The sequence below is a fragment of the Chiloscyllium plagiosum genome, unplaced genomic scaffold, assembly GCF_037043375.1.
Source record: "Chiloscyllium plagiosum isolate Xiang-an unplaced genomic scaffold, Cpla_swu_hap1 HiC_scaffold_27, whole genome shotgun sequence".
NCBI lineage: Eukaryota > Metazoa > Chordata > Chondrichthyes > Orectolobiformes > Hemiscylliidae > Chiloscyllium > Chiloscyllium plagiosum.
Genome location: NW_028270165.1, coordinates 67,309,642 through 67,449,794, shown reverse-complemented (window position 1 = coordinate 67,449,794; position 140,153 = coordinate 67,309,642). Strand labels below are relative to the sequence as shown.

The 140,153-nt window shown below is 58.9% G+C and overlaps 1 protein-coding gene and 1 long non-coding RNA gene across 3 annotated transcripts; one reads left to right on the top strand and one right to left on the bottom strand.

Annotated features, from left to right (window-relative positions):
• Nucleotides 1–71,262: 71,262 nt before the first annotated feature.
• Nucleotides 71,263–122,906, bottom strand: LOC122545137 (uncharacterized). Of its 2 annotated transcripts, XM_087974810.1 has the most exons (3): nt 84,088–84,535; nt 77,772–77,862; nt 71,263–72,781 (listed from the first exon to the last, which is right to left on the bottom strand). In XM_087974810.1, the coding sequence occupies exon 3, from the start codon at nt 72,778–72,780 to the stop codon at nt 71,560–71,562; it is 1,221 nt and encodes a 406-aa protein (XP_087830936.1). In that variant the 5' UTR covers nt 72,781; nt 77,772–77,862; nt 84,088–84,535; the 3' UTR covers nt 71,263–71,559. The 2 variants fall into 2 exon arrangements, 1 of the variants encoding a protein (XP_087830936.1); XR_015751508.1 differs by lacking the exons at nt 71,263–72,781; nt 84,088–84,535 and adding an exon at nt 122,866–122,906 and having other exon boundaries at nt 77,559–77,862.
• LOC148144528 (uncharacterized) lies at nt 85,384–116,872 on the top strand. The gene is made up of 3 exons (XR_015751509.1): nt 85,384–85,487; nt 115,017–115,155; nt 116,749–116,872. It is a non-coding gene; the product is annotated as an uncharacterized LOC148144528 (long non-coding RNA).
• Nucleotides 122,907–140,153: the final 17,247 nt, after the last annotated feature.

Here is a 140,153-nt window from a genome sequence, read left to right as displayed (position 1 = left end):
GCTCGTTCTCGCGCGCCGTCTCTCTCTCTCTCTCTCGTGCCGTATCTCTCTCTCTCTCGATCGCAAGTCTTCTCTCTCTCTCTCTTGTTCTCGCGCGCCATCTCTCTCTCTCTCTCGTTCTCGCACACCGTCTCTCTCTCTCTCTCTCTTGTTCTCGCGCGCCATCTCTCTCTCTCTCTCCTTCTCGCACACCGTCTCTCTCTCTCTCTCGTTCTCGCGCGCCATCTGTCTCTCTCTCGTTCTCACGCACCGTCTCTCTCTCTCTCGTTCTCGCGTGCCATCTCTCTCTCTCTCTCTCTCGTTCTCGCACACCGCCTCTCTCTCTCGTTCTCGCGCGCCATCTCTCTCTCTCTCTCGTTCTCACGCACCGTCTGTCTCTCTCGTTCTCGCGCGCTGTGTCTCTCTCTCTCATTCTCGCACGCCGTCTCTCTCTCTCTAGTTCTCGCGCACGGTCTCTCTCTCTCGTTCTCGCACGCCGTCTCTCTCTCTCTCTCTCGTTCTCGCGCGCCATCACACTCTCTCTCGTTCTCGCGCGCTGTCTCTCTCTTTCTCGTTCTCGCGCGCCGTCTCTTTCTCTGTCCTCGCGCGCCGTCTCTCTCCCTCTCGTTCTCGCGCGCCATCTCTCTCTCTCGTTCTCGCGCACCGTCTCTCTCTCTCGTTCTTGCGCGCCGTCTCTCTCTCTCATACTTGCGCGACGTCAATCTCGTTGTCGCGCGACATCTCTCTCTCTTGTTCTCGCGCGCTCTCTCTCTCTCGTTCTCGCATGCCGTCTCTCTCTCGTTCTCATGCGCCGTCTCTCTCTCGTTCTCGCACGCCATCTCTTTCTCTCTCTCATTCTCGCGCGCCGTCTCTCACTCTCTCTCGTTCTCGCGCGCCGTCTCTCTCTCTCTCTCGTTCTCGCGCGCCGTCTCTCTCTCTCTCTCTCTCGTGCCGTATCTCTCTCTCTCTCGATCGCAAGTCTTCTCTCTCTCTCTCTTGTTCTCGCGCGCCATCTCTCTCTCTTTCTCGTTCTTGCACACCGTCTCTCTCTCTCTCGTTCTCGCGCGCCATCTCTCTCTCTCTCTCGTTCTCACGCACCGTCTCTCTCTCTCGTTCTCGCGCGCCGTGTCTCTCTATCTCATTCTCGCGCGCCATCTCTCTCTCTCGTTCTCGCACGCCGTCTCTCTCTCTCTCTACTTCTCGCGCACGGTCTCTCTCTCTCTAGTTCTCGCGCACGGTCTCTCTCTCTCTCTCTCTCGTTCTCGCGCGCCGTCTCTCTCTCTCTCTCGTTCTCGCGCGCCATCACTCTCGCTCTCATTCTCGCGCGCCATCACTCTCGCTCTCATTCTCGCGCGCTGTCTCTCTCTTTCTCGTTCTCGCGCGCCGTCTCTTTCTCTGTCCTCGCGCGCCGTCTCTCTCCCTCTCGTTCTCGCGCGCCATCTCTCTCTCTCGTTCTCGCGCACCGTCTCTCTCTCTCGTTCTTGCGCGCCATCTCTCTCTCTCTCATACTTGCGCGACGTTGATCTCGTTGTCGCGCGACGTCTCTCTCTCTTGTTCTCGCGTGCTGTCTCTCTCTCTCTCGTTCTCGCATGCCGTCTCTCTCTCGTTCTCACGCGCCGTCTCTCTCTCTCGTTCTCGCGCGCCATCTCTCTCTCTCTCTCATTCTCGCGCGCCGACTCTCTCTCGTTCTCGCACGCCATCTCTCTCGTTCTCGCGCGCCATCTCTCTCTCTCTCTCTCTCGTTCTCGCGCACCGTCTCTCTTGTTCTCGCGCGCCGTCTCTCTCTCATTCTCGCGTGCCGTCTCTCTCTCTCTCGTTCTCGCGTGCCGTCTCTCTCTCTCTCGTTCTCGCGCGCCGTCTCACTCTCTCTCGTTCTCGCGTGCCGTCTCACTCTCTCTCGTTCTCGCTCGCCGTCTCACTCTCTCTCGTTCTCGCGCACCGTCTCTCTCTCTCTCTCGTTCTCGCGTGCCGTCTCTCTCTCTCTCTCTCTCGTTCTCGCGCGCCGTCTCTCTCTCGTTCTCATGCGCCGTCACTCTCTCTCGTTCTCGCGCGCCGTCTCTCTCTCTCGTTCTCGCACGCCGTTTCTCTCTCTCTCATTCTCACGCGCCGACTCTCTCTCGTTCTCGCACGCCATCTCTCTCTCGTTCTTGCACGCCGTCTCTCTCTCGTTCTCGCGTGCCGTCTCTCTCTCTCTCTCGTTCTCGCGCGCCGTCTCACTCTCTCTCGTTCTCGCGCGCCCTCTCACTCTCTCTCGTTCTCGTGCGCCGTCTCTCTCTCTCTCTTGTTCTCACGCGCCGTCTCTCTCTCTCTCGTTCTCGCACGCCGTCTCTCTCTCGTTCTCACGCGCCGTCCCTCTCTCTCGTTCTCGCGCGCCGTCTCTCTCTCTCGTTCGCGCGCCGGCTCTCTCTCGTTCTCGCGCACCATCTCTCTCTCTCTCGTTCTCGCACGCCGTCTCTCTCTCGTTCTCACGCGCCGTCCCTCTCTCTCGTTCTCGCGCGCCGTCTCTCTCTCTCGTTCGCGCGCCGGCTCTCTCTCTCTCGTTCTCGCGCACCATCTCTCTCTCTCGTTCTCGCGCGCACTCTCTCATTCTCACGCGCCGTCTCTCTCTCTCTCGTTCTCGCGTGCCATCTCTCTCTCTCGTTCTCGCACGCTGTCTCTCTCTCTCTCGTTCTCGCACGCCGTCTCTCTCTCTCTCTCGTTCTCGGACGCTGTCTCTCTCTCGTTCTCACGTGCCGTCTCTCTCTCTCGTTCTCGCGCGCCGTCTCTCTCTCTCATTCTTGCGCGCCGACTCTCTCTCTCTCATTCTTGCGCGCCGACTCTCTCTCGTTCTCGCACGCCATCTCTCTCTCTCTCTCTCGCTCTCACGCGCCATCTCTCTCTCTCTCGTTCTCGCACGCCGTCCCTCTCTCTCGTTTTCGCGCGTAGTCTCTCTCTCTCTCTCTCTCTCGTTCTCTCGCGCCATCTCTCTCTCTCACTAGTTCTCGCGCGCCGTCTCTCTCTCTCGTTCTTGCGCGCCGTCTCTCTCTCTCTCGTTCTCGCGCGCCGTCTCTCTCTCGTTCTCACGCGCCGTCACTCTCTCTCGTTCTCGTGCGCCGTCTCTCTCTCGTTCTCGCGCACCATCTCTCTCTCGTTCTCCCGCGCCTTCTCTCTCTCTCGTTCTCGCGCGCCGACTCTCTTTCTCGCGCGCCATCTCTCTCTCTCTCTCTCTCGTTCTCGCGCGCCTTCACTCTCTCTCTCATTCTCGTGCGCCATCTCTCTCTCTCGTTCTCGCGTGCCGTCTCTCTCTCGTTCTCGCGCGCTGTGTCTCTCTCGCTCTCTTGTTCTCACGCGCCATCTCTCTCTCTCTCATTCTCGCATGCCGTCTGTCTCTCTCGTTCTCGCGCGCCCTCTCTCTCTCTCTCTCTCTCGTTCTCGCGCGCCATCTCTCTCTCTCACTAGTTCTCGCGTGCCGTCTCTCTCTCGTTCTTGCGCGCCGTCTCTCTCTCTCGTTCTTGCGCGCCGTCTCTCTCTCTCTCTCGTTCTCGCACGCCGTCTCTCTCTCTCTCTCTCTAGTTCTCGCACGCCGTCTCTCTCTCTCTCTCTAGTTCTCGCACTCCGTCTCTCTCTCTCTCTCGTTCTCGTGCGCCCTCTCTCGTTCTCGTGCGCCGTCTCTCTCTCGTTTTCGCGCGCCGGCTCTCTCTCTCTCGTTCTCGCGCACCATCTCTCTCTCTCTCGTTCTCGCATGCCGTCTCTCTCTCTCTATCTCATTCTTGCGCGCCGACTCTCTCTCGTTCTCGCGCGCCGTCTCTCTCTCTTATTCTCGCGCGCCGTCTCTCTCTCTCTCTTGTTCTCGCACGCCGTCTCTCTCTCTCTCTCATTCTCGCGCGCCGTCTCTCTCGTTCTCGCGCGCCGTCTCTTTCTCATTCTTGCGTGCCGTCTCTCTCCCTCTCGTTCTCGTGCGCCGTCTCACTCTCACTCGTTCTCGCGCGCCGTCTCACTCTCTCTCGTTCTCGTGCGCCATCTCTCTCTCTCGATCTCGCGCGCCATCTCTCTCTCTCGTTCGCGCGCCGGCTCTCTCTCTCTCGTTCTCGCGCACCATCTCTCTCTCTCGTTCTCGCACGCACTCTCTCATTCTCACGCGCCGTCTCTCTCTCTCTCGTTCTCGCGTGCCATCTCTCTCTCTCGTTCTCGCACGCTGTCTCTCTCTCTCGTTCTCGCGCGCTGTGTCTCTCTCGCTCTCTTGTTCTCACGCGCCATCTCTCTCTCTCTCATTCTCGCATGCCGTCTGTCTCTCTCGTTCTCGCGCGCCCTCTCTCTCTCGTTCTTGCACGCCGTCTCTCTCTCGTTCTCGCGTGCCGTCTCTCTCTCTCTCGTTCTCGCGCGCCGTCTCACTCTCTCTCGTTCTCGCGCGCCGTCTCACTCTCTCTCGTTCTCATGCGCCGTCTCTCTCTCTCTCTTGTTCTCACGCGCCGTCTCTCTCTCTCTCGTTCTCGCGCGCCGTCCCTCTCTCTCGCTCGTGCACGCCGTCTCTCTCTCTCTCGTTCGCGCGCCGGCTCTCTCTCTCTCGTTCTCGCGCACCATCTCTCTCTCTCGTTCTCGCGCGCACTCTCTCATTCTCACGCGCCGTCTCTCTCTCTCTCGTTCTCGCGTGCCATCTCTCTCTCTCGTTCTCGCACGCTGTCTCTCTCTCTCGTTCTCGCACGCCGTCTCTCTCTCGTTCTCACGTGCCGTCTCTCTCTCTCGTTCTCGCGCGCCGTCTCTCTCTCTCATTCTTGCGCGCCGACTCTCTCTCTCTCATTCTTGCGCGCCGACTCTCTCTCGTTCTCGCACGCCATCTCTCTCTCTCTCTCTCGCTCTCGCGCGCCATCTCTCTCTCTCTCTCGTTCTCGCACGCCGTCCCTCTCTCTCGTTCTCGCGCGTAGTCTCTCTCTCTCTCTCTCTCTCACTAGTTCTCGCGCGCCGTCTCTCTCTCGTTCTTACGCGCCGTCTCTCTCTCTCTCGTTCTCGCGCGCCGTCTCTCTCTCGTTCTCACGCTCCGTCACTCTCTCTCGTTCTCGCGCGCCGTCTCTCTCTCTCGTTCTCGCGCACCATCTCTCTCTCGTTCTCCCGCGCCATCTCTCTCTCTCTCTCTCTCATTCTCGCGCGCCGTCTCTCTCTCTCTCTCGTTCTTGTGCGCCTTCTCTCTCTCTCTCGTTCTCGCGCGCCGACTCTCTCTCGTTCTCGCGCACCGACTCTCTCTCGTTCTCGCGCGCCATCTCTCTCTCTCTCTCTCTCTCTCTCGTTCTCGCGCGCCTTCACTCTCTCTCTCATTCTCGTGCGCCATCTCTCTCTCTCGTTCTCGCGTGCCGTCTCTCTCTCTCGTTCTCGCGCGCTGTGTCTCTCTCGCTCTCTTGTTCTCACGCACCATCTCTCTCTCTCTCATTCTCGCATGCCGTCTGTCTCTCTCGTTCTCGCGCGCCCTCTCTCTCTCTCTCTCGTTCTCGCGCGCCATCTCTCTCTCTCTCGTTCTCGCACGCCGTCCCTCTCTCTCGTTCTCGCGCGTAGTCTCTCTCTCTCGTTCTCTCGCGCCATCTCTCTCTCTCAATAGTTCTCGCGCGCCGTCTCTCTCTCTCGTTCTTGCGCGCCGTCTCTCTCTCTCTCGTTCTCGCGCACCGTCTCTCTCTCGTTCTCACGCGCCGTCACTCTCTCTCGTTCTTGCGCGCCGTCTCTCTCTCTCGTTCTCGCGCACCATCTCTCTCTCGTTCTCGCGCATCATCTCTCTCTCTCTCTCTCATTCTCGCGCGCCGTCTCTCTCTCTCTCTCTCTCTCTCGTTCTTGTGCGCCTTCTCTCTCTCTCTCGTTCTCGCGCGCTGACTCTCTCTCTTTCTCGCGCGCCATCTCTCTCTCTCTCTCTCTCTCTCTCTCTCATTCTCGCGCGCCTTCACTCTCTCTCATTCTCGTGCGCCATCTCTCTCTCTCGTTCTCGCGTGCCGTCTCTCTCTCTCGTTCTCGCGCGCTGTGTCTCTCTCGCTCTCTTGTTCTCACGCGCCATCTCTCTCTCTCTCATTCTCGCATGCCGTCTGTCTCTCTCGTTCTCGCGCGCCCTCTCTCTCTCTCTCTCGTTCTCGCGCGCCATCTCTCTCTCTCTCTCGTTCTTGCGCGCCGTCTCTCTCTCTCTCGTTCTTGCGCGCCGTCTCTCTCTCTCTCTCGTTCTCGCACGCCGTCTCTCTCTCTCTCTCTAGTTCTCGCACGCCGTCTCTCTCTCTCTCTCTAGTTCTCGCACTCCGTCTCTCTCTCTCTCTCTCTCGTTCTCGTGCGCCGTCTCTCTCTCGTTTTCGCGCGCCGGCTCTCTCTCTCTCGTTCTCGCGCACCATCTCTCTCTCTCGTTCTCGCGCGCACTCTCTCATTCTCACGAGCCGTCTCTCTCTCTCGTTCTCGCGCACCATCTCTCTCTCGTTCTCCCGCGCCATCTCTCTCTCTCTCTCTCTCATTCTCGCGCGCCGTCTCTCTCTCTCTCTCGTTCTTGTGCGCCTTCTCTCTCTCTCTCGTTCTCGCGCGCCGACTCTCTCTCGTTCTCGCGCACCGACTCTCTCTCGTTCTCGCGCGCCATCTCTCTCTCTCTCTCTCTCTCTCTCGTTCTCGCGCGCCTTCACTCTCTCTCTCATTCTCGTGCGCCATCTCTCTCTCTCGTTCTCGCGTGCCGTCTCTCTCTCTCGTTCTCGCGCGCTGTGTCTCTCTCGCTCTCTTGTTCTCACGCACCATCTCTCTCTCTCTCATTCTCGCATGCCGTCTGTCTCTCTCGTTCTCGCGCGCCCTCTCTCTCTCTCTCTCGTTCTCGCGCGCCATCTCTCTCTCTCTCGTTCTCGCACGCCGTCCCTCTCTCTCGTTCTCGCGCGTAGTCTCTCTCTCTCGTTCTCTCGCGCCATCTCTCTCTCTCAATAGTTCTCGCGCGCCGTCTCTCTCTCTCGTTCTTGCGCGCCGTCTCTCTCTCTCTCGTTCTCGCGCACCGTCTCTCTCTCGTTCTCACGCGCCGTCACTCTCTCTCGTTCTTGCGCGCCGTCTCTCTCTCTCGTTCTCGCGCACCATCTCTCTCTCGTTCTCGCGCATCATCTCTCTCTCTCTCTCTCATTCTCGCGTGCCGTCTCTCTCTCTCTCTCTCTCTCTCGTTCTTGTGCGCCTTCTCTCTCTCTCTCGTTCTCGCGCGCTGACTCTCTCTCTTTCTCGCGCGCCATCTCTCTCTCTCTCTCTCTCTCTCTCTCATTCTCGCGCGCCTTCACTCTCTCTCATTCTCGTGCGCCATCTCTCTCTCTCGTTCTCGCGTGCCGTCTCTCTCTCTCGTTCTCGCGCGCTGTGTCTCTCTCGCTCTCTTGTTCTCACGCGCCATCTCTCTCTCTCTCATTCTCGCATGCCGTCTGTCTCTCTCGTTCTCGCGCGCCCTCTCTCTCTCTCTCTCGTTCTCGCGCGCCATCTCTCTCTCTCTCTCGTTCTTGCGCGCCGTCTCTCTCTCTCTCGTTCTTGCGCGCCGTCTCTCTCTCTCTCTCGTTCTCGCACGCCGTCTCTCTCTCTCTCTCTAGTTCTCGCACGCCGTCTCTCTCTCTCTCTCTAGTTCTCGCACTCCGTCTCTCTCTCTCTCTCTCTCGTTCTCGTGCGCCGTCTCTCTCTCGTTTTCGCGCGCCGGCTCTCTCTCTCTCGTTCTCGCGCACCATCTCTCTCTCTCGTTCTCGCGCGCACTCTCTCATTCTCACGAGCCATCTCTCTCTCTCGTTCTCACGCGCCATCTCTCTCTCTCGTTCTCGCGCGCCATCTCTCTCTCGTTCTCGCGCGCCATCTCTCTCTCTCGTTCTCGCGCGCCATCTCTCTCTCTCGTTCTCGCGCGCCATCTCTCTCTCTCGTTCTCGCGCGCTGTCTCTCTTTCTCGTTCTCGCGCGTCGTCTCTTTCTCTCTCCTCGCGCGCCATATCTCTCCCTCTCGTTTTCGCGCGCCATATCTCTCTCTCGCTCTCGTTCTCGCGCGCCGTCTCTCTCTCTCTTGTTCTCGCACGCTGTCTCTCTCTCTCGTTCTGGCACGCCGTCTCCCTCTCTCTCGTTCTCGCACGCCGTCTCTCTCGTTCTCACGCGCCGTCTCTCTCTCTCGTTCTCGCACACCGTCTCTCTCGTTCTCGCACGCCGTCTCTCTCTCTCTCATTCTCACGCGCCGACTCTCTCTCGTTCTCGCACGCCATCTCTCTCTCGTTCTTGCACGCCGTCTCTCTCTCGTTCTCGCGTGCCGTCTCTCTCTCTCTCTCGTTCTCGCGCGCCGTCTCACTCTCTCTCGTTCTCGCGCGCCGTCTCACTCTCTCTCGTTCTCGTGCGCCGTCTCTCTCTCTCTCTTGTTCTCACGCGCCGTCTCTCTCTCTCTCGTTCTCGCGCGCCGTCCCTCTCTCTCGTTCGCGCGCGCCGTCTCTCTCTCTCGTTCGCGCGCCGGCTCTCTCTCTCTCGTTCTCGCGCACCATCTCTCTCTCTCGTTCTCGCGCGCACTCTCTCATTCTCACGCGCCGTCTCTCTCTCTCTCGTTCTCGCGTGCCATCTCTCTCTCTCGTTCTCGCACGCTGTCTCTCTCTCTCTCGTTCTTGCACGCCGTCTCTCTCTCGTTCTTGTGCGCCTTCTCTCTCTCTCTCGTTCTCGCGCGCTGACTCTCTCTCTTTCTCGCGCGCCATCTCTCTCTCTCTCTCTCTCTCTCTCATTCTCGCACGCCTTCACTCTCTCTCTCATTCTCGTGCGCCATCTCTCTCTCTCGTTCTCGCGTGCCGTCTCTCTCTCTCGTTCTCGCGCGCTGTGTCTCTCTCGCTCTCTTGTTCTCACGCGCCATCTCTCTCTCTCTCATTCTCGCATGCCGTCTGTCTCTCTCGTTCTCGCGCGCCCTCTCTCTCTCTCTCTCTCGTTCTCGCGCGCCATCTCTCTCTCTCTCTTGTTCTTGCGCGCCGTCTCTCTCTCTCTCGTTCTTGCGCGCCGTCTCTCTCTCTCTCTCGTTCTCGCACGCCGTCTCTCTCTCTCTCTCTAGTTCTCGCACGCCGTCTCTCTCTCTCTCTCTAGTTCTCGCACGCCGTCTCTCTCTCTCTCTCTCTCGTTCTCGTGCGCCCTCTCTCGTTCTCGTGCGCCGTCTCTCTCTCGTTTTCGCGCGCCGGCTCTCTCTCTCTCGTTCTCGCGCACCATCTCTCTCTCTCTCGTTCTCGCGCGCACTCTCTCATTCTCACGAGCCGTCTCTCTCTCTCTCGTTCTCACGCGCCATCTCTCTCTCTCGTTCTCGCGCGCCATCTCTCTCTCGTTCTCGCGCGCCATCTCTCTCTCTCGTTCTCGCGCGCCATCTCTCTCTCTCGTTCTCGCGCGCCATCTCTCTCTCTCGTTCTCGCGCGCCATCTCTCTCTCTCGTTCTCGCGCGCTGTCTCTCTTTCTCGTTCTCGCGCGTCGTCTCTTTCTCTCTCCTCGCGCGCCATATCTCTCCCTCTCGTTTTCGCGCGCCATATCTCTCTCTCGCTCTCGTTCTCGCGCGCCGTCTCTCTCTCTCTTGTTCTCGCACGCTGTCTCTCTCTCTCGTTCTGGCACGCCGTCTCCCTCTCTCTCGTTCTCGCACGCCGTCTCTCTCGTTCTCACGCGCCGTCTCTCTCTCTCGTTCTCGCACGCCATCTCTCTCGTTCTTGCACGCCGTCTCTCTCTCGTTCTCGCGTGCCGTCTCTCTCTCTCTCTCGTTCTCGCGCGCCGTCTCACTCTCTCTCGTTCTCGCGCGCCGTCTCACTCTCTCTCGTTCTCGTGCGCCGTCTCTCTCTCTCTCTTGTTCTCACACGCCGTCTCTCTCTCTCTCGTTCTCGCGCGCCGTCCCTCTCTCTCGTTCGCGCGCGCCGTCTCTCTCTCTCGTTCGCGCGCGCACTCTCTCATTCTCACGAGCCGTCTCTCTCTCTCGCGTTCTCACGCGCCATCTCTCTCTCTCGTTCTCGCGCGCCATCTCTCTCTCGTTCTCGCGCGCCATCTCTCTCTCTCGTTCTCGCGCGCCATCTCTCTCTCTCGTTCTCGCGCGCCATCTCTCTCTCTCGTTCTCGCGCGCCATCTCTCTCTCTCGTTCTCGCGCGCCATCTCTCTCTCTCGTTCTCGCGCGCCATCTCTCTCTCTCGTTCTCGCGCGCTGTCTCTCTTTCTCGTTCTCGCGCGTCGTCTCTTTCTCTCTCCTCGCGCGCCATATCTCTCCCTCTCGTTTTCGCGCGCCATATCTCTCTCTCGCTCTCGTTCTCGCGCGCCTTCTCTCTCTCTCTTGTTCTCGCACGCTGTCTCTCTCTCTCGTTCTGGCACGCCGTCTCCCTCTCTCTCGTTCTCGCACGCCGTCTCTCTCGTTCTCACGCGCCGTCTCTCTCTCTCGTTCTCGCACACCGTCTCTCTCGTTCTCGCACGCCGTCTCTCTCTCTCTCATTCTCACGCGCCGACTCTCTCTCGTTCTCGCACGCCATCTCTCTCTCGTTCTTGCACGCCGTCTCTCTCTCGTTCTCGCGTGCCGTCTCTCTCTCTCTCTCGTTCTCGCGCGCCGTCTCACTCTCTCTCGTTCTCGCGCGCCGTCTCACTCTCTCTCGTTCTCGTGCGCCGTCTCTCTCTCTCTCTTGTTCTCACGCGCCGTCTCTCTCTCTCTCGTTCTCGCGCGCCGTCCCTCTCTCTCGTTCGCGCGCGCCGTCTCTCTCTCTCGTTCGCGCGCCGGCTCTCTCTCTCTCGTTCTCGCGCACCATCTCTCTCTCTCGTTCTCGCGCGCACTCTCTCATTCTCACGCGCCGTCTCTCTCTCTCTCGTTCTCGCGTGCCATCTCTCTCTCTCGTTCTCGCACGCTGTCTCTCTCTCTCTCGTTCTTGCACGCCGTCTCTCTCTCGTTCTTGTGCGCCTTCTCTCTCTCTCTCGTTCTCGCGCGCTGACTCTCTCTCTTTCTCGCGCGCCATCTCTCTCTCTCTCTCTCTCTCTCTCTCATTCTCGCACGCCTTCACTCTCTCTCTCATTCTCGTGCGCCATCTCTCTCTCTCGTTCTCGCGTGCCGTCTCTCTCTCTCGTTCTCGCGCGCTGTGTCTCTCTCGCTCTCTTCTTCTCACGCGCCATCTCTCTCTCTCTCATTCTCGCATGCCGTCTGTCTCTCTCGTTCTCGCGCGCCCTCTCTCTCTCTCTCTCTCGTTCTCGCGCGCCATCTCTCTCTCTCTCTTGTTCTTGCGCGCCGTCTCTCTCTCTCTCTCGTTCTTGCGCGCCGTCTCTCTCTCTCTCTCGTTCTCGCACGCCGTCTCTCTCTCTCTCTCTAGTTCTCGCACGCCGTCTCTCTCTCTCTCTCTAGTTCTCGCACGCCGTCTCTCTCTCTCTCTCTCTCGTTCTCGTGCGCCCTCTCTCGTTCTCGTGCGCCGTCTCTCTCTCGTTTTCGCGCGCCGGCTCTCTCTCTCTCGTTCTCGCGCACCATCTCTCTCTCTCTCGTTCTCGCGCGCACTCTCTCATTCTCACGAGCCGTCTCTCTCTCTCTCGTTCTCACGCGCCATCTCTCTCTCTCGTTCTCGCGCGCCATCTCTCTCTCGTTCTCGCGCGCCATCTCTCTCTCTCGTTCTCGCGCGCCATCTCTCTCTCTCGTTCTCGCGCGCCATCTCTCTCTCTCGTTCTCGCGCGCCATCTCTCTCTCTCGTTCTCGCGCGCCATCTCTCTCTCTCGTTCTCGCGCGCTGTCTCTCTTTCTCGTTCTCGCGCGTCGTCTCTTTCTCTCTCCTCGCGCGCCATATCTCTCCCTCTCGTTTTCGCGCGCCATATCTCTCTCTCGCTCTCGTTCTCGCGCGCCGTCTCTCTCTCTCTTGTTCTCGCACGCTGTCTCTCTCTCTCGTTCTGGCACGCCGTCTCCCTCTCTCTCGTTCTCGCACGCCGTCTCTCTCGTTCTCACGCGCCGTCTCTCTCTCTCGTTCTCGCACGCCATCTCTCTCGTTCTTGCACGCCGTCTCTCTCTCGTTCTCGCGTGCCGTCTCTCTCTCTCTCTCGTTCTCGCGCGCCGTCTCACTCTCTCTCGTTCTCGCGCGCCGTCTCACTCTCTCTCGTTCTCGTGCGCCGTCACTCTCTCTCTCTTGTTCTCACACGCCGTCTCTCTCTCTCTCGTTCTCGCGCGCCGTCCCTCTCTCTCGTTCGCGCGCGCCGTCTCTCTCTCTCGTTCGCGCGCGCACTCTCTCATTCTCACGAGCCGTCTCTCTCTCTCGCGTTCTCACGCGCCATCTCTCTCTCTCATTCTCGCGCGCCATCTCTCTCTCGTTCTCGCGCGCCATCTCTCTCTCTCGTTCTCGCGCGCCATCTCTCTCTCTCGTTCTCGCGCGCCATCTCTCTCTCTCGTTCTCGCGCGCCATCTCTCTCTCTCGTTCTCGCGCGCCATCTCTCTCTCGTTCTCGCGCGCCATCTCTCTCTCTCGTTCTCGCGCGCCATCTCTCTCTCTCGTTCTCGCGCGCCATCTCTCTCTCTCGTTCTCGCGCGCCATCTCTCTCTCTCGTTCTCGCGCGCCATCTCTCTCTCTCGTTCTCGCGCGCTGTCTCTCTTTCTCGTTCTCGCGCGTCGTCTCTTTCTCTCTCCTCGCGCGCCATATCTCTCCCTCTCGTTTTCGCGCGCCATATCTCTCTCTCGCTCTCGTTCTCGCGCGCCGTCTCTCTCTCTCTTGTTCTCGCACGCTGTCTCTCTCTCTCGTTCTGGCACGCCGTCTCCCTCTCTCTCGTTCTCGCACGCCGTCTCTCTCGTTCTCACGCGCCGTCTCTCTCTCTCGTTCTCGCACGCCATCTCTCTCGTTCTTGCACGCCGTCTCTCTCTCGTTCTCGCGTGCCGTCTCTCTCTCTCTCTCGTTCTCGCGCGCCGTCTCACTCTCTCTCGTTCTCGCGCGCCGTCTCACTCTCTCTCGTTCTCGTGCGCCGTCACTCTCTCTCTCTTGTTCTCACACGCCGTCTCTCTCTCTCTCGTTCTCGCGCGCCGTCCCTCTCTCTCGTTCGCGCGCGCCGTCTCTCTCTCTCGTTCGCGCGCGCACTCTCTCATTCTCACGAGCCGTCTCTCTCTCTCGCGTTCTCACGCGCCATCTCTCTCTCTCATTCTCGCGCGCCATCTCTCTCTCGTTCTCGCGCGCCATCTCTCTCTCTCGTTCTCGCGCGCCATCTCTCTCTCTCGTTCTCGCGCGCCATCTCTCTCTCTCGTTCTCGCGCGCCATCTCTCTCTCTCGTTCTCGCGCGCCATCTCTCTCTCTCGTTCTCGCGCGCTGTCTCTCTTTCTCGTTCTCGCGCGTCGTCTCTTTCTCTCTCCTCGCGCGCCATATCTCTCCCTCTCGTTTTCGCGCGCCATATCTCTCTCTCGCTCTCGTTCTCGCGCGCCTTCTCTCTCTCTCTTGTTCTCGCACGCTGTCTCTCTCTCTCGTTCTGGCACGCCGTCTCCCTCTCTCTCGTTCTCGCACGCCGTCTCTCTCGTTCTCACGCGCCGTCTCTCTCTCTCGTTCTCGCACACCGCCTCTCTCTCTCGTTCTCGCACGCCGTCTCTCTCTCTCTCATTCTCACGCGCCGACTCTCTCTCGTTCTCGCACGCCATCTCTCTCTCGTTCTTGCACGCCGTCTCTCTCTCGTTCTCGCGTGCCGTCTCTCTCTCTCTCTCGTTCTCGCGCGCCGTCTCACTCTCTCTCGTTCTCGCGCGCCGTCTCACTCTCTCTCGTTCTCGTGCGCCGTCTCTCTCTCTCTCTTGTTCTCACGCGCCGTCTCTCTCTCTCTCGTTCTCGCGCGCCGTCCCTCTCTCTCGTTCGCGCGCGCCGTCTCTCTCTCTCGTTCGCGCGCCGGCTCTCTCTCTCTCGTTCTCGCGCACCATCTCTCTCTCTCGTTCTCGCGCGCACTCTCTCATTCTCACGCGCCGTCTCTCTCTCTCTCGTTCTCGCGTGCCATCTCTCTCTCTCGTTCTCGCACGCTGTCTCTCTCTCTCTCGTTCTCGCACGCCGTCTCTCTCTCGTTCTCACGTGCCGTCTCTCTCTCTCGTTCTCGCGCGCCGTCTCTCTCTCTCATTCTTGCGCGCCGACTCTCTCTCTCTCATTCTTGCGCGCCGACTCTCTCTCGTTCTCGCACGCCATCTCTCTCTCTCTCTCTCGCTCTCGCGCGCCATCTCTCTCTCTCTCTCGTTCTCGCACGCCGTCCCTCTCTCTCGTTCTCGCGCGTAGTCTCTCTCTCTCTCTCTCTCTCTCTCGTTCTCTCGCGCCATCTCTCTCTCTCACTAGTTCTCGCGCGCCGTCTCTCTCTCGTTCTTACGCGCCGTCTCTCTCTCTCTCGTTCTCGCGCGCCGTCTCTCTCTCGTTCTCACGCGCCGTCACTCTCTCTCGTTCTCGCGCGCCGTCTCTCTCTCTCGTTCTCGCGCACCATCTCTCTCTCGTTCTCCCGCGCCATCTCTCTCTCTCTCTCTCTCTCATTCTCGCGCGCCGTCTCTCTCTCTCTCTCTCGTTCTTGTGCGCCTTCTCTCTCTCTCTCGTTCTCGCGCGCCGACTCTCTCTCGTTCTCGCGCACCGACTCTCTCTCGTTCTCGCGCGCCATCTCTCTCTCTCTCTCTCTCTCTCGTTCTCGCGCGCCTTCACTCTCTCTCTCATTCTCGTGCGCCATCTCTCTCTCTCGTTCTCGCGTGCCGTCTCTCTCTCTCGTTCTCGTGCGCTGTGTCTCTCTCGCTCTCTTGTTCTCACGCACCATCTCTCTCTCTCTCATTCTCGCATGCCGTCTGTCTCTCTCGTTCTCGCGCGCCCTCTCTCTCTCTCTCTCTCGTTCTCGCGTGCCATCTCTCTCTCTCTCGTTCTCGCACGCCATCTCTCTCGTTCTTGCACGCCGTCTCTCTCTCGTTCTCGCGTGCCGTCTCTCTCTCTCTCTCGTTCTCGCGCGCCGTCTCACTCTCTCTCGTTCTCGCGCGCCGTCTCACTCTCTCTCGTTCTCGCGCGCCGGCTCTCTCTCTCTCGTTCTCGCGCACCATCTCTCTCTCTCGTTCTCGCGCGCACTCTCTCATTCTCACGCGCCGTCTCTCTCTCTCTCGTTCTCGCGTGCCATCTCTCTCTCTCGTTCTCGCACGCTGTCTCTCTCTCTCTCGTTCTCGCACGCCGTCTCTCTCTCGTTCTTGTGCGCCTTCTTTCTCTCTCTCGTTCTCGCGCGCTGACTCTCTCTCTTTCTCGCGCGCCATCTCTCTCTCTCTCTCTCTCTCTCTCATTCTCGCGCGCCTTCACTCTCTCTCTCATTCTCGTGCGCCATCTCTCTCTCTCGTTCTCGCGTGCCGTCTCTCTCTCTCGTTCTCGCGCGCTGTGTCTCTCTCGCTCTCTTGTTCTCACGCGCCATCTCTCTCTCTCTCATTCTCGCATGCCGTCTGTCTCTCTCGTTCTCGCGCGCCCTCTCTCTCTCTCTCTCTCTCGTTCTCGCGCGCCGACTCTCTCTCGTTCTCGCGCACCGACTCTCTCTCGTTCTCGCGCGCCATCTCTCTCTCTCTCTCTCTCTCGTTCTCGCGCGCCTTCACTCTCTCTCTCATTCTCGTGCGCCATCTCTCTCTCTCGTTCTCGCGTGCCGTCTCTCTCTCTCGTTCTCGTGCGCTGTGTCTCTCTCGCTCTCTTGTTCTCACGCACCATCTCTCTCTCTCTCATTCTCGCATGCCGTCTGTCTCTCTCGTTCTCGCGCGCCCTCTCTCTCTCTCTCTCTCGTTCTCGCGCGCCATCTCTCTCTCTCTCGTTCTCGCACGCCATCTCTCTCGTTCTTGCACGCCGTCTCTCTCTCGTTCTCGCGTGCCGTCTCTCTCTCTCTCTCGTTCTCGCGCGCCGTCTCACTCTCTCTCGTTCTCGCGCGCCGTCTCACTCTCTCTCGTTCTCGTGCGCCGTCTCTCTCTCTCTCTTGTTCTCACACGCCGTCTCTCTCTCTCTCGTTCTCGCGCGCCGTCCCTCTCTCTCGTTCGCGCGCGCCGTCTCTCTCTCTCGTTCGCGCGCCGGCTCTCTCTCTCTCGTTCTCGCGCACCATCTCTCTCTCTCGTTCTCGCGCGCACTCTCTCATTCTCACGCGCCGTCTCTCTCTCTCTCGTTCTCGCGTGCCATCTCTCTCTCTCGTTCTCGCACGCTGTCTCTCTCTCTCTCGTTCTCGCACGCCGTCTCTCTCTCGTTCTCACGTGCCGTCTCTCTCTCTCGTTCTCGCGCGCCGTCTCTCTCTCTCATTCTTGCGCGCCGACTCTCTCTCTCTCATTCTTGCGCGCCGACTCTCTCTCGTTCTCGCACGCCATCTCTCTCTCTCTCTCTCGCTCTCGCGCGCCATCTCTCTCTCTCGTTCTCGCACGCCGTCCCTCTCTCTCGTTCTCGCGCGTAGTCTCTCTCTCTCTCTCTCTCTCTCTCGTTCTCTCGCGCCATCTCTCTCTCTCACTAGTTCTCGCGCGCCGTCTCTCTCTCGTTCTTACGCGCCGTCTCTCTCTCTCTCGTTCTCGCGCGCCGTCTCTCTCTCGTTCTCACGCGCCGTCACTCTCTCTCGTTCTCGCGCGCCGTCTCTCTCTCTCGTTCTCGCGCACCATCTCTCTCTCGTTCTCCCGCGCCATCTCTCTCTCTCTCTCTCGTTCTCGCGCGCCTTCACTCTCTCTCTCATTCTCGTGCGCCATCTCTCTCTCTCGTTCTCGCGTGCCGTCTCTCTCTCTCGTTCTCGCGCGCTGTGTCTCTCTCGCTCTCTTGTTCTCACGCACCATCTCTCTCTCTCTCATTCTCGCATGCCGTCTGTCTCTCTCGTTCTCGCGCGCCCTCTCTCTCTCTCTCTCTCGTTCTCGCGCGCCATCTCTCTCTCTCTCGTTCTCGCACGCCGTCCCTCTCTCTCGTTCTCGCGCGTAGTCTCTCTCTCTCTCGTTCTCTCGCGCCATCTCTCTCTCTCATTCTCGCGCGCCGTCTCTCTCTCTCTCTCTCTCGTTCTTGTGCGCCTTCTCTCTCTCTCTCGTTCTCGCGCGCTGACTCTCCCTCTTTCTCGCGCGCCATCTCTCTCTCTCTCTCTCTCTCTCTCTCATTCTCGCGCGCCATCTCTCTCTCTCGTTCTCGCGCGCCATCTCTCTCTCTCGTTCTCGCGCGCCATCTCTCTCTCTCGTTCTCGCGCGCCATCTCTCTCTCTCGTTCTCGCGCGCTGTCTCTCTTTCTCGTTCTCGCGCGTCGTCTCTTTCTCTCTCCTCGCGCGCCATATCTCTCCCTCTCGTTTTCGCGCGCCATATCTCTCTCTCGCTCTCGTTCTCGCGCGCCGTCTCTCTCTCTCTTGTTCTCGCACGCTGTCTCTCTCTCTCGTTCTGGCACGCCGTCTCCCTCTCTCTCGTTCTCGCACGCCGTCTCTCTCGTTCTCACGCGCCGTCTCTCTCTCTCGTTCTCGCACACCGTCTCTCTCTCTCTCATTCTCACGCGCCGACTCTCTCTCGTTCTCGCACGCCATCTCTCTCTCGTTCTTGCACGCCGTCTCTCTCTCGTTCTCGCGTGCCGTCTCTCTCTCTCTCGTTCTTGCGCGCCGTCTCACTCTCTCTCGTTCTCGCGCGCCGTCTCACTCTCTCTCGTTCTCGCGCGCCTTCTCTCTCTCTCTCGTTCTCGCGCGCCGACTCTCTCTCGTTCTCGCGCACCATCTCTCTCTCTCTCATTCTCGCATGCTGTCTGTCTCTCTCGTTCTCGCGCGCCCTCTCTCTCTCTCTCTCTCGTTCTCGCGCGCCATCTCTCTCTCTCTCGTTCTCGCACGCCATCTCTCTCGTTCTTGCACGCCGTCTCTCTCTCGTTCTCGCGTGCCGTCTCTCTCTCTCTCTCGTTCTCGCGCGCCGTCTCACTCTCTCTCGTTCTCGCGCGCCGTCTCACTCTCTCTCGTTCTCGTGCGCCGTCTCTCTCTCTCTCTTGTTCTCACACGCCGTCTCTCTCTCTCTCGTTCTCGCGCGCCGTCCCTCTCTCTCGTTCGCGCGCGCCGTCTCTCTCTCTCGTTCGCGCGCCGGCTCTCTCTCTCTCGTTCTCGCGCACCATCTCTCTCTCTCGTTCTCGCGCGCACTCTCTCATTCTCACGCGCCGTCTCTCTCTCTCTCGTTCTCGCGTGCCATCTCTCTCTCTCGTTCTCGCACGCTGTCTCTCTCTCTCTCGTTCTCGCACGCCGTCTCTCTCTCGTTCTTGTGCGCCTTCTTTCTCTCTCTCGTTCTCGCGCGCTGACTCTCTCTCTTTCTCGCGCGCCATCTCTCTCTCTCTCTCTCTCTCTCTCATTCTCGCGCGCCTTCACTCTCTCTCTCATTCTCGTGCGCCATCTCTCTCTCTCGTTCTCGCGTGCCGTCTCTCTCTCTCGTTCTCGCGCGCTGTGTCTCTCTCGCTCTCTTGTTCTCACGCGCCATCTCTCTCTCTCTCATTCTCGCATGCCGTCTGTCTCTCTCGTTCTCGCGCGCCCTCTCTCTCTCTCTCTCTCTCGTTCTCGCGCGCCGACTCTCTCTCGTTCTCGCGCACCGACTCTCTCTCGTTCTCGCGCGCCATCTCTCTCTCTCTCTCTCTCTCGTTCTCGCGCGCCTTCACTCTCTCTCTCATTCTCGTGCGCCATCTCTCTCTCTCGTTCTCGCGTGCCGTCTCTCTCTCTCGTTCTCGTGCGCTGTGTCTCTCTCGCTCTCTTGTTCTCACGCACCATCTCTCTCTCTCTCATTCTCGCATGCCGTCTGTCTCTCTCGTTCTCGCGCGCCCTCTCTCTCTCTCTCTCTCGTTCTCGCGCGCCATCTCTCTCTCTCTCGTTCTCGCACGCCATCTCTCTCGTTCTTGCACGCCGTCTCTCTCTCGTTCTCGCGTGCCGTCTCTCTCTCTCTCTCGTTCTCGCGCGCCGTCTCACTCTCTCTCGTTCTCGCGCGCCGTCTCACTCTCTCTCGTTCTCGTGCGCCGTCTCTCTCTCTCTCTTGTTCTCACACGCCGTCTCTCTCTCTCTCGTTCTCGCGCGCCGTCCCTCTCTCTCGTTCGCGCGCGCCGTCTCTCTCTCTCGTTCGCGCGCCGGCTCTCTCTCTCTCGTTCTCGCGCACCATCTCTCTCTCTCGTTCTCGCGCGCACTCTCTCATTCTCACGCGCCGTCTCTCTCTCTCTCGTTCTCGCGTGCCATCTCTCTCTCTCGTTCTCGCACGCTGTCTCTCTCTCTCTCGTTCTCGCACGCCGTCTCTCTCTCGTTCTCACGTGCCGTCTCTCTCTCTCGTTCTCGCGCGCCGTCTCTCTCTCTCATTCTTGCGCGCCGACTCTCTCTCTCTCATTCTTGCGCGCCGACTCTCTCTCATTCTCGCACGCCATCTCTCTCTCTCTCTCTCGCTCTCGCGCGCCATCTCTCTCTCTCTCTCGTTCTCGCACGCCGTCCCTCTCTCTCGTTCTCGCGCGTAGTCTCTCTCTCTCTCTCTCTCTCTCTCGTTCTCTCGCGCCATCTCTCTCTCTCACTAGTTCTCGCGCGCCGTCTCTCTCTCGTTCTTACGCGCCGTCTCTCTCTCTCTCGTTCTCGCGCGCCGTCTCTCTCTCGTTCTCACGCGCCGTCACTCTCTCTCGTTCTCGCGCGCCGTCTCTCTCTCTCGTTCTCGCGCACCATCTCTCTCTCGTTCTCCCGCGCCATCTCTCTCTCTCTCTCTCGTTCTCGCGCGCCTTCACTCTCTCTCTCATTCTCGTGCGCCATCTCTCTCTCTCGTTCTCGCGTGCCGTCTCTCTCTCTCGTTCTCGCGCGCTGTGTCTCTCTCGCTCTCTTGTTCTCACGCACCATCTCTCTCTCTCTCATTCTCGCATGCCGTCTGTCTCTCTCGTTCTCGCGCGCCCTCTCTCTCTCTCTCTCTCGTTCTCGCGCGCCATCTCTCTCTCTCTCGTTCTCGCACGCCGTCCCTCTCTCTCGTTCTCGCGCGTAGTCTCTCTCTCTCTCGTTCTCTCGCGCCATCTCTCTCTCTCATTCTCGCGCGCCGTCTCTCTCTCTCTCTCTCTCGTTCTTGTGCGCCTTCTCTCTCTCTCTCGTTCTCGCGCGCTGACTCTCCCTCTTTCTCGCGCGCCATCTCTCTCTCTCTCTCTCTCTCTCTCTCATTCTCGCGCGCCATCTCTCTCTCTCGTTCTCGCGCGCCATCTCTCTCTCTCGTTCTCGCGCGCCATCTCTCTCTCTCGTTCTCGCGCGCCATCTCTCTCTCTCGTTCTCGCGCGCTGTCTCTCTTTCTCGTTCTCGCGCGTCGTCTCTTTCTCTCTCCTCGCGCGCCATATCTCTCCCTCTCGTTTTCGCGCGCCATATCTCTCTCTCGCTCTCGTTCTCGCGCGCCGTCTCTCTCTCTCTTGTTCTCGCACGCTGTCTCTCTCTCTCGTTCTGGCACGCCGTCTCCCTCTCTCTCGTTCTCGCACGCCGTCTCTCTCGTTCTCACGCGCCGTCTCTCTCTCTCGTTCTCGCACACCGTCTCTCTCGTTCTCGCACGCCGTCTCTCTCTCTCTCATTCTCACGCGCCGACTCTCTCTCGTTCTCGCACGCCATCTCTCTCTCGTTCTTGCACGCCGTCTCTCTCTCGTTCTCGCGTGCCGTCTCTCTCTCTCTCGTTCTTGCGCGCCGTCTCACTCTCTCTCGTTCTCGCGCGCCGTCTCACTCTCTCTCGTTCTCGTGCGCCGTCTCTCTCTCTCTCTTGTTCTCACGCGCCGTCTCTCTCTCTCTCGTTCTCGCGCGCCGTCCCTCTCTCTCGTTCGCGCGCGCCGTCTCTCTCTCTCGTTCGCGCGCCGGCTCTCTCTCTCTCGTTCTCGCGCACCATCTCTCTCTCTCGTTCTCGCGCGCACTCTCTCATTCTCACGCGCCGTCTCTCTCTCTCTCGTTCTCGCGTGCCATCTCTCTCTCTCGTTCTCGCACGCTGTCTCTCTCTCTCTCGTTCTCGCACGCCGTCTCTCTCTCGTTCTCACGTGCCGTCTCTCTCTCTCGTTCTCGCGCGCCGTCTCTCTCTCTCATTCTTGCGCGCCGACTCTCTCTCGTTCTCGCACGCCATCTCTCTCTCTCTCTCTCGCTCTCGCGCGCCATCTCTCTCTCTCTCTCGTTCTCGCACGCCGTCCCTCTCTCTCGTTCTCGCGCGTAGTCTCTCTCTCTCTCTCTCTCTCTCTCGTTCTCTCGCGCCATCTCTCTCTCTCACTAGTTCTCGCGCGCCGTCTCTCTCTCGTTCTTACGCGCCGTCTCTCTCTCTCTCGTTCTCGCGCGCCGTCTCTCTCTCGTTCTCACGCGCCGTCACTCTCTCTCGTTCTCGCGCGCCGTCTCTCTCTCTCGTTCTCGCGCACCATCTCTCTCTCGTTCTCCCGCGCCATCTCTCTCTCTCTCTCTCATTCTCGCGCGCCGTCTCTCTCTCTCTCTCTCGTTCTTGTGCGCCTTCTCTCTCTCTCTCGTTCTCGCGCGCCGACTCTCTCTCGTTCTCGCGCACCGACTCTCTCTCGTTCTCGCGCGCCATCTCTCTCTCTCTCTCTCTCTCGTTCTCGCGCGCCTTCACTCTCTCTCTCATTCTCGTGCGCCATCTCTCTCTCTCGTTCTCGCGTGCCGTCTCTCTCTCTCGTTCTCGCGCGCTGTGTCTCTCTCGCTCTCTTGTTCTCACGCACCATCTCTCTCTCTCTCATTCTCGCATGCCGTCTGTCTCTCTCGTTCTCGCGCGCCCTCTCTCTCTCTCTCTCTCGTTCTCGCGCGCCATCTCTCTCTCTCTCGTTCTCGCACGCCGTCCCTCTCTCTCGTTCTCGCGCGTAGTCTCTCTCTCTCTTGTTCTCTCGCGCCATCTCTCTCTCTCATTCTCGCGCGCCGTCTCTCTCTCTCTCTCTCTCGTTCTTGTGCGCCTTCTCTCTCTCTCTCGTTCTCGCGCGCTGACTCTCTCTCTTTCTCGCGCGCCATCTCTCTCTCTCTCTCTCTCTCTCTCATTCTCGCGCGCCTTCACTCTCTCTCTCATTCTCGTGCGCCATCTCTCTCTCTCGTTCTCGCGTGCCGTCTCTCTCTCTCGTTCTCGCGCGCTGTGTCTCTCTCGCTCTCTTGTTCTCACGCGCCATCTCTCTCTCTCTCATTCTCGCATGCCGTCTGTCTCTCTCGTTCTCGCGCGCCCTCTCTCTCTCTCTCTCATTCTCGCGCGCCATCTCTCTCTCTCTCTCGTTCTTGCGCGCCGTCTCTCTCTCTCTCGTTCTTGCGCGCCGTCTCTCTCTCTCTCTCGTTCTCGCACGCCGTCTCTCTCTATCTCTCTAGTTCTCGCACGCCGTCTCTCTCTCTCTAGTTCTCGCACTCCGTCTCTCTCTCTCTCTCTCTCGTTCTCGTGCGCCCTCTCTCGTTCTCGTGCGCCGTCTCTCTCTCGTTTTCGCGCGCCGGCTCTCTCTCTCGCGTTCTCGCGCACCATCTCTCTCTCTCTCGTTCTCGCGCGCACTCTCTCATTCTCACGAGCCGTCTCTCTCTCTCGTTCTCACGCGCCATCTCTCTCTCTCGTTCTCGCGCGCCATCTCTCTCTCGTTCTCGCGCGCCATCTCTCTCTCTCGTTCTCGCGCGCCATCTCTCTCTCTCGTTCTCGCGCGCCATCTCTCTCTCTCGTTCTCGCGCGCTGTCTCTCTTTCTCGTTCTCGCGCGCTGTCTCTCTTTCTCGTTCTCGCGCGTCGTCTCTTTCTCTCTCCTCGCGCGCCATATCTCTCCCTCTCGTTTTCGCGCGCCATATCTCTCTCTCGCTCTCGTTCTCGCGCGCCGTCTCTCTCTCTCTTGTTCTCGCACGCTGTCTCTCTCTCTCATTCTGGCACGCCGTCTCCCTCTCTCTCGTTCTCGCACGCCGTCTCTCTCGTTCTCACGCGCCGTCTCTCTCTCTCGTTCTCGCACGCCGTCTCTCTCTCTCTCATTCTCACGCGCCGACTCTCTCTCGTTCTCGCACGCCATCTCTCTCTCGTTCTTGCACGCCGTCTCTCTCTCGTTCTCGCGTGCCGTCTCTCTCTCTCTCGTTCTCGCGCGCCGTCTCACTCTCTCTCGTTCTCGCGCGCCGTCTCACTCTCTCTCGTTCTCGTGCGCCGTCTCTCTCTCTCTCTTGTTCTCACGCGCCGTCTCTCTCTCTCTCGTTCTCGCGCGCCGTCCCTCTCTCTCGTTCGCGCGCGCCGTCTCTCTCTCTCGTTCGCGCGCCGGCTCTCTCTCTCTCGTTCTCGCGCACCATCTCTCTCTCTCGTTCTCGCGCGCACTCTCTCATTCTCACGCGCCGTCTCTCTCTCTCTCGTTCTCGCGTGCCATCTCTCTCTCTCGTTCTCGCACGCTGTCTCTCTCTCTCTCGTTCTCGCACGCCGTCTCTCTCTCTCTCGTTCTCGGACGCCGTCTCTCTCTCGTTCTCACGTGCCGTCTCTCTCTCTCGTTCTCGCGCGCCGTCTCTCTCTCTCATTCTTGCGCGCCGACTCTCTCTCTCTCATTCTTGCGCGCCGACTCTCTCTCGTTCTCGCACGCCATCTCTCTCTCTCTCTCTCGCTCTCGCGCGCCATCTCTCTCTCTCTCGTTCTCGCATGCCGTCCCTCTCTCTCGTTTTCGCGCGTAGTCTCTCTCTCTCTCTCTCTCTCTCTCGTTCTCTCGCGCCATCTCTCTCTCTCACTAGTTCTCGCGCGCCGTCTCTCTCTCTCGTTCTTGCGCGCCGTCTCTCTTTCTCTCTCGTTCTCGCGCGCCGTCTCTCTCTCGTTCTCACGCGCCGTCACTCTCTCTCGTTCTCGCGCGCCGTCTCTCTCTCGTTCTCGCGCACCATCTCTCTCTCGTTCTCCCGCGCCTTCTCTCTCTCTCGTTCTCGCGCGCCAACTCTCTTTCTCTCGCGCCATCTCTCTCTCTCTCTCTCTCGTTCTCGCGCGCCTTCACTCTCTCTCTCATTCTCGTGCGCCATCTCTCTCTCTCGTTCTCGCGTGCCGTCTCTCTCTCGTTCTCGCGCGCTGTGTCTCTCTCGCTCTCTTGTTCTCACGCGCCATCTCTCTCTCTCTCATTCTCGCATGCCGTCTGTCTCTCTCGTTCTCGCGCGCCCTGTCTCTCTCTCTCTCTCTCGTTCTCGCGCGCCATCTCTCTCTCTCACTAGTTCTCGCGCGCCATCTCTCTCTCTCTCTAGTTCTCGCACTCCGTCTCTCTCTCTCTCTCTCGTTCTCGTGCGCCCTCTCTCGTTCTCGTGCGCCGTCTCTCTCTCGTTTTCGCGCGCCGGCTCTCTCTCTCTCGTTCTCGCGCACCATCTCTCTCTCTCTCGTTCTCGCATGCCGTCTCTCTCGTTCTCGCGCGCCGTCTCTTTCTCATTCTTGCGTGCCGTCTCTCTCCCTCTCGTTCTCGTGCGCCGTCTCACTCTCACTCGTTCTCGCGCGCCGTCTCACTCTCTCTCGTTCTCGTGCGCCATCTCTCTCTCTCGTTCGCGCGCGCCATCTCTCTCTCTCGTTCGCGCGCCGGCTCTCTCTCTCTCGTTCTCGCGCACCATCTCTCTCTCTCGTTCTCGCACGCACTCTCTCATTCTCACGCGCCGTCTCTCTCTCTCTCGTTCTCGCGTGCCATCTCTCTCTCTCGTTCTCGCACGCTGTCTCTCTCTCTCATTCTCGCGCGCCGTCTCACTCTCTCTTGTTCTCACGCGTCGTCTCTCTCTCTCTCGTTCTCGCACGCCGTCTCTCTCTCGTTCTCACGCGCCGTCTCTCTCTCTCGTTCTCGCGCGCCATCTCTCTCTCTCGTTTTCGCGCGCCGTCTCTCTCTCTCGTTCTCGCGCGCCATCTCTCTCTCTCTCGTTCTCGCGCGCCGTCACTTTCTCTCTCTCGTGCCGTGTCTCTCTCTCTCTCTCTCTCGTTCTCGCACGCCGTCTCTCTCTCTCGTTCTCGCGCGCGTCTCACTTGTTCTCGTACGCCGTCTCTCTCTCTCTCTATCTCGTTCTCGCGCGCAGTTGCTCTCGTTCTCACGTGCCGTTTCTCTCTCTCTCATTCGCGCGCATCGTCTCTCTCACTCTCGAGCGCCGTCGCTCTCTCTCTCTCATTCTCACATGCCGTCTCTCTCTCTCTCTCTCGTTCTCGCATGCCGTCTCACTCTCTCTTTCTCGTTCTCGCATGCCGTCTCTCTCTCTCTATCTCATTCATGCGCGCCGACTCTCTCTCGTTCTCGTGCGCCGTCTCTCTCTCTTATTCTCGCGCGCCGTCTCTCTCTCTCTCTTGTTCTCGCACGCCGTCTCCCTCTCTCTCTCATTCTCGCGCGCCGTCTCTCTCTTGTTCTCGTGCGCCGTCTCTTTCTCATTCTTGCGTGCCGTCTCTCTCCCTCTTGTTCTCGCGCGCCGTCTCACTCTCTCTCGTTCTCGTGCGCCATCTCTCTCTCTCTCGTTCTCGCGCGCCGTCTCTCTCTCTCGTTCGCGCGCCGGCTCTCTCTCTCTCGTTTTCGCGCACCATCTCTCTCTCTCGTTCTCGCACGCACTCTCTCATTCTCACGCACCGTCTCTCTCTCTCTCGTTCTCGCGTGCCATCTCTCTCTCTCGTTCTCGCACGCCGTCTCTCTCTCTCTCGTTCTCGGATGCCGTCTCTCTCTCGTTCTCACGTGCCGTCTCTCTCTCGTTCTCGCGCGCCGTCTCTCTCTCTCATTCTTGCGCGCCGACTCTCTCTCTCTCATTCTTGCGCGCCGACTCTCTCTCGTTCTCGCACGCCATCTCTCTCTCTCTCTCTCGTTCTCGCGCGCCGTCTCTCTCTCTCTCTCGTTCTCGCGCGCCATCTCTCTCTTGTTCTCGCGCGCCGTCTCTCTCGTTCTCGCGCGCCGACTCTCTCTCGTTCTCGCACGCCATCTCTCTCTCTCTCGTTCTCGCACACCATCTCTCTCTCTCTCGTTCTCGCGCGCACTCTCTCATTCTCACGCGCCGTCTCTCTCTCTCTCGTTCTCGCGCGCCATCTCTCTCTCATTCTCGCGCGCTGTCTCTCTCTTTCTCATTCTCGCGCGCCGTCTCTTTCTCTCTCGTTCTCGCGCGCCATCTCTCTCTCTCACTCTCTCTCGTTCTCGCGCGCCGACTCTCTCTCGTTCTCGCGCGCCATCACTCTCTCTCTCATACTTGCGCGACGTTGATCTCGTTGTCGCGCGACGTCTCTCTCTCTTGTTCTCGCGTGCTGTCTCTCTCTCTCTCGTTCTCGCATGCCGTCTCTCTCTCTCATTCTCACGCGCCGTCTCTCTCTCTCGTTCTCGCGCGCCGTCTCTCTCTCTCTCTCATTCTCGCGCGCCGTCTCTCTCTCTCTCTCTCTTGTTCTCACGCGCCGTCTCTCTCTCTCTCGTTCTCGCACGCCATCTCTCTCTCGTTCTCACGCGCCGTCTCTCTCTCTCTCGTTCTTGCGTGCCATCTCTCTCTCTCATTCTTGCGCGCCGACTCTCTCTCTCTCATTCTTGCGCGCCGACTCTCTCTCTTCTCGCGCGCCATCTCTCTCTCTCTCTCGTTCTCGCGCGCCGTCTCTCTCTCTCTCGTTCTCGCGTGCCATCTCTCTCTCTCATTCTCGCACACCATCTCTCTCTCTCTCGTTCTCTCGCGCACTCTCTCATTCTCACGCGCCGTCTCTCTCTCTCTCGTTCTCGCGCGCCGACTCACTCTCGTTCTCGCGCGCTGTCTCTCTCTTTCTCATTCTCGCGCGCCGTCTCTTTCTCTCTCGTTCTCGCGCGCCATCTCTCTCTCTCACTCTCTCTCGTTCTCGCGCGCCGACTCTCTCTCGTTCTCGCGCGCCATCACTCTCTCTCTCATACTTGCGCGACGTTGATCTCGTTGTCGCGCGACGTCTCTCTCTCTCTTGTTCTCGCGTGCTTTCTCTCTCTCTCTCGTTCTCGCATGCCGTCTCTCTCTCATTCTCACGCGCCGTCTCTCTCTCTCTCGTTCTCGCGCGCCGTCTCTCTCTCTCTCATTCTCGCGCGCCGTCTCTCTCTCTCTCTCATTCTCGTGCGCCGACTCTCTCTCGTTCTCGCATGCCATCTCTCTCTCTCTCTCTCGTTCTCGCGCGCCGTCTCTCTCTCTCTCTCTCTCTCTCTCGTTCTCGCGCACCGTCTCTCTCTTGTTCTCGCGCGCCATCTCTCTCTCATTCTCGCGTGCCGTCTCTCTCTCTCTCGTTCTCGCGCGCCGTCTCACTCTCTCTCGTTCTCGCGCGCCGTCTCACTCTCTCTCGTTCTCGCGCGCCGTCTCACTCTCTCTCGTTCTCGCGCGCCGTCTCTCTCTCTCGTTCTCGCGCGCCGTCTCTCTCTCTCACGTTCTCGCGCGCCGTCTCTCTCTCTCTCTCTCTCTCGTTCTAACTCGCCGTCTCTCTCTCTCGTTCTCGCGCGCCATCTCTCTCTCTCTCGTTCTCGCGCGCCTTCACTCTCTCTCTCATTCTCGTGCACCATCTCTCTCTCTCTCGTTCTCGCGTGCCGTCTCTCTCTCTCGTTCTCACGCGCTGTCTCTCTCTCGCTCTCTTGTTCTCACGCGCCATCTCTCTCTCTCTCATTCTCGCATGCCGTCTGTCTCTCTCGTTCTCGCGCGCCGTCTCTCTCTCTCTCGTTCCCGTGCGCCATCTCTCTCTCTCTCTCGTTCTTGCACGCCGTCCCTCTCTCTCGTTCTCGCGCGTAGTCTCTCTCTCTCGTTCTCTCGCGCCATCTCTCTCTCTCACTAGTTCTCGCGCGCAGTCTCTCTCTCTCGTTCTTGCGCGCCGTCTCTCTCTCTCTCGTTCTTGCGCGCCGTCTCTCTCTCTCTCTCTCGTTCTCGCACGCCGTCTCTCTCTCTCTCTCGTTCTCGTGCGCCGTCTCTCTCTCTCTCTCGTTCTTGCGCGCCGGCTCTCTCTCGCTCGTTCTCACGCACCATCTCTCTCTCTCGTTCTCGCGCGCCATCTCTCTCTCGTTCTCGCGTGCACTCTCTCATTCTCACGAGCCATCTCTCTCTCTCTCGTTCTCACGCGCCATCTCTCTCTCTCCTTATCGCGCGCCATCTCTCTCTCGTTCTCGCGCGCCATCTCTCTCTCGTTCTCGCGCGCCATCTCTCTCTCTCATTCTTGCGCGCCATCTCTCTCTCGTTCTCGCGCGCCATCTCTCTCTCTCGTTCTCGCGCGCCATCTCTCTCTCTCGTTCTCGCGCGCCATCTCTCTCTCTCGTTCTCGCATGCCGTCTCTCTCTCTCTATCTCATTCTTGCGCGCCGACTCTCTCTCGTTCTCGCGCGCCGTCTCTCTCTCTTATTCTCGCGCGCCGTCTCTCTCTCTCTTGTTCTCGCACGCCGTCTCTCTCTCTCTCTCATTCTCGCGCGCCGTCTCTCTCTTGTTCTCGCGCGCCGTCTCTTTCTCATTCTTGCGTGCCGTCTCTCTCCCTCTCGTTCTCGTGCGCCGTCTCACTCTCACTCGTTCTCGCGCGCCGTCTCACTCTCTCTCGTTCTCGTGCGCCATCTCTCTCTCTCTCTCTCGTTCTCGCGCGCCGTCTCTCTCTCTCGTTCGCGCGCCGGCTCTCTCTCTCTCGTTCTCGCGCACCATCTCTCTCTCTCGTTCTCGCACGCACTCTCTCATTCTCACGCGCCGTCTCTCTCTCTCTCGTTCTCGCGTGCCATCTCTCTCTCTCGTTCTCGCACGCTGTCTCTCTCTCTCTCGTTCTCGCACGCCGTCTCTCTCTCTCTCGTTCTCGGACGCCGTCTCTCTCTCGTTCTCACGTGCCGTCTCTCTCTCTCGTTCTTGCGCGCCGTCTCTCTCTCTCATTCTTGCGCGCCGACTCTCTCTCTCATTCTTGCGCGCCGACTCTCTCTCGTTCTCGCACGCCATCTCTCTCTCTCTCTCTCGTTCTCGCGCGCCATCTCTCTCTCTCTCGTTCTCGCGCGCCATCTCTCTCTTGTTCTCGCGCGCCGTCTCTCTCTCGTTCTCGCGCGCCGACTCTCTCTCGTTCTCGCACACCATCTCTCTCTCTCTCTTCTCGCGTGCACTCTCTCATTCTCACGCGCCGTCTCTCTCTCTCTCTCGTTCTCGTGCGCCATCTCTCTCTCTCACTCTCTCTCGTTCTCGCGCGCCGACTCTCTCTCGTTCTCGCGCGCCATCACTCTCTCTCTCATACTTGCGCGACGTTGATCTCGTTGTCGCGCGACGTCTCTCTCTCTTGTTCTCGCGTGCTGTCTCTCTCTCTCTCGTTCTCGCATGCCGTCTCTCTCTCATTCTCACGCGCCGTCTCTATCTCTCGTTCTCGCGCACCGTCTCTCTCTCTCTCTCATTCTCGCGCGCCGTCTCTCTCTCTCTCTTGTTCTCACGCGCCGTCTCTCTCTCTCTCGTTCTCGCACGCCGTCTCTCTCTCTCGTTCTCACGCGCCGTCTCTCTCTCTCTCGTTCTCGCGTGCCATCTCTCTCTCTCATTCTTGCGCGCCGACTCTCTCTCTCTCATTCTTGCGCGCCGACTCTCTCTCGTTCTCGCACGCCATCTCTCTCTCTCTCTCTCGTTCTCGCACGCCGTCTCTCTCTCTCTCTCTCGTTCTCGCGCGCCATCTCTCTCTTGTTCTCGCGCGCCGTCTCTCTCTCGTTCTCGTGCGCCGACTCTCTCTCGTTCTCGCACGCCATCTCTCTCTCTCGTTCTCGCACACCATCTCTCTCTCTCTCGTTCTCGCGCGCACTCTCTCATTCTCACGCGCCGTCGCTCTCTCGTTCTCGCGCGCCATCTCTCTCTCGTTCTCGCGCGCTGTCTCTCTCTTTCTCATTCTCGCGCGCCGTCTCTTTCTCTCTCGTTCTCGCGCGCCATCTCTCTCTCTCACTCTCTCTCGTTCTCGCGCGCCGACTCTCTCTCGTTCTCGCGCGCCATCACTCTCTCTCTCTCACTCTCTCTCGTTCTCGCGCGCCATCACTCTCTCTCTCTCGTGCCGACTCTCTCTCTCTCTCGTTCTCGCACGCCGTCTCTCTCTTGTTCTCGCGCGCCGTCTCTCTCTCTCTCTCTATCTCGTTCTCGCACGCCGTTTCTCTCTCTCTCATTCGCGCACATCGTCTCTCTCTCTCTCTCTCGAGCACCGTCTCTCTCTCTCTCATTCTCGCGGCCGTCTCTCTCTCTCTCGTTCATGCGGCCGTCTCTCTCTCTCTCGTTCATGCGCACTGTCTCTCTATCGAGCGCCGTCTCTCTATATCTCTCTCTCGCTCTTGCGTGCCGTCTCTCTCTCTCTCGTGCCATCTCTCTCTCTCTCGTTCACGCGCGCTGTCTCTCTTTTGCTCTCTTGTTCTCACGCACAGTCTCTCTCTCTCGTTCTCGCGCACCGTCTCTCTCTCTCTCATTCTCGCACGCCGTCTCTCTCTCTCGTTCTCGCGCGCCGTCTCTCTCTCTCGTTCTCGCGCACCGTCTCTCTCTCTCTCTCTCTCGTTCTCGCACGCCGTCCCTCTCGTTCTCGCGCGTAGTCTCTCTCTCTCTCGTTCTCTCGCGCCATCTCTCTCTCTCTCTCACTAGTTCTCACGCGCCGTCTCTCTCTCTCTCGTTCTCGCGCGCCGTCTCTCTCTCTCTCCCTCTCGTTCTCGTGCGCCGTCTCACTCTCACTCGTTCTCGCGCGCCGTCTCACTCTCTCTCGTTCTCGTGCGCCATCTCTCTCTCTCGTTCGCGCGCGCCATCTCTCTCTCTCGTTCGCGCGCCGGCTCTCTCTCTCTCGTTCTCGCGCACCATCTCTCTCTCTCGTTCTCGCACGCACTCTCTCATTCTCACGCGCCGTCTCTCTCTCTCTCGTTCTCGCGTGCCATCTCTCTCTCTCGTTCTCGCACGCTGTCTCTCTCTCTCATTCTCGCGCGCCGTCTCACTCTCTCTTGTTCTCACGCGTCGTCTCTCTCTCTCTCGTTCTCGCACGCCGTCTCTCTCTCGTTCTCACGCGCCGTCTCTCTCTCTCGTTCTCGCGCGCCATCTCTCTCTCTCGTTTTCGCGCGCCGTCTCTCTCTCTCGTTCTCGCGCGCCATCTCTCTCTCTCTCGTTCTCGCGCGCCGTCACTTTCTCTCTCTCGTGCCGTGTCTCTCTCTCTCTCTCTCTCGTTCTCGCACGCCGTCTCTCTCTCTCGTTCTCGCGCGCGTCTCACTTGTTCTCGTACGCCGTCTCTCTCTCTCTCTATCTCGTTCTCGCGCGCAGTTGCTCTCGTTCTCACGTGCCGTTTCTCTCTCTCTCATTCGCGCGCATCGTCTCTCTCACTCTCGAGCGCCGTCGCTCTCTCTCTCTCATTCTCACATGCCGTCTCTCTCTCTCTCTCTCGTTCTCGCATGCCGTCTCACTCTCTCTTTCTCGTTCTCGCATGCCGTCTCTCTCTCTCTCTATCTCATTCATGCGCGCCGACTCTCTCTCGTTCTCGTGCGCCGTCTCTCTCTCTTATTCTCGCGCGCCGTCTCTCTCTCTCTCTTGTTCTCGCACGCCGTCTCCCTCTCTCTCTCATTCTCGCGCGCCGTCTCTCTCTTGTTCTCGTGCGCCGTCTCTTTCTCATTCTTGCGTGCCGTCTCTCTCCCTCTTGTTCTCGCGCGCCGTCTCACTCTCTCTCGTTCTCGTGCGCCATCTCTCTCTCTCTCGTTCTCGCGCGCCGTCTCTCTCTCTCGTTCGCGCGCCGGCTCTCTCTCTCTCGTTTTCGCGCACCATCTCTCTCTCTCGTTCTCGCACGCACTCTCTCATTCTCACGCACCGTCTCTCTCTCTCTCGTTCTCGCGTGCCATCTCTCTCTCTCGTTCTCGCACGCCGTCTCTCTCTCTCTCGTTCTCGGATGCCGTCTCTCTCTCGTTCTCACGTGCCGTCTCTCTCTCGTTCTCGCGCGCCGTCTCTCTCTCTCATTCTTGCGCGCCGACTCTCTCTCTCTCATTCTTGCGCGCCGACTCTCTCTCGTTCTCGCACGCCATCTCTCTCTCTCTCTCTCGTTCTCGCGCGCCGTCTCTCTCTCTCTCTCGTTCTCGCGCGCCATCTCTCTCTTGTTCTCGCGCGCCGTCTCTCTCGTTCTCGCGCGCCGACTCTCTCTCGTTCTCGCACGCCATCTCTCTCTCTCTCGTTCTCGCACACCATCTCTCTCTCTCTCGTTCTCGCGCGCCATCTCTCTCTCTCACTCTCTCTCGTTCTCGCGCGCCGACTCTCTCTCGTTCTCGCGCGCCATCACTCTCTCTCTCATACTTGCGCGACGTTGATCTCGTTGTCGCGCGACGTCTCTCTCTCTTGTTCTCGCGTGCTGTCTCTCTCTCTCTCGTTCTCGCATGCCGTCTCTCTCTCTCATTCTCACGCGCCGTCTCTCTCTCTCGTTCTCGCGCGCCGTCTCTCTCTCTCTCTCATTCTCGCGCGCCGTCTCTCTCTCTCTCTCTCTTGTTCTCACGCGCCGTCTCTCTCTCTCTCGTTCTCGCACGCCATCTCTCTCTCGTTCTCACGCGCCGTCTCTCTCTCTCTCGTTCTTGCGTGCCATCTCTCTCTCTCATTCTTGCGCGCCGACTCTCTCTCTCTCATTCTTGCGCGCCGACTCTCTCTCTTCTCGCGCGCCATCTCTCTCTCTCTCTCGTTCTCGCGCGCCGTCTCTCTCTCTCTCGTTCTCGCGTGCCATCTCTCTCTCTCGTTCTCGCACACCATCTCTCTCTCTCTCGTTCTCTCGCGCACTCTCTCATTCTCACGCGCCGTCTCTCTCTCTCTCGTTCTCGCGCGCCGACTCACTCTCGTTCTCGCGCGCTGTCTCTCTCTTTCTCATTCTCGCGCGCCGTCTCTTTCTCTCTCGTTCTCGCGCGCCATCTCTCTCTCTCACTCTCTCTCGTTCTCGCGCGCCGACTCACTCTCGTTCTCGCGCGCCGACTCTCTCTCGTTCTCGCGCGCCATCACTCTCTCTCTCATACTTGCGCGACGTTGATCTCGTTGTCGCGCGACGTCTCTCTCTCTCTTGTTCTCGCGTGCTTTCTCTCTCTCTCTCGTTCTCGCATGCCGTCTCTCTCTCATTCTCACGCGCCGTCTCTCTCTCTCTCGTTCTCGCGCGCCGTCTCTCTCTCTCTCATTCTCGCGCGCCGTCTCTCTCTCTCTCTCATTCTCGTGCGCCGACTCTCTCTCGTTCTCGCATGCCATCTCTCTCTCTCTCTCTCGTTCTCGCGCGCCGTCTCTCTCTCTCTCTCTCTCTCTCTCGTTCTCGCGCACCGTCTCTCTCTTGTTCTCGCGCGCCATCTCTCTCTCATTCTCGCGTGCCGTCTCTCTCTCTCTCGTTCTCGCGCGCCGTCTCACTCTCTCTCGTTCTCGCGCGCCGTCTCACTCTCTCTCGTTCTCGCGCGCCGTCTCACTCTCTCTCGTTCTCGCGCGCCGTCTCTCTCTCTCGTTCTCGCGCGCCGTCTCTCTCTCTCACGTTCTCGCGCGCCGTCTCTCTCTCTCTCTCTCTCTCGTTCTAACTCGCCGTCTCTCTCTCTCGTTCTCGCGCGCCATCTCTCTCTCTCTCGTTCTCGCGCGCCTTCACTCTCTCTCTCATTCTCGTGCGCCATCTCTCTCTCTCTCGTTCTCGCGTGCCGTCTCTCTCTCTCGTTCTCACGCGCTGTCTCTCTCTCGCTCTCTTGTTCTCACGCGCCATCTCTCTCTCTCTCATTCTCGCATGCCGTCTGTCTCTCTCGTTCTCGCGCGCCGTCTCTCTCTCTCTCGTTCCCGTGCGCCATCTCTCTCTCTCTCTCGTTCTTGCACGCCGTCCCTCTCTCTCGTTCTCGCGCGTAGTCTCTCTCTCTCGTTCTCTCGCGCCATCTCTCTCTCTCACTAGTTCTCGCGCGCAGTCTCTCTCTCTCGTTCTTGCGCGCCGTCTCTCTCTCTCTCGTTCTTGCGCGCCGTCTCTCTCTCTCTCTCTCGTTCTCGCACGCCGTCTCTCTCTCTCTCTCGTTCTCGTGCGCCGTCTCTCTCTCTCTCTCGTTCTTGCGCGCCGGCTCTCTCTCGCTCGTTCTCACGCACCATCTCTCTCTCTCGTTCTCGCGCGCCATCTCTCTCTCGTTCTCGCGTGCACTCTCTCATTCTCACGAGCCATCTCTCTCTCTCTCGTTCTCACGCGCCATCTCTCTCTCTCCTTATCGCGCGCCATCTCTCTCTCGTTCTCGCGCGCCATCTCTCTCTCGTTCTCGCGCGCCATCTCTCTCTCTCATTCTTGCGCGCCATCTCTCTCTCGTTCTCGCGCGCCATCTCTCTCTCTCGTTCTCGCGCGCCATCTCTCTCTCTCGTTCTCGCGCGCCATCTCTCTCTCTCGTTCTCGCATGCCGTCTCTCTCTCTCTATCTCATTCTTGCGCGCCGACTCTCTCTCGTTCTCGCGCGCCGTCTCTCTCTCTTATTCTCGCGCGCCGTCTCTCTCTCTCTTGTTCTCGCACGCCGTCTCTCTCTCTCTCTCATTCTCGCGCGCCGTCTCTCTCTTGTTCTCGCGCGCCGTCTCTTTCTCATTCTTGCGTGCCGTCTCTCTCCCTCTCGTTCTCGTGCGCCGTCTCACTCTCACTCGTTCTCGCGCGCCGTCTCACTCTCTCTCGTTCTCGTGCGCCATCTCTCTCTCTCTCTCTCGTTCTCGCGCGCCGTCTCTCTCTCTCGTTCGCGCGCCGGCTCTCTCTCTCTCGTTCTCGCGCACCATCTCTCTCTCTCGTTCTCGCACGCACTCTCTCATTCTCACGCGCCGTCTCTCTCTCTCTCGTTCTCGCGTGCCATCTCTCTCTCTCGTTCTCGCACGCTGTCTCTCTCTCTCTCGTTCTCGCACGCCGTCTCTCTCTCTCTCGTTCTCGGACGCCGTCTCTCTCTCGTTCTCACGTGCCGTCTCTCTCTCTCGTTCTTGCGCGCCGTCTCTCTCTCTCATTCTTGCGCGCCGACTCTCTCTCTCATTCTTGCGCGCCGACTCTCTCTCGTTCTCGCACGCCATCTCTCTCTCTCTCTCTCGTTCTCGCGCGCCATCTCTCTCTCTCTCGTTCTCGCGCGCCATCTCTCTCTTGTTCTCGCGCGCCGTCTCTCTCTCGTTCTCGCGCGCCGACTCTCTCTCGTTCTCGCACACCATCTCTCTCTCTCTCTTCTCGCGTGCACTCTCTCATTCTCACGCGCCGTCTCTCTCTCTCTCTCGTTCTCGTGCGCCATCTCTCTCTCTCACTCTCTCTCGTTCTCGCGCGCCGACTCTCTCTCGTTCTCGCGCGCCATCACTCTCTCTCTCATACTTGCGCGACGTTGATCTCGTTGTCGCGCGACGTCTCTCTCTCTTGTTCTCGCGTGCTGTCTCTCTCTCTCTCGTTCTCGCATGCCGTCTCTCTCTCATTCTCACGCGCCGTCTCTATCTCTCGTTCTCGCGCACCGTCTCTCTCTCTCTCTCATTCTCGCGCGCCGTCTCTCTCTCTCTCTTGTTCTCACGCGCCGTCTCTCTCTCTCTCGTTCTCGCACGCCGTCTCTCTCTCTCGTTCTCACGCGCCGTCTCTCTCTCTCTCGTTCTCGCGTGCCATCTCTCTCTCTCATTCTTGCGCGCCGACTCTCTCTCTCTCATTCTTGCGCGCCGACTCTCTCTCGTTCTCGCACGCCATCTCTCTCTCTCTCTCTCGTTCTCGCGCGCCGTCTCTCTCTCTCTCTCTCGTTCTCGCGCGCCATCTCTCTCTTGTTCTCGCGCGCCGTCTCTCTCTCGTTCTCGTGCGCCGACTCTCTCTCGTTCTCGCACGCCATCTCTCTCTCTCGTTCTCGCACACCATCTCTCTCTCTCTCGTTCTCGCGCGCACTCTCTCATTCTCACGCGCCGTCGCTCTCTCGTTCTCGCGCGCCATCTCTCTCTCGTTCTCGCGCGCTGTCTCTCTCTTTCTCATTCTCGCGCGCCGTCTCTTTCTCTCTCGTTCTCGCGCGCCATCTCTCTCTCTCACTCTCTCTCGTTCTCGCGCGCCGACTCTCTCTCGTTCTCGCGCGCCATCACTCTCTCTCTCTCACTCTCTCTCGTTCTCGCGCGCCATCACTCTCTCTCTCTCGTGCCGACTCTCTCTCTCTCTCGTTCTCGCACGCCGTCTCTCTCTTGTTCTCGCGCGCCGTCTCTCTCTCTCTCTCTATCTCGTTCTCGCACGCCGTTTCTCTCTCTCTCATTCGCGCACATCGTCTCTCTCTCTCTCTCTCGAGCACCGTCTCTCTCTCTCTCATTCTCGCGGCCGTCTCTCTCTCTCTCGTTCATGCGGCCGTCTCTCTCTCTCTCGTTCATGCGCACTGTCTCTCTATCGAGCGCCGTCTCTCTATATCTCTCTCTCGCTCTTGCGTGCCGTCTCTCTCTCTCTCGTGCCATCTCTCTCTCTCTCGTTCACGCGCGCTGTCTCTCTTTTGCTCTCTTGTTCTCACGCACAGTCTCTCTCTCTCGTTCTCGCGCACCGTCTCTCTCTCTCTCATTCTCGCACGCCGTCTCTCTCTCTCGTTCTCGCGCGCCGTCTCTCTCTCTCGTTCTCGCGCACCGTCTCTCTCTCTCTCTCTCTCGTTCTCGCACGCCGTCCCTCTCGTTCTCGCGCGTAGTCTCTCTCTCTCTCGTTCTCTCGCGCCATCTCTCTCTCTCTCTCACTAGTTCTCACGCGCCGTCTCTCTCTCTCTCGTTCTCGCGCGCCGTCTCTCTCTCTCTCTCTCTCGTTCTCGTGCGCCGTCTCTCTCTCTCTCTCTCGTTCTCGTGCGCCGTCTCTCTCTCTCTCTCTCTCGTTCTCGTGCGCCGTCTCTCTCTCTCTCTCTCGTTCTCGTGCGCCGTCTCTCTCTCTCTCTCTCGTTCTCGTGCGCCGTCTCTCTCTCTCTCTCTCTCGTTCTCGTGCGCCGTCTCTCTCTCTCTCTCTCTCGTTCTCGTGCGCCGTCTCTCTCTCTCTCTCTCTCGTTCTCGTGCGCCGTCTCTCTCTCTCTCTTGTTCTCGTGCGCCGTCTCTCTCTCTCTCTCTCTCGTTCTCGTGCGCCGTCTCTCTCTCTCTCTCTCGTTCTCGTGCGCCGTCTCTCTCTCTCTCTCGTTCTCGTGCGCTGTCTCTCTCTCTCTCGTTCTTGCGCGCCGTCTCTCTCTCTCGTTCACGCGCCAGCTCTCTCTCTCTCGTTCTCGCGCACCATCTCTCTCTCTCTCTCTCGTTCTCGCGCGCTGTCTCTCTCTCGTTCTCGCGCGCCGTCTCTTTCTGTCTCCTCGCACGCCGTCTCTCTCCCTCTCGTTCTCGCGCACCATCTCTCTCTCTCTCGCTCTCGCGCGCCGTCTCTCTCTCTTGTTCTCGCACGCTGTCTCTCTCTCTCGTTCTCGCACGCCGTCTCTCTCTCTTGTTCTCACACATCTCTCTCGTTCTCACGCGCCGTCTCTCTCTCTCGTTCTCGCACGCCGTCTCTCTCATTCTCGCGCGCCGACTCTCTCGTTCTCGCACGCCATCTCTCTCTCTCTCTCGTTCTTGCGCGCCGTCTCTCTGTCTCTCGTTCTCGCGCGCCATCTCTCTCTTGTTCTCGCACACCGTCTCTCTCTAGTTCTCGCGTGCCGTCTCTCTCTCTCTCTCTCGTTCTCGCGCGCCGTCTCACTCTCTCTCGTTCTCACGCGCCGTCTCACTCTCTCTCGTGCGCCGTCTCTCTCTCTCTCTCTCGTTCTCGCGCGCCGTCTCTCTCTCTCTCTCTCGTTGTCACGCGCCGTCTCTCTCTCTCGTTCTCGCACGCCGTCTCTCTCTCTCGTTCTCACGCGCCGTCTCTCTCTCTCGTTCTCACGCGCCGTCTCTCTCTCTCTCTCGTTGTCACGCGCCGTCTCTCTCACTCGTTCTCGCGCGCCGTCTCTCTCTCGTTCTCACGCGCCGTCTCTCTCTCTCGTTCTCACGCGCCGTCTCTCTCTCTCGTTCTCACGCGCCGTCTCTCTCTCGTTCTCGCGCGCCGTCTCTCTCTCGCTCTCGTGCGCCGTCTCTCTCTCGCTCTCGTTCTCGTGCGCCGTCTCTCTCTCTCGCTCTCGCGCGCCGTCTCTCTCTCTCTCTCTCGTTCTCGTGCGCCTTCTCTCTCTCTCTCTCTCGTTCTCGCGCGCCGTCACTCTCTCTCTCATGCCATCTCTCTCTCTCTCGTTCTCGCACGCCATCTCTCTCGTTCTCACGCGCGTCTCACATGTTCTCGCGCGCCGTCTCTCTCCCTCTATCTCGTTCTCGCGCGCAGTTGCTCTCGTTCTCACGCGCCGTTTCTCTCTCTCATTCGCGCGCATCGTCTCTCTCTCTCTCTCATTCTCGCGGCCGTCTCTCTCTCTCTCTCGTTCTCGCGTGCCGTCTCTCTCTCTCTCATTCTTGCGCGCCGACTCTCTCTCGTTCTCGCGCGCCGTCTCTCTCTCTCTCGTTCTCGTGCGCCGTCTCTCTCTCGTTCTCGCGCGCCGTCTCACTCTCTATCGTTCTCGCGTGCCGTCTCTCTCTCTCTCTCGTTCTCATGCGCCATCTCTCTCTCTCTCGTTCTCGCGCACCATCTCGCTCTCTCTCTCGTTCACGCGCGCCGTCTCTCTCTCTCTCTCGTTCTCGCACGCCGTCTCTCTCTCTCTCGTTCTCGCGTGCCGTCTCTCTTCCTCTCGTTCTCGCGCGCCGTCTCTCTCTCTCTCGTTCTTGCGCGCCGTCTCTCTCTCTCTCTCTCTCTCTCGTTCTCGCGCGCCATCTCTCTCTTGTTCTCGCACGCCGTCTCTCTCTCATTCTCGCGTGCCGTCTCTCTCTCTCGTTCTCGCGCGCTGTTTCACTCTCTCTCGTTCTCGTGCTCCGTCTCACTCTTTCTCGTTCTCGTGCGCCGTCTCTCTCTCTCTCTTGTTCTCACGCGCCGTCTCTCTCTCGTTCTCGCGCGGCGTCTCTCTCTCGTTCTCGCGCGCCGTCTCTCTCTCGTTCTCGTGTGCCGTCTCTCTCTCTATCTCGTTCTCGTGCGCCATCTCTCTCTCTCGTTCTCGCGCGCCGTCTCTCTCTCTCTCTCTCTCGTTCTCATGCGCCTTCACTCTCTCTCGTTCTCGCGCGCCGACTCTCTCTCGTTCTCGCGCGCCGACTCTCTCTCGTTCTCGCGCGCCATCTCTCTCTCTCTCTCGTTCTCGTGCGCCTTCTCTCTCTCTCGCTCTCGCGCGCCGACTCTCTCTCATTCTCGCGCGCCATCTCTCTCTCTCTCTCGTTCTTGCGCGCCGTTACTCTCTCTCTTTCTCTCGTGCCGTCTCTCTCTCTCTCTCTCGTTCTCGCACGCCGTCTCTCTCTCTCTCTCTCTATCTCGTTCTCGCGCGCAGTTGCTCTCGTTCTCACGCGCCGTTTCTCTCTCTCTCATTCGCGCGCATCGTCTCTCTCTCTCATTCTCGCGGCCGTCTCTCTCTCTCTCATTCTCGTGGCCGTCTCTCTCTCTCTCTCTCGTTCTCGCGTGCCGTGTCTCTCTCTCTCTCTCTATCTCATTCTCGCGAGCCGACTCTCTCTCGATCTCGCGCGCCGTCTCTCTCTCTCTCTCATTCTCGCGCGCCGTCTCTCTCTCTCTTGTTCTCGCAAGCCGTCTCTCTCTCTCTCTCTTGTTCTCGCGCGCAGTTGCTCTCGTTCTCACGCGCCGTCTCTCTCTCTCGTTCTCGTGCGCCGACTCTCTCTCGTACTCGCGCGCCGACTCTCTCTCGTACTCGCGCGCCGACTCTCTCTCGTTCCCGCGCGCCGACTCTCTCTCGTTCCCGCGCGCCGACTCTCTCTCGTTCTCGCGCGCCGACTCTCTCTCTCTCTCTCTCTCTTTCGCGCGCATCGTCTCTCTCTCTCTCTCTCGTTCTCGTGCGCCTTCTCTCTCTCTCTCTCGTTCTCGCGCGCCGACTCTCTCTCGTTCTCGCGCGCCATCTCTCTCTCTCTCTCTCTCTTTCGTTCTTGCGCGCCGTTACTCTCTCTCTTTCTCTCGTGCCGTCTCTCTCTCTCTCTCTCTCGTTCTCGCACGCCATCTCTCTCTCTCTCTCTATCTCGTTCTCGCGCGCAGTTGCTCTCGTTCTCACGCGCCGTTTCTCTCTCTCTCATTCTCCCGGCCGTCTCTCTCTCTCTCTCATTCTCGCGGCCGTCTCTCTCTCTCTCTCTCTCTCTCGTTCTCGCGTGCCGTGTCTCTCTCTCTCTCTCATTCTCGCGAGCCGACTCTCTCTCGATCTCGCGCGGCGTCTCTCTCTCTCTCATTCTCGCGCGCCGTCTCTCTCTCTCTCTTGTTCTCGCAAGCCGTCTCTCTCTCTCTTTCTTATTCTCGCGCGCAGTTGCTCTCGTTCTCACGCGCCGTCTCTCTCTCTCGTTCTCGCGCGCCGACTCTCTCTCGTACTCGCGCGCCGACTCTCTCTCGTTCTCGCGCGCCGACTCTCTCTCGTTCCCGCGCGCCGACTCTCTCTCGTTCTCGCGCGCCATCTCTCTCTCTCTCTCTCTCTCTCTCTCATTCGCGCGCATCGTCTCTCTCTCTCTCGAGCGCCGTCTCTCTCTCTCTCATTCTCGCGGCCGTCTCTCTCTCTCTCATTCTCGCGGCCGTCTCTCTCTCTCTCTCTCTCTCATTCTCACGTGCCGTCTCTCTCTCTCTCTCTCTCTCATTCTCGCGCACCGTCTCTCTCTCTCTCTTGTTCTCGCACGCCGTCTCTCTCGCTCTTGTTCTCGCGCGCAGTTGCTCTCGTTCTCACGCGCCGTCTCTCTCTCTCGTTCTCGCGCGCCGACTCTCTCTCGTACTCGCGCGCCGACTCTCTCTAATTCTCGCGTGCCGGCTCTCTCTCGTTCCCGCGCGCCGACTCTCTCTCGTTCCCGCGCGCCGACTCTCTCTCGTTCCCGCGCGCCGACTCTCTCTCTCTCTCTCTCTCATTCGCGCGCATCGTCTCTCTCTCTCTCTCTCGTTCTCGTGCGCCTTCTCTCTCTCTCTCTCGTTCTCGCGCGCCGACTCTCTCTCGTTCTCACGCGCCGTCTCTCTCTCTCGTTCTCGCACGCCGTCTCTCTCTCTCGTTCTCGCACGCCGTCTCTCTCTCTCTCGTTCTCGCACGCCGTCTCTCTCTCTCTCATTCTCACGCGCCGACTCACTCTTGTTCTCGCACGCCGTCTCTCTCGTTCTCGCGCGCCGTCTCTCTCTCGTTCTCGCACGCCGTCTCTCTCTCGTTCTCGCACGCCGTCTCTCTCTCTCATTCTCACGCGCCGTCTCTCTCTCATTCTCGCACGCCGTCTCTCTCTCTCTCTCATTCTCACGCGCCGTCTCTCTCTCATTCTCGCGTGCCGTCTCTCTCTCTCTCGTTCTCGCGCGCCGTCTCATTCTCTCTCGTTCTCGCGCGCCGTCTCACTCTCTCTCGTTCTCGTGCGCCGTCTCTCTCTCTCTCTCTTGTTCTCACGCGCCGTCTCTCTCTCTCTCTCGTTCTCGCACGCCGTCTCTCTCGTTCTCACGCGCCGTCTCTCTCTCTCGTTCTCGCGCGCCATCTCTCTCTCGTTTTTGCGCGCCGTCTCTCTCTCTCGTTCTCGCGTGCCATCTCTCTCTCTCATTCTCGCGCGCCGTCTCTCTCTCTCTCTCGTTCTCATGCGCCTTCTCTCTCTCTCTCGTTCTCGCGCGCCGACTCTCTCTCGTTCTCGCGCGCCGACTCTCTCTCGTTCTCGCGCGCCATCTCTCTCTCTCTCTCTCTCTCTCTCGTTCTCGCGCGCCGTCACTCTCTCTCTCTCGTGCCGTGTCTCTCTCTCTCTCTCTCGTTCTCGCACGCCGTCTCTCTCTCTCGTTCTCGCGCGCCGTCTCTCTCTCTCTCTATCTCGTTCTCGCGCGCAGTTGCTCTCGTTCTCACGTGCCGTTTCTCTCTCTCTCATTCGCGCGCATCGTCTCTCTCTCTCTCGAGCGCCGTCTCTCTCTCTCTCTCATTCTCACATGCCATCTCTCTCTCTCTCTCTCTTGTTCTCGTTTGCATCTCTCTCTCTCTATCTCATTCTTGCGCGCCGACTCTCTCTCGTTCTCGCGCGCCATCTCTCTCTCTCTCATTCTCGCGCGCCGTCTCTCTCTCTCTCTCATTCTCGCGCGCCCTCTCTCTCTTGTTCTCGCGCGCCGTCTCTTTCTCATTCTTGCGTGCCGTCTCTCTCCCTCTCGTTCTCGTGCGCCGTCTCACTCTCACTCGTTCTCGCGCGCCGTCTCACTCTCTCTCGTTCTCGTGTGCCGTCTCTCTCTCTCTCTTGTTCTCACACGCCGTCTCTCTCTCTCTCGTTCTCGCACGCCGTCTCACTCTCACTCGTTCTCGCACGCCGTCTCACTCTCACTCGTTCTCGCACGCCGTCTCACTCTCTCTCGTTCTCGTGCGCCGTCTCACTCTCTCGTTCTCGTGCGCCGTCTCACTCTCTCTCTTGTTCTCGCACGCCGTCTCTCTCTCTCTCTCATTCTCGCGCGCCCTCTCTCTCTTGTTCTCGCGCGCCGTCTCTTTCTCATTCTTGCGTGCCGTCTCTCTCCCTCTCGTTCTCGCGCGCCGTCTCACTCTCTCTTGTTCTCGCGCGCCGTCTCTCTCTCGTTCGCGCGCCGGCTCTCTCTCTCTTGTTCTCGCGCATCATCTCTCTCTCTCGTTCTCGCGCGCACTCTCTCATTCTCACGCGCCGTCTCTCTCTCTCGTTCTCGCGTGCCATCTCTCTCTCTCGTTCTCGCGCGCTGTCTCTCTCTCTCTCGTTCTCGCACGCCGTCTCTCTCTCTCTCATTCTCGCGCGCCGTCTCTCTCTTGTTCTCGCGCGCCGTCTCTTTCTCATTCTTGCGTGCCGTCTCTCTCCCTCTCGTTCTCGTGCGCCGTCTCACTCTCACTCGTTCTCGCGCGCCGTCTCACTCTCTCTCGTTCTCGTGTGCCGTCTCTCTCTCTCTCTTGTTCTCACACGCCCTCTCTCTCTCTCTCGTTCTCGCACGCCGTCTCACTCTCACTCGTTCTCGCACGCCGTCTCACTCTCACTCGTTCTCGCACGCCGTCTCACTCTCTCTCGTTCTCGTGCGCCGTCTCACTCTCTCGTTCTCGTGCGCCGTCTCACTCTCTCTCTTGTTCTCACACGCCGTCTCTCTCTCTCTCTCATTCTCGCGCGCCCTCTCTCTCTTGTTCTCGCGCGCCGTCTCTTTCTCATTCTTGCGTGCCGTCTCTCTCCCTCTCGTTCTCGCGCGCCGTCTCACTCTCTCTTGTTCTCGCGCGCCGTCTCTCTCTCGTTCACGCGCCGGCTCTCTCTCTCTTGTTCTCGCGCATCATCTCTCTCTCTCGTTCTCGCGCGCACTCTCTCATTCTCACGCGCCGTCTCTCTCTCTCTCTCGTTCTCGCGTGCCATCTCTCTCTCTCGTTCTCGCGCGCTGTCTCTCTCTCTCTCGTTCTCGCACGCCGTCTCTCTCTCTCTCATTCTCGGACGCCGTCTCTCTCTCGTTCTCGCACACCATCTCTCTCTCTCTCGTTCTCGCGCGCACTCTCTCATTCTCACGCGCCCTCTCTCATTCTCACGCGCCATCTCTCTCTCTCGTTCTCGCGCGCCATCTCTCGTTCTCGCGCGGTCTCTCTCTTTCTCATTCTCGCGCGCCATCTCTTTCTCTCTCGTTCTCGCGCGCCATCTCTCTCTCTCACTCTCTCTCGTTCTCGCGCGCCATCACTCTCTCTCTCTCGTGCCGACTCTCTCTCTCTCGTTCTCGCACGCCGTCTCTCTCTTGTTCTCGTGCGCCGTCTCTCTCTCTCTCTCCTTCTCGCGCGCCGTTTCTCTCTCTCTCATTCGCGCGCATCGTCTCTCTCTCTCTCTCTCGAGCACCGTCTCTCTCTCTCTCATTCTCGCGGCCGTCACTCTCTCTCTCGTTCATGCGGCCGTCTCTCTCTCTCTCGTTCATGCGCACTGTCTCTCTATCTAGCGCCGTCTCTCTATATCTCTCTCTCGTTCTTGCGTGCCGTCTCTCTCTCTCTCTCTCGTGCCATCTCTCTCTCTCTCGTTCACGCGCGCTGTCTCTCTCTCGCTCTCTTGTTCTCACGCAGTCTCTCTCTCTCGTTCTCGCGCACCGTCTCTCTCTCTCTCATTCTCGCATGCCGTCTCTCTCTCTCGTTCTCGCGCGCCGTCTCTCTCTCTCTCGTTCTCGCGCACCGTCTCTCTCTCTCGTTCTCGCACGCCGTCTCTCTCTCATTCTCGCGCGCCGACTCTCTCTCGTTCTCGCACGCCATCTCTCTCTCTCTCGTTCTCGCGCGCACTCTCTCATTCTCACGCGCCATCTCTCTCTCTCTCTCGTTCTCGCGCGCCATCTCTCGTTCTCGCGCGCTGTCTCTCTCTTTCTCATTCTCGCGCGCCGTCTCTTTTTCTATCTCGTTCTCCCGCGCCATCTCTCTCTCTCTCTCACTCTCTCTCGTTCTCGCGCGCCATCACTCTCTCTCTCTCGTGCCGACTCTCTCTCTCTCGTTCTCGCACGCCGTCTCTCTCTTGTTCTCGCGCGCCGTCTCTCTCTCTTTCTCTATCTCGTTCTCGCGCGCCGTTTCTCTCTCTCTCATTCGCGCGCATCGTCTCTCTCTCTCTCTCTCGAGCACCGTCTCTCTCTCTCTCGTTCATGCGGCCGTCTCTCTCTCTCTCGTTCATGCGCACTGTCTCTCTATCGAGCGCCGTCTCTCTATATCTCTCTCTCGCTCTTCCGTGCCGTCTCTCTCTCTCTCTCTCGTGCCATCTCTCTCTCGTTCACGCGCGCTGTCTCTCTCTCGCTCTCTTGTTCTCACGCACAGTCTCTCTCTCTCGTTCTCGCGCACCGTCTCTCTCTCTCTCTCATTCTCGCACGCCGTCTCTCTCTCTCGTTCTCGCGCGCCGTCTCTCTCTCTCGTTCTCGCGCACCGTCTCTCTCTCTCTCTCTCGTTCTCGCACGCCGTCCCTCTCTCTCGTTCTCGCGCGTAGTCTCTCTCTCTCTCGTTCTCTCGCGTAGTCTCTCTCTCTCTCGTTCTCTCGCGCCATCTCTCTCTCACTAGTTCTCACGCGCCGTCTCTCTCTCTCTCGTTCTCGCGCGCTGTCTCTCTCTCTCATTCTCGTGCGCCGTCTCTCTCTCTCTCGTTCTCGTGCGCCGTCTCTCTCTCTCTCTCTCTCGTTCTCGTGCGCCGTCTCTCTCTCTCTCTCGTTCTCGTGCGCCGTCTCTCTCTCTCTCTCTCGTTCTCGCGCGCCATCTCTCTCTCTCACTCTCTCTCGTTCTCGCGCGCCATCACTCTCTCTCTCTCGTGCCGACTCTCTCTCTCTCTCGTTCTCGCACTCCGTCTCTCTCTTGTTCTCGCGCGCCGTCTCTCTCTCTCTCTCTCGTTCTCGTGCGCCGTCTCTCTCTCTCTCTCTCGTTCTCGTGCGCCGTCTCTCTCTCTCTCTCGTTCTCGTGCGCCGTCTCTCTCTCTCTCTCGTTCTCGTGCGCTGTCTCTCTCTCTCTCTCGTTCTTGCGCGCCGTCTCTCTCTCTCGTTCACGCGCCAGCTCTCTCTCTCTCGTTCTCGCGCACCATCTCTCTCTCTCGTTCTCGCGCGCTGTCTCTCTCTCGTTCTCGCGCGCCGTCTCTTTCTGTCTCCTCGCACGCCGTCTCTCTCCCTCTCGTTCTCGCGCGCCATCTCTCTCTCTCTCGCGCGCCGTCTCTCTCTCTTGTTCTCGCACGCTGTCTCTCTCTCTCGTTCTCGCACGCCGTCTCTCTCTCTTGTTCTCACACGTCTCTCTCGTTCTCACGCGCCGTCTCTCTCTCTCGTTCTCGCACGCCGTCTCTCTCATTCTCGCGCGCCGACTCTCTCGTTCTCGCACGCCATCTCTCTCTCTCTCTCGTTCTTGCGCGCCGTCTCTGTCTCTCGTTCTCGCGCACCATTTCTCTCTTGTTCTCGCACACCATCTCTCTCTAGTTCTCGCGTGCCGTCTCTCTCTCTCTCTCTCGTTCTCGCGCGCCGTCTCACTCTCTCTCATTCTCGCGCGTCGTCTCACTCTCTCTCGTGCGCCGTCTCTCTCTCTCTCTCGTTGTCACGCGCCGTCTCTCTCTCTCGTTCTCGCACGCCGTCTCTCTCTCTCGTTCTCACGCGCCGTCTCTCTCTCTCGTTCTCACGCGCCGTCTCTCTCTCTCGTTCTCACGCGCCGTCTCTCTCTATCGTTCTCACGCGCCGTCTCTCTCTCTCGTTCTCACGCGCCGTCTCTCTCTCGTTCTCGCGCGCCGTCTCTCTCTCGCTCTCGTTCTCGCGCGCCGTCTCTCTCTCGCTCTTGTTCTCGTGCGCCGTCTCTCTCTCGCTCTCGCGCGCCGTCTCTCTCTCTCTCTCGTTCTCGTGCGCCTTCTCTCTCTCTCTCGTTCTCGCGCGCCGTCACTCTCTCTCTCGTGCCATCTCTCTCTCTCTCGTTCTCGCACGCCGTCTCTCTCGTTCTCACGCGCGTCTCACATGTTCTCGCGCGCCGTCTCTCTCCCGCTATCTCGTTCTCGCGCGCAGTTGCTCTAGTTCTCACGCGCCGTTTCTCTCTCATTCGCGCGCATCGTCTCTCTCTCTCTCTCTCATTCTCGCGGCCGTCTCTCTCTCTCTCTCTCGTTCTCGCGTGCCGTCTCTCTCTCTCTCATTCTCGTGCGCCGTCTCTCTCTCTCTCTCGTTCTCGCGCGCCGTCTCTCTCTCTCGTTCTCGTGCGCCGTCTCTCTCTCTCGTTCTCGCGCGCCGTCTCACTCTCTATCGTTCTCGCGCACCATCTCGCTCTCTCTCTCGTTCACGCGCGCCGTCTCTCTCTCTCTCTCGTTCTCACACGCCGTCTCTCTCTCTCGTGCGCCCTCTCTCTCTTGTTCTCGCGTGCCGTCTCTCTTCCTCTCGTTCTCTCGCGCCGTCTCTCTCTCTCTCGTTCTCGCGCGCCGTCTCTCTCTCTCTCGTTCTCGCGCGCCGTCTCTCTCTCTCTCTCTCTCTCTCTCGTGCGCCATCTCTCTCTTGTTCTCGCACGCCGTCTCTCTCTCATTCTCGCGTGCCGTCTCTCTCTCTCGTTCTCGCGTGCCGTCTCTCTCTCGTTCTCGCGCGCCGTCTCACTCTCTCTCGTTCTCGTGCGCCGTCTCACTCTCTCTCGTTCTCGTGCGCCGTCTCTCTCTCGTTCTCGCGCGGCGTCTCTCTCTCGTTCTCGTGTGCCATCTCTCTCTCTATCTCGTTCTCGTGCGCCATCTCTCTCTCTCGTTCTCGCGCGCCGTCTCTCTCTCTCTCTCTCGTTCTCGTGCGCCTTCTCTCTCTCTCTCTCTCGTTCTCGCGCGCCGACTCTCTCTCTCTCTCTCGTTCTCGCGCGCCGACTCTCTCTCGTTCTCGCGCGCCATCTCTCTCTCTCTCTCGTTCTTGCGCGCCGTTACTCTCTCTCTTTCTCTCGTGCCGTCTCTCTCTCTCTCTCGTTCTCGCACGCCGTCTCTCTCTCTCTCTCTATCTCGTTTTCGCGCGCAGTTGCTCTCGTTCTCACGCGACATTTCTCTCTCTCTCATTCGCGCGCATCGTCTCTCTCTCATTCTCGCGGCCGTCTCTCTCTCTCTCATTCTCGCGGCCGTCTCTCTCTCTCTCTCTCTCGTTCTCGCGTGCCGTGTCTCTCTCTCTCTCTATCTCATTCTCGCGAGCCGACTCTCTCTCGATCTCGCGCGCCGTCTCTCTCTCTCTCTCTCTCGTTCTCGCGCGCCGTCTCTCTCTCTCTCTCTCTCTATCTCGTTTTCGCGCGCAGTTGCTCTCGTTCTCATGCGACATTTCTCTCTCTCTCATTCGCGCGCATCGTCTCTCTCTCATTCTCGCGGCCGTCTCTCTCTCTCTCATTCTCGCTGCCGTCTCTCTCTCTCTCTCGTTCTCGCGTGCCGTGTCTCTCTCTCGCTCTCTATCTCATTCTCGCGAGCCGACTCTCTCTCGATCTCGCGCACCGTCTCTCTCTCTCTCTCTCGTTCTCGCGCGCCGTCTCTCTCTCTCTCTCTCTTGTTCTCGCAAGCCGTCTCTCTCTCTCTCTCTTGTTCTCGCGCGCAGTTGCTCTCGTTCTCACGCGCCGTCTCTCTCTCTCGTTCTCGCGCGCCGACTCTCTCTCGTACTCGCGCGCCGACTCTCTCTCATTCTCGCGCGCCGACTCTCTCGTTCCCGCGCGCCGACTCTCTCTCGTTCCTGCGCGCCGACTCTCTCTCGTTCTCGCGCGCCGACTCTCTCTCTCTCTCTCTCTCATTCGCACGCATCGTCTCTCTCTCTCTCCCGTTCTCGTGCGCCTTCTCTCTCTCTCTCTCTCGTTCTCGCGCGCCGACTCTCTCTCGTTCTCGCGCGCCGACTCTCTCTCTCGTTCTCGCGCGCCATCTCTCTCTCTCTCTCTCTCGTTCTTGCGCGCCATTAGTCTCTCTCTTTCTCTCGTGCCGTCTCTCTCTCTCTCTCGTTCTCGCACGCCGTCTCTCTCTCTCTCTCTATCTCGTTCTCGCGCGCAGTTGCTCTCGTTCTCACGCGCCGTTTCTCTCTCTCTCATTCGCGCGCATCGTCTCTCTCTCATTCTCGCGGCCATCTCTCTCTCTCTCTCATTCTCGCGGCCGTCTCTCTCTCTCTCTCTCGTTCTCGCGTGCCGTGTCTCTCTCTCTCTCTCTCGTTCTCGCGAGCCGACTCTCTCTCGAACTCGCGCGCCGTCTCTCTCTCTCTCTCTCATTCTCGCGTGCCGACTCTCTCTCGAACTCGCGCGCCGTCTCTCTCTCTCTCTCATTCTCGTGCGCCGTCTCTCTCTCTCTCTTGTTCTCGCGCGCAGTTGCTCTCGTTCTCACGCGCCGTCTCTCTCTCTCGTTCTCGCGCGCCGACTCTCTCTCGTACTCGCGCGCCGACTCTCTCTCGTTCTCGCGCGCCGACTCTCTCTCGTTCCCGCGTGCCGACTCTCTCTCGTTCCCGCGCGCCATCTCTCTCTCTCTCTCTCTCTCATTCGCGCGCATCGTCTCTCTCTCTCTCGAGCGCCGTCTCTCTCTCTCTCATTCTCGCGGCCGTCTCTCTCTCTCTCTCTCTCTCTCATTCTCACGTGCCGTCTCTCTCTCTCTCTCTCTCATTCTTGCGCGCCGTCTCTCTCTCTCTCTTGTTCTCGCGCGCAGTTGCTCTCGTTCTCACGCGCCGTCTCTCTCTCTCGTTCTCGCGCGCCGACTCTCGTACTCGCGCGCCGACTCTCTCTCGTTCTCACGCGCCGTCTCTCTCTCTCGTTCTCGCGCGCCGACTCTCTCTCGTACTCGCGCGCCGACTCTCTCTCGTTCCCGCGCGCCGACTCTCTCTCGTTCCCGCGCGCCGACTCTCTCTCGTTCTCGCGCGCCGACTCTCTCTCTCATTCGCGCGCATCGTCTCTCTCTCTCTCTCTCTCTCGTTCTCGCGCGCCGACTCTCTCTCGTTCTCGCGCGCCATCTCTCTCTCTCTCTCTCTCTCGTTCTTGCACGCCGTTAGTCTCTCTCTTTCTCTCGTGCCGTCTCTCTCTCTCTCTCTCGTTCTCGCACGCCGTCTCTCTCTCTCTCTATCTCGTTCTCGCGCGCCCTCTCTCTCTCTCTTGTTCTCGCGCGCCATCTCTCTCTCTCTCGTTCTCGCGCGCCATCTCTCTCTCTCGCTCTCGTTCTCGCGCGCCATCTCTCTCTCGCTCTCGTTCTCGCGCGCCATCTCTCTCTCTCGCTCTCGTGCGCCATCTCTCTCTCTCTCGCTCTCGTTCTCGCGCGCCATCTCTCTCTCTCGTTCTCGCAAGTCGTCTCTCTCTCTCTCGTTCTCGGACGCCGCCTCTCTCTCTCGTTCTCGCGCGCCGTCTCTCTCTCTCATTCTTGCGCGTCGACTCTCTCTCGTTCTCGCACGCCATCTCTCCCTCTCTCTCTCTCTTGTTCTCGCGCGCCATCTCTCTTGTTCTCGCGCGCCGTCTCTCTCTCGTTCTCGCGCGCCGACTCTCTCTCGTTCTCGCACGCCATCTTTCTCTCTCTCTCTCTCTCTCGTGCGCCGTCTCTCTCTCTCTCGTTCTCGCGCGCCGTCTCTCTCTTGTTCTCGCGCGCCGTCTCTCTCTCGTTCTCGCGCGCCGACTCTCTCTCGTTCTCACGCGCCGTCTCTCTCTCGTTCTCGCGCGCCGACTCTCTCTCGTTCTCGCGCGCCGACTCTCTCTCGTTCTCGCGCGCCATCTCTCTCTCTCTCTCGTTCTCGCGTGCACTCTCTCATTCTCGCGCGCTGTCTCTCTCTTTCTCGTTCTCATGCGCCTTCTCTCTCTCTCTCTCGTTCTCGCGCGCCGACTCTCTCTCTCGTTCTCGCGCGCCATCTCTCTCTCTCTCTCTCTCGTTCTTGCGCGCCATTAGTCTCTCTCTTTCTCTCGTGCCGTCTCTCTCTCTCTCTCGTTCTCGCACGCCGTCTCTCTCTCTCTCTCTATCTCGTTCTCGCGCGCAGTTGCTCTCGTTCTCACGCGCCGTTTCTCTCTCTCTCATTCGCGCGCATCGTCTCTCTCTCATTCTCGCGGCCATCTCTCTCTCTCTCTCATTCTCGCGGCCGTCTCTCTCTCTCTCTCTCGTTCTCGCGTGCCGTGTCTCTCTCTCTCTCTCTCGTTCTCGCGAGCCGACTCTCTCTCGAACTCGCGCGCCGTCTCTCTCTCTCTCTCTCATTCTCGCGTGCCGACTCTCTCTCGAACTCGCGCGCCGTCTCTCTCTCTCTCTCATTCTCGTGCGCCGTCTCTCTCTCTCTCTTGTTCTCGCGCGCAGTTGCTCTCGTTCTCACGCGCCGTCTCTCTCTCTCGTTCTCGCGCGCCGACTCTCTCTCGTACTCGCGCGCCGACTCTCTCTCGTTCTCGCGCGCCGACTCTCTCTCGTTCCCGCGTGCCGACTCTCTCTCGTTCCCGCGCGCCATCTCTCTCTCTCTCTCTCTCTCATTCGCGCGCATCGTCTCTCTCTCTCTCGAGCGCCGTCTCTCTCTCTCTCATTCTCGCGGCCGTCTCTCTCTCTCTCTCTCTCTCTCATTCTCACGTGCCGTCTCTCTCTCTCTCTCTCATTCTTGCGCGCCGTCTCTCTCTCTCTCTTGTTCTCGCGCGCAGTTGCTCTCGTTCTCACGCGCCGTCTCTCTCTCTCGTTCTCGCGCGCCGACTCTCGTACTCGCGCGCCGACTCTCTCTCGTTCTCACGCGCCGTCTCTCTCTCTCGTTCTCGCGCGCCGACTCTCTCTCGTACTCGCGCGCCGACTCTCTCTCGTTCCCGCGCGCCGACTCTCTCTCGTTCCCGCGCGCCGACTCTCTCTCGTTCTCGCGCGCCGACTCTCTCTCTCATTCGCGCGCATCGTCTCTCTCTCTCTCTCTCTCTCTCGTTCTCGCGCGCCGACTCTCTCTCGTTCTCGCGCGCCATCTCTCTCTCTCTCTCTCTCTCGTTCTTGCACGCCGTTAGTCTCTCTCTTTCTCTCGTGCCGTCTCTCTCTCTCTCTCTCGTTCTCGCACGCCGTCTCTCTCTCTCTCTATCTCGTTCTCGCGCGCAGTTGCTCTCGTTCTCACGCGCCGTTTCTCTCTCTCTCATTCGCGCGCATCGTCTCTCTCTCATTCTCGCGGCCGTCTCTCTCTCTCATTCTCGCGGCCGTCTCTCTCTCTCTCTCGTTCTCGCGTGCCGTGTCTCTCTCTCTCTCTCATTCTCGCGAGCCGACTCTCTCTCGATCTCGCGCGCCGTCTCTCTCTCTCTCTCATTCTCGCGCGCCGTCTCTCTCTCTCTCGTTCTCGCGCGCAGTTGCTCTCGTTCTCACGCGCCGTCTCTCTCTCTCGTTCTCGCGCGCCGACTCTCTCTCGTACTCGCGCGCCGACTCTCTCTCGTTCGCGCGAGCCGACTCTCTCTCGTTCCCGCGCGCCGACTCTCTCTCGTTCTCGCGCGCCGACTCTGTCTCGTTCTCGCGCGCCGACTCTGTCTCGTTCTCGCGCGCCATCTCTCTCTCTCTCTCTCTCTCTCATTCGCGCGCATCGTCTCTCTCTCTCTCTCTCTCATTCGCGCGCATCGTCTCTCTCTCTCTCGAGCGCCGTCTCTCTCTCTCTCATTCTCGCGGCCGTCTCTCTCTCTCACGTGCCGTCTCTCTCTCTCTCATTCTCGCGCGCCGTCTCTCTCTCTCTCTCTCTCTCTTGTTCTCGCACGCCGTGTCTCTCTCTCTTGTTCTCGCGCGCCGTCTCTCTCTTGTTCTCGCGCGCTGTCTCTCTCTCGTTCTCGCGTGCCGTCTCACTCCCTCTCGTTCTCGCGCGCCGTCTCACTCTCTCTCGTTCTCACACGCCATCTCTCTCTCTCGTTCTTGCGCGCCGTCTCTTTCTCATTCTCGCGTGCCGTCTCACTCCCTCTCGTTCTCGCGCGCCGTGTCACTCTCTCTCGTTCTCGCACGCTGTCTCTCTCTCTCGTTCTCGTGCGCCGTCTCTCTCTCTCTCATTCTTGCGTGCCGTCGCTCTCTCTCGTTCTCGTGCGCCGTCTCTCTCTCTCTCATTCTTGCGCGCCGTCTCTCTCTCTCTCTCATTCTTGCGCGCCGTCGCTCTCTCTCGATCTCGCGCGCCATCTCTCTCTCTCTCTCTCTCGTTCTCGCGCGCCATCTCTCTCTCTCGTTCTCGCGCGCCGTCTCTCTCTTTCTCGTTCTCGCGCGCCGTCTCTCTCTTTCTCGTTCTCGCGCGCCGTCTCTCTCTTTCTCGTTCTCGCGCGCCGTCTCTCTCTTTCTCCCTCCTCGCGCGCCATCTCTCTCCCTCTCGTTCTCGCGCGCCATCTCTCTCTCTCTCTCTCTCTCTCTTGTTCTCGCGCGCCATCTCTCTCTCTCTCTCTCTCTTGTTCTCGCGCGCCATCTCTCTCTCTCTCTCTCTTGTTCTCGCGCGCCATCTCTCTCTCTCTCTTGTTCTCGCGCGCCATCTCTCTCTCTCTCTTGTTCTCGCTCGCCATCTCTCTCTCTCTCTTGTTCTCGCGCGCCATCTCTCTCTCTCTCTTGTTCTCGCGCGCCATCTCTCTCTCTCTCTTGTTCTCGCGCGCCATCTCTCTCTCTCTCTTGTTCTCGCGCGCCATCTCTCTCTCTCTCTTGTTCTCGCGCGCCATCTCTCTCTCTCTCTTGTTCTCGCGCGCCATCTCTCTCTCTCTCTCTTGTTCTCGCGCGCCATCTCTCTCTCTCTCTTGTTCTCGCGCGCCATCTCTCTCTCTCTCTTGTTCTCGCGCGCCATCTCTCTCTCTCTCTTGTTCTCGCGCGCCCTCTCTCTCTCTCTTGTTCTCGCGCGCCATCTCTCTCTCTCTCTCTCGTTCTCGCGCGCCATCTCTCTCTCTCGCTCTCGTTCTCGCGCGCCATCTCTCTCTCGCTCTCGTTCTCGCGCGCCATCTCTCTCTCTCGCTCTCGTGCGCCATCTCTCTCTCTCTCGCTCTCGTTCTCGCGCGCCATCTCTCTCTCTCGTTCTCGCAAGTCGTCTCTCTCTCTCTCGTTCTCGGACGCCGTCTCTCTCTCGTTCTCACACGCCGCCTCTCTCTCTCGTTCTCGCGCGCCGTCTCTCTCTCTCATTCTTGCGCGTCGACTCTCTCTCGTTCTCGCACGCCATCTCTCCCTCTCTCTCTCTCTTGTTCTCGCGCGCCATCTCTCTTGTTCTCGCGCGCCGTCTCTCTCTCGTTCTCGCGCGCCGACTCTCTCTCGTTCTCGCACGCCATCTTTCTCTCTCTCTCTCTCTCTCGTGCGCCGTCTCTCTCTCTCTCGTTCTCGGACGCCGTCTCTCTCTCGTTCTCACACGCCGCCTCTCTCTCTCGTTCTCGCGCGCCGTCTCTCTCTCTCATTCTTGCGCGTCGACTCTCTCTCGTTCTCGCACGCCATCTCTCCCTCTCTCTCTCTCTTGTTCTCGCGCGCCATCTCTCTTGTTCTCGCGCGCCGTCTCTCTCTCGTTCTCGCGCGCCGACTCTCTCTCGTTCTCGCACGCCATCTTTCTCTCTCTCTCTCTCTCTCGTGCGCCGTCTCTCTCTCTCTCGTTCTCGCGCGCCGTCTCTCTCTTGTTCTCGCGCGCCGTCTCTCTCTCGTTCTCGCGCGCCGACTTTCTCTCGTTCTCGCGCGCCGTCTCTCTCTCGTTCTCGCGCGCCGACTCTCTCTCGTTCTCGCGCGCCGACTCTCTCTCGTTCTCGCGCGCCATCTCTCTCTCTCTCTCGTTCTCGCGTGCACTCTCTCATTCTCGCGCGCTGTCTCTCTCTTTCTCGTTCTCATGCGCCTTCTCTCTCTCTCTCTCGTTCTCGCGCGCCGACTCTCTCTCGTTCTCGCGCGCCATCTCTCTCTCTCTCTCTCGCGTGCACACTCTCATTCTCGCGCGCTGTCTCTCTCTTTCTCGTTCTCATGCGCCTTCTCTCTCTCTCTCTCGTGCGCCGACTCTCTCTCGTTCTCGCGCGCCATCTCTCTCTCTCTCTCTCGTTCTCGCGCGCCGTTACTCTCTCTCTTTCTCTTTCTCTCGTACCGTCTCTCTCTCTCTCTCTCGTTCTCGCACGCCGTCTCTCTCTCTCGTTCCCTCGCGCCGTCTCTCTCTCTCTCTCTCTCTCGTTCCCTCGCGCCGTCTCTCTCTCTCTCGTTCCCTCGCGCCGTCTCTCTCTCTCTCGTTCTCGCGCACCGACTCTCTCTCTCTCTCTCTCTCTATCTCGTTCTGGCGCGCAGTTGCTCTCGTTCTCACGCGCCGTTTCTCTCTCATTCGCGCGCATCATCTCTCTCTCGAGCGCCGTCTCTCTCTCTCTCGTTCCCTCGCACCGTCTCTCTCTCTCTCTCTCGTTCCCTCGCGCCGTCTCTCTCTCTCTCATTCCCTCGCGCCGTCTCTCTCTCTCTCTCTCGTTCCCTCGCGCCGTCTCTCTCTCTCGTTCCCTCGCGCCGTCTCTCTCTCTCTCTCTCGTTCCCTCGCGCCGTCTCTCTCTCTCTCTCGTTCCCTCGCGCCGTCTCTCTCTCTCTCTCGTTCCCTCGCGCCGTCTCTCTCTCTCTCTCTCTCGTTCCCTCGCGCCGTCTCTCTCTCTCTCTCTCGTTCCCTCGCGCCGTCTCTCTCTCTCTCTCTCTCTCGTTCCCTCGCGCCGTCTCTCTCTCTCTCTCTCTCGTTCCCTCGCGCCGTCTCTCTCTCTCTCTCTCTCGTTCCCTCGCGCCGTCTCTCTCTCTCTCTCTCGTTCCCTCGCGCCGTCTCTCTCTCTCTCTCTCGTTCCCTCGCGCCGTCTCTCTCTCTCTCTCTCGTTCCCTCGCGCCGTCTCTCTCTCTCTCTCGTTCCCTCGCGCCGTCTCTCTCTCTCTCTCTCTCGTTCCCTCGCGCCGTCTCTCTCTCTCTCTCTCGTTCCCTCGCGCCGTCTCTCTCTCTCTCTCTCGTTCCCTCGCGCCGTCTCTCTCTCTCTCTCTCGTTCCCTCGCGCCGTCTCTCTCTCTCTCTCTCGTTCCCTCGCGCCGTCTCTCTCTCTCTCTCTCGTTCCCTCGCGCCGTCTCTCTCTCTCTCTCTCGTTCCCTCGCGCCGTCTCTCTCTCTCTCTCTCTCGTTCCCTCGCGCCGTCTCTCTCTCTCTCTCTCGTTCCCTCGCGCCGTCTCTCTCTCTCTCTCTCTCGTTCCCTCGCGCCGTCTCTCTCTCTCTCTCTCGTTCCCTCGCGCCGTCTCTCTCTCTCTCTCTCGTTCCCTCGCGCCGTCTCTCTCTCTCTCTCGTTCCCTCGCGCCGTCTCTCTCTCTCTCTCTCGTTCCCTCGCGCCGTCTCTCTCTCTCTCTCTCGTTCCCTCGTGCCGTCTCTCTCTCTCTCTCGTTCTCGCGCGCCGTTACTCTCTCTCTTTCTTTTTCTCTCATACCGTCTCTCTCTCTCTCTCTCTCTCGTTCTCGCACGCCGTCTCTCTCTCTCGTTCTCGCACGCCGTCTCTCTCTCTCGTTCTCGCACGCGTCTCACTTGTTCTCGCGCGCCGACTCTCTCTCTCTCTCTCTATCTCGTTCTCGCACGCGTCTCACTTGTTCTCGCGCGCCGACTCTCTCTCTCTCTCTCTATCTCGTTCTGGCGCGCAGTTGCTCTCGTTCTCACGCGCCGTTTCTCTCTCATTCGCGCGCATCATCTCTCTCTCGAGCGCCGTCTCTCTCTCTCTCTCTCGTTCCCTCGCGCCGTCTCTCTCTCTCTCTCTCTCGTTCCCTCGCGCCGTCTCTCTCTCTCTCTCTCGTTCCCTCGCGCCGTCTCTCTCTCTCTCTCGTTCCCTCGCGCCGTCTCTCTCTCTCTCTCGTTCCCTCGCGCCGTCTCTCTCTCTCTCTCTCGTTCCCTCGCGCCGTCTCTCTCTCTCTCTCTCGTTCCCTCGCGCCGTCTCTCTCTCTCTCTCGTTCCCTCGCGCCGTCTCTCTCTCTCTCGTTCCCTCGCGCCGTCTCTCTCTCTCGTTCCCTCGCGCCGTCTCTCTCTCTCGTTCCCTCACGCCGTCTCTGGGAGAATCAGGATGGTATTGGGTCTCAAGAAAGAGACTTTGTGGAGAACCTCCGAGATGGATTCTTAGAGCAGCTGGTGCTGGAGCCGACCAGGGAGAAGGCAATTCTGGATCTGGTATTGTGTAACGAACCAGAATTGGTCAGAGACCTCGAAGTGAAGGAGCCATTGGGAAGTAGTGACCATAATACAATAAGCTTCAATCTGCAATTTGAGAGGGAGAGGGTACAGTCGGAAGTGACAGTACTTCTGTTGAATAAAGGGAATTATGGAGCTATGAGGGAGGAGCTGGCCAAAGTTCAATGGTGCAATACCTTAGCAGGGTTGACCGTGGAGGAACAATGGCGGATATTTCAGTGTATAATGCAAAAGTTGCAGGATCAGTTCATTCCTAAAAGGAAGAAAGAACCCAGGAGGAGGCATGGGTGGCCGTGGCTGACGAGGGAAGTTAAGAAACATATAAAGTTAAAAGAGAAAAAGTATAACATAGCAAAGATAAGTGGGAAAACGGAGGACTGGGAAGCTTTTAAAGGACAGAGGATTACTAAGAAGGAAATACGCAGAGGAAAAATGAGGTGCGAAGGTAAACTGGCCAAAAATATTAAGGAGGATAGTAAAAGCTTTTATAGGTATGTGCAAGGCAAAAAAATGGTTAGGACAAAAATTGGGCCCTTGAAGACAGAAACAGGGGAATATATTACTAGGAACAAAGAAATGGCAGAAGAATTAAATGGGTACTTCAGATCTGTGTTCACTGGGGAAGACACAAGCAATCTCCCTGAGGTAACAGTGGCTGAAGGACCTGAACTTAAGGGAATTTATATTTGCCAGGATTTGGTGTTGGAGAGACTGTTAGGTCTGAAGGTTGATAAGTCTCCGGGGCCTGATGGTCTGCATCCCAGGGTACTGAAGGAGGTGGCTCGGGAAATCGTGGATGCGTTGGTGATTATTTTCCAGAGTTCAATAGATTCGGGGTCGGTTCCTGAGGATTGGAGGGTGGCTAATGTTATACCACTTTTTAAGAAAGGTGGGCGAGAGAAAGCAGGAAATTATAGACCAGTTAGTCTGACCTCAGTGGTGGGAAAGATGCTGGAGTCTATTATAAAGGATGAAATTACTGCACATCTGGATAGTAGTAACAGGATAGGACAGAGTCAGCATGGATTTATGAAGGGGAAATCATGCTTGACTAATCTTCTGGAATTTTTTGAGGATGTAACTCTGAAGTTGGACGAGGGAGATCCAGTAGATGTAGTGTACCTGGACTTTCAGAAAGCTTTTGATAAAAGTCCCACACAGGAGGTTAGTGAGCAAAATTAGGGCGCATGGTATTGGAGGCAAAGTACTAGATTGGATTGAAAATTGGTTGGCTGATAGGAAACAAAGTGTAGTGATAAACGGCTCCATTTCGGAATGGCAGGCAGTGACCAGTGGGGTACCGCAGGGATCCGTGCTGGGACCGCAGCTTTTTACAATATATGTTAATGATATAGAAGATGGTATCAGCAATAACATTCGCAAATTTGCTGATGATACAAAGCTGGGTGGCAGGGTGAAATGTGATGAGGATGTTAGGAGATTACAGGGTGACTTGGAAAAGTTAAGTGAGTGGGCAGATGCATGGCAGATGCAGTTTAATGTGGATAAATGTATGGTTATCCACTTTGGTGGCAAGAACAGGAAGGCAGACTACTACCTCAATGGAATCAATTTATGTAAAGGGGCAGTACAGAGAGATCTGGGTGTTCTTGTACACCAGTCAATGAAGGTAAGCATGCAGGTACAGCAGGTAGTGAAGAAGGCTAATAGCATGCTGGCCTTCATAACAAGAGGAATTGAGTATAGAAGCAAAGAGGTGCTTCTGCAGCTGTACAGGGCCCTGGTGAGACCACACCTGGAGTACTGTGTCCAGTTCTGGTCTCCAAATTTGAGGAAAGACATTCTGGCTATTGAGGGAGTGCAGCGTAGGTTCACGAGGTCAATTCCTGGAATGGCAGGATTACCTTACACTGAAAGACTGAAGCGACTGGGCTTGTATACCCTTGAGTTTCGAAGACTGAGAGGGGAACTGATTGAGACATATAAGATTATGAAAGGATTGGACACTCTGGCAGTAGGAAACATATTTCCACTGATGGGTGAGTGCCGAACCAGAGGACACAGCTTAAAAATACAGGGTAGACCATTTAGGACAGAGCTCAGGAGAAACTTCTTCACCCAGAGAGTGGTGGCTGTGTGGAATGCTCTGCCCCAGAGGGCAGTGGAGGCCTACTCTCTGGATTCATTTAAGAAGGAGTTGGATAGAGCTCTCAAAGATAGTGGAATCAAGGGTTATGGAGATAAGGCAGGAACAGGATACTGATTAGGAATGATCAGCCATGATTATATTGAATGGCGGTGCAGGCTCGAAGGGCTGAATGGCCTACTCCTGCACCTATTGTCTATCTCTCTCTCTTGTTCTCGCGCGCCGTCTCTCTCTCGTTCCCTCACACCATTTCTCCTTCTCTCGTTCCCTCGCGCCGTCTCTCGCTCTCTCGTTCGCTCTCGCTGTCTCGTTCCCTCGCGCCGTCGCTCTCTCGTTCCCTCGCGCCGTCGCTCTCGCTGTCTCGTTCCCTCGCGCCGTCGCTCTCTCTCTCTCTCTCTTTCCCTCGCGCCGTCTCTCTCTCTCTCTCTCGTTCCCTCGCGCCGTCTCTCTCTCTCTCTCTCGTTCCCTCGCGCCGTCTCTCTCTCGTTCCCTCGCGCCGTCTCTCTCTCGTTCCCTCGCGCCGTCTCTCTCTCGTTCCCTCGCGCCGTCTCTCTGTCTCTCTCGTTCCCACGCGCCGTCTCTCTCTCTCTCTCTCTCTCGTTCCCTCGCGCCGTCTCTCTCTCTCTCTCTCTCTCGTTCCCTCGCGCGTCTCTCTCTCTCGTTCCCTCGCGCCGTCTCTCTCTCTCTCTCTCTCTCTCGTTCCCTCGCGCCGTCTCTCTCTCTCTCTCTCGTTCCCTCGCGCCGTCTCTCTCTCTCTCTCTCTCGTTCCCTCGCGCCGTCTCTCTCTCTCTCTCTCTCGTTCCCTCGCGCCGTCTCTCTCTCTCTCTCTCTCTCGTTCCCTCGCGCCGTCTCTCTCTCTCTCTCTCTCTCTCGTTCCCTCGCGCCGTCTCTCTCTCTCTCTCTCTCTCTCTCGTTCCCTCGCGCCGTCTCTCTCTCTCTCTCTCGTTCCCTCGCGCCGTCTCTCTCTCTCTCTCTCGTTCCCTCGCGCCGTCTCTCTCTCTCTCTCTCGTTCCCTCGCGCCGTCTCTCTCTCTCTCGTTCCCTCGCGCCGTCTCTCTCTCTCTCTCTCTCTCGTTCCCTCGCGCCGTCTCTCTCTCTCTCTTTCTCGTTCCCTCGCGCCGTCTCTCTCTCTCTCTTTCCCTCGCACCGTCTCTCTCTCTCTCTTTCCCTCGCACCGTCTCTCTCTCTCTTTCCCTCACGCCGTCTCTCTCTCTCTCTTTCCCTCACGCCGTCTCTCTCTCTCTCTCTCTCTTTCCCTCGCGCCGTCTCTCTCTCTCTCTCGTTCCCTCGCGCCGTCTCTCGTTCCCTCGCGCCGTCTCTCTCTCGTTCCCTCGCGCCGTCTCTCTCTCGTTCCCTCGCGCCGTCTCTCTCTCGTTCCCTCGCGCCGTCTCTCTCTGTCTCTCTCGTTCCCACGCGCCGTCTCTCTCTCTCTCGTTCCCTCGCGCCGTCTCTCTCTCTCTCTCTCGTTCCCTCGCGCCGTCTCTCTCTCTCTCCCTCGTTCCCTCGCGCCGTCTCTCTCTCTCTCTCTCTCGTTCCCTCGCGCCGTCTCTCTCTCTCTCTCTCTCGTTCCCTCGCGCCGTCTCTCTCTCTCTCTCTCTCGTTCCCTCGCGCCGTCTCTCTCTCTCTCTCTCTCTCGTTCCCTCGCGCCGTCTCTCTCTCTCTCTCTCTCGTTCCCTCGCGCCGTCTCTCTCTCTCTCGCGTTCCCTCGCGCCGTCTCTCTCTCTCTCGCGTTCCCTCGCGCCGTCTCTCTCTCTCTCTCGTTCCCTCGCGCCGTCTCTCTCTCGTTCCCTCGCGCCGTCTCTCTCTCGTTCCCTCGCGCCGTCTCTCTCTCGTTCCCTCGCGCCGTCTCTCTCTCGTTCCCTCGCGCCGTCTCTCTCTCGTTCCCTCGCGCAGTCTCTCTCTCGTTCCCTCGCGCCGTCTCTCTCTCTCTCTCTCTCGTTCCCTCGCGCCGTCTCTCTCTCTCTCTCTCTCTCGTTCCCTCGCGCCGTCTCTCTCTCTCTCTCTCTCGTTCCCTCGCGCCGTCTCTCTCTCTCTCGCGTTCCCTCGCGCCGTCTCTCTCTCTCTCGCGTTCCCTCGCGCCGTCTCTCTCTCTCTCTCGTTCCCTCGCGCCGTCTCTCTCTCGTTCCCTCGCGCCGTCTCTCTCTCGTTCCCTCGCGCCGTCTCTCTCTCGTTCCCTCGCGCCGTCTCTCTCTCGTTCCCTCGCGCCGTCTCTCTCTCGTTCCCTCGCGCAGTCTCTCTCTCGTTCCCTCGCGCAGTCTCTCTCTCGTTCCCTCGTGCAGTCTCTCTCTCGTTCCCTCGCGCAGTCTCTCTCTCTCTCTCTCGTTCCCTCGCGCCGTCTCTCTCTCTCTCTCTCGTTCCCTCGCGCCGTCTCTCTCTCTCTCTCTCGTTCCCTCGCGCCGTCTCTCTCTCTCTCTCTCGTTCCCTCGCGCCGTCTCTCTCTCTCTCGCGTTCCCTCGCGCCGTCTCTCTCTCTCTCGCGTTCCCTCGCGCCGTCTCTCTCTCTCTCGCGTTCCCTCGCGCCGTCTCTCTCTCGTTCCCTCGCGCAGTCTCTCTCTCGTTCCCTCGCGCCGTCTCTCTCTCTCTCTCGTTCCCTCGCGCGTCTCTCTCTCTCTCTCGTTCCCTCACGCCGTCTCTCTCTCTCTCTCTCGTTCCCTCGCGCCGTCTCTCTCTCTCTCTCGCGTTCCCTCGCGCCGTCTCTCTCTCTCTCTCGCGTTCCCTCGCGCCGTCTCTCTCTCTCTCGCGTTCCCTCGCGCCGTCTCTCTCTCTCTCTCGCGTTCCCTCGCGCCGTCTCTCTCTCTCTCTCGCGTTCCCTCGCGCCGTCTCTCTCTCTCTCTCTCTCGTTCCCTCGCGCCGTCTCTCTCTCTCTCTCTCTCGTTCCCTCGCGCCGTCTCTCTCTCTCTCTCTCTCGTTCCCTCGCGCCGTCTCTCTCTCTCTCTCTCGTTCCCTCGCGCCGTCTCTCTCTCTCTCTCTCTCTCGTTCCCTCGCGCCGTCTCTCTCTCTCTCTCTCTCGTTCCCTCGCGCCGTCTCTCTCTCTCTCTCTCTCTCGTTCCCTCGTGCCGTCTCTCTCTCTCTCGCGTTCCCTCGCGCCGTCTCTCTCTCTCTCGCGTTCCCTCGCGCCGTCTCTCTCTCTCTCTCGTTCCCTCGCGCCGTCTCTCTCTCTCTCTCGTTCCCTCGCGCCGTCTCTCTCTCTCTCTCGTTCCCTCGCGCCGTCTCTCTCTCGTTCCCTCGCGCCGTCTCTCTCTCGTTCCCTCGCGCAGTCTCTCTCTCTCTCTCGTTCCCTCGCGCCGTCTCTCTCTCTCTCTCTCGTTCCCTCGCGCCGTCTCTCTCTCTCTCTCTCGTTCCCTCGCGCCGTCTCTCTCTCTCTCTCTCGTTCCCTCGCGCCGTCTCTCTCTCTCTCTCGTTCCCTCGCGCCGTCTCTCTCTCTCTCGCGTTCCCTCGCGCCGTCTCTCTCTCTCTCGCGTTCCCTCGCGCCGTCTCTCTCTCTCTCGCGTTCCCTCGCGCCGTCTCTCTCTCGTTCCCTCGCGCCGTCTCTCTCTCGTTCCCTCGCGCCGTCTCTCTCTCGTTCCCTCGCGCAGTCTCTCTCTCGTTCCCTCGCGCAGTCTCTCTCTCTCTCTCGTTCCCTCGCGCCGTCTCTCTCTCTCTCTCTCTCTCGTTCCCTCGCGCCGTCTCTCTCTCTCTCTCTCGTTCCCTCGCGCCGTCTCTCTCTCTCTCTCTCTCTCGTTCCCTCGCGCCGTCTCTCTCTCTCTCTCGCGTTCCCTCGCGCCGTCTCTCTCTCTCTCGCGTTCCCTCGCGCCGTCTCTCTCTCTCTCGCGTTCCCTCGCGCCGTCTCTCTCTCTCTCTCGCGTTCCCTCGCGCCGTCTCTCTCTCTCTCTCGCGTTCCCTCGCGCCGTCTCTCTCTCTCTCTCGCGTTCCCTCGCGCCGTCTCTCTCTCTCGTTCCCTCGCGCCGTCTCTCTCTCTCGTTCCCTCGCGCCGTCTCTCTCTCTCTCTCTCGTTCCCTCGCCGTCTCTCTCTCTCTCTCTCGTTCCCTCGCGCAGTCTCTCTCTCTCTCTCGTTCCCTCGCGCCGTCTCTCTCTCTCGTTCCCTCGCGCCGTCTCTCTCTCTCTCTCTCTCGTTCCCTCGCGCCGTCTCTCTCTCTCTCTCTCGTTCCCTCGCGCCGTCTCTCTCTCTCTCTCTCGTTCCCTCGCGCCGTCTCTCTCTCTCTCTCTCGTTCCCTCGCGCCGTCTCTCTCTCTCTCTTGTTCCCTCGCGCCGTCTCTCTCTCTCTCTTGTTCCCTCGCGCCGTCTCTCTCTCGTTCCCTCGCGCCGTCTCTCTCTCGTTCCCTCGCGCCGTCTCTCTCTCGTTCCCTCGCGCAGTCTCTCTCTCGTTCCCTCGCGCCGTCTCTCTCTCTCTCTCGTTCCCTCGCGCCGTCTCTCTCTCTCTCTCTCGTTCCCTCGCGCAGTCTCTCTCTCTCTCTCTCTCGTTCCCTCGCGCCGTCTCTCTCTCTCTCTCTCTCGTTCCCTCGCGCCGTCTCTCTCTCTCTCGCGTTCCCTCGCGCCGTCTCTCTCTCTCTCTCGCGTTCCCTCGCGCCGTCTCTCTCTCTCTCTCGCGTTCCCTCGCGCCGTCTCTCTCTCTCTCTCGCGTTCCCTCGCGCCGTCTCTCTCTCTCTCTCGCGTTCCCTCGCGCCGTCTCTCTCTCGCGTTCCCTCGCGCCGTCTCTCTCTCTCGTTCCCTCGCGCCGTCTCTCTCTCTCGTTCCCTCGCGCCGTCTCTCTCTCTCGTTCCCTCGCGCCGTCTCTCTCTCTCGTTCCCTCGCGCCGTCTCTCTCTCTCTCTCTCGTTCCCTCGCCGTCTCTCTCTCTCTCTCTCGTTCCCTCGCGCCGTCTCTCTCTCTCTCATTCCCTCGCGCCGTCTCTCTCTCTCTCTCTCGTTCCCTCGCCGTCTCTCTCTCTCTCTCGCGTTCCCTCGCGCCGTCTCTCTCTCGCGCGTTCCCTCACGCCATCTCTCTCTCGCGTTCCCTCACGCCATCTCTCTCTCACGTTCCCTCACGCCATCTCTCTCTCACGTTCCCTCACGCCAACTCTCTCTCTCTCACTCACCCTCACGCCATCTCTCTCTCGCGTTCCCTCATGTCATCTCTCTCTCGCGCGTACCCTCACGCCATCTCTCTCTCACGTTCCCTCACGCCATCTCTCTCTCGCGCGTTCCCTCATGCCATCTCTCTCTCTCGCGTTCCCTCACGCCATCTCTCTCTCTCTCTCGCGTTTCTTCACATCATCTCTCTCTCGCATTCCCTCATGCCATCTCTCTCTTTCGCGTTCCCTCACGCCATCTCTCTCTCTCTCTCGCGTTCCCTCACGTCATCTCTCTCTCGCGTTCCCTCACGCCATCTCTCTCTCGCGTTCCCTCACGCCATCTCTCTCTCGCGTTCCCTCACGCCATCTCTCTCTCGCGTTCCCTCACGCCATCTCTCTCTCGCGTTCCCTCACGCCATCTCTCTCTCTCGCGTTCCCTCACGCCATCTCTCTCTCTCGCGTTCTCACGCCATCTCTCTCTCTCTCGCGTTCCCTCATGCAATCTCTCTCTCGCGTTCCCTCATGCAATCTCTCTCTCGCGTTCCCTCATGCAATCTCTCTCTTGCGTTCCCTCATGCAATCTCTCTCTCACGTTCCCTCACGCCATCTCTCTCTCGCGTTCCCTCATGCCAGCTCTCTCTCGCATTCCCTCATGCCAGCTCTCTCTCGCGTTCCCTCACGCCAGCTCTCTCTCTCGCGTTCCCTCACGCCAGCTCTCTCTCGCGTTCCCTCACGCCAGCTCTCTCTCGCGTTCCCTCACGCCAGCTCTCTCTCGCGTTCCCTCACGCCAGCTCTCTCTCGCGTTCCCTCACGCCAGCTCTCTCGCGTTCCCTCACGCCAGCTCTCTCTCTCGCGTTCCCTCACGCCAGCTCTCTCTCTCGCGTTCCCTCACGCCAGCTCTCTCTCTCGCGTTCCCTCACGCCATCTCTCTCTCGCGTTCCCTCACGCCATCTCTCTCTCTCTCGCGTTCCCTCACGCCATCTCTCTCTCTCTCGCGTTCCCTCACGCCATCTCTCTCTCGCGTTCCCTCACGCCAGCTCTCTATCGCGTTCCCTCATGCAATCTCTCTCTTGCGTTCCCTCATGCAATCTCTCTCACGTTCCCTCATGCCATCTCTCTCACGTTCCCTCACGCCATCTCTCTATCGCGTTCCCTCATGCAATCTCTCTCTTGCGTTCCCTCATGCAATCTCTCTCACGTTCCCTCATGCCATCTCTCTCACGTTCCCTCACGCCATCTCTCTCTCACGTTCCCTCATGCAATCTCTCTCACGTTCCCTCATGCCATCTCTCTCACGTTCCCTCACGCCATCTCTCTCACGTTCCCTCATGCCAGCTCTCTCGCGTTCCCTCACGCCAGCTCTCTCTCGCGTTCCCTCACGCCAGCTCTCTCTCTCGCGTTCCCTCACGCCAGCTCTCTCTCTCTCGTTCCCTCACGCCAGCTCTCTCTCTCGCGTTCCCTCACGCCAGCTCTCTCTCTCGCGTTCCCTCACGCCATCTCTCTCTCGCGTTCCCTCACGCCATCTCTCTCTCGCGTTCCCTCACGCCATCTCTCTCTCGCGTTCCCTCACGCCATCTCTCTCTCTCTCGCGTTCCCTCACGCCGTCTCTCTCTCTCGCGTTCCCTCACGCCATCTCTCTCTCGCGTTCCCTCATGCCAGCTCTCTATCGCGTTCCCTCATGCCAGCTCTCTATCGCGTTCCCTCACGCCATCTCTCTCTCTCACGTTCCCTCACGCCATCTCTCTCTCGCGTTCCCTCACGCCATCTCTCTCTCGCGTTCCCTCACGCCAGCTCTCTCTCGCGTTCCCTCACGCCAGCTCTCTCTCTCGCGTTCCCTCACGCCATCTCTCTCTCTCGCGTTCCCTCACGCCATCTCTCTCTCTCTCGCGTTCCCTCACGCCATCTCTCTCTCTCTCGCGTTCCCTCACGCCATCTCTCTCTCGCGTTCCCTCACGCCATCTCTCTCTCTCGTTCCCTCATACCATCTCTCTCTCGTTCCCTCACACCATCTCTCTCGCATTCCCTCATGCCATCTCGCTCTCTCTCATTTCCTCACGCCATCTCTCTCTCTCTCATTCCCTCATGCCATCTCTCTCTCGCTTTCCCTCACACCATCTCTCTCTCACGTTCCCTCACACCATCTCTCTCTCACGTTCCCTCACACCATCTCTCTCTCACGTTCCCTCACACCATCTCTCTCTCACGTTCCCTCACACCATCTCTCTCTCACGTTCCCTCACACCATCTCTCTCTCTCATGTTCCCTCACACCATCTCTCTCTCTCTCTCGCGTTCCCTCACGCCATCTCTCTCTCGCGTTCCCTCATGCCATCTCTCTCTCTCGTTCCCTCATACCATCTCTCTCTCGTTCCCTCACACCATCTCTCTCTCTCTCTCTCGTTCCATCACACCATCTCTCTCTCTCTCTCGTTCCATCACACCATCTCTCTCTCTCTCTCGTTCCCTCACACCATCTCTCTCTCTCTCTCGTTCCCTCACACCATCTCTCTCTCTCTCGTTCCCTCACACCATCTCTCTCTCTCTCTCGTTCCCTCACACCATCTCTCTCTCTCGTTCCCTCACACCATCTCTCTCTCTCTCTCGTTCCCTCACACCATCTCTCTCTCTCTCTCGTTCCCTCACACCATCTCTCTCTCTCTCTCGTTCCCTCACACCATCTCTCTCTCTCTCTCGTTCCCTCACACCATCTCTCTCTCTCTCTCGTTCCCTCACACCATCTCTCTCTCTCTCTCGTTCCCTCACACCATCTCTCTCTCTCTCTCGTTCCTTCACACCATCTCTCTCTCTCTCTCGTTCCCTCACACCATCTCTCTCTCTCTCTCGTTCCCTCACACCATCTCTCTCTCTCGTTCCCTCACGCCTTCTCTCTGATGGGCAGCATGATGGCTCAGTGGTTGGCACTGCTGCGTCACAGTGTCAGGGGCCCAGCTTCGATTCCAGCCTCGGGCCACTGTCTGTGTGGAGTCTGCACATTCACTCCTTGTCTGCGTGGGTTTCCTCCCACAGTCCAAAGATGTGCAAGTCAGGTGGATTGGCCAAGCTAGATTGCCCATAGTGTTTGGTGCATTAGTCAGAGGTCAACATAGGCTAAGGGAATGGGTCTGGGTGGGTTACTCTTCAGAGGGTTGGTGTGGACTTATTCGGCTGAAGGGCCTTTTTGCATACTGTAGGGAACCTAATCAATCTCGTTCCCTCACACCATCTCTCTCTCTCGTTCCCTCACACCATCTCTCTCTCTCGTTCCCTCACACCATCTCTCTCTCTCTCGTTCCCTCACACCATCTCTCTCTCTCTCGTTCCCTCACACCATCTCTCTCTCTCTCGTTCCCTCACACCATCTCTCTCTCTCTCGTTCCCTCACACCATCTCTCTCTCTCTCGTTCCCTCACGCCATCTCTCTCTCTCTCGTTCCCTCACGCCGTCTCTCTCTCTCTCGTTCCCTCACGCCGTCTCTCTCTCTCTCGTTCCCTCACACCATCTCTCTCTCTCTCGTTCCCTCACACCATCTCTCTCTCTCGTTCCCTCACACCATCTCTCTCTCTCGTTCCCTCACACCATCTCTCTCTCTCGTTCCCTCACACCATCTCTCTCTCGTTCCCTCACACCATCTCTCTCTCTCTCGTTCCCTCACACCATCTCTCTCTCTCTCTCGTTCCCTCACACCATCTCTCTCTCTCTCTCTCGTTCACTCACACCATCTCTCTCTCTCTCGTTCCCTCACACCATCTCTCTCTCGTTCCCTCACACCATCTCTCTCTCTCTCTCTCTCTCGTTCCCTCACACCATCTCTCTCTCTCTCTCTCGTTCCCTCACACCATCTCTCTCTCTCTCTCTCTCGTTCCCTCACACCATCTCTCTCTCTCTCTCACCATCTCTCTCTCTCTCGTTCTCTCTCACCATCTCTCTCTCTCTCTCTCGTTCCCTCACACCATCTCTCTCTCTCGTTCCCTCACACCATCTCTCTCTCTCTCTCTCACCATCTCTCTCTCTCTCTCGTTCTCTCTCACCATCTCTCTCTCTCTCGCTCGTTCCCTCACACCATCTCTCTCTCTCTCGCTCGTTCCCTCACACCATCTCTCTCTCTCTCGCTCGTTCCCTCACACCATCTCTCTCTCTCGCTCGTTCCCTCACACCATCTCTCTCTCTCGCTCGTTCCCTCACACCATCTCTCTCGCTCGTTCCCTCACACCATCTCTCTCTCGTTCCCTCACACCATCTCTCTCTCTCGTTCCCTCACACCATCTCTCTCTCTCGTTCCCTCACACCATCTCTCTCTCTCGTTCCCTCACACCATCTCTCTCTCTCGTTCCCTCACACCATCTCTCTCTCTCTCTCGTTCCCTCACACCATCTCTCTCTCTCTCTCGTTCCCTCACACCATCTCTCTCTCTCTCTCGTTCCCTCACACCATCTCTCTCTCTCTCTCGTTCCCTCACACCATCTCTCTCTCTCTCTCGTTCCCTCACACCATCTCTCTCTCTCTCTCGTTCCCTCACACCATCTCTCTCTCTCTCTCTCGTTCCCTCACACCATCTCTCTCTCTCTCGCGTCCCCTCACGCCATCTATCTCTCTCGTTCCCTCACACCGTCTCTCTCTCTCTCATGTCCCCTCACACCGTCTCTCTCTCTCTCTCTCATTCCCTCACACCATCTCTCTCTCTCGTTCCCTCACACCGTCTCTCTCTCTCTCATTCCCTCACACCATCTCTCTCTCGCGTCCCCTCACACCATCTCTCTCTCTCTCGTTCCCTCATGCCGTCTCTCTCTCTCTCTCTTGTGTCCCCTCACACCGTCTCTCTCTCGCGTTCCCTCACACCGTCTCTCTCTCTCTCTCTCTCTCTCGCGTACCCTCACACCATCTCTCTCGTTCCCTCACACCATCTCTCTCTCTCGCGTCCCCTCACACCATTTCTCTCTCTCTCGCGTTCCCTCACACCATTTCTCGCTCTCTCTCTCAATCCCTCACACCATCTCTCTCTCGCGTTCCCTCACGCCGTCTCTCTCTCTCTCTCTGTCCCCTCACGCTGTCTCTCTCTCTCTCTCTCTCTCTCAATCCCTCACACCATCTCTCTCTCGCGTCCCCTCACACCGTCTCTCTCTCTCTCTGTCCCCTCACGCCGTGTCTCTCTCTCTCAATCCCTCACACCATCTCTCTCTCGCGTCCCCTCACGCCGTCTCTCTCTCTCGCGTTCCCTCACGCCGTCTCTCTCTCTCTCGTTCCCTCACGCCATCTCTCTCTCTCTCGTTCCCTCACGCCATCTCTCTCTCTCTCGTTCCCTCACGCCATCTCTCTCTCTCTCTCGTTCCCTCACGCCACCTCTCTCTCTCTCGTTCCCTCACGCCATCTCTCTCGCGTACCCTCACGCCATCTCTCTCGCATACCCTTACGCCATCTCTCTCTCTCTCTCTCTCGCGTTCCCTCACGCCATCTCTCTCTCTCTCGCGTTCCCTCACGCCATCTCTCTCTCTCTCGCGTTCCCTCACGCCATCTCTCTCTCTCTCGCGTTCCCTCACGCCATCTCTCTCTCTCTCGCGTTCCCTCACGCCATCTCTCTCTCTCTCGCGTTCCCTCACGCCATCTCTCTCTCTCTCGCGTTCCCTCACGCCGTCTCTCTCGCGTTCCCTCACGCCGTCTCTCTCTCGCGTTCCCTCACGCCGTCTCTCTCGCGTTCCCTCACGCCGTCTCTCTCGCGTTCCCTCACGCCGTCTCTCTCGCGTTCCCTCACGCCGTCTCTCTCGCGTTCCCTCACGCCGTCTCTCTCGCGTTCCCTCTCGCGTTCCCTCACGCCGTCTCTCTCTCGTTCCCTCACGCCGTCTCTCTCTCGTTCCCTCACGCCGTCTCTCTCTCGTTCCCTCACGCCGTCTCTCTCTCGTTCCCTCACGCCGTCTCTCTCTCGTTCCCTCACGCCGTCTCTCTCTCGTTCCCTCACGCCGTCTCTCTCTCGTTCCCTCACGCCGTCTCTCTCTCTCTCGCGCGTCCCCTCATGCCGTCTCTCTCTCTCTCTCTCACGTTCCTTCACACCATTTCGCTCTCTCTCTCGCGTTCCCTCACGCCATCTCTCTCTCTCTCGTTCCCTCACGCCATCTATCTCTCTCACGTTCCCTCACGCCATCTCTCTCTCTCTCACGTTCCCTCACGCCATCTCTCTCTCTCACGTTCCCTCACGCCATCTCTCTCTCTCACGTTCCCTCACGCCATCTCTCTCTCTCGTTCCCTCACGCCATCTCTCTCTCTCTCGTTCCCTCACGCCATCTCTCTCTCTCTCGTTCCCTCACGCCATCTCTCTCTCTCTCGTTCCCTCACGCCATCTCTCTCTCTCTCTCGTTCCCTCACGCCATCTCTCTCTCGTTCCCTCACGCCATCTCTCTCGCGTACCCTCACGCCATCTCTCTCGCATACCCTTACGCCATCTCTCTCTCTCTCGCGTTCCCTCACGCCATCTCTCTCTCTCTCGCGTTCCCTCACGCCATCTCTCTCTCTCTCGCGTTCCCTCACGCCATCTCTCTCTCTCTCGCGTTCCCTCACGCCATCTCTCTCTCTCTCGCGTTCCCTCACGCCATCTCTCTCTCTCTCGCGTTCCCTCACGCCATCTCTCTCTCTCTCGCGTTCCCTCACGCCATCTCTCTCTCTCTCGCGTTCCCTCACGCCATCTCTCTCTCTCTCGCGTTCCCTCACGCCATCTCTCTCTCTCTCGCGTTCCCTCACGCCATCTCTCTCTCTCTCGCATTCCCTCACGCCATCTCTCTCTCTCTTGCGTTCCCTCACGCCATCTCTCTCTCTCTCGTTCCCTCACGCCATCTCTCTCTCGTTCCCTCACGCCATCTCTCTCTCTCGTTCCCTCACGCCATCTCTCTCTCTCGTTCCCTCACGCCATCTCTCTCTCTCTCTCGTTCCCTCACGCCATCTCTCTCTCTCTCTCACTCCCTCACGCCATCTCTCTCTCGCGTTCCCTCACGCCATCTCTCTCTCGCGTTCCCTCACGCCATCTCTCTCTCGTGTTCCCTCACGCCATCTCTCTCTCGTGTTCCCTCACGCCATCTCTCTCTCGTGTTCCCTCACGCCATCTCTCTCTCGTGTTCCCTCACGCCATCTCTCTCTCGCGTTCCCTCACGCCATCTCTCTCTCGTGTTCCCTCACGCCATCTCTCTCTCTCTCGTTCCCTCACGCCATCTCTCTCTCTCTATCTCTCTCTCGTTCCCTCACGCCATCTCTCTCTCTCTCGCGTTCCCTCACGCCATCTCTCTCTCGTGTTCCCTCACGCCATCTCTCTCTCTCTCGTTCCCTCACGCCATCTCTCTCTCTCTCTCTCTCTCTCTCGTTCCCTCACGCCATCTCTCTCTCTCTCGCGTTCCCTCACGCCATCTCTCTCTCGCGTTCCCTCACGCCATCTCTCTCTCGCGTTCCCTCACGCCATCTCTCTCTCGCGTTCCCTCACGCCATCTCTCTCTCGCGTTCCCTCACGCCATCTCTCTCTCGCGTTCACTCACGCCATCTCTCTATCGCTCCCTCACGCCATCTCTCTCTCGCGTTCCCTCACGCCATCTCTCTCTCGTGTTCCCTCACGCCATCTCTCTCTCGTTCCCTCACACCATCTCTCTCTCTCTCCTTCCCTCACGCCATCTCTCTCTCTCGTTCCCTCACGCCATCTCTCTCTCTCTCTCTCGTTCCCTCACGCCATCTCTCTCTCTCTCTCTCGTTCCCTCACGCCATCTCTCTCTCTCTCGCTCCCTCACGCCATCTCTCTCTCTCTCGCTCCCTCACGCCATCTCTCTCTCTCTCGCTCCCTCACGCCATCTCTCTCTCTCTCGTTCCCTCACGCCATCTCTCTCTCTCTCGCTCCCTCACGCCATCTCTCTCTCTCTCGCTCCCTCACGCCATCTCTCTCTCTCTCGTTCCCTCACGCCATCTCTCTCTCTCTCGTTCCCTCACGCCATCTCTCTCTCTCTCGCTCCCTCACGCCATCTCTCTCTCTCTCGCTCCCTCACGCCATCTCTCTCTCTCTCGCTCCCTCACGCCATCTCTCTCTCGCTCCCTCACGCCATCTCTCTCTCTCTCTCTCGCTCCCTCACGCCATCTCTCTCTCGCTCCCTCACGCCATTTGTCTCTGCTTCGGTCCCTCATGCCATCTCTCTCGCGCGTTCCTTCGTGCCACCTCTCCCTCTCTCATTCCCTCACGTCATCCCGGACCACATCCTGGCTCTATCTTTCGCTCGCCCCACATTTCAGCCTTCCTCCCCCAACCTCGCCTCCTGCTGCTCTCTCTCTCTCTCTCACTGTCTGTGCCTTCCCCTCCCACCCGGCCTGTCCCCCTTGTCCGCCCTCAGCAGTCAGGCCGTAGCAGTACGTTGAGGTGTGGCGGAGAGCGGGGGGCTGGCACAGGGACGGGGGCGGCCGGGAGAGGAGGAGGAGGTGGTGATGGAGGCCTGGCCTCGGCCCTCTCCAGGTGGATGCGCTGGTGCCTCAGCAGGTTGGAGGAGTACATGAAGCGCTTGGGGCAGAGACCGCACAGGAAGGGCCTCTCGTCGGTGTGCACCCGCTCGTGCTGCATCAGCTCCTTGGAGCTCTTGAAGCGCTTGCCGCACGCCGGGCAGCAGAAGGGCCGTCGGTCCGTGTGCACCCGCTGGTGGGTCAGCATGTCGGACGAACGGGTGAAGCGTTTGTCGCAGTGCTGGCAGCGGAAGGGCCGCTCGCCCGTGTGGATGCGCTGGTGCATCATCAGCTCCTTGGAGCTCTTGAAGCGCTTGCCGCAGACCGGGCAGGAGAAGGGCCGCTCGTCGGTGTGCACCCGGTGGTGGGTCAGCAGCTTGGACGAGCAGGTGAAGCCCTTGCCGCACAGCGAGCAGGTGAAGGGCCGCTCGCCGGTGTGGACCCGCTGGTGGGTCAGCAGGTTGGAGGACTGGGTGAAGCCCTTGCCGCAGACGGCGCAGGTGAAGGGCCGCTCGCCGGTGTGCACCCGCTGGTGGGTCTCCAGCTCTGACGGGTAGTTGAACCTCTTCCCGCAGTCGCCGCACTGGTAGGGCTGGGCCCCGGTGTGACTGCGCCGGTGGCGGGCCAGGTTGGACGAGCGGCCAAAGACCCGGCCGCAGGCCAGGCAAGGGTACAGCTTGCCGGGCCCAGGGACCCCGTGCCTCCGAGGTTGGGGGAGGGGCGGCGGAGGAGGCTGAGCCGCCAGCGAAGACGGGTAGACAAAGTGGCAGGGGCGCTCCAGGTGGCGGCCGCAGCCATGAGCTTCCCGCTCGGTGGGCCGGGTGAACACCAGGCCGCAGCCCCCGCACACAAAGGGCTGGCCAGGCACCGAACCAGCTCCTCCTCCACCTTCCTCATCCTCGTCCTCCTCCGGCCCCGGGTACAGGAGGTGACGCCGCTGCTCTGCCTGTTGCTGGTAAGCTTCTGGCTGCATGCACTTGTGGCCGGGCTGCTCCGATGATGGGGCGAAGGCCAGGCCGCAGCCTGAGCAGATGTACAGCTTCTCCAGCTCCCTCCGGTCACCGCACTCCGGCCGTCCAGAACTGGCCACCGGCAACTCCTCTGTCCGCAGCATCCTGCACAGGAAACAGGCGGGAGACAGGGGCAGAGGGGGAGAGAGGGGTGACGGCAGCGACGGTGGGGGGCGGGGGGGGGGGGGGGCGGAAAGTGTGTGTGAGAGAGAGAGAGAGACGAAGACACAGACAGAGCGAGAACGTGCGAGAGTGAGAGAGAGACAGAGCGACAGAGAGACGAAGGCAAAGACATGGAGAGAGAGAGACACAGACAGACAGAGAGAGAGAGAGAGACAGAGAGAGAGAGACAGACAGAGAGAGAGAGAGACAGAGAGAGGGAGAGAGAGACAGAGGGAGAGAGAGAGACAGAGGGAGAGAGAGAGACAGAGGGAGAGAGAGAGAGAGAGACAGAGGGAGAGAGAGAGAGAGAGACAGAGGGAGAGAGAGAGACAGAGAGAGAGACAGAGGCACGAAGGCACATAGAGAGAGATAGACAGAGAGAGATAGACAGAGAGACAGAAAGAGACAGAGAAAGAGACATACACACAAAGACACAGAGAGAGAGTGAGATGAAGACACAGACAGAGAGAGACACAGAGAGAGACAGAGAGAGACAATGATACAGAGCAAGCGAGACAAAGACACAGACAGTGTGAGAGAGAGAGAGAGAGAGAGACACGAAGACACAGACAAGGAGGGAGACAGAGAAAGAGGGAGGGAGGGAGAGAGAGAGAAAATACAATGTAAAGAGGGAGGGATGGAACATTGGAGGGAGAAAAGCAAATGACAATTGAACAGCTTCCTCCTGCCACAGATCACCCCCCCACTGCCACAGATCACCCCCCCACTGACACAGATCACCCCCCACTGACACAGATCACCCCCCACTGACACAGATCACCCCCCCACTGACACAGATCACCCCCCCACTGACACAGATCACCCCCCCACTGACACAGATCACCCCCCCACTGACACAGATCACCCCCCCACTGACACAGATCACCCCCCACTGCCACAGATCACCCCCCCACTGACACAGATCACCCCCCACTGCCACAGATCACCCCCCCACTGCCACAGATCACCCCCCCACTGACACAGATCACCCCCCCACTGACACAGATCACCCCCCACTGACACAGATCACCCCCCCACTGACACAGATCACCCCCCCACTGACACAGATCACCCCCCCACTGACACAGATCACCCCCCACTGACACAGATCACCCCCCCACTGACACAGATCACCCCCCCACTGACACAGATCACCCCCCCACTGACACAGACCATCCCCCCCACTGACACAGACCATCCCTCCCACTGACACAGATCACCCCCCACTGACACAGATCACCCCCCCACTGACACAGATCACCCCCCCACTGACACAGATCACCCCCCCACTGACACAGACCATCCCCCCCACTGACACAGACCATCCCCCCCACTGACACAGATCACCCCCCCACTGACACAGATCACCCCCCACTGACACAGATCACCCCCCACTGACACAGATCACCCCCCCACTGACACAGATCACCCCCCCACTGACACAGATCACCCCCCCACTGACACAGAAGGAATTCCTCCCCATCTCGGTCTTCAATGGGGGTGACCCCCTTATTCTGAGATGATGCCCCCCTGGGTCCCAGACTCTCCCACACGAGGGGGTGGGGGAACAACCCCTCCCCATCGCCCCCTGTCCAGCTCTCTCCCCCCTCCCTAAGGATCTTGTCCGTTTCAATCCGGTCGCCTCTCATTTTTCTAAACTCCCAACGGGTACAGGCCCCCAACCGAGTCACCCTCTCTCTCATCAGACAGCCCCTCCGTTCCCCAGGACCAGCCGAGTGCATCGTCTCTGGCTGCTTGAGATTATCACAGTTAATCGTGACCACTGGCGGGATTTAACTTCAAATCGAGAAAATGTGGAATCAAAAACCAATCGCAGCGATGGTGAAAAGACCACATACAGTTGTCAAAAACCCTGTCCGGTTCACTAACGCTCTTCAGAAGCGGCGATGTAAGATTAGAGTCAATGGTGTTAGGGTCAGGGTACAGTCACAGATAGAGGACTGGCAGAAGGGAGAGAGCTGGGAGGGGGGGGGGGGACAGGGGTCATTGTCAGAGTGTAACCTGTGGAGGTCTGCAGGGGGCTGTGTTGGCACCACAACTATTCACATTATACATTCACAATCTGGATGAAGGAACTGAGGGCATCTTTGTGGATGACACAAAGACAGTGTTGAGGAGGCTGGGAGGCGGCAGAAGGACTTGGACCGGCTGGAAGAACGGGGTAAAGGAGTAGCCGATGGAATATAATACTGGAAGGTGGAAGGCGATACGTGTTGGTCGGCAGAATAAAGGCACAGACTATATTCTGAAGCTTAAAGGGACTTGGAAATCTAATTTCACGATTCTGTCAAAGTCAACATTGAGGCAGTTCGGATGGTAAATGCAATGTTAGCACGCACTTCAACAGGGCTCAAATACAAGAACAGGGATGTACTGCTGAGACCGTACCAGGTACTGGTCAGACCATATGCGGAGAATTGCAAGCAGATAGGGAGGTTTATTATAGCGGCAGGGGGTTACTGAGATAGAGAGGGGGTGTAGGGGGTTACTGAGATAGGGAGGGAGCGCAGAGGCTGGAGGGGGTTACTGAGATAGAGAGGGGGTGTAGGGGGTTACTGAGATAGGGAGGGAGCGCAGAGGCTGGAGGGGGTTACTGAGATAGGGAGGGGGTGTAGGGGCTGGAGGGGGGGTTACTGAGATAGGGAGCGGGTGTAGGGGCTAGAAGGGGTTACAGAGATAGGGAGGGGGAGTAGGGGCTGGAGGGGGGTTACAGAGATAGGGAGGGGGTGTAGAGGCCGGAGTGGGGTTACTGAGATAGAGACGGGGTGTAGGGGCTGGAGGGGGGTTACTGAGATAGGGAGGGGGTGTAGGGGCCGGAGGGGGTTACAGAGATAGGGAGGGGGTGTAGGGGCTGGAGGGGGTTACAGAGATAGGGAGGGGGTGTAGGGGCCGGAGGGGGGTTACAGAGATAGGGAGGGGGTGTAGGGGGTTACTGAGATAGGGAGCGGGTGTAGGGGCTAGAAGGGGTTACTGAGATAGGGAGTGGGTGTAGGGGCTAGAAGGGGTTACTGAGATAGGGAGGGGGTGTAGGGGCTAGAAGGGGTTACTGAGATAGGGAGGGGGTGTAGGGCCTGGAGGGGGTGACAGAGATAGGGAGGGGGCACAGAGGCTGGAGGGGGTTACTGAGATAGGGAGGGGGTGTAGAGGCTGGAGGGGGGTTACTGAGATAGGGAGGGGGAGTAGGGGCTGGAGGGGGGTTACAGAGATAGGGAGGGGGTGTAGAGGCCGGAGTGGGGTTACAGAGATAGGGAGGGGGTGTAGGGGCTGGAGGGGGTTACAGAGATAGGGAGGGGGTGTAGGGGCTGGAGGGGGTTACAGAGATAGGGAGGGGGTGCAGGGGCCGGAGAGGGTGACAGAGATAGGGAGGGGGTGTACGGGCTGGAGGGGGTTACTGAGATAGAGACGGGGTGTAGGGGCTGGAGGGGGGTTACTGAGATAGGGAGGGGGTGTAGGGGCCAGAGGGAGGTTACTGAGATAGGGAGGGGGTGTAGGGGCTGGAGGGGGTTACTGAGATAGGGAGGGGGTGTAGGGGCTGGAGGGGGTGTAGGCGCTGGAAGAGGTTACTGAGATAGGGGAGGGGGTGTAGGGGCCGGAGGGGGTTACAGAGATAGGGAGGGGGTGTAGGGGCTGGAGGGGTTTACAGAGATAGGGAGGGGGTGTAGGGGCCGGAGGGGGGTTACAGAGATAGGGAGGGGGTGTAGGGGGTTACAGAGATAGGGAGGGGGTGCAGGGGCCGGAGGGGGTTACTGAGATAGGGAGGGGGTGTAGGGGGTTACAGAGATAGGGAGGGCGTGTAGGGGGTTACTGAGATAGGGAGGGAGTGTAGGGGCAGGGGGGGTTACTGAGATAGGGAGGGGGTGTAGGGGCCCGGGGGGGGGGGGTTACAGAGATAGGGTGGGGGTGTAGGGGCCGGAGGGGGGTTACAGAGATAGGGAGGGGTTGTCGGGGGTTACAGAGATAGGGAGGGGGTGTAGGGGCCAGAGGGGGTTACAGAGATAGGGAGGGGGTGTAGGGGGTTACAGAGATAGAGAGGGGGTGTAGGGGGTTACAGAGATAGGGAGGGGGTGTAGGGGGTTACAGAGATAGGGAGGGGGTGCAGGGGGTTACAGAGATAGGGAGGGCGTGCAGGGGGTTACAGAGATAGGGAGGGCGTGCAGGGGGTTACAGAGATAGGGAGGGGGCGTAGGGGCCGGAGTGGGTGACAGAGATAGGGAGGGGGTGTAGGGGCCGGAGAGGGTGACAGAGATAGGGAGGGGGTGTAGGGGCCGGAGAGGGTGACAGAGATAGGGAGGGGATGTAGGGGCCGGAGAGGGTGACAGAGATAGGGAGGGGGTGTAGGGGGCGGAGGGGGTTACAGAGATAGGGAGGGGGTTGTGGGGGCTGGACTAAGTTATGGAGATAGGGAGATTTGGCCCCATGAGCCACTAGATTAACTGTGGATTACTGGGTTCACGCCCGGCCCAGGCAACAGAGAGTGACCGTGGAGGGTTGCTTTTCAGACTGGATACCTGTGACCGGCAATGTTCCACAGGGATCGGTGCCGGGCCACTTTTATTTGTCATTTACGTAAATTATTTAAATGAGAATTTAGCAAGCACGGTTAGTAAGTTTGCGGAGCACACCAAGATTGGTGGTGAAGTGGGCAGTAAAGAACGTTTCCTAAGATTACGAAGGGATCTTATCAATTGAGTCAATGGGCTGAAGAGTGTCAAATGGGAGTTTATTTTGGATAAACGCAAAGCATTACATATTGGAAGAACAAAAACAAGGCTTAGACATTAAAAGTAGGGCCTTGAGTAATGTTGGAGCAGAGAGATCTCGGGGTTCAGGTACTTAAATCTTTGACGTTTGCATCACATATCGATAAGATGGTTAAGAGGGTGTTTAGCACTCTTCCCTTCATTGCTCAGACCTTTCAGTATAGGAGTTGGATCGTCACGTTGAGGAGGGCGTTAGACGTCGATCAGGCCTCTTCTGGGGCACTGTGTCCAGTCCTGGTGGTCCTGTTGTAAGAAGGATATTATTAAACTGGAGAGGGTTCGCAAAAGATTTCCCAGGATGTTGCTGAGAACAGAGGGTTTGAGCTACGGGGGGAGAGGCGGACCAGGCTGGGGCTGTTTTCCCTGGAGCGTCGGAGGCTGAGGGGGTGACCGTATAGAGGTTTAGAAAATCGTGAGGGATATCGATAGGGTAAATAAAGTTTTCCCCTGGGGTGGGGAAGTCCAGAACGAGAGGGGCGTAGGTTGGAAGCAAGGAGCAAAAGTTTAAAAGGGCCCTGAGGAGTAACTTCTTCACACAGAGGGTGGCTCCTATGTACAATGGACTGCCAGAGAAGGTGGTGGGTGTGGGTACAGTTGCATCATTTAGAAGATATTTGGATAGTTAGGGATAGGTGAATTGGAAAGGTTCGGAGGAACAGGGGCCAGGAGCAGGCAAGTGGGAATATCTAGTTTGGGATTATGTCCGACACGGGCTGGTTGGACTGCAGGGTCTGTTTCGGTGCTGTATGACTCTGTGCATCGTTCCGTAAGGATGGTGACCAGTCCCATATAGACTCACCAACGCACTGTATCGCCAAAGTATAACCGTCCTACTCGTGCATTCAATTCCCCCTCACATTAAAACGTAACATCCTCCAATCTTACTCCTTTTCCCGATTCCTTGCTGTATCTCCATACCAACCCTCTGTGAATCATGCACTCAGGCACCAAATCCCTCTGCATCTCAAAACTTTAAAATCTCTCACCATTTATAATTATCTCAAAACTCTGTCTGCCAAAAAAAAGGATGATTTCGCATTTCCCCTCATCACATTCCATTTGCAAGGTCTTGTCCCCACCCACACAACCTATTTTTCATGTCTTTGTAGCCTCATTATCCTACCTATCATTGTGTCATCAGCAGCAAATGTTGTTTTGTCCGAACATTCACGTCGTTTCTATAAATCAGAGTTCAGAGATGTACAGCACGGAAACAGACCCTTCGGTCTAACCCGTCCATGCTGACCCAGATATCCCAACCCAATCTAGTCCCACCTGCCAGCACCCGGCCCATATCCCTCCAAACCCTTCCTATTCATATACCCACCCAGATGCCTCTTAAATGTTGCAATTGTACCAGCCTCCACCACATCCTCTGGCAGCTCATTCCATACACGTACCACCCTCTGTGTGAAAAAGTTGCCCCTTAGGTCTCTTTTAATACCTTTCCCCTCTCACCCTAAACCTATGCCCTCTAGTTCTGGACTCCCCGACCCCAGGGAAAAGACTTTGTCTACTTATCCTATCCATGCCCCCTCATAATTTTGTAAACCTCTATAAGGTCACCCCTCAGCCTCCGACGCTCCAGGGAAAACAGCCCCAGCCTGTTCAGCCTCTCCCTATAGCTCAAATCCTCCAACCCTGGCAACATCCTTGTAAATCTTTTCTGAATCCTTTCAAGTTTCACAACATCTTTCTGATAGGAAGGAGACCACAATTACACACAATATTCCAACAGTGGCCCTAACCAACATCCTGTACAGCCGTAACATGACCTCCCAACTCCTGTACTCAATACTCTGACCAATAAAGGAAAGCATACCAAACACCTCCTTCACTATCCTATCGACCTGCGACTCCACTTTCAAGGAGCTATGAACCTGCACTCCAAGGTCTCTTTGTTCAGCAACACTCTCTAAGACCTTACCATTAAGTGTATAAGTCCTGCTAAGATTTGCTTTCCCAAAATGCAGCACCTCGCATTTATCTGAATTAAACTCCATCTGCCACTTCTCAGCCCATTGGCCCATCTGGTCCAGATCCTGTTGTAATCTGAGGTAACCCTCTTCGCTGACCACTACACCTCCAATTTTGGTGTCATCTGTAAACTTACTAACTGTTCCTCTTATGCTCGCATCCAAATCATTTATGTAAATGATAAAAAGTAGAGGACCCAGCACCGATTCTTGTGGCACTCCACTGGTCACAGGCCTCCAGGCTGAAAAACAACCCTCCACCACCACCCTCTGTCTTCTACTGTTGAGCCAGTTCAGTATCCAAATGGCTAGTTCTCCCTGTATTCCATGAGATCTAACTTTGGTAATCAGTCTCCCATGGGGAACCTTGTCGAACGCCTTACTGAAGTCCATATAGATCACATCTACTGCTCTGCCCTCATCAATCCTCTTTGTTACTTCTTCAAAAAACTCAATCAAGTTTGTGAGACGTGATTTCCAATGCACAAAGCCATGTTGACTATCCCGAATCAGTCCTTGCCTTTCCAAATACATGTACATCCTGTCCCTCAGGATTCCCTCCAACACTGAGGTCAGGCTCACCGGTCTGTAGTTCCCTGGCTTGTCTTTACTGCCCTTCTTAAACAGCGGCACCACGTTTGCCAACCTCCAGTCTTCCGGCACCTCACCTGTGACTATCGATGATACAAATATCTCAGCAAGAGGCCCAGCAATCACTTCTCTAGCTTCCCACAGAGTTCTCGGGTACACCTGATCAGGTCCTGAGGATTTATCCACCTTTAACCGTTTCAAGACATCCAGCACTTCCTCCTCTGTAATCTGCAACATTTTGCAAGCTGTCACCATCTATTTCCCTACGGTCTATATCTTCCATATCCTTTTCCACAGTAAATACTGATGCAAAATATTCATTTAGTATCTCCCCCATTTTCTGTGGCTCCGCACAAAGGCTGTCTTGCTGATCTTAGAGGGGCCCTATTCTCTCCCTAGTTACCCTTTGTCCTTAATCTATTTGTAAAAACCCTTTGGATTCTCCTTAACTCTATTTGCCAACGCTATCTCATGTCCCCGTTTTGCCCTCCTGATTTCCCTCTTAAGTATACTCCAACTTCCTTTATACTCTTCTCAGGATTCACTCTATCTATCCTGTCTATACCTGGCATATGCTTCCTTCTTTTTCTTAACCAAACCTTCAATTTCTTTAGTCATCCAGCATTCCCTGTATCTACCAGCCTTCCCTTTCACCCGAACGGGAATACACTTTCTCTGGATTCTTGTTATCTTATTTCTGAAGGCTTCCCATTTTCCAGTAAAGAGTTGAGGTCCTAGCACTGACGCCTGCGTTCATGACGACCTGTCACCCAAAAAAGGTTCCATTTATTCCTGCTCTCTCCCTTCTGTTAAACAGCCTACTTTTATTCCCTATCCACGTCCTATGCCCTACATCATGAGTGTTTATAATTTACAATAACCTTGGATGCAATATCTCATAAACTGCCATCTGTAACTCTAAATACAGTACCTCCACTGTATCCCTTCTATCTACAGCGCGTTACTTACAAATATACAAATTAGGAGAAAGTTACTGCCCTCTTTAAGCCTGGCCTGCCAGGCAATAAGATCATGGCTGATCTGTTTCTGTTCAAAATTCCAATATTCCCTTCGATCCCAATCATGTTCAATTCCTTGCCTTAAAAATCTACCCACCTCTGACTTAAAATATTTAACGATTCCCCCCCTATCCCCATTCACCACTTTTCCAAGGCAGAGTGTTCCAACGTCACACAACTCCTCCCCATGACTAGAATTCTCCCTGTGTTTGCCCTGAAAGGGTGGTCCACAATTTTTAAAAAGCTGCCCCCACCCCCGACCCTGTCCAAACCTCATCCTGGGATGAGTGACAAGAGGAAACGTCCTTTCCCTGCCCACCTTCCGAAGACCACTCAGGATCAAACACTGGTCTGCCCTGCATATTTTCTAATCAGAGATGGCATGGTACGCCTCTGGACCAGTTGGGACTCAAGCCTGGGCTTCCCTGGCTCAGAGGTGGCATCTATTCAGGAGGATGGTCTCAGGCTACAGTCTGATATCGATCAGCTGGCAAATTGGGCAGAGCAATGGCAGATGGCATGTAATTCTGCTAAGTGGGAGGCGAGGTATTTTGGGAGGTCTCATCAGGGAAGGTGAATGGTAGTCCCTAGTGGGGTAGTGAGGAACAAGGGTATCTTGGTGTACAAGGCCAAAAAGGTGTCAGCACAGACAGACAGGGTGGTGAAGGAGGCAGATAGACTGGTTGCCTCCATTAGCCAAGGGATAGGAGCAAGGAAGTCTTGTTAAGACTTGATAAAAGGGGAAAGTGAGGGCTGCAGATCAGAGCTGAAAATGTGTTGCTGGAAAAGCGCAGCAGGTCAGGCAGCATCCAAGGAGCAGGAGCAGGGCTCATGCCCGAAACGTCGATTCTCCTGCTCCTTGGATGCTGCCTGACCTGCTGCGCTTTTCCAGCAAGACTTGATAAACCCTTTGGTGAGGCTACAGGTGGAATGCTGTGTGCAGTTGTGGTCACCACAGTACTGCGTGGTGTGATTTACCCCGGTGAATGTGCAGCGGAGATTCTACCAGGATGTGCCTGGAATGAAAAGGCTGCTGTGAGGAGAGATTGCCTAAGGTTGGGTTTGTTTTCCCTGGAGCAGAGGCAGCAGGAATCGGTTTGAGGGGCGTCAATAGGGTACACAGGTTGAAGGAACGGAGGAAGTGGTTTAGAGGAGATCGGAGAAAGAAAGGTTTTCACCCAGAGGGCGGGAGAAGTATGGAACGTGCTGCCCAAGAATGCGTTGCCGGTGGTGCTGGAAGCAGAGGCATTAGGGACATTTAAGGGACTACCACACATGCACATGGATAGCAGTGAAATGAGGGGTGTGTAGGTTAAGTTATTTTATTTTACATTAGGATTAATCCTCAGCACAAGACTGGGCCTGTTCTACGCTGTACTTTTCTAAGTGCTATGTCCTAAGAAGTTGGTGAAGGAGGTACTCTCGCAACATTTAAGCATCGGGATGAACACTTAAAATGCCACTGCATAGTCAGCCACCGACCAAGTGCAAGCAAACGGGATTAATACAGTTTGGTATTTGTTGGTCAGCATAGACATGGTGGGTCAAGGGGCGGTTTCATGTGACTATGACTGCATTACAACGGCCACTGGACTCAAAGCATTAAACTTTTGCTTTTCTCTCGCCACAGATACCTATCAAACTTGATCGGCCTCCCCAGCAGTCTCTGGTTTTGTTTCAGATTTCCAGCATTCAAAGTTCTTTGTTCTAATTCAGTCCATTCAATTTTTTGCTCATAAGGCAACTCACTCACACCAGTCGGCCACCTCCAATGCATTTACATCTTTCCTTAAATAAGGAGATCAAGACTGCACACTGTAGTGGAGATGTGACCGCACCAATGCCCCATATAACTGAAGCATAAATTCCTTCCTTTCATGGCCAGTTCCTTTTCTAATAAAGGATAGCATCCAGTTAGCCGTTCCATTCACCACTCCCTCAAGGAACTCCAAGATATCGGTTCAATATGACCTCCTTGTTTAAAATTGTAGCGCCCCTGCCCAATAATCCTGCACTTTTCTGAGTCCCATGCTATAAGGGGCACATGTATCTTTGATAATAGTTTGACATTTTCCCTATGACAGCAATCAAAGGTCTGTGTGTGTGTGTGAGGAACAAACCAGCGACTGATCTGATGATCGAGCATGAGCTGACTGAATACCAGAGCAGACTTGAAAGGCCGAATGATCTACTCCAGCAACTATTTTCTATGTTTCTAGGACAGACGTTAAACCAACTGGCCTGTGATTGCCGGCTTTCTATCTGCCTAGTTAATTTACGTGAATAAAATACTTACATCCACTATTTTGCAATACAATGGGACTCTCCTTGGGTCTGGGGAAGATTTGGAAAATTACATCCGATGGGCACATTGCTGCACCCTGATCACCATTCCCCCCCCCCCACCCACCCACCCACCCCAACAAGCAGAAACATTTCCTTTCCGCCTGCCCTGCCAGTTTCCCCCTTCCTCACTCGAACACCCCCGACCTTCAAACGCCAAGCTGTGCAGCCCCCCTTTCGCCTGCGTCCGACCTCCCGTTCGACTGGAGCCCCCACCGCCGGGAACCCCCAGCCGAAACCCCGGGCAGACCGGTTCCGAGGGGGGGGAGGGGGCAAGGGTAGGTCTGCTTATCATCACCCCCCCACCACGGGCCTGGCCCACCGTGCAACGGGGGACGTCAGGGCTTCAATTCCGCCAACCGCCCCCTGTACTGACCCACCCACCGCAAACCCCGTCCACGGTCCAGGCTCCACTTGGGGCCCAGCCGCGCTGGCTCCTGGGCACCGACCCGGTCAGCAGACTGGGGGGGGGGGGTCCGTCCCCACGCCGAGGAGACGTCTCGCTCGCACGGTCCCGCCGCCACCCCCGGGATACTCACACGGAGCGGGAGGAGACGCTCCTTCCTCTGTCCCTCGAAGGCTTCGCCCACGCCCCGGGTCTTGGCTGCCGGGGCAGGGACCCGCTCACATCGTCAGGGAAAGGCGCCTGGTTTGTGCAGGGGCCTCCCTCGTGCACCGGCTGGGCTGCTCCGGTGCCCCTGCTGCTAATAGCTGCTCATGCAAACCCCAAACAATAATAGTCTTTTTTTTTTAAAAATAAAAAAAGAAATCAACAAAAAAGGGGGGGGGTGATGCAGATGCACCAGCCAGGAATAAGCAGGCAGGTGGGTAAAGAGCAGCCCTCATGGGCATCCTCTCCCCTCCACAATGGCACACTGCTCCTTTTTGCTCTCTTTTCTTTTCCCTTTTGGCAACAGGGACAATGCAATCCCCTAAACTCCTCCCCAAAGGAGGGGGATGGCAACAAGGGGCCTTGCAGGCTGGCAACTCTCAGCAGCACAGGCGCCCGCCCCCCTCCAGCTCGGTGATTGGCTGGAGGACCGAGGGTCGGCGGCGGACCTCCCAGTGACGACGGGGATCTCCATTGGCCGAGGCGCACGTCGGTCGGGAGAGGGCCCGCCCACCGAAGTCGGGGCCAGGAATCCGATTGGTCGAGGACGACGTCGGTCAGGCTCACCGCAGGCGACGTCGTCGGCGGTCCGCCATTGGGTGATGAAGACAGACGGCCGTCGGGGAGAGGGATTCCATTGGACGGACCGGACGCCCATCAAGGCGGACGTCGACGGTCAACAAACGTTCAGAGGCAGGCGCCCGCCCCTTGACGCTGCGAGCCAATGGGTGAGCGCCCGCGCGCTGGGGGCGGGGAATGGACAAGCGATCCGTCTGTGAGACGTGTCACTCCAACAAGGGACCAATCGGAACACGAGGAACCGCCGGCTATATTCAGCAGAGAGCGGCTCGACCAAACAGAGCCCGCAGAGGCAATGGGGATATCTGCATGGTGATTGGTCAGGAGGGGTGTCATTCAGCGACTGGTCCGGCCCACACGCGGGTACCGCCCTGTTCACGCAGTGACGCGAAACAATGGTAGGAGGCAGGAATACTCCGCAACGGAATGAGCTGGAGTCGAGCCGGTTGGTTCAAGGCACTGTCAATCATGATAGGGCCACGCCCTCTGGCAAGGCGGCTTCCCTTATTGGTCGGAGAAACTTGCCAATCAACGCAAAGCGGGTGGCGAGCTGACGTCAGCACGCTAACAGTCGGCCGGTGGCGTCGGGCGGGAGGGGGATGGATTGCCGATTAAAACCCTCGGCGTCCCGGTGAAAGGTCCACAGCGCGCCTCTGCTCTCCACGTCTTCTCGGAGTGAGAGCACACAGCGTCGGCGGAGGGAGGGGAAGTTGAAAAATAAAATCAAGTGGTAACTGGGCGGAGATTGAGGTACGCATGCGTACAGCGGGCTGGGTGGGAGATCACTTCTGCGCAGACGCAGTCTCCCCATTCAGTGTTGGAGGGTCACGTGTCCACACCCCTCACTCCCCACTCCCCTCACTCTCAACATTGCAGTGTCTGGGGTAGGGTCACAGTGCCCTCACTCCTCACTCCCCTCACTCTCAACATTGCAGTGTCTGGGGGAGGGTCACACTGCCCTCACTCCCCACTCCACTCACTCTCAACATTGCAGCGTCTGGGGGAGGGTCACACTGCCCTCACTCCTCTCACTCTCAACATTGCAGCGTCTGGGGGAGGGTCACAGTGCCCTCACTCCCCACTCCCCTCACTCTCTACATTGCAGTGTCTAGGGCAGGGTCACACTGCCCTCACTCCCCTCACTCTCAACATTGCAGTGTCTGGGGGAGGGTCACAGTGTCCTCACTCCCCACTTCCCTCACTCTCAACATTGCAGCGTCTGGGGGAGGGTCACACTGCCCTCACTCCCCTCACTCTCAACATTGCAGTGTCTGGGGGAGGGTCACACTGCCCTCACTCCTCACTCCCCTCACTCTCTACATTGCAGTGTCTAGGGCAGGGTCACACTGCCCTCACTCCCCACTCCCCTCACTCTCAACATTGCAGCGTCTGGGGGAGGGTCACACTGCCCTCACTCCCCACTCCCCTCACTCTCAACATTGCAGTGTCTAGGGCAGGGTCACAGTGCCCTCACTCCCCACTCCCCTCACTCTCAACATTGCAGTGTCTAGGGCAGAGTCACAGTGCCCTCACTCTCAACATTGCAGTGTCTGGGGGAGGGTCACAGTGTCCTCACTCTCAACATTGCAGTGTCTAGGGCAGGGTCACAGTGCCCTCACTCCCCACTCCCCTCACTCTCAACATTGCAGTGTCTAGGGCAGGGTCACAGTGCCCTCACTCTCAACATTGCAGTGTCTGGGGGAGGGTCACAGTGTCCTCACTCTCAACATTGCAGTGTCTAGGGCAGGGTCACAGTGCCCTCACTCCCCATTCCCCTCACTCTCAACATTGCAGTGTCTGGGGGAGGGTCACACTGCCCTCACTCCCCACTCCGCTCACTCTCAACATTGCAGTGTCTGGGGGAGGGTCACAGTGCCCACACTCCCCACTCCCCTCACTCTCAACATTGCAGTGTCTGGGGGAGGGTCACAGTGCCCTCACTCCCCACTCCCCTCACTCTCAACATTGCAGTGTCTGGGGCAGGGTCACAGTGCCCTCACTCCCCACTCCCCTCACTCTCAACATTGCAGATTCCGGGGCAGGGTCACATTGCCCTTACTCCCCATTCCCCTCACTATCAACATTGCAGTGTCTAGGGCAGGGTCACAGTGTCCTCACTCCCCACTTCCCTCACTCTCAACATTGCAGCGTCTGGGGGAGGGTCACACTGCCCTCACTCCCCTCACTCTCAACATTGCAGTGTCTGGGGGAGGGTCACACTGCCCTCACTCCTCACTCCCCTCACTCTCTACATTGCAGTGTCTAGGGCAGGGTCACACTGCCCTCACTCCCCATTCCCCTCACTCTCAACATTGCAGCGTCTGGGGGAGGGTCACACTGCCCTCACTCCCCACTCCCCTCACTCTCAACATTGCAGTGTCTAGGGCAGGGTCACAGTGCCCTCACTCTCAACATTGCAGTGTCTGGGGGAGGGTCACAGTGTCCTCACTCTCAACATTGCAGTGTCTAGGGCAGGGTCACAGTGCCCTCACTCCCCATTCCCCTCACTCTCAACATTGCAGTGTCTGGGGGAGGGTCACACTGCCCTCACTCCCCACTCCCCTCACTCTCAACATTGCAGTGTCTGGGGGAGGGTCACAGTGCCCACACTCCCCACTCCCCTCACTCTCAACATTGCAGTGTCTGGGGGAGGGTCACAGTGCCCTCACTCCCCACTCACCTCACTCTCATCATTGCAGTGTCTAGGGCAGGGTCACAGTGCCCACACTCCCCAGTCCCCTCACTCTCAACATTGCAGTGTCTAGGGCAGGGTCACAGCCTCACTCCCCATTCCCCTCACTCTCAACATTGCAGTGTCTGGGGGAGGGTCACAGTGCCCTCACTCCCCACTCCCCTCACTCTTAACATTCCAGTATCTGGGGGAGGGTCACATTGCCCTCACTCCCCACACCCCTCACTCTCAACATTGCAGTGTCTGGGGAGGGTCACAGTGTCCACACTCCCCACTCCCCTCACTCTCAACATTGCAGTGTCTGGGGGAGGGTCACGTGCCCTCACTCCCCACTGCCCTCACTCTCAACATTGCAGTGTCTGGGACAGGGTCACAGTGCCCCCGCTCCCAATTCCCCTCACTCTCAACATTGCAGTGTCTGGGGGAGGGTCACAGTGCCCTCACTCCCCACTCCCATCACTCTCAACATTGCAGTGTCTGGGGGAGGGTCACAGTGCCCTCACTCCCCTCACTCTCAACATTGTGGTGTCTGGGGCAGGGTCACAGTGCCCCCGCTCCCCATTCCCCTCACTCTCAATATTGCAGTGTCTGGGGGAGGGTCACAGTGCCCTCACTCCCCTCACTCTCAACATTGCAGTGTCTGGGGCAGGGTCACAGTGCACTCACTCCCCACTCCCCTCACTCTCAACATTGCAGTGTCTGGGGGAGGGACACAGTGCCCTCACTCCCCTCACTCTCAACATTGCAGTGTCTGGGGCAGGGTCACAGTGTCCTCACTCTCAACATTGCAGTGTCTGGGGGAGGGTCACAGTGTCCTCACTCCCCACTCCCCTCACTCTCAACATTGCAGTGTCTGGGGGAGGGTCACAGTGTCCTCACTCTCAACATTGCAGTGTCTGGGGGAGGGTCACAGTGTCCTCACTCCCCACTCCCCTCACTCTCAACATTGCAGTGTCTGGGGGAGGGTCACAGTGCACTCACTCCCCACTCCCCTCACTCTCAACATTGCAGTGTCTAGGGCAGGGTCACAGTGCCCTCACTCCCCAGTCCCCTCACTCTCAACATTGCAGTGTCTAGGGCAGGGTCACAGTGCCCTCACTCCCCATTCCCCTCACTCTCAACATTGCAGTGTCTGGGGGAGGGTCACAGTGTCCTCACTCTCAACATTGCAGTGTCTAGGGCAGGGTCACAGTGCCCTCACTCCCCACTCGCCTCACTCTCAACATTGCAGTGTCTGGGGGAGGGTCACAGTGCACTCACTCCCCACTCCCCTCACTCTCAACATTGCAGTGTCTAGGGCAGGGTCACAGTGCCCTCACTCTCAACATTGCAGTGTCTGGGGGAGGGTCACAGTGTCCTCACTCCCCACTCCCCTCACTCTCAACATGGCAGTGTCTGGGGGAGGGTCACAGTGCACTCACTCCCCACTCCCCTCACTCTCAACATTGCAGTGTCTGGGGGAGGGTCACAGTGTCCTCACTCCCCACTCCCCTCACTCTCAACATTGCAGTGTCTTGGGGAGGGTCACAGTGTCCTCACTCTCAACATTGCAGTGTCTCGGGCAGGGTCACAGTGCCCTCACTCCCCACTCCCCTCACTCTCAACATTGCAGTGTCTGGGGGAGGGTCACAGTGCACTCACTCCCCACTCCCCTCACTCTCAACATTGCAGTGTCTAGGGCAGGGTCACAGTGCCCTCACTCTCAATATTGCAGTGTCTACGGCAGGGTCACAGTGCCCTCACTCCCCATTCCCCTCACTCTCAACATTGCAGTGTCTGGGGCAGGGTCACAGTGCCCTCACTCCCCACTCCCCTCACTCTCTACATTTCAGTGTCTGTGGGAGGGTCACAGTGCCCCCGCTCCCAATTCCCCTCACTCTCAACATTGCAGTGTCTGGGGGAGGGTCACAGTGCCCTCACTCCCCACTCCTCTCACTCTCAACATTGCAGTATCTGGGGCAGGGTCACAGTGCCCCCGCTCCCAATTCCCCTCCCTCTCAACATTGCAGTGTCTGGGTGAGGGTCACAGTGCCCTCACTCCCCACTCCCCTCACTCTCAACATTGCAGTGTCTGGGGGAGGGTCACAGTGCCCTCACTCCCCACTCCACTCACTCTCAACATTGCAGTGTCTGGGAGAGGGTCACAGTGCCCTCACTCCCCTCACTCTCAACATTGCAGTGTCTGGGGGAGGGTCACAGTGTCCTCAATCCCCACTCCCCTCACTCTCAACATTGCAGTGTCTGGGGGGGGGGGTCACAGTGTCCTCACTCTCAGCATTGCAGTGTCTAGGGGAGGGTCACAGTGCCCTCACTCCCCACTCCCCTCACACTCAACATTGCAGTGTCTGGGAGAGGGTCACAGTGCCCTCACTCCCCTCACTCTCAACATTGCAGTGTCTGGGGGAGGGTCACAGTGCCCTCAAACCCCACTCCCCTCACTCTCAACATTGCAGTGTCTGGGGGAGGGTCACAGTGCCCTCACTCCCCACTCCCCTCACTCTCAACATTGCAGTGTCTGGGGGAGGGTCACAGTGCCCTCACTCCCCACTCCCCTCACTCTCAACATTGCAGTGTCTGGGGGAGGGTCACACTGCCCTCACTCCTCACTCCCCTCACTCTAAACATTGCAGTGTCTAGGGCAGGGTCACAGTGTCCTCACTCCCCACTCCCCTCACTCTCAACATTGCAGCGTCTGGGGGAGGGTCACACTGCCCTCACTCCCCACTCCCCTCACTCTCAACATTGCAGTGTCTAGGGCAGGGTCACAGTGCCCTCACTCTCAACATTGCAGTGTCTGGGGGAGGGTCACAGTGTCCTCACTCTCAACATTGCAGTGTCTAGGGCAGGGTCACAGTGCCCTCACTCCCCATTCCCCTCACTCTCAACATTGCAGTGTCTGGGGAAGGGTCACACTGCCCTCACTCCCCACTCCGCTCACTCTCAACATTGCAGTGTCTGGGGGAGGGTCACAGTGCCCACACTCCCCACTCCCCTCACTCTCAACATTGCAGTGTCTGGGGGAGGGTCACAGTGCCCTCACTCCCCATTCACCTCACTCTCATCATTGCAGTGTCTAGGGCAGGGTCACAGTGCCCACACTCCCCAGTCCCCTCACTCTCAACATTGCAGTGTCTAGGGCAGGTTCACAGCCTCACTCCCCATTCCCCTCACTCTCAACATTGCAGTGTCTGGGGGAGGGTCACAGTGCCCACACTCCCCACTCCCCTCACTCTCAACATTGCAGATTCCGGGGGAGGGTCACATTGCCCTCACTCCCCACACCCCTCACTCTCAACATTGCAGTGTCTGGGGAGGGTCACAGTGTCCACACTCCCCACTCCCCTCACTCTCAACATTGCAGTGTCTGGGGGAGGGTCACGTGCCCTCACTCCCCACTGCCCTCACTCTCAACATTGCAGTGTCTGGGACAGGGTCACAGTGTCCTCACTCCCCACTCCCCTCACTCTCAACATTGCAGTGTCTAGGGGAGGGTCACAGTGCCCTCACTCCCCACTCCCCTCACTCTCAACATTGCAGATTCCGGGGGAGGGTCACATTGCCCTCACTCCCCACACCCCTCACTCTCAACATTGCAGTGTCTGGGGAGGGTCACAGTGTCCACACTCCCCACTCCCCTCACTCTCAACATTGCAGTGTCTGGGGGAGGGTCACGTGCCCTCACTCCCCACTGCCCTCACTCTCAACATTGCAGTGTCTGGGACAGGGTCACATGCCCTCACTCCCCACTCCCATCACTCTCAACATTGCAGTGTCTGGGGGAGGGTCACAGTGCCCTCACTCCCCTCACTCTCAACATTGTGGTGTCTGGGGCAGGGTCACAGTGCCCCCGCTCCCCATTCCCCTCACTCTCAACATTGCAGTGTCTGGGGGAGGGTCACAATGCCCTCACTCCCCACTCCCCTCACTCTCAACATTGCAGTGTCTGGGGGAGGGTCACAGTGCCCTCACTCCCCTCACTCTCAACATTGCAGTGTCTGGGGCAGGGTCACAGTGTCCTCAATCCCCACTCCCCTCACTCTCAACATTGCAGTGTCTGGGGGAGGGTCACAGTGCCCTCACTCTCAACATTGCAGTGTCTGGGGGAGGGTCACAGTGTCCTCACTCCCCACTCCCCTCACTCTCAACGTTGCAGTGTCTGGGGGAGGGTCACAGTGTCCTCACTCTCAACATTGCAGTGTCTAGGGCAGGGTCACAGTGCCCTCACTCCCCACTCCCCTCACTCTCAACATTGCAGTGTCTAGGGCAGGGTCACAGTGCCCTCACTCCCCAGTCCCCTCACTCTCAACATTGCAGTGTCTAGGGCAGGGTCACAGTGCCCTCACTCCCCAGTCCCCTCACTCTCAACATTGCAGTGTCTAGGGCAGGGTCACAGTGCCTTCACTCCCCATTCCCCTCACTCTCAACATTGCAGTGTCTGGGGGAGGGTCACAATGCCCTCACTCCCCACTCCCCTCACTCTCAACATTGCAGTGTCTGGGGGAGGGTCACGGTGCCCTCACTCCCACGACTCTCAACATTGCAGTGTCTGGGGCAGGGTCACAGTGTCCTCAATCCCCACTCCCCTCACTCTCAACATTGCAGTGTCTGGGGGAGGGTCACAGTGCCCTCACTCTCAACATTGCAGTGTCTGGGGGAGGGTCACAGTGCACTCACTCCCCACTCCCCTCACTCTCAACATTGCAGTGTCTAGGGCAGGGTCACAGTGCCCTCACTCCCCAGTCCCCTCACTCTCAACATTGCAGTGTCTAGGGCAGGGTCACAGTGCCTTCACTCCCCATTCCCCTCACTCTCAACATTGCAGTGTCTGGGGGAGGGTCACAATGCCCTCACTCCCCACTCCCCTCACTCTCAACATTGCAGTGTCTGGGGGAGGGTCACGGTGCCCTCACTCCCACGACTCTCAACATTGCAGTGTCTGGGGCAGGGTCACAGTGTCCTCAATCCCCACTCCCCTCACTCTCAACATTGCAGTGTCTGGGGGAGGGTCACAGTGCCCTCACTCTCAACATTGCAGTGTCTGGGGGAGGGTCACAGTGTCCTCACTCCCCACTCCCCTCACTCTCAACGTTGCAGTGTCTGGGGGAGGGTCACAGTGTCCTCACTCTCAACATTGCAGTGTCTAGGGCAGGGTCACAGTGCCCTCACTCCCCACTCCCCTCACTCTCAACATTGCAGTGTCTGTGGGAGGGTCACAGTGCACTCACTCCCCACTCCCCTCACTCTCAACATTGCAGTGTCTAGGGCAGGGTCACAGTGCCCTCACTCCCCAGTCCCCTCACTCTCAACATTACAGTGTCTAGGGCAGGGTCACAGTGCCTTCACTCCCCATTCCCCTCACTCTCAACATTGCAGTGTCTGGGGGAGGGTCACAGTGTCCTCACTCTCAACATTGCGGTGTCTAGGGCAGGGTCACAGTGCCCTCACTCCCCACTCCCCTCACTCTCAACATTGCAGTGTCTGGGGGAGGGTCACAGTGCACTCACTCCCCACTCCCCTCACTCTCAACATTGCAGTGTCTAGGGCAGGGTCACAGTGCCCTCACTCCCCAGTCCCCTCACTCTCAACATTGCAGTGTCTAGGGCAGGGTCACAGTGCCCTCACTCCCCATTCCCCTCACTCTCAACATTGCAGTGTCTGGGGAAGGGTCACAGTGCCCTCACTCTCAACATTGCAGTGTCTGGGGCAGGGTCACAGTGCCCTCACTCCCCACTCCCCTCACTCTCAACATTGCAGATTCCGGGGGAGGGTCACATTGCCCTCACTCCCCACTCCTCTCACTCTCAACATTGCAGTGTCTGGGGGAGGGTCACAGTGCCCTCACTCCCCACGCCCCTCACTCTCAACATTGCAGTGTCTAAGGCAGGGTAACAGTGCCCTCATTCCCCACTCCACTCACTCTCAACATTGCAGTGTCTGGGGGAGGGTCACAGTGCCCTCACTCCCCACTCCCCTCACTCTCAACATTGCAGTGTCTGGGGGAGGGTCACAGTGCCCTCACTCCCCACTCCCCTCACTCTCAACATTGCAGTGTCTGGGGGAGGGTCACAGTGCCCTCACTCCCCACTCCCCTCACTCTCAACATTGCAGTGTCTAGAGCAGGGTCACAGTGCCCTCACTCCCCAGTCCCCTCACTCTCAACATTGCAGTGTCTAGAGCAGGGTCACAGTGCCCTCACTCCCCACTCCACTCACTCTCAACATTGCAGTGTCTGGGGGTGGGTCACAGTGCCCACACTCCCCACTCCCCTCACTCTCAACATTGCAGTGTCTGGGGGAGGGTCACAGTGCCCACACTCCCCACTCCCCTCACTCTCAACATTGCAGTGTCTGGGGGAGGGTCACAGTGCCCTCACTCCCCTCACTCTCAACATTGCAGTGTCTGGGGCAGGGTCACAGTGTCCTCAATCCCCACTCCCCTCACTCTCAACATTGCAGTGTCTGCGGGAGGGTCACGGTGCCCTCACACCCCCATTCTCAACATTGCAGTGTCTGGGGCAGGGTCACAGTGTCCTCAATCCCCACTCCTCTCACTCTCAACATTGCAGTGTCTGGGGCAGGGTCACAGTGTCCTCAATCCCCACTCCTCTCAATCTCAACATTGCAGTGTCTGGGGGAGGGTCACAGTGCCCTCACTCTCAACATTGCAGTGTCTGGGGGAGGTTCACAGTGTCCTCACTCCCCACTCCCCTCACTCTCAACATTGCAGTGTCTGGGGGAGGGTCACAGTGTCCTCACTCTCAACATTGCAGTGTCTAGGGCAGGGTCACAGTGCCCTCACTCCCCACTCCCCTCACTCTCAACATTGCAGTGTCTGGGGGAGGGTCACAGTGCACTCACTCCCCACTCCCCTCACTCTCAACATTGCAGTGTCTAGGGCAGGGTCACAGTGCCCTCACTCCCCAGTCCCCTCACTCTCAACATTGCAGTGTCTAGGGCAGGGTCACAGTGCCCTCACTCCCCATTCCCCTCACTCTCAACATTGCAGTGTCTGGGGAAGGGTCACAGTGCCCTCACTCTCAACATTGCAGTGTCTGGGGCAGGGTCACAGTGCCCTCACTCCCCACTCCCCTCACTCTCAACATTGCAGATTCCGGGGGAGGGTCACATTGCCCTCACTCCCCACTCCTCTCACTCTCAACATTGCAGTGTCTGGGGGAGGGTCACAGTGCCCTCACTCCCCACTCCCCTCACTCTCAACATTGCAGTGTCTCGGGCAGGGTAACAGTGTCCACACTCCCCACTCCCCTCACTCTCAACATTGCAGTGTCTGGGGGAGGGTCACGTGCCTCCACTCCCCACTCCCCTCACTCTCAACATTGCAGTGTCTGGGGGAGGGTCACAGTGCCCTCACTCCCCACTCCCCTCACACTCAACATTGCAGTGTCTAGGGCAGGGTCACAGTGCTCTCACTCCCCAGTCCCCTCGCTCTCAACATTGCAGTGTCTGGGGGAGGGTCACAGTGTCCTCACTCCCCACTCCCCTCACTCTCAACATTGCAGTGTCTCGGGCAGGGTCACAGTGCCCTCACTCCCCACTCCCCTCACTCTCAACATTGCAGTGTCTGCGGCAGGGTCACAGTGTCCTCACTCCCCACTCCCCTCACTCTCAACATTGCAGTGTCTAGGGCAGGGTCACAGTGCCCTCACTCCCCACTCCCCTCACTCTCAATATTGCAGTGTCTGGGGGAGGATCACCGTGCCCTTACTCCCCACTCCCCTCACTCTCAACATTGCAGTGTCTGGGGAGGGTCACAGTGTCCACACTCCCCACTCCCCTCACTCTCAACATTGCAGTGTCTGGGGGAGGGTCACGTGCCTCCACTCCCCACTCCCCTCACTCTCAACATTGCAGTGTCTGGGGGAGGGTCACGTGCCCTCACTCCCCACTCCCCTCGGTCTCAACATTGCAGTGTCTGGGGCAGGGTCACAGTGTCCTCACTCCCCTCACTCTCAACATTGCAGTGTCTGGGGGAGGGTCACAGTGCCCTCACTCCCCACTCCCCTCACTCTCAACATTGCAATGTCTGGGGGAGGGTCACAGTGCCCTCACTCCCCACTCCCCTCACTCTCAACATTGCAGTGTCTGGGGCAGGGTCACAGTGACCTCAATCCCCACTCCCCTCACTCTCAACATTGCAGTGTCTGGGGCAGGGTCACAGTGTCCACACTCCCCACTCCCCTCACTCTCAACATTGCAGTGTCTGGGGGAGGGTCAAGTGCCCTCACTCCCCACTCCCCTCACTCTCAACGTTGCAGTGTCTGGGGGTGGGTCACAGTGCCCACACTCCCCACTCCCCTCACTCTCAACATTGCAGTGTCTGGGGGAGGGTCACAGTGCCCTCACTCCCCTCACTCTCAACATTGCAGTGTCTGGGGCAGGGTCACAGTGTCCTCAATCCCCACTCCCCTCACTCTCAACATTGCAGTGTCTGCGGGAGGGTCACGGTGCCCTCACACCCCCATTCTCAACATTGCAGTGTCTGGGGCAGGGTCACAGTGTCCTCACTCCCCACTCCCCTCACTCTCAACATTGCAGTGTCTGGGGGAGGGTCACAGTGTCCTCACTCTCAACATTGCAGTGTCTAGGGCAGGGTCACAGTGCCCTCACTCCCCACTCCCCTCACTCTCAACATTGCAGTGTCTGGGGGAGGGTCACAGTGCACTCACTCCCCACTCCCCTCACTCTCAACATTGCAGTGTCTAGGGCAGGGTCACAGTGCCCTCACTCCCCAGTCCCCTCACTCTCAACATTGCAGTGTCTAGGGCAGGGTCACAGTGCCCTCACTCCCCATTCCCCTCACTCTCAACATTGCAGTGTCTGGGGAAGGGTCACAGTGCCCTCACTCTCAACATTGCAGTGTCTGGGGGAGGGTCACAGTGCACTCACTCCCCACTCCCCTCACTCTCAACATTGCAGTGTCTAGGGCAGGGTCACAGTGCCCTCACTCCCCAGTCCCCTCACTCTCAACATTGCAGTGTCTAGGGCAGGGTCACAGTGCCCTCACTCCCCATTCCCCTCACTCTCAACATTGCAGTGTCTGGGGAAGGGTCACAGTGCCCTCACTCTCAACATTGCAGTGTCTGGGGCAGGGTCACAGTGCCCTCACTCCCCACTCCCCTCACTCTCAACATTGCAGATTCCGTGGGAGGGTCACATTGCCCTCACTCCCCACTCCTCTCACTCTCAACATTGCAGTGTCTGGGGGAGGGTCACAGTGCCCTCACTCCCCACTCCCCTCACTCTCAACATTGCAGTGTCTAGGGCAGGGTAACAGTGCCCTCATTCCCCACTCCACTCACTCTCAACATTGCAGTGTCTGGGGGAGGGTCACAGTGCCCTCACTCCCCACTCCCCTCACTCTCAACATTGCAGTGTCTGGGGGAGGGTCACAGTGCCCTCACTCCCCACTCCCCTCACTCTCAACATTGCAGTGTCTGGGGGAGGGTCACAGTGCCCTCACTCCCCACTCCCCTCACTCTCAACATTGCAGTGTCTAGAGCAGGGTCACAGTGCCCTCACTCCCCAGTCCCCTCACTCTCAACATTGCAGTGTCTAGGGCAGGGTCACAGAGCCCCCACTCCCCATTCCACTCACTCTCAACATTGCAGTGTCTGGGGGAGGGTCACAGTGTCCACACTCCCCTCACTCTCAACATTGCAGTGTCTGGGGCAGGGTCACAGTGACCTCAATCCCCACTCCCCTCACTCTCAACATTGCAGTGTCTGGGGCAGGGTCACAGTGTCCACACTCCCCACTCCCCTCACTCTCAACATTGCAGTGTCTGGGGGAGGGTCAAGTGCCCTCACTCCCCACTCCCCTCACTCTCAACGTTGCAGTGTCTGGGGGTGGGTCACAGTGCCCACACTCCCCACTCCCCTCACTCTCAACATTGCAGTGTCTGGGGGAGGGTCACAGTGCCCTCACTCCCCTCACTCTCAACATTGCAGTGTCTGGGGCAGGGTCACAGTGTCCTCAATCCCCACTCCCCTCACTCTCAACATTGCAGTGTCTGCGGGAGGGTCACGGTGCCCTCACACCCCCATTCTCAACATTGCAGTGTCTGGGGCAGGGTCACAGTGTCCTCACTCCCCACTCCCCTCACTCTCAACATTGCAGTGTCTGGGGGAGGGTCACAGTGTCCTCACTCTCAACATTGCAGTGTCTAGGGCAGGGTCACAGTGCCCTCACTCCCCACTCCCCTCACTCTCAACATTGCAGTGTCTGGGGGAGGGTCACAGTGCACTCACTCCCCACTCCCCTCACTCTCAACATTGCAGTGTCTAGGGCAGGGTCACAGTGCCCTCACTCCCCAGTCCCCTCACTCTCAACATTGCAGTGTCTAGGGCAGGGTCACAGTGCCCTCACTCCCCATTCCCCTCACTCTCAACATTGCAGTGTCTGGGGAAGGGTCACAGTGCCCTCACTCTCAACATTGCAGTGTCTGGGGGAGGGTCACAGTGCACTCACTCCCCACTCCCCTCACTCTCAACATTGCAGTGTCTAGGGCAGGGTCACAGTGCCCTCACTCCCCAGTCCCCTCACTCTCAACATTGCAGTGTCTAGGGCAGGGTCACAGTGCCCTCACTCCCCATTCCCCTCACTCTCAACATTGCAGTGTCTGGGGAAGGGTCACAGTGCCCTCACTCTCAACATTGCAGTGTCTGGGGCAGGGTCACAGTGCCCTCACTCCCCACTCCCCTCACTCTCAACATTGCAGATTCCGTGGGAGGGTCACATTGCCCTCACTCCCCACTCCTCTCACTCTCAACATTGCAGTGTCTGGGGGAGGGTCACAGTGCCCTCACTCCCCACTCCCCTCACTCTCAACATTGCAGTGTCTAGGGCAGGGTAACAGTGCCCTCATTCCCCACTCCACTCACTCTCAACATTGCAGTGTCTGGGGGAGGGTCACAGTGCCCTCACTCCCCACTCCCCTCACTCTCAACATTGCAGTGTCTGGGGGAGGGTCACAGTGCCCTCACTCCCCACTCCCCTCACTCTCAACATTGCAGTGTCTGGGGGAGGGTCACAGTGCCCTCACTCCCCACTCCCCTCACTCTCAACATTGCAGTGTCTAGAGCAGGGTCACAGTGCCCTCACTCCCCAGTCCCCTCACTCTCAACATTGCAGTGTCTAGGGCAGGGTCACAGAGCCCCCACTCCCCATTCCACTCACTCTCAACATTGCAGTGTCTGGGGGAGGGTCACAGTGTCCACACTCCCCTCACTCTCAACATTGCAGTGTCTGGGGCAGGGTCACAGTGTCCTCAATCCCCACTCCCCTCACTCTCAACATTGCAGTGTCTGGGGGAGGGTCACAGTGCCCTCACTCCCCTCACTCTCAACATTGCAGTGTCTGGGGCAGGGTCACAGTGTCCTCAATCCCCACTCCTCTCAATCTCAACATTGCAGTGTCTAGGGCAGGGTCACAGTGCCCTCACTCCCCTCACTCTCAACATTGCAGTGTCTGGGGCAGGGTCACAGTGCCCTCACTCCCCACTCCCCTCACTCTCAACATTGCAGTGTCTGGGGGAGGGACACAGTGCCCTCACTCCCCTCACTCTCAACATTGCAGTGTCTGGGGGAGGGTCACAGTGCCCTCACTCCCCACTCCCCTCACTCTCAACATTGCAGTGTCTGGGGGAGGGTCACAGTGCCCTCACTCCCCACTCCCCTCACTCTCAACATTGCAGTGTCTAGAGCAGGGTCACAGTGCCCTCACTCCCCAGTCCCCTCACTCTCAACATTGCAGTGTCTAGGGCAGGGTCACAGAGCCCCCACTCCCCATTCCACTCACTCTCAACATTGCAGTGTCTGGGGGAGGGTCACAGTGTCCACACTCCCCTCACTCTCAACATTGCAGTGTCTGGGGCAGGGTCACAGTGACCTCAATCCCCACTCCCCTCACTCTCAACATTGCAGTGTCTGGGGCAGGGTCACAGTGTCCACACTCCCCACTCCCCTCACTCTCAACATTGCAGTGTCTGGGGGAGGGTCAAGTGCCCTCACTCCCCACTCCCCTCACTCTCAACGTTGCAGTGTCTGGGGGTGGGTCACAGTGCCCACACTCCCCACTCCCCTCACTCTCAACATTGCAGTGTCTGGGGGAGGGTCACAGTGCCCTCACTCCCCTCACTCTCAACATTGCAGTGTCTGGGGCAGGGTCACAGTGTCCTCAATCCCCACTCCCCTCACTCTCAACATTGCAGTGTCTGCGGGAGGGTCACGGTGCCCTCACACCCCCATTCTCAACATTGCAGTGTCTGGGGCAGGGTCACAGTGTCCTCACTCCCCACTCCCCTCACTCTCAACATTGCAGTGTCTGGGGGAGGGTCACAGTGTCCTCACTCTCAACATTGCAGTGTCTAGGGCAGGGTCACAGTGCCCTCACTCCCCACTCCCCTCACTCTCAACATTGCAGTGTCTGGGGGAGGGTCACAGTGCACTCACTCCCCACTCCCCTCACTCTCAACATTGCAGTGTCTAGGGCAGGGTCACAGTGCCCTCACTCCCCAGTCCCCTCACTCTCAACATTGCAGTGTCTAGGGCAGGGTCACAGTGCCCTCACTCCCCATTCCCCTCACTCTCAACATTGCAGTGTCTGGGGAAGGGTCACAGTGCCCTCACTCTCAACATTGCAGTGTCTGGGGGAGGGTCACAGTGCACTCACTCCCCACTCCCCTCACTCTCAACATTGCAGTGTCTAGGGCAGGGTCACAGTGCCCTCACTCCCCAGTCCCCTCACTCTCAACATTGCAGTGTCTAGGGCAGGGTCACAGTGCCCTCACTCCCCATTCCCCTCACTCTCAACATTGCAGTGTCTGGGGAAGGGTCACAGTGCCCTCACTCTCAACATTGCAGTGTCTGGGGCAGGGTCACAGTGCCCTCACTCCCCACTCCCCTCACTCTCAACATTGCAGATTCCGTGGGAGGGTCACATTGCCCTCACTCCCCACTCCTCTCACTCTCAACATTGCAGTGTCTGGGGGAGGGTCACAGTGCCCTCACTCCCCACTCCCCTCACTCTCAACATTGCAGTGTCTAGGGCAGGGTAACAGTGCCCTCATTCCCCACTCCACTCACTCTCAACATTGCAGTGTCTGGGGGAGGGTCACAGTGCCCTCACTCCCCACTCCCCTCACTCTCAACATTGCAGTGTCTGGGGGAGGGTCACAGTGCCCTCACTTCCCACTCCCCTCACTCTCAACATTGCAGTGTCTGGGGGAGGGTCACAGTGCCCTCACTCCCCACTCCCCTCACTCTCAACATTGCAGTGTCTAGAGCAGGGTCACAGTGCCCTCACTCCCCAGTCCCCTCACTCTCAACATTGCAGTGTCTAGGGCAGGGTCACAGAGCCCCCACTCCCCATTCCACTCACTCTCAACATTGCAGTGTCTGGGGGAGGGTCACAGTGTCCACACTCCCCTCACTCTCAACATTGCAGTGTCTGGGGCAGGGTCACAGTGTCCTCAATCCCCACTCCCCTCACTCTCAACATTGCAGTGTCTGGGGGAGGGTCACAGTGCCCTCACTCCCCTCACTCTCAACATTGCAGTGTCTGGGGCAGGGTCACAGTGTCCTCAATCCCCACTCCTCTCAATCTCAACATTGCAGTGTCTAGGGCAGGGTCACAGTGCCCTCACTCCCCTCACTCTCAACATTGCAGTGTCTGGGGCAGGGTCACAGTGCCCTCACTCCCCACTCCCCTCACTCTCAACATTGCAGTGTCTGGGGGAGGGACACAGTGCCCTCACTCCCCTCACTCTCAACATTGCAGTGTCTGGGGCAGGGTCACAGTGTCCTCACTCTCAACATTGCAGTGTCTGGGGGAGGGTCACAGTGTCCTCACTCCCCACTCCCCTCACTCTCAACATTGCAGTGTCTGGGGGAGGGTCACAGTGTACTCACTCTCAACATTGCAGTGTCTAGTGCAGGGTCACAGTGCCCTCACTCCCCACTCCCCTCACTCTCAACATTGCAGTGCCTGGGGGAGGGTCACAGTGCACTCACTCCCCACTCCCCTCACTCTCAACATTGCAGTGTCTAGGGCAGGGTCACAGTGCCCTCTCTCCCCAGTCCCCTCACTCTCAACATTGCAGTGTCTAGGGCAGGGTCACAGTGCCCTCACTCCCCATTCCCCTCACTCTCAACATTGCAGTGTCTGGGGAAGGGTCACAGTGCCCTCACTCTCAACATTGCAGTGTCTGGGGCAGGGTCACAGTGCCCTCACTCCCCACTCCCCTCACTCTCAACATTGCAGATTCCGGGGGAGGGTCACATTGCCCTCACTCCCCACTCCTCTCACTCTCAACATTGCAGTGTCTGGGGGAGGGTCACAGTGCCCTCACTCCCCACTCCCCTCAATCTCAACATTGCAGTGTCTGGGGGAGGGTCACAGTGCCCTCGCTCCCCACTCCCCTCACTCTCAACGTTGCAGTGTCTGGGGGAGGGTCACAGTGCCCTCACTCCCCACTCCCCTCACTCTCAACATTGCAGTGTCTGGGGGAGGGTCACAGTGCCCTCACTCCCCACTCCCCTCACACTCAACATTGCAGTGTCTAGGGCAGGGTCACAGTGCTCTCACTCCCCAGTCCCCTCGCTCTCAACATTGCAGTGTCTGGGGGAGGGTCACAGTGCCCTCACTCCCCACTCCCCTCACTCTCAACATTGCAGCGTCTGGGGGAGGGTCACAGTGCCCTCACTCCCCACTCCCCTCACTCTCAACATTGCAGCGTCTGGGGGAGGGTCACAGTGCCCTCACTCCCCACTCCCCTCACTCTCAACATTGCAGTGTCTGGGGCAGGGTCACAGTGCCCTCACTCCCCACTCCCCTCACTCTCAACATTGCAGTGTCTAGGGCAGAGTCACGTGCCCTCACTCCCCACTCCCCTCGCTCTCAACATTGCAGTGTCTGCGGCAGGGTCACAGTGTCCTCACTCCCCACTCCCCTCACTCTCAACATTGCAGTGTCTAGGGCAGGGTCACAGAATGCCCACTCCCCATTCCACTCACTCTCAACATTGCAGTGTCTGGGGGAGGGTCACAGTGCCCTCACTCCCCACTCCCCTCACTCTCAACATTGCAGTGTCTGGGGGAGGGTCACGTGCCCTCACTCCCCACTCCCCTCACTCTCAACATTGCAGTGTCTGGGGAGGGTCACAGTGTCCACACTCCCCACTCCCCTCACTCTCAACATTGCAGTGTCTGGGGGAGGGTCACGTGCCTCCACTCCCCACTCCCCTCACTCTCAACATTGCAGTGTCTGGGGGAGGGTCACGTGCCCTCACTCCCCACTCCCCTCGGTCTCAACATTGCAGTGTCTGGGGCAGGGTCACAGTGTCCTCACTCCCCTCACTCTCAACATTGCAGTGTCTGGGGGAGGGTCACAGTGCCCTCACTCCCCACTCCCCTCACTCTCAACATTGCAGTGTCTGGGGCAGGGTCACAGTGACCTCAATCCCCACTCCCCTCACTCTCAACATTGCAGTGTCTGGGGGAGGGTCACACTGCCCTCACTCCCCACTCCCCTCACTCTCAACATTGCAGTGTCTGGGGGAGGGTCACAGTGCCCTCAATCCCCACTCCCCTCACTCTCAACATTGCAGTGTCTGGGGCAGGGTCACAGTGACCTCACTCCCCATTCCCCTCACTCTCAACATTGCAGTGTCTGGGGCAGGGTCACAGTGTCCACACTCCCCACTCCCCTCACTCTCAACATTGCAGTGTCTGGGGGAGGGTCAAGTGCCCTCACTCCCCACTCCCCTCACTCTCAACGTTGCAGTGTCTGGGGGTGGGTCACAGTGCCCTCACTCCCCACTCCCCTCACTCTCAACATTGCAGTGTCTGGGGGAGGGTCACAGTGCCCTCACTCCCCTCACTCTCAACATTGCAGTGTCTGGGGGAGGGTCACAGTGCCCTCACTCCCCTCACTCTCAACATTGCAGTGTCTGGGGCAGGGTCACAGTGTCCTCAATCCCCACTCCCCTCACTCTCAACATTGCAGTGTCTGGGGGAGGGTCACAGTGCCCTCACTCCCCTCACTCTCAACATTGCAGTGTCTGGGGCAGGGTCACAGTGCCCTCACTCTCAACATTGCAGTGTCTAGGGCAGGGTCACAGTGCCCTCACTCCCCACTCCCCTCACTCTCAACATTGCAGTGTCTGGGGGAGGGTCACAGTGTCCTCACTCTCAACATTGCAGTGTCTAGGGCAGGGTCACAGTGCCCTCACTCCCCATTCCCCTCACTCTCAACATTGCAGTGTCTGGGGGAGGGTCACAGTGCCCTCACTCCCCACTCCCCTCACTCTCAACATTGCAGTGTCTGGGGGAGGGTCACAGTGCCCTCACTCCCCACTCCCCTCACTCTCAACATTGCAGTGTCTGGGGGAGGGTCACAGTGCCCTCACTCCCCACTCCCCTCACACTCAACATTGCAGTGTCTGGAGAGGGTCACAGTGCCCTCACTCCCCACTCCCCTCACTCTCAACATTGCAGTGTCTAGGGCAGGGTCACGTGCCCTCACTCCCCAGTCCCCTCACTCTCAACATTGCAGTGTCTGGGGCAGGGTCACAGTGCCCTCACTCCCCACTCCCCTCACTCTCAACATTGCAGTGTCTAGGGCAGGGTCACGTGCCCTCACTCCCCAGTCCCCTCACTCTCAACATTGCAGTGTCTGGGGCAGGGTCACAGTGTCCTCACTCCCCACTCCCCTCGCTCTCAACATTGCAGTGTCTGGGGCAGGGTCACAGTGACCTCAATCCCCTCACTCTCAACATTGCAGTGTCTAGGGCAGGGTCACCGTGCCCTCACTCCCCACTCCCCTCACTCTCAACATTGCAGTGTCTGGGGGAGGGTCACAGTGCCCTCACTCCCCACTCCCCTCACTCTCAACATTGCAGTGTCTGGGGGAGGATCACATGCCCTCCCTCCCCACTCCCCTCACTCTCAACATTGCAGTGTCTGGGGGAGGGTCACAGTGCCCTCACTCCCCACTCCCCTCACTCTCAACATTGCAGTGTCTGGGGGAGGGTCACACTGCCCTCACTCCCCACTCCCCTTACTCTCAACATTGCAGGGTCTGGGGCATGGTCACAGTGTCCTCACTCCCCACTCCCCTCACTTTCAACATTGCAGTGTCTGGGGGTGGGTCACGTGCCTCCACTCCCCACTCCCCTCACTCTCAACATTGCAGTGTCTGGGGGAGGGTCACAGTGTCCACACTCCCCATTCCCCTCACTCTCAACATTGCAGTGTCTGAGGGAGGGTCACGTGCCCTCACTCCCCACTCCCCTCGCTCTCAACATTGCATTGTCTGGGGCAGGGTCAGAGTGTCCTCACTCCCCATTCACCTCACTCTCATCATTGCAGTGTCTGGGGCAGGGTCACAGTGTCCTCACTCCCCACTCCCCTCACTCTCAACATTGCAGTGTCTGGGGGAGGGTCACGTGCCCTCACTCCCCACTCCCCTCGCTCTCAACATTGCATTGTCTGGGGCAGGGTCAGAGTGTCCTCACTCCCCATTCACCTCACTCTCAACATTGCAGTGTCTGGGGCAGGGTCACAGTGACCTCAATCCCCTCACTCTCAACATTGCAGTGTCTAGGGCAGGGTCACCGTGCCCTCACTCCCCACTCCCCTCACTCTCAACATTGCAGTGTCTGGGGCAGGGTCACAGTGTCCTCACTCCCCACTCCCCTCACTCTCAACATTGCAGTGTCTGGGGGAGGGTCACGTGCCCTCACTCCCCACTCCCCTTACTCTCAACATTGCAGTGTCTGGTGGAGGGTCACACTGCCCTCACTCCCCACTCCCCTCACTCTCAACATTGCAGTGTCTGGTGGAGGGTCACACTGCCCTCACTCCCCACTCCCCTCACTCTCAACATTGCAGTGTCTGGGGCAGGGTCACAGTGCCCTCACTCCCCACTCCCCTCACTCTCAACATTGCAGTGTCTGGGGCAGGGTCACAGTGCCCTCACTCCCCATTCCCCTCACTCTCAACATTGCAGTGTCTGGGGCAGGGTCACAGTGTCCTCAATCCCCTCACTCTCAACATTGCAGTGTCTGGGGCAGGGTCACAGTGCCCCCGCTCCCCATTCCCCTCACTCTCAACATTGCAGTGACTGGGGCAGGGTCACGTGCCCTCACTTCCCACTCCCCTCACTCTCAACATTGCAGTGTCTGGAGAGGGTCACAGTGTCCACACTCCCCACTCCCCTCACTCTCAACATTGCAGTGTCTGGGGGAGGGTCACAGTGCCCTCACTCCCCACTCCCCTCACTCTCAACATTGCAGTGTCTGGGTGAGGGTCACGTGCCCTCACTCCCCACTCCCCTCACTCTCAACATTGCAGTGTCTGGGGCAGGGTCACAGTGCCCCCGCTCCCCATTCCCATCACTCTCAACATTGCAGTGTCTGGGGGAGGGTCACAATGCCCTCACTCCCCACTCCCCTCACTCTCAACATTGCAGTGTCTGGGGGAGCGTCACAGTGCCCTCACTCCCCTCACTCTCAACATTGCAGTGTCTGGGGCAGGGTCACAGTGTCCTCAATCCCCACTCCCCTCACTCTCAACTTTGCAGTGTCTGGGGCAGGGTTACAGTGTCCACACTCCCCACTCCCCTCACTCTCAACATTGCAGTGTCTGGGGGAGGGTCACGTGACCTCACTCCCCACTCCCCTCACTCTCAACATTGCAGTGTCTGGGGTAGGGTCACAGTGCCCTCACTCCCCACTCCCCTCACTCTCAACATTGCAGTATCTGGGAGAGAGTCACGTGCCCTCACTCCCCACTCCCCTCACTCTCAACATTGCAGTGTCTGGGGCAGGGTCACAGTGACCTCACTCCCCACTCCCCTCACTCTCAACATTGCAGTGTCTGGGGCAGGGTCACAGTGACCTCACTCCCCATTCCCCTCACTCTCAACATTGCAGTGTCTGGGGCAGGGTCACAGTGTCCACACTCCCCACTCCCCTCACTCTCAACATTGCAGTGTCTGGGGGAGGGTCACATGCCCTTACTCCCCACTCCCCTCACTCTCAACATTGCAGTGTCTGGGGAGGGTCACAGTGTCCACACTCCCCACTCCCCTCACTCTCAACATTGCAGTGTCTGGGGGAGGGTCACGTGCCTCCACTCCCCACTCCCCTCACTCTCAACATTGCAGTGTCTGGGGGAGGGTCACGTGCCCTCACTCCCCACTCCCCTCGCTCTCAACATTGCAGTGTCTGGGGCAGGATCACAGTGCCCTCACTCCCCTCACTCTCAACATTGCAGTGTCTGGGGCAGGGTCACAGTGTCCTCAATCCCCACTCCCCTCACTCTCAACATTGCAGTGTCTGGGGCAGGGTCACGTGCCCTCAACCCCACTCCCCTCACTCTCAACATTGCAGTGTCTGGGGAGGGTCACAGTGTCCACACTCCCCACTCCCCTCACTCTCAACATTGCAGTGTCTGGGGGAGGGTCACGTGCCCTCACTCCCCACTCCCCTCACTCTCAACATTGCAGTGTCTGGGGGAGGGTCACAGTGCCCTCACTCCCCTCACTCTCAACATTGCAGTGTCTGGGGGAGGGTCACAGTGCCCTCACTCCCCACTCCTCTTACTCTCAACATTGCAGTGTCTGGGGGAGGGTCACAGTGCCCTCACTCCCCACTCCCCTCACTCTCAACATTGCAGTGTCTGGGGGAGGGTCACAGTGTCCTCACTCCCCACTCCCCTCACTCTCAACATTGCAGTGTCTGGGGTAGGGTCACAGTGTCCACACTCCCCACTCCCCTCACTCTCAACATTGCAGTGTCTGGGGTAGGGTCACAGTGTCCACACTCCCCACTCCCCTCACTCTCAACATTGCAGTGTCTGGGGGAGGGTCACAGTGCCCTCACTCCCCACTCCCCTCACTCTCAACATTGCAGTGTCTGGGGGAGGGTCACACTGCCCTCACTCCCCGCTCCCCTACTCTCAACATTGCAGTGTCTGGGGCAGGGTCACAGTGACCTCAATCCCCACTCCCCTCACTCTCAACATTGCAGTGTCTGGGGCAGGGTCACAGTGACCTCACTCCCCATTCCCCTCACTCTCAACATTGCAGTGTCTGGGGCAGGGTCACAGTGCCCTCACTCCCCACTCCCCTCACTCTCAACATTGCAGTGTCTGGGGCAGGGTCACAATGTCCACACTCCCCACTCCCCTCACTCTCAACATTGCAGTGTCTGGGGGAGGGTCAAGTGCCCTCACTCCCCACTCCCCTCACTCTCAACGTTGCAGTGTCTGGGGAGGGTCACAGTGTCCACACTCCCCACTCCCCTCACTCTCAACATTGCAGTGTCTGGGGGAGGGTCACGTGCCCTCACTCCCCACTCCCCTCACTCTCATCATTGCAGTGTCTGGGGGAGGGTCACGTGCCCTCACTCCCCACTCCCCTCACTCTCAACATTGCAGTGTCTGGGGCAGGATCACAGTGCCCCCGCTCCCCATTCCCCTCACTCTCAACATTGCAGTGTCTGGGGGAGGGTCACAGTGCCCTCACTCCCCACTCCTCTAACTCTCAACATTGCAGTGTCTGGGGGAGGGTCACAGTGCCCTCACTCCCCTCACTCTCAACATTGCAGTGTCTAGGGCAGGGTCACAGTGTCCACACTCCCCACTCCCCTCACTCTCAACATTGCAGTGACTGGGGCAGGGTCACGTGCCCTCACTTCCCACTCCCCTCACTCTCAACATTGCAGTGTCTGGGGGAGGGTCACGTGCCCTCACTCCCCTCACTCTCAACATTGCAGTGTCTAGGGCAGGGTCACAGTGTCCACACTCCCCACTCCCCTCACTCTCAACATTGCAGTGTCTGGGGGAGGGTCACAGTGCCCTCACTCCCCACTCCCCTACTCTCAACATTGCAGTGTCTGGGTGAGGGTCACGTGACCTCACTCCCCACTCCCCTCACTCTCAACATTGCAGTGTCTGGGGCAGGGTCACAGTGCCCCCGCTCCCCATTCCCCTCACTCTCAACATTGCAGTGTCTGGGGGAGGGTCACAATGCCCTCACTCCCCACTCCCCTCACTCTCAACATTGCAGTGTCTGGGGGAGGGTCACAGTGCCTTCACTCCCCTCACTCTCAACATTGCAGTGTCTGGGGCAGGGTCACAGTGTCCTCAGTCCCCACTCCCCTCACTCTCAACTTTGCAGTGTCTGGGGCAGGGTTACAGTGTCCACACTCCCCACTCCCCTCACTCTCAACATTGCAGTGTCTGGGGGAGGGTCACAGTGCCCTCACTCCCCACTCCCCTCACTCTCAACATTGCAGTGTCTGGGGGAGGGTCACACTGCCCTCACTCCCCACTCCCCTCACTCTCAACATTGCAGTGTCTGGGGGAGGGTCACAGTGCCCTCACTCCCCACTCCCCTACTCTCAACATTGCAGTGTCTGGGCCAGGGTCACAGTGACCTCAATCCCCACTCCCCTCACTCTCAACATTGCAGTGTCTGGGGCAGGGCCACAGTGACCTCACTCCCCATTCCCCTCACTCTCAACATTGCAGTGTCTGGGGCAGGGTCACAGTGTCCACACTCCCCACTCCCCTCACTCTCAACATTGCAGTGTCTGGGGGAGGGTCAAGTGCCCTCACTCCCCACTCCCCTCACTCTCAACGTTGCAGTGTCTGGGGGTGGGTCACAGTGCCCACACTCCCCACTCCCCTCACTCTCAACATTGCAGTGTCTGGGGGAGGGTCACAGTGCCCTCACTCCCCACTCCCCTACTCTCAACATTGCAGTGTCTGGGGCAGGGTCACAGTGACCTCAATCCCCACTCCCCTCACTCTCAACATTGCAGTGTCTGGGGCAGGGTCACAGTGACCTCACTCCCCATTCCCCTCACTCTCAACATTGCAGTGTCAGGGGCAGGGTCACAGTGTCCTCAATCCCCACTCCCCTCACTCTCAACATTGCAGTGCCTGCGGGAGGGTCACGGTGCCCTCACACCCCCATTCTCAACATTGCAGTGTCTGGGGGAGGGTCACAGTGCCCTCACTCTCAACATTGCAGTGTCTGGGGGAGGGTCACAGTGTCCTCACTCCCCACTCCCCTCACTCTCAACATTGCAGTGTCTGGGGGAGGGTCACAGTGTCCTCACTCTCAACATTGCAGTGTCTAGGGCAGGGTCACAGTGTCCTCAATCCCCACTCCTCTCAATCTCAACATTGCAGTGTCTGGGGGAGGGTCACACTGCCCTCACTCCCCACTCCCCTCACTCTCAACATTGCAGTGTCTGGGGGAGGGTCACAGTGCCCTCACTCCCCACTCCCCTACTCTCAACATTGCAGTGTCTGAGGCAGGGTCACAGTGACCTCAATCCCCACTCCCCTCACTCTCAACATTGCAGTGTCTGGGGCAGGGTCACAGTGACCTCACTCCCCATTCCCCTCACTCTCAACATTGCAGTGTCTGGGGCAGGGTCACAATGTCCACACTCCCCACTCCCCTCACTCTCAACATTGCAGTGTCTGGGGGAGGGTCAAGTGCCCTCACTCCCCACTCCCCTCACTCTCAACATTGCAGTGTCTGGGGGAGGGTCAAGTGCCCTCACTCCCCACTCCCCTCACTCTCAACGTTGCAGTGTCTGGGGAGGGTCACAGTGTCCACACTCCCCACTCCCCTCACTCTCAACATTGCAGTGTCTGGGGGAGGGTCACGTGCCCTCACTCCCCACTCCCCTCACTGTCATCATTGCAGTGTCTGGGGGGAGGGTCACGTGCCCTCACTCCCCACTCCCCTCACTCTCAACATTGCAGTGTCTGGGGCAGGATCACAGTGCCCCCGCTCCCCATTCCCCTCACTCTCAACATTGCAGTGTCTGGGGGAGGGTCACAGTGCCCTCACTCCCCTCACTCTCAACATTGCAGTGTCTAGGGCAGGGTCACAGTGTCCACACTCCCCACTCCCCTCACTCTCAACATTGCAGTGACTGGGGCAGGGTCACGTGCCCTCACTTCCCACTCCCCTCACTCTCAACATTGCAGTGTCTGGAGAGGGTCACAGTGTCCACACTCCCCACTCCCCTCACTCTCAACATTGCAGTGTCTGGGGGAGGGTCACGTGCCCTCACTCCCCTCACTCTCAACATTGCAGTGTCTGGGTGAGGGTCACGTGCCCTCACTCCCCACTCCCCTCACTCTCAACATTGCAGTGTCTGGGGCAGGGTCACAGTGCCCCCGCTCCCCATTCCCCTCACTCTCAACATTGCAGTGTCTGGGGGAGGGTCACAATGCCCTCACTCCCCACTCCCCTCACTCTCAACATTGCAGTGTCTGGGGGAGCGTCACAGTGCCTTCACTCCCCTCACTCTCAACATTGCAGTGTCTGGGGCAGGGTCACAGTGTCCTCAATCCCCACTCCCCTCACTCTCAACTTTGCAGTGTCTGGGGCAGGGTTACAGTGTCCACACTCCCCACTCCCCTCACTCTCAACATTGCAGTGTCTGGGGGAGGGTCACAGTGCCCTCACTCCCCACTCCCCTCACTCTCAACATTGCAGTGTCTGGGGGAGGGTCACACTGCCCTCACTCCCCACTCCCCTCACTCTCAACATTGCAGTGTCTGGGGGAGGGTCACAGTGCCCTCACTCCCCACTCCCCTACTCTCAACATTGCAGTGTCTGGGGCAGGGTCACAGTGACCTCAATCCCCACTCCCCTCACTCTCAACATTGCAGTGTCTGGGGCAGGGTCACAGTGACCTCACTCCCCATTCCCCTCACTCTCAACATTGCAGTGTCTGGGGCAGGGTCACAGTGTCCACACTCCCCACTCCCCTCACTCTCAACATTGCAGTGTCTGGGGGAGGGTCAAGTGCCCTCACTCCCCACTCCCCTCACTCTCAACGTTGCAGTGTCTGGGGGTGGGTCACAGTGCCCACACTCCCCACTCCCCTCACTCTCAACATTGCAGTGTCTGGGGGAGGGTCACAGTGCCCTCACTCCCCTCACTCTCAACATTGCAGTGTCTGGGGCAGGGTCACAGTGTCCTCAATCCCCACTCCCCTCACTCTCAACATTGCAGTGTCTGGGGGAGGGTCACAGTGTCCTCACTCTCAACATTGCAGTGTCTGGGGCAGGGTCACAGTGTCCTCAATCCCCACTCCTCTCAATCTCAACATTGCAGTGTCTGGGGGAGGGTCACATTGCCCTCACTCCCCAGTCCCCTCACTCTCAACATTGCAGTGTCTGGGGGAGGGTCACAGTGTCCTCACTCCCCACTCCCCTCACTCTCAACATTGCAGTGTCTGGGGGAGGGTCACAGTGTCCTCACTCTCAACATTGCAGTGTCTAGGGCAGGGTCACAGTGCCCTCACTCCCCACTCCCCTCACTCTCAACATTGCAGTGTCTGGGGGAGGGTCACAGTGCACTCACTCCCCACTCCCCTCACTCTCAACATTGCAGTGTCTAGGGCAGGGTCACAGTGCCCTCACTCCCCAGTCCCCTCACTCTCAACATTGCAGTGTCTAGGGCAGGGTCACAGTGCCCTCACTCCCCATTCCCCTCACTCTCAACATTGCAGTGTCTGGGGAAGGGTCACAGTGCCCTCACTCTCAACATTGCAGTGTCTTGGGCAGGGTCACAGTGCCCTCACTCCCCTCACTCTCAACATTGCAGTATCTGGGAGAGAGTCACGTGCCCTCATTCCCCACTCCCCTCACTCTCAACATTGCAGTGTCTGGGCAGGGTCACAGTGACCTCACTCCCCACTCCCCTCACTCTCAACATTGCAGTGTCTGGGGCAGGGTCACAGTGACCTCACTCCCCATTCCCCTCACTCTCAACATTGCAGTGTCTGGGGCAGGGTCACAGTGTCCACACTCCCCACTCCCCTCACTCTCAACATTGCAGTGTCTGGGGGAGGGTCACAGTGCACTCACTCCCCACTCCCCTCACTCTCAACATTGCAGTGTCTGGGGTAGGGTCACAGTGCCCTCACTCCCCACTCCCCTCACTCTCAACATTGCAGTGCCTGGGCAGGGTCACAGTGTCCACACTCCCCACTCCCCTCACTCTCAACATTGCAGTGTCTGGGGGAGGGTCACAGTGCACTCACTCCCCACTCCCCTCACTCTCAACATTGCAGTGTCTGGGGTAGGGTCACAGTGCCCTCACTCCCCACTCCCCTCACTCTCAACATTGCAGTATCTGGGAGAGAGTCACGTGCCCTCACTCCCCACTCCCCTCACTCTCAACATTGCAGTGTCTGGGGGAGGGTCACGTGCCCTCACTCCCCACTCCCCTCACTCTCAACATTGCAGTGTCTGGGGGAGGGTCACGTGCCCTCACTCCCCACTCCCCTCACTCTCAACATTGCAGTGTCTGGGGCAGGATCACAGTGCCCCCGCTCACCATTCCCCTCACTCTCAACATTGCAGTGTCTGGGGGAGGGTCACAGTGCCCTCACTCCCCACTCCCCTCACTCTCAACATTGCAGTGTCTGGGGGAGGGTCACAGTGCCCTCACTCCCCTCACTCTCAACATTGCAGTGTCTGGGGGTGGGTCACGTGCCCTCACTCCCCACTCCCCTCACTCTCAACATTGCAGTGTCTGGGGCAGGATCACAGTGCCCCCGCTCCCCATTCCCCTCACTCTCAACATTGCAGTGTCTGGGGGAGGGTCACAGTGCCCTCACTCCCCACTCCTCTAACTCTCAACATTGCAGTGTCTGGGGGAGGGTCACAGTGCCCTCACTCCCCTCACTCTCAACATTGCAGTGTCTAGGGCAGGGTCACAGTGTCCTCACTCCCCACTCCCCTCACTCTCAACATTGCAGTGTCTGGGGCAGGGTCACAGTGTCCACACTCCCCACTCCCCTCACTCTCAACATTGCAGTGTCTGGGGTAGGGTCACAGTGTCCACACTCCCCACTCCCCTCACTCTCAACATTGCAGTGTCTAGGGCAGGGTCACAGTGTCCTCACTCCCCACTCCCCTCACTCTCAACATTGCAGTGTCTAGGGCAGGGTCACAGTGCCCTCACTCCCCACTCCCCTCACTCTCAACATTGCAGTGTCTGGGGTAGGGTCACAGTGTCCTCACTCCCCACTCCCCTCACTCTCAACATTGCAGTGTCTGGGGTAGGGTCACAGTGTCCTCACTCCCCACTCCCCTCACTCTCAACATTGCAGTGTCTGGGGAGGGTCACAGTGTCCTCACTCCCCACTCCCCTCAGTCTCAACATTGCAGTGTCTGGGGTCGGGTCACAGTGCCCTCACTCCCCACTCCTCTAACTCTCAACATTGCAGTGTCTGGGGGAGGGTCACAGGCCCCACACTCCCCATTTATCTTGCACTTGACTTGTGTTGAACTTGTCATGCAAATTTGTATTTTGAGTGTGATTATATTGTCACCTTTACTGTGAAATTTGTATTGTTTGGGATGAATTAGTGAGGAAATTGAAAATGCCTCATAAAGGTACCCTTTCTTTTTGGATCTGAGGAACGTTTGTTAAAGCTAAATTGAAACAAAACTCTCACAGTTTGAGAGCATGGGTTCAAACATGGCAGGCCATCTTAATGGTTTCAGCTCAGTTTGTTTTTCTGTATTTTGTGTGTTAAGGGATGGGGGAGATGTCGTTATCGTTTAGATTAGATTAGATTACAGTGTGGAAACAGGCCCTTCGGCCCAACTAGTCCACACCGACCCGCCGAAGCGCAACCCACCCATACCCCTACATTTACCCCTTACCTAACACTACCGGCAATTTAGAATGGCCAATTCACCTAACCTGCACATCTTTGGACTGTGGGAGGAAACCCACGCAGACACGGGGAGAACGTGCAAACTCCACACAGTCAGTCGCCCGAGGCTGGAAGTGAACCCGGGTCTCTGGCGCTGTGAGGCAGCAGTGCTAACCACTGAGCCACCGTGCCGCCCAAGTTTAATTTTTACTTTCTGAGAGTGGTGCACGGTGTCTGCAAATTTGTTTATTTGCATGCATTTTAACGTGGCAGTTATACCCCTTGAGGTGAACAATTTAATGTATTTGGAGCAAAAAACAGAGCCGTCAAGTAAAAGCAACATTGTCACCTCACAGCAGGAATCCAGTAACACACAAGTTTTTAAAACGACCATTTAGAAGCAGTCAGGCAGTGCACATGCTCCATTCAGAGAAGAAATGTTACCTGTTTCACAGTTTACAAAGCAATTGTGGGCATACCGTGGGTGGCACGGTGGCACAGTGGTTAGCACTGCTGCCTCACAGCGTCAAAGACCCGGGTTCAATTCCCGCCTCAGGCGACTGACTGTGTGGAGTTTGCACGTTCTCCCCGTGTCTGCGTGGGTTTCCTCCCACAGTCCAAAGATGTGCAGGTCAGGTGAATTGTCCATGCTAAATTGCCTGTTGTGTTAGGTAAGGGGTAAATCGGTGGCTCGGTGTGGACTTGTTGGGCCGAAGGGCCTGTTTCCACACTGTAATGTAATCTAATCTAATCAAAAAGCAGTCCAAAATTGCTCAAAAGAAACTCTAGAAGGTGAAAGATATGGACGATGAATTTAAGGGACCCCGACCTCAGTAATGTAAAGCTGTCTTATCGGTCAGTTTCAGGCTCGTGAGAAGAGATGTACGCTAACGATAATGATATTGAGTGAATGCAGCAATTTACCGAAAGCAATCCCAGTGCAGCATTGCAAACTGAACAGGGAGATTAAAAGTGGACACCGGGTGACTGCTCCCTGAGGTTGAGTATCTGTGAGATTGTTACTGGGGGTAAGAGGGTCAAATCTTCATTTATGATCATTGTAATAACACCATTTCAGGTCAAACCTGTACCAAGAGGAATCATTGGTTCATCGTGTAGGGGGAGGTCTGGCAGGAATTCCTGAAGCCAAATGGAACGAGGATACAGCTGATGATGATGGTTGTTCAGGGACAATTGGGTGAACACTTTACTGAATGTATCCTCCCGTGTTTAGGGGAGGCTTAGTGGTATTATCACCAGGCTGTTAATCCAGAGACCCAGGTAATGTCCAGAGAAACCGCGTTCATGTCCCATCACGGCAGATAATGGAATTTGAACTCAGTAAGATCTGAAAGTAAGTGCCTAATGGTGACCGTGAATCCACTGTCGAATGTTGGAAAAGCCCATCTAGTTCACTAATGTTCTTTAGGGAAGGAAACTGACAACCTTTCCTGGTGTGGCCGACGTGTGAATTCAAACCCTTAACAGCCCTCTGGGCAACTAGGGTTGGAGAATGAGTGCTGGCCGAGCCAGTGACACCCTTATCCCACGAATGAATAATACAGGGAAACTGCCCAGCATCTCTGGGACCTCTTTTCCCCCATTCCCACTCACCAGGCCTTGTCATCACATGGGCTGTTTTCACCCACTAATGGTTCACATTAGCAGCTTTTCTTTCTTCCAGGCTCACCATTATACATCCCTTCATCTGCCCAACTGCTAGTCTGTCTCGCTCTTGTGCGCCCTCGCTCTATTCACTCTCTGGGCCATTGTTTACTCCTTCCCTCCCCTGCCCCCACAGCCCCATTTTTAGCATATATCCCACCTTTCCCAATTGTTGGCTGTGCTTTCTCTCCACAGATGCTGCCACACCCGCTGCATCTCTCTGGCATCAATTCTGTTTTGATTTTGGGTTACCAGCTTCCGCGATTCTTTCTTGGTTTACTGGGTGTGTACATGGAGGAGAAAGTGAGGTCTGCAGATGCTGGAGATCAGAGCTGGAAATGTGTTGCTGGAAAAGCGCAGCAGGTCAGGCAGCATCCAGGGAACAGGAGAATGACTTAGAGTGAGCTGACGATCGTGCTCCACAGTTACACAGGCTACCACAGGATGTCGAAAACCCCAGTCAGACCCTCCCCAAATGACTAGTTTGCCTGGCCCACTTCTCCTCGGGACAGAAGCAATTCACAGCAGGTTTTGTCAGTAGCAAAATAATAAACGATATTACCCCATGTTTACTCTTAAACAAGAGCATGGACTGAAAGGATTCCCAACCAGCCACTCTGCAACATAAAACTCCAAAGCCCCGAATACACACACGTGTAGATTCAATCATGATTAATACGGTTGGGTTAACACATATACTATGGGTGATAAAATATCGAGAGGATAAACAAGTTTGAGGTTCAGAGACCCACAGCACAAGTGAAGAGTTAATGTTTGTGATTATTTTTGCAACGGTGACATGTTCTCTCGCCTTGTAGGGTGACGGTCATTTTTTTGATTCAATGGTCATTGAGATGAATTTGAGTCTTCCTTGTTTCTTAATTCATTCTTTTCAGGTTTTTCATCTTGTTCCCCCTCCCCATGCAGGGAGAGAGAGAAGGATGCTTTCTGTTTGCAGGCTCTGGAGGTTTCTTTTGACCTGCTGCTCTTGAACGCAGAGCTTTAACATCATGCACTGAACCCAAGCAGAGGGCTGTTGTCGGGCGAAATCGGGCCTGAACTCAAAAGACATCGGTGATGCTCAGTCTCAATTCTCCCTGTTACTGCTTTGGAAAGCAACATTCCACCTAGTTTTCCAGCAAGCTATGTTATGAGACACCTCTGGAACAGGTAGAAGTTCAGATCAGGCCTTCCAGCTCACAGGTAGGGACACAACCACTGCACCACAAGGGACCAAAGGCAACACTGTAATGTGTGCTTGGCAATATTAGAATGCGATTTCAAAGTGCAAAACGCCCTCAGCTCTATCGGTCCAATTTGCAGGATGTAGTCTCAAAAGGAAAGAATCTGAGCTCTCACAGCTTTTGTTCATGCGCGGGGCATGGGCTTTGTTGGCTCAGCTAATATTTATTGCCCAACCTGAGTTGATTCTCAAGAAAGGGGAGGTGAACTGCCTTCCTGAGACGCTGCAAGCCATTTTGTGTTAGGGAGGGAATTCCAAGAGTTTGATGCAGCCACACAAAAGGAACGGCCTATGTATTTCCAAGTCGGGGTGGTGAGTGGTTTGGAGGGGGGATCTTGCAGGGGTTGGTTTTCCCATGTGTCTGCTGCCCTTGTCCTCCAAGATGGAAGGGGCCGTGGGTTTGGAAGGTGCTGCCTGATGACCTTTGGTGAGTTTCTGCAATCCATCTTATCGGTGGTACACACTCCTGTGACTGAACATTGGTGGTGGAGGGAATGAATGTTTTGGCGGTGCTGCCCAATCAAGCAGGGGCTACCTTTGTCCTGGATGGTGTCGAGCTTCACAAGTGTTGTTACAGGTGCACTCATCCAGGGCAAGTATTCCCTCACACTCCTGACTTGTACCTTGTCGATGGTGGGACATGCTTTGGGGAGTTAGGAGGATGTTAATATCATTGAGTGTCAAGAGACAATGTTATTGGAAATGGTCATTGCCTGGCATTTGCTTGGTGTGAATGTTACCTGCCCCTTCTCAGCCCAAGGCTGGGTATTGTCCAGATCTTGCTGCATTTGGACACGGACTGCTTCAGTATCTGAGAAGTGGCAAAAGGGGCTGAATGTTGTACAGTCATCAGCGAGCGTCCCCACGTCTGACCACCCGATGGAGGAAGGTCATTGTTGGAGCAACAGAAGATGGTTGGGGCGAGGACACGACCCTGAGGAAGTCCTGCAGACATGTCCTGGAGCTGAGATGACTGATCTCCAACAACCACGGCCATCTTCCAATGTGCCAGGTTAGACTTCTACCAGCAGAGTGTGCCCCGACACCCACTGCTTCCAGCTTTACTCAGGCTCCGTGATGCTCCCCTCAGTCGAATGCGATCTTGATGCCATGGGGCTGTCCCTCTCCCCTCGCCTCCGAAGTTCAGCTTCTGTCCATGGTTTGAACCAAAGCTGGAATGCAAGTCAGGAGCCGAGTGGCCCTGGCGGGACCCAAACTGGGCGCCCCTGAGCAGGTTATTGCTGAGCAGATGCTGCTTGATAGCACAGTCGATGATACTTTCCATCACTTTACTGATGACCAAGGGTAGACTGATGGGGCTGGGTTGGATTTGTCCTGCTTTTTTGTTTCGGGTACAGGATATACCTGGGCAGTTTTGCACATTGTGGGGTCGATAGATGCCAGTGTTGTGACTGTACTGGAACACCTTGGCTAGGGGGAGCGGCAAGCTCTGGAGCACAAGCCTTCAGTACTATTGCTGGAATGTTGTCAGGGACCATAGCCTTTGCAGTATCCAATGCCTCCAAACATTTCTTGATATCAGGTGGATTGAATGGAATTGGCTGAAGACTGGCATCTGTGATGCAGGGGACCGCTGGAGGAGGCGGAGAGGGATCATCCACTGCGGAGATTATCAGAAAATCCCCAGAGGATTTGAAAAGTGTGACTGTAATGGTCTTACTTAAAAAGGGAGGGAGATGAAGGGAAAACGTTGGAGTCTATTATAAAGGATGTAATAGCAGAGTATTTAAAAATATATAGAGTCAGCGTAGTTTCATGAAGGGGAAGTCATTCCTGACAAGTTTCCTGGAATTCTTTTGAGATCAGATGCAGGATGAATGAAGAGGATATTTATAAATTTTGATTTCCAGAAGGCACTTGATCAGGTACCACATGTTAGGCTAGGTATTAACATAAGAGCCTCTGGTGTCAGAGGGAGCATGTTAGCCTGGAGAGAGAATTGGCTCACTAATAAAAGACAGAGAAATAGGATAAGCTGGTCTAGGAACCAGAGCGGCATCATCTGAGAATAAGGGGTCGTCCCGTTGATGACAGAGACAGGAAGGAATTTCTTCACTCTCCAAGGGAAGTGAACCTGTGGGATTCGTTGCCGCAGAGTGCTGTCGAGGCTGGGTCATCAAGTTTATTCAAGGCTGAGACAGACAGAGGGAGAGAGAGAAGGGTAACCAAGTCAGGAAAGTGGAGTTGACGATGATCGCATCAGCCGTGATTTCATCAAATGTTGGCGAGCTCTGTGTTGTTTTGATTACCACGCTATAGGATGGATGGGATTGCACTGGAGAGGATGAAGAGATTCACCAGCAAGTTGCCTGGGCAGGAATGTTTGAGCTGTGTAGGGAGTCTGGATAGGCTGGGAGTTGTTTTCCTTCAAGCAGAATAGGTGCGGGGGTGGAATATCTGTTTGAGATGCACAAAATGAGCACAGTGAGGAAGAAATGATTCCCATTAGTAGAGGGGTTAGTAAACAGAGGGGCACGGTTGTAGGGTAAGGTACAGGAAGAAATATCTCACTCGGGGTAGTGGGTATCTGGAAGGGAACCTTAAGTCATTTAACAGGTTGTGTGAAGTGCCAGAGCGTACAAGGCTACAGGGCGAGGCTGGAGAATGGAGAGACATTTGATGACCATTACAGACATGATGGACCAAAAGACATCTTTATTTGAGCTATTAAAGACCAATGACTGTTATAGGGAGAGACTGGAGAAGGTAAAGAAGGGGATGGCAATGAGAAGACATCTTCTCAAAGTCACGAGGGGACAGAGCAGGCCGGGAGAAACCATTCCCCATCATAAAAGGATGAAGAACGAGAGGGCCCTAATTTGGAGGAATTTGCAGGAGTAAGTGCAAGACATTGTAGAAATCTTCTTACACAGCACGTGGTTAGGCTCTGCAGCACAGCATAGTCTGAGAAGCAGTTCAATTGAAGAATCACTGGGCTTGAAACATTATCTTTGCTTTCTCCCCACAGATACAGTCAGAACTGCTAAGTTTCACCAACAATTTCTGTTTCCATTCAGGAGAGACGTTAGGAAGCACTTCGACACACAAGGATAATGGATGTTTGGAACTACCTTCTGCAAAAGGCACTGGGTGCTGGATTAGTTGTGAATTTTAATCTGAATAGATTTTATTTTGGTTGAGCGAAGGTATTTAGGGAAATGGGCCAAAGGCCTGGTATTATGGAGTTAGGCAGCTTCCATCTTGTAGGATGAGGGCAGCCGATACATGGGACCACCACCCCCCTGCAAGTTCCCATCCGAGCCCCACACCATCCCGACTTGGAACTATATCGCCATTCCTTCACCGTCACTGATTGAGTGATTGTCACAAGGGGAGGGAGAGTCAAAAAGGGTGGTGCTGGAAAAGCACAGCAGGTCAGGCACCATCCATGGAGCAGGAGAGTTGATGTTTCGGGCATAAGCCCGTCATCGGGAATAATTGTAACAAGGAGTCAGCCAGCTGGACCTCATAGACTACGAGTTGCCTGGTGGACCAGATCAACATCCCAATCAGGGAGATCTGGCTGACATAAAAGGATAAAAAGCGGGAATATTGATCCCCTGAATGCTTGACTCAGTGAGAGGCGATGTTATTGTCAAAGGTTATGCATTTGTAAATAAAGGTTGATTGGTGATGGGATGCCAGCCTCTGAAGAGTTATTACAGTGGCAACAAGAGTAAAGCACGATCCTGAAGAGACTTTCTCACAGCAGTCGTTTTGAAGTTGGGTGTAAGCATTTTCCCTACATCATGCCTCTGTTAGGGAAACTTGACTCATTCAACGCTGCCATCAGGGACTGTGCCCATTATGAGGAAAAAATGCATTATTTTTACTGGGCAAATGAAAAACAAGTAATTCTCCTGACAGCCTGTGGAGCTGCAGCCTTTTCTGTTATTAGGAGCCTCCCTTTTCCTGAGGCACCAGATACTAAAACATTTCAAACATTGATTGACACAGTTGAGGAACATTATGAACCCAAGCGTCCTTCAGTTCTGAGACACTATCATTTGTACTCGGCAATTTGAGAATGAGGAGAGTCCGTATCAGGATTTGTGATGAGGTTAAGTTGCGAATTTGGTTTAACCCTTAATGAGATGCTTCAAGACTGTCTAGTGTGTGAGATCAATGATGTGACTAGGTAAAAATGCCTACTTACTGCAGCTCAGCTGGACTTCAAATAAGTGCTACAACTGGCTTTATGGTGGGAAAATGGAGCATGTGAGTTGCAAGGTATTCTGATGGAAATGGACACCTCCTCACCAATCTGCCTGAGCTCAGGGAATACCACTTGAGTACAAGCAAGTATCCTGATCAGAGGGATTCCAGGTTGGCCCACAGTCTCAGCCAGTTACAACTTTCTTCAGAATCCTGCCTGGAAATATGTTGTAATTGTTGATATGTGGTTTCTGGACAGCAACGGAGCCCTTAAATAGAGAAAGATAACTCATAGGCTGATAGCCAGGAGAGTTCAAAATAAATGTCTGGTTAAATGGTCTCCTGGTTGAAATGGAGGCCAATATTGGCTGTATTGCTGATCATAGAACCAGTTTTTAATAAAATTTTCTCTGGACTTCAGCCCTTAAGTATTGTCTAAGTTCCCTGGTACAGGTTTTTATCCTAGCTGAAGTCTTAATAGCCTGGACAGAGTGGATAATGGGAAGATGTCATTGGCAGGAGAGATGAGGACCTGAGGGAACATCCTTAGACTAAAGACAAGACCCTTCAGAACGGAGATAAAGAGAAACTTCTTCAGTGGTGAATGTTGAATTCATTGCCAGGCTGTGGAGGCCAGGTCACTGGGTATGTCTAAAACAGAGATCAATAAGTTCTTGATGGGTCAAGAGGATCAAAGGCTACGGTGAGAAAGTGGGAAAATGGGGTTGAAGACCCTGTCAGCCGGGATCAAACGGTGGAGGAGATTTGATGGGCCGAATGGCCTAACCTCTGCCCAGATGCCTTATGGTTTTACTCCAACTTGGAGGAACACCCAAGGTCCATCGGGGAGTCGTGGCTGATAAAGGACTAAAGTCAGAGGTAAACGAAACAATGATTGTGATGGAGTGCCACCCGATGAAGAGTGTTGTCAGCTGGAGTTTCCTCCCTGAGGGACCATGGTGGGTCTACCCTACTGCACATGGACTCCAGCAGTTCAACAAGGAACTCACCCTCCACCACCTTCTCAAGGGGGCAGGAGGGGGGCAACTGGGGGTGGGCTGATAGCCCCCTTGGAGATATCAACAGGAAGGTATCTACTGCTCCTACATTCTGCAACTGGGCTGAAGTCATCTGAGATGAGAGCATGAGGAGGGACTTCCACAGAGGGACAACCCCTGAACCCCATTGGCGGCCACGGATGTCAATCAGCACGCCGTTCGCTCCGGATTGGTAGAGGGAGACGTCAATCACGTCCGCGGAGGCCGCTTCGTGTTGGTGGACGGCCACGGTCCCCCATTGGCGGGGCGGGACGTCAATCTTTCGGACGCCGCAGGGTGCCCGCCCAATGGTAGGAAGGACGGCCAATCAGGGTCAATCGAAAGGACGCGCGTGACTCCCGATTGGCGGAGAGAGACGTCAATCAGACCCTCCCTCCTCCCTCCCCCCTCCCCTGGATCACGTGCTGAGACCAGGCCGCTCGCTCTCGGGGTAGGTTCCTCATTCTGTATCATGTCTTTCCCGATTTTTACCCCGTTCCCCCAGTTTCTACCCCGTTTCTCCAGTTCTCTCCCCGGACACAGACGTTACGGTGACACTCCGGGTTTCCCGCTTGACCGATAACTCACGTTTACTCCCCTCCCCAGACCGTTATTCACGGGGCGGACCCGCGGACCCGGGACACGGGCACCTTCCCCAAAGACAGCACCGAGCATGCGCGCTGCCGGCTCCAGGGACATGCGCAGTTCACACACACCCCCCACTCACTGTCACCCCCCACCCCCCCCACACACACTGTCACCCCCTCCCCCCCCCACACACTCACTGTCACCCCCTCCCCCCCCACACACTCACTGTCACCCCCTCCCCCCCCACACACTCACTGTCACCCCCTCCCCCCCACACACTCACTGTCACCCCCTCCCCCCCACACACTCACTGTCACCCCCACCCCCCCCCACACACTCACTGTCACCCCCTCCCCCCCACACACTCACTGTCACCCCCTCCCCCCCACACACTCACTGTCACCCCCACCCCCCCCACACACTCACTGTCACCCCCACCCCCCCCCACACACTCACTGTCACCCCCTCCCCCCCCACACATTCACTGTCACCCCCACCCCCCCCACACACACTCACTGTCACCCCCTCCCCCCCACACACTCACTGTCACCCCCTCTCCCCCCCACACACTCACTGTCACCCCCACCCCCCCCCACACACTCACTGTCACCCCCACCCCCCCACACACTCACTGTCACCCCCTCCCCCCCCACACATTCACTGTCACCCCCACCCCCCCCCACACACTCACTGTCACCCCCACCCCCCCCACACACTCACTGTCACCCCCACCCCCCCCCACACACTCACTGTCACCCCCTCCCCCCCCACACACTCACTGTCACCCCCTCCCCCCCACACACTCACTGTCACCCCCTCTCCCCCCCACACACTCACTGTCACCCCCTCTCCCCCCCACACACTCACTGTCACCCCCACCCCCCCCACACACTCACTGTCACCCCCACCCCCCCCCACACACTCACTGTCACCCCCACCCCCCCACACACACACTCACTGTCACCCCCACCCCCCCCCACACACTCACTGTCACCCCCTCCCCCCCCACACATTCACTGTCACCCCCACCCCCCCACACACTCACTGTCACCCCCTCCCCCCCACACACTCACTGTCACCCCCTCTCCCCCCCACACACTCACTGTCACCCCCTCCCCCCCACACACTCACTGTCACCCCCACCCCCCCCCACACACTCACTGTCACCCCCTCCCCCCCCACACATTCACTGTCACCCCCACCCCCCCCCACACACTCACTGTCACCCCCTCTCTCCCCCACACACTCACTGTCACCCCCACCCCCCCCACACACTCACTGTCACCCCCTCCCCCCCACACACTCACTGTCACCCCCACCCCCCCCCACACACTCACTGTCACCCCCTCTCCCCCCCACACACTCACTGTCACCCCCACCCCCCCCCACACTCACTGTCACCCCCACCCCCCCCACACACTCACTGTCACCCCCACCCCCCCCCACACACTCACTGTCACCCCCTCCCCCCCACACACTCACTGTCACCCCCACCCCCCCCACACACACTCACTGTCACCCCCCACCCCGCCCACACACTCACTGTCACCCCCTCTCCCCCCCACACACTCACTGTCACCCCCACCCCCCCCACACACTCACTGTCACCCCCTCCCCCCCACACACTCACTGTCACCCCCACCCCCCCCACACACTCACTGTCACCCCCACCCCCCCCACACACTCACTGTCACCCCCCACCCCCCCCCACACACTCACTGTCACCCCAACCCCCCCCACACACACTCACTGTCACCCCCACCCCCCCCACACACTCACTGTCACCCCCCACCCCCACACACACACTCACTGTCACCCCCACCCCCACTCACTGTCACCCCCTCCCCCCCCACACACTCACTGTCACCCCCTCCCCCCCACACACTCACTGTCACCCCCTCCCCCCCACACACTCACTGTCACCCCTCACCCCCCACACACTCACTGTCACCCCCACCCCCCCACACACACTCACTGTCACCCTCACCCCCCCCACACACTCACTGTCACCCCCACCCCCCCACACACACTCACTGTCACCCCTCACCCCCCACACACTCACTGTCACCCCCACCCCCCCACACACACTCACTGTCACCCTCACCCCCCCCACACACTCACTGTCACCCCCACCCCCCCCACACACTCACTGTCACCCCCCACCCCCACACACACACTCACTGTCACCCCCACCCCCACTCACTGTCACCCCCTCCCCCCCCACACACTCACTGTCACCCCCTCCCCCCCACACACTCACTGTCACCCCCTCCCCCCCACACACTCACTGTCACCCCTCACCCCCCACACACTCACTGTCACCCCCACCAACCCACACACACTCACTGTCACCCTCACCCCCCCCACACACTCACTGTCACCCCCACCCCCCCACACACACTCACTGTCACCCCTCACCCCCCACACACTCACTGTCACCCCCACCCCCCCACACACACTCACTGTCACCCTCACCCCCCCCACACACTCACTGTCACCCCCTCCCCCCCCACACACTCACTGTCACCCCCTCCCCCCGCACACACTCACTGTCACCCCCTCCCCCCCACACACTCACTGTCACCCCCTCCCCCCCCACACACTCACTGTCACCCTCACCCCCCCCCACACACTCACTGTCACCCCCCTCCCCCCCACACACTCACTGTCACCCCCTCCCCCCCCACACACTCACTGTCACCCCTTCCCCCCCCACACACTCACTGTCACCCCCCCCCACACACTCACTGTCACCCCCTCCCCCCCCACACACTCACTGTCACCCCCTCCCCCCCCACACACTCACTGTCACCCCCCCTCCCACACACACTCACTGTCACCCCTTCCCCCCCCACACACTCACTGTCACCCCCCCCCACACACTCACTGTCACCCCCTCCCCCCCCACACACTCACTGTCACCCCCTCCCCCCCCACACACTCACTGTCACCCCTTCCCCCCCCACACACTCACTGTCACCCCCCCTCACACACTCACTGTCACCCCCTCCCCCCCACACACTCACTGTCACCCCCTCCCCCCCCACACACTCACTGTCACCCCCACCCCCCCCACACTCACTGTCACCCCCACCCCACCCCCACACACTCACTGTCACCCCCTCTCCCCCCCACACACTCACTGTTACCCCCACCCCCCCACACACTCACTGTCACCCCCTCTCCCCCCCACACACTCACTGTCACCCCCTCTCCCCCCCACACACTCACTGTCACCCCCACCCCCACAAACTCACTGTCACCCCCCCTCCCCCACACACTCACTGTCAACCCCCCCCACACGCACTCACTGTCACCCCCTCCCCCCCACACACTCACTGTCACCCCCCCCACACACTCACTGTCACCCCCACCCCCCCCACACACTCACTGTCACCCCCACCCCCCCACACACTCACTGTCACCCCCACCCCCCCACACACTCACTGTCACCCCCCACACACACTCACTGTCACCCCCTCCCCCCCACACACACACTGTCACCCCCCACCCTCCCACACACACACTGTCACCCTCCCACACACTCACTGTCACCCCCTCCCCCCCACACACTCACTGTCACCCCCTCCCCCCCACACACTCACTGTCACCCCCTCCCCCCCCACACACTCACTGTCACCCCCTCCCCCCACACACATACTCACTGTCACCCCCTCCCCCCCCACACACTGTCACCCCCACCCCCCCACACACTCACTGTCACCCCCACCCCCCCACACACTCACTGTCACCCCCACCCCCCCACACACTCACTGTCACTCCTACCCCCACACACACTCACTGTCACTCCCACCCCCACACACACTCACTGTCACCCCACACACTCACTGTCACCCCCTCTCCCCCCCACACACTCACTGTCACCCCCACCCCCACACACTCACTGTCACCCCACCCCCCCACACACTCACTGTCACCCCCTCCCCGCCCACACACTCACTGTCACCGCCCCCCCCACACACTCACTGTCACCCCCCCCACACACTCACTGTCACCCCCACCCCCCCCACACACTCACTGTCACCCCTCACCCCCCACACACTCACTGTCACCCCCACCCCCCCACACACACTCACTGTCACCCTCACCCCCCCCACACACTCACTGTCACCCCCACCCCCCCACACACACTCACTGTCACCCCTCACCCCCCACACACTCACTGTCACCCCCACCCCCCCACACACACTCACTGTCACCCTCACCCCCCCCACACACTCACTGTCACCCCCACCCCCCCACACACACTCACTGTCACCCCTCACCCCCCACACACTCACTGTCACCCCCACCCCCCCACACACACTCACTGTCACCCTCACCCCCCCCACACACTCACTGTCACCCCCCACCCCCACACACACACTCACTGTCACCCCCACCCCCACTCACTGTCACCCCTCACCCCCCACACACTCACTGTCACCCCCACCCCACCACACACACTCACTGTCACCCTCACCCCCCCCACACACTCACTGTCACCCCCACCCCCCCACACACACTCACTGTCACCCCTCACCCCCCACACACTCACTGTCACCCCCACCCCCCCACACACACTCACTGTCACCCTCACCCCCCCCACACACTCACTGTCACCCCCTCCCCCCCCACACACTCACTGTCACCCCCTCCCCCCCCACACACTCACTGTCACCCCCTCCCCCCCACACACTCACTGTCACCCCCTCCCCCCCCACACACTCACTGTCACCCTCACCCCCCCCCACACACTCACTGTCACCCCCCTCCCCCCCACACACTCACTGTCACCCCCTCCCCCCCCACACACTCACTGTCACCCCTTCCCCCCCCCACACACTCACTGTCACCCCCCCCCACACACTCACTGTCACCCCCTCCCCCCCCACACACTCACTGTCACCCCCTCCCCCCCCACACACTCACTGTCACCCCCCCTCCCACACACACTCACTGTCACCCCTTCCCCCCCCACACACTCACTGTCACCCCCCCCCCACACACTCACTGTCACCCCCTCCCCCCCCACACACTCACTGTCACCCCCTCCCCCCCCACACACTCACTGTCACCCCTTCCCCCCCCACACACTCACTGTCACCCCCCCTCACACACTCACTGTCACCCCCTCCCCCCCACACACTCACTGTCACCCCCTCCCCCCCCACACACTCACTGTCACCCCCACCCCCCCCACACTCACTGTCACCCCCACCCCACCCCCACACACTCACTGTCACCCCCTCTCCCCCCCACACACTCACTGTTACCCCCACCCCCCCACACACTCACTGTCACCCCCTCTCCCCCCCACACACTCACTGTCACCCCCTCTCCCCCCCACACACTCACTGTCACCCCCACCCCCACAAACTCACTGTCACCCCCCCTCCCCCACACACTCACTGTCAACCCCCCCCACACGCACTCACTGTCACCCCCTCCCCCCCACACACTCACTGTCACCCCCCCCACACACTCACTGTCACCCCCACCCCCCCCACACACTCACTGTCACCCCCACCCCCCCACACACTCACTGTCACCCCCACCCCCCCACACACTCACTGTCACCCCCCACACACACTCACTGTCACCCCCTCCCCCCCACACACACACTGTCACCCCCCACCCTCCCACACACACACTGTCACCCTCCCACACACTCACTGTCACCCCCTCCCCCCCACACACTCACTGTCACCCCCTCCCCCCCACACACTCACTGTCACCCCCTCCCCCCCACACACTCACTGTCACCCCCTCCCCCCACACACATACTCACTGTCACCCCCTCCCCCCCCACACACTGTCACCCCCACCCCCCCACACACTCACTGTCACCCCCACCCCCCCACACACTCACTGTCACCCCCACCCCCCCACACACTCACTGTCACTCCTACCCCCACACACACTCACTGTCACTCCCACCCCCACACACACTCACTGTCACCCCACACACTCACTGTCACCCCCTCTCCCCCCCACACACTCACTGTCACCCCCACCCCCACACACTCACTGTCACCCCACCCCCCCACACACTCACTGTCACCCCCTCCCCGCCCACACACTCACTGTCACCGCCCCCCCCACACACTCACTGTCACCCCCCCCACACACTCACTGTCACCCCCACCCCCCCCACACACTCACTGTCACCCCACCCCCCCACACACTCACTGTCACCCCCTCCCCCCCACACACTCACTGTCACCCCCTCCCCCCCCACACACTCACTGTCACCCCCCTCCCCTACACACTCACTGTCACCCCCTCCCCCCCCACACACTCACTGTCACCCCCCCACCCCCCCCCACACACTCACTGTCACCCCCACCCCCCCCACACACACTCACTGTCACCCCCACCCCCCCCACACACACTCACTGTCACCCCACCCCCCCACACACTCACTGTCACCCCTACCCCCCCCACACACTCACTGTCACCCCCCCACACACTCACTGTCACCCCCCACCCCCCGACACATTCACTGTCACCCCCCCCCACACACTCACTGTCACCCCCCACACAGTCACTGTCACCCCTACCCCCCCCACACACTCACTGTCACCCCCCCACATACTCACTGTCACCCCCCACACACTCACTGTCACCCCCCACCCTCCCACACACTCACTGTCACCCCTACCCCCCCCAAACACTCACTGTCACCCCCACCCCCCACACACTCACTGCCACCCCCCCACACACTCACTGTCACCCCACCCCCCCACACACTCACTGTCACCCCTACCCCCCCCACACACTCACTGTCACCCCCACCCCCCACACACTCACTGTCACCCCCTCCCCCCCAGACACTCACTGTCCCCCCCCCTCCCCCACACACTCACTGTCACCCCCCCCCACACACACTCACTGTCACCCCCTCCCCCCCACACACTCACTGTCACCCCCACCCCCCCACACACTCACTGTCACCCCCACCCCCTCCCACACACTCACTGTCACCCCCCCACACACTCACTGTCACCCCCACCCCCCCCCACACACTCACTGTCACCCCCCCACACACTCACTGTCACCCCCCACCCCCCCACACACTCACTGTCACCCCTACCCCCCCCAAACACTCACTGTCACCCCCACCCCCCACACACTCACTGCCACCCCCCACCCCCCCACACACTCACTGTCACCCCCCACCCCCCCACACACTCACTGTCACCCCCCACCCCCCCACACACTCACTGTCACCCCTACCCCCCCCAAACACTCACTGTCACCCCCACCCCCCACACACTCACTGTCACCCCCCACCCCCCCACACACTCACTGTCACCCCTACCCCCCCCAAACACTCACTGTCACCCCCACCCCCCCACACACTCACTGCCACCCCCCACCCCCCCACACACTCACTGTCACCCCACCCCCCCACACACTCACTGCCACCCCCCACCCCCCCAAACACTCACTGTCACCCCCACCCCCCACACACTCACTGCCACCCCCCACCCCCCCACACACTCACTGTCACCCCCACCCCCCACACACTCACTGTCACCTCCTCCCCCCCAGACACTCACTGTCACCCCCACCCCCACAAACTCACTGTCACCCCCCCTCCCCCCCACACTCACTGTCACCCCCCCCACACACACTCACTGTCACCCCCTCCCCCCTACACACTCACTGTCACCCCCCCCCACACACTCACTGTCACCCCCACCCCCTCCACACACTCACTGTCACCCCCCCACACACTCACTGTCACCCCCACCCCCCCCCCACACACTCACTGTCACCCCCCCCACACACTCACTGTCACCCCCACCCCCCCCACACACTCACTGTCACCCCCCACCCCCCACACACACTCACTGTCACCCCCCACCCCCCACACACACTCACTGTCACCCCCATCCCCCACACACACATTGCCACCCCCCACCCTCCCACACACTCACTGTCACCCCCCTCCCCCACACACTCACTGTCACCCCCCTCCCCCACACACTCACTGTCACCCCCCCCACACACTCACTGTCACCCCCACCCCCCACACACTCACTGTCACCCCCCACCCCCCCACACACTCACTGTCACCCCCCACCCCCCCACACACTCACTGTCACCCCACCCCCCCACACACTCACTGTCACCCCTACCACCCCCACACACTCACTGTCACCCCCTCCCCCCACACACTCACTGTCACCCCCACCCCCACAAACTCACTGTCACCCCCCCTCCCTCACACACTCACTGTCACCCCCCCCCACACACACTCACTGTCACCCCCTCCCCCCTACACACTCACTGTCACCCCCCCCCCACACACTCACTGTCACCCCCTCCCCCCACACACTCACTGTCACCCCCACCCCCACAAACTCACTGTCACCCCCCCTCCCTCACACACTCACTGTCACCCCCCCCCACACACACTCACTGTCACCCCCTCCCCCCTACACACTCACTGTCACCCCCCCCCCACACACTCACTGTCACCCCCCCCCACACACTCACTGTCACCCCACACACTCACTGTCACCTCCTCCCCCCCAGACACTCACTGTCACCCCCACCCCCACAAACTCACTGTCACACCCCCTCCCCCCCACACTCACTGTCACCCCCCCCCACACACACTCACTGTCACCCCCTCCCCCCTACACACTCACTGTCACCCCCTCCCCCCTACACACTCACTGTCACCCCCCCCACACACTCACTGTCACCCCCTCCCCACACACTCACTGTCGCCCCAACCCCCCCCCACACTCTCACTGTCACCCCCACCCCCCCCACACACTCACTGTCACCCCCCACCCCCCACACACACTCACTGTCACCCCCCACCCCCCACACACTCACTGTCACCCCCTCCCCCCCACACACTCACTGTCACCCCCCCCACACACTCACTGTCACCCCCTCCCCACACTCTCACTGTCACCCCCACCCCCCCCACACACTCACTGTCACCCCCCACCCCCCCCACACACTCACTGTCACCCCCCACCCCCCACACACACTCACTGTCACCCCCTCCCCCCCACACACTCACTGTCACCCCCTCCCCCCCACACACTCACTGTCACCCCCTCCCCCCCACACACACACTGTCACCCCCTCCCCCCACACACACTCACTGTCACCCCCTCCCCCCACACACACTCACTGTCACCCCCACCCCCCCACACACACACACTGTCATCCCCACCCTCCCACACACTCACTGTCACCCCCCTCCCCCCCAACACACTCACTGTCACCCCCCTCCCCCCACACACTCACTGTCACCCCCACCCCCCACACACTCACTGTCACCCCCCCCACACACTCACTGTCACCCCCTCCCCCCACACACTCACTGTCACCCCCTTCCCCCACACACTCACTGTCACCCCCCCCACACACTCACTGTCACCCCCACCCCCCACACACTCACTGTCACCCCCCCCCACACACTCACTGTCACCCCCTCCCCCCACACACTCACTGTCACCCCCACCCCCCACACACTCACTGTCACCCCCACCCCCCACACACTCACTGTCACCCCCCCCCACACACTCACTGTCACCCCCACCCCCCACACACTCACTGTCACCCCCCCACACACTCACTGTCACCCCCTCCCCCCACACACTCACTGTCACCCCCACCCCCCACACACTCACTGTCACCCCCCCCACACACTCACTGTCACCCCCCTCCCCCCCACACACTCACTGTCACCCCCACCCCCCACACACTCACTGTCACCCCCCCCACACACTCACTGTCACCCCCTCCCCCCACACACTCACTGTCACCCCCCCCACACACTCACTGTCACCCCCGCCCCCCCACACACTCACTGTCACCCCCCCCCACACACTCACTGTCACCCCCTCCCCCCACACACTCACTGTCACCCCCTCCCCCCACACACTCACTGTCACCCCCTCCCCCCCACACACTCACTGTCACCCCCTCCCCCCCACACACTCACTGTCACCCCCTCCCCCCCCCACACACTCACTGTCACCCCCTCCCCCCACACGCACACTCACTGTCACCCCCTCCCCCCCCACGCACTCACTGTCACCCCCTCCCCCCCACACGCTCACTGTCACCCCCCTCCCTCCCCCACACACTCACTGTCACCCCCCTCCCCCACACACTCACTGTCACCCCCTCCCCCCCCCACGCACTCACTGTCACCCCCTCCCCCCCACACGCTCACTGTCACCCCCCTCCCTCCCCCACACACTCACTGTCACCCCCCTCCCCCACACACTCACTGTCACCCCCTCCCCCCCCCCACGCACTCACTGTCACCCCCTCCCCCCCACGCACTCACTGTCACCCCCTCCCCCCCACACACTCACTGTCACCCCCTCCCCCCCACACACTCACTGTCACCCCCTCCCCCCACACACACTCACTGTCACCCCCTCCCCCCCACACACTCACTGTCACCCCCTCCCCCCCACACACTCACTGTCACCCCCTCCCCCCCCAAGCACTCACTGTCACCCCCACCCCCCCCCCACACACTCACTGTCACCCCCTCCCCCCCACACACTCACTGTCACCCCCACCCCCCCCACACACTCACTGTCACCCCCTCCCCCCCCACACACTCACTGTCACCCCCAACCCCCACACACTCACTGTCACCCCCCCCACACACTCACTGTCACCCCCTCCCCCCCCCCCACACACTCACTGTCACCCCCTCCCCCCCACACACTCACTGTCACCCCCCACCCCCCCACACACTCACTGTCACCCCCTCCCCCCCCACACACTCACTGTCACCCCCCACCCCCCCACACACTCACTGTCACCCCCTCCCCCCCCCGCACACACTCACTGTCACCCCCTCCCCCCCACACACTCACTGTCACCCCCACCCCCCCACACACTCACTGTCACCCCCACCCCCCCACACACTCACTGTCACCCCCTCCCCCCCCACACACTCACTGTCACCCCCTCCCCCCCACACACTCACTGTCACCCCCACCCCCCACACACTCACTGTCACCCTCACCCCCCCCCACACACACACACTCACTGTCACACCCTCCCCCCCCACACACTCACTGTCACCCCCTCCCCCCCACACACTCACTGTCACCCCCACCCCCCCCACACACTCACTGTCACCCCCTCCCCCCCACACACTCACTGTCACCCCCTCCCCCCCCACACACTCACTGTCACCCCCTCCCCCCCACACACTCACTGTCACCCCCTCCCCCCCGCACACTCACTGTCACCCCCTCCCCCCCCACACACTCACTGTCACCCCCACGCCCCCCCACACACTCACTGTCACCCCCTCCCCCCCCACACTCACTGTCACCACCCCCACACACTCACTGTCACCCCCTCCCCCCCCACACACTCACTGTCACCCCCTCCCCCCCCACACACTCACTGTCACCCCCTCCCCCCCACACACTCACTGTCACCCCCTCCCCCCCCACACACTCACTGTCACCCTCACCCCCCCCACACACTCACTGTCACCCCCTCCCCCCCCACACACTCACTGTCACCCCCTCCCCCCCCCCACACTCACTGTCACCCCCCCCACACACACACTCACTGTCACCCCCTCCCCCCCCCACACACTCACTGTCACCCCCTCCCCCCACACACACTCACTGTCACCCCCCACACACACTCACTGTCACCCCCTCCCCCCCACACACACTCACTGTCACCCCCTCCCCCCCCACACACTCACTGTCACCCCCTCCCCCCCACACACACTCACTGTCACCCCCTCCCCCCCACACACTCACTGTCACCCCCCTCCCCCCCACACACACTCACTGTCACCCCCTCCCCCACACACACTCACTGTCACTCCCTCCCCCCCACACACTCACTGTCACCCCCTCCCCCCCCCACACACTCACTGTCACCCCCTCCCCCCCCACACACACTCACTGTCACCCCCTCCCCCCCCCACACACTCACTGTCACCCCCTCCCCCCCCACACACTCACTGTCACCCCCTCCCCCCCACACACTCACTGTCACCCCCTCCCCCCCACACACTCACTGTCACCCCCCTCCCCCACACACTCACTGTCACTCCCTCCCCCCCCCCGCACACACTCACTGTCACCCCCTCCCCCCCACACACTCACTGTCACCCCCTCCCCCCCACACACTCACTGTCACCCCCTCCCCCCCCCACACACTCACTGTCACTCCCTCCCCCCCCCCGCACACACTCACTGTCACCCCCTCCCCCCCACACACTCACTGTCACCCCCCTCCCACACACACTCACTGTCACCCCCTCCCCCCCACACACTCACTGTCACCCCCTCCCCCCCCACACACTCACTGTCACCCCCTCCCCCCCCACACACTCACTGTCACCCCCTCCCCCCCCACACACTCACTGTCACCCCCTCCCCCCCACACACTCACTGTCACCCCCTCCCCCCCACACACTCACTGTCACCCCCCCTCCCACACACACTCACTGTCACCCCCTCCCCCCCACACACTCACTGTCACCCCCTCACCCCCCCACACACTCACTGTCACCCCCTCACCCCCCCACACACTCACTGTCACCCTCTCCCCCCCCACACACTCACTGTCACCCCCCCCACACACTCACTGTCACCCCCCCCACACACACTCACTGTCACCCCCACCCCCCTCCCCCCACACACTCACTGTCACCCCCTCCCCCCCCACACACTCACTGTCAACCCCACCCCCCCCCACACACTCACTGTCACCCCCAACCCCCCACACACTCACTGTCACCCCCCCCCACACACTCACTGTCACCCCCCCCACACACTCACTGTCACCCCCCCCCACACACACTCACTGTCACCCCCACCCCCCCGCACACTCACTGTCACCCCCCCCCACACACTCACTGTCACCCCCCACCCCCCTCCCCCCACACACTCACTGTCACCCCTCACCCCCCTCCCCCCACACACTCACTGTCACCCCCCACCCCCCTCCCCCACACACTCACTGTCACCCACCACCCCCCCCACACACACTCACTGTCACACTCCCACCCCCCCCACACTCACTGTCACCCCCACCCCCCCCCCCCCCCACACACTCACTGTCACCCCCCACCGCCCTCCCCTCACACACTCACTGTCGCCCACCACCCCCCTCCCCCCACACACTCAGTCACCCCCCACCCCCCACACACACTCACTGTCACCCCCACCCCCCCCCACACACTCACTGTCACCCTCACCCCCCACCCCCCCACACACTCACTGTCACCCTCACCCCCCACCCCCCCACACACTCACTGTCACCCCCACCCCGCCACACACACTCACTGTCACCCCCCCACCCCCCCCCCCACACACTCACTGTCACCCCCTCCCCGCCCACACACTCACCGTCACCCCCTCCCCCCCCACACACACTCACTGTCACCCCCTCCCCCCCACACACTCACTGTCACCCCCTCCCCCCCCCACACACTCACTGTCACCCCCTCCCCCCTCACACACTCACTGTCACCCCCTCCCCCCCCACACACTCACTGTCACCCCCTCCCCCCCCCACACACTCACTGTCACCCCCTCCCCCCTCACACACTCACTGTCACCCCCCTCCCCCACACACTCACTGTCACTCCCTCCCCCCCACACACTCACTGTCACCCCCTCCCCCCCCACACACTCACTGTCACCCCCTCCCCCCCACACACTCACTGTCACCCCCCCTCCCACACACACTCACTGTCACCCCCTCCCCCCCCACACACTCACTGTCACCCCCTCCCCCCCACACACTCACTGTCACTCCCTCCCCCCCACACACTCACTGTCACCCCCACCCCCCCCACACACACTGTCACCCCCTTCCCCCACACACTCACTGTCACCCCCTCCCCCCCCACACACTCACTGTCACCCCCTCCCCCCCCACACACTCACTGTCACCCTCTCCCCCCCCACACACTCACTGTCACCCCCCCACACACTCACTGTCACCCCCCCCACACACACTCACTGTCACCCCCACCCCCCTCCCCCCACACACTCACTGTCACCCCCTCCCCCCCCACACACTCACTGTCAACCCCACCCCCCCCACACACTCACTGTCACCCCCAACCCCCCACACACTCACTGTCACCCCCCCCACACACTCACTGTCACCCCCCCCACACACACTCACTGTCACCCCCCTCCCCCCACACACTCACTGTCACCCCTCACCCCCCTCCCCCCACACACTCACTGTCACCCCCCACCCCCCTCCCCCCACACACTCACTGTCACCCACCACCCCCCCCCACACACTCACTGTCACACTCCCACCCCCCCCACACTCACTGTCACCCCCACCCCCCCCCACACACTCACTGTCACCCCCCACCGCCCTCCCCTCACACACTCAGTCGCCCACCACCCCCCTCCCCCCACACACTCAGTCACCCCCCACCCCCCACACACACTCACTGTCACCCCCACCCCCCCCACACACTCACTGTCACCCTCACCCCCCACCCCCCCACACACTCACTGCCACCCTCACCCCCCACCCCCCCACACACTCACTGTCACCCCCACCCCCCCACACACACTCACTGTCACCCCCCCACCCCCCCCCACACACTCACTGTCACCCCCTCCCCGCCCACACACTCACCGTCACCCCCTCCCCCCCCCACACACACTCACTGTCACCCCTACCCCCCCCCCCACACACTCACTGTCACCCCTACCCCCCCACACACACTCACTGTCACCCCCCACCCCCCACACAGTCACTGTCACCCTCTCCCCCCCCCACACACTCACTGTCACCCCCCACTCCCCTCCCCCCCCACACACTCACTGTCACCCCCCTCCCCCCACACACTCACTGTCACCCCCCACTCCCCTCCCCCCCCACACACTCACTGTCACCCCCCTCCCCCCACACACTCACTGTCACCCCCCACCCCCCCACACACACTCACTGTCACCCCCACCCCCCTCACACACTCATTATCACCCCCACCCTCCCACACACTCACTGTCACCCCCACCCCCACACACTCACTGTCACCCCCACCCCCCTCACACACTCATTATCACCCCCACCCCCCACACACTCACTGTCACCCCCCACCACCCCCCACACACTCACTGTCACCCCCTCCCCCCCCACACACTCACTGTCACCCCCTCCCCCACCCCCCCCCACACACTCACTGTCACCCCCCTCCCCCCCACACACTCACTGTCACCCCCCACCCCCCCACACACACTCACTGTCACCCCCACCCCCCTCACACACTCATTATCACCCCCACCCTCCCACACACTCACTGTCACCCCCACCCCCCACACACTCACTGTCACCCCCACCCCCCTCACACACTCATTATCACCCCCACCCCCCACACACTCACTGTCACCCCCACCCCCCCCACACACTCACTGTCACCCCCACCCCCCCCACACACTCACTGTCACCCCCACCCCCCCCACACACTCACTGTCACCCCCCACCCCCCCCCACACACTCACTGTCACCCCCACCCCCCCCACACACTCACTGTCACCCCCACCCCCCCCACACACTCACTGTCACCCCCACCCCCCCACACCCTCACTGTCACCCCTCACCCCCCACACACTCACTGTCACCCCCACCCCCCCACACACATTCACTGTCACCCTCACCCCCCCACACACACTCACTGTCACCCTCACCCCCCCCACACACTCACTGTCACCCCCCACCCCCACAAACACACTCACTGTCACCCCCACCCCCACTCACTGTCACCCCCTCCCCCCCCACACACTCACTGTCACCCCCTCCCCCCCACACACTCACTGTCACCCCCTCCCTCCCACACACTCACTGTCACCCCTCACCCCCCACACACTCACTGTCACCCCCTCCCTCCCACACACTCACTGTCACCCCTCACCCCCCACACACTCACTGTCACCCCCACCCCCCCCACACACACTCACTGTCACCCTCACCCCCCCCACACACTCACTGTCACCCCCACCCCCCCACACACACTCACTGTCACCCCTCACCCCCCACACACTCACTGTCACCCCCACCCCCCCACACACACTCACTGTCACCCTCACCCCCCCCACACACTCACTGTCACCCCCTCCCCCCCCACACACTCACTGTCACCCCCTCCCCCCCCACACACTCACTGTCACCCCCTCCACCCCACACACTTACTGTCACCCCCTCCCCCCCCACACACTCACTGTCACCCTCACCCCCCCCACACACTCACTGTCACCCCCCTCCCCCCCACACACTCACTGTCACCCCCTCCCCCCCCACACACTCACTGTCACCCCTTCCCCCCCCACACACTCACTGTCACCCCCCCCCACACACTCACTGTCACCCCCTCCCCCCCCACACACTCACTGTCACCCCCTCCCCCCCCACACACTCACTGTCACCCCCCCTCCCACACACACTCACTGTCACCCCTTCCCCCCCCACACACTCACTGTCACCCCCCCCCCACACACTCACTGTCACCCCCTCCCCCCCCACACACTCACTGTCACCCCCTCCCCCCCACACACTCACTGTCACCCCTTCCCCCCCCCACACACTCACTGTCACCCCCCCCACACACTCACTGTCACCCCCTCCCCCCCACACACTCACTGTCACCCCCTCCCCCCCCACACACTCACTGTCACCCCCACCCCCCCCACACTCACTGTCACCCCCACCCCACCCCCACACACTCACTGTCACCCCCTCTCCCCCCCACACACTCACTGTTACCCCCACCCCCCCACACACTCACTGTCACCCCCTCTCCCCCCCACACACTCACTGTCACCCCCCCTCCCCCCCACACACTCACTGTCACCCCCACCCCCACAAACTCACTGTCACCCCCCCTCCCCCACACACTCACTGTCAACCCCCCCCACACGCACTCACTGTCACCCCCTCCCCCCCACACACTCACTGTCACCCCCCCCCACACACTCACTGTCACCCCCACCCCCCCACACACTCACTGTCACCCCCACCCCCCCACACACTCACTGTCACCCCCACCCCCCCACACACTCACTGTCACCCCCCACACACACTCACTGTCACCCCCTCCCCCCCACACACACACTGTCACCCCCCACCCTCCCACACACTCACTGTCACCCTCCCACACACTCACTGTCACCCCCTCCCCCCCACACACTCACTGTCACCCCCTCCCCCCCACACACTCACTGTCACCCCCTCCCCCCCCACACACTCACTGTCACCCCCTCCCCCCACACACATACTCACTG

Coding starts and splice junctions, on each gene's coding strand:
- LOC122545137 (XM_087974810.1), bottom strand. CDS start 72,780: ATGCTGCGGACAGAGGAGTTGCCGGTGGCCAGTTCTGGACGGCCGGAG.